This window comes from Carassius gibelio, chromosome A21 (genome assembly GCF_023724105.1).
Source record: "Carassius gibelio isolate Cgi1373 ecotype wild population from Czech Republic chromosome A21, carGib1.2-hapl.c, whole genome shotgun sequence".
Classification (NCBI taxonomy): domain Eukaryota; kingdom Metazoa; phylum Chordata; class Actinopteri; order Cypriniformes; family Cyprinidae; genus Carassius; species Carassius gibelio.
The window spans coordinates 13,466,663-13,585,404 of record NC_068391.1 but is presented as its reverse complement, the minus strand read 5'-3'; the positions used below and the strand labels follow the sequence as shown (position 1 = coordinate 13,585,404).

At 37.6% G+C, this 118,742-nt stretch overlaps 12 protein-coding genes across 18 annotated transcripts; 5 read left to right on the top strand and 7 right to left on the bottom strand.

The window, feature by feature from the left end:
* Positions 1 to 1,561: 1,561 nt before the first annotated feature.
* On the top strand, positions 1,562 to 3,311 carry banf1 (BAF nuclear assembly factor 1). The gene is made up of 3 exons (XM_052537754.1): positions 1,562 to 1,728; positions 2,292 to 2,462; positions 2,567 to 3,311. Exons 2-3 carry the CDS (start codon positions 2,337 to 2,339, stop codon positions 2,711 to 2,713), a joined length of 273 nt encoding a protein of 90 aa, XP_052393714.1. The 5' UTR covers positions 1,562 to 1,728; positions 2,292 to 2,336; the 3' UTR covers positions 2,714 to 3,311.
* Positions 3,312 to 4,138: 827 nt separating this feature from the next.
* On the bottom strand, positions 4,139 to 7,736 carry gng3 (guanine nucleotide binding protein (G protein), gamma 3). Its single transcript, XM_052537755.1, has 3 exons — positions 7,571 to 7,736; positions 6,226 to 6,325; positions 4,139 to 5,089 (listed from the first exon to the last, which is right to left on the bottom strand). The coding sequence occupies exons 2-3, from the start codon at positions 6,322 to 6,324 to the stop codon at positions 4,961 to 4,963; spliced, it is 228 nt and encodes a 75-aa protein (XP_052393715.1). The 5' UTR covers position 6,325; positions 7,571 to 7,736; the 3' UTR covers positions 4,139 to 4,960.
* A 1,635-nt stretch (positions 7,737 to 9,371) lies between these two features.
* LOC127941975 (seipin-like) lies at positions 9,372 to 16,627 on the top strand. Of its 2 annotated transcripts, none has more exons than XM_052537476.1 (11): positions 9,372 to 9,601; positions 10,203 to 10,751; positions 10,925 to 11,006; positions 11,259 to 11,402; positions 12,374 to 12,508; positions 12,657 to 12,754; positions 12,863 to 13,004; positions 13,081 to 13,162; positions 13,246 to 13,311; positions 13,625 to 13,684; positions 15,575 to 16,627. In XM_052537476.1, the coding sequence occupies exons 2-11, from the start codon at positions 10,435 to 10,437 to the stop codon at positions 15,721 to 15,723; spliced, it is 1,275 nt and encodes a 424-aa protein (XP_052393436.1). In that variant the 5' UTR covers positions 9,372 to 9,601; positions 10,203 to 10,434; the 3' UTR covers positions 15,724 to 16,627. The 2 variants fall into 2 exon arrangements, with proteins under 2 accessions (XP_052393436.1, XP_052393435.1); XM_052537475.1 differs by having other exon boundaries at positions 9,374 to 9,601; positions 15,518 to 16,627.
* A 67-nt stretch (positions 16,628 to 16,694) lies between these two features.
* Positions 16,695 to 27,769, top strand: LOC127941972 (nuclear RNA export factor 1). Of its 2 annotated transcripts, none has more exons than XM_052537471.1 (21): positions 16,695 to 16,934; positions 19,986 to 20,205; positions 20,293 to 20,461; positions 20,587 to 20,670; positions 20,773 to 20,877; positions 21,028 to 21,108; positions 21,193 to 21,262; positions 21,363 to 21,451; positions 22,034 to 22,141; positions 22,226 to 22,335; positions 25,598 to 25,634; positions 25,774 to 25,845; positions 25,927 to 25,982; positions 26,062 to 26,169; positions 26,306 to 26,367; positions 26,527 to 26,642; positions 26,722 to 26,764; positions 26,863 to 26,932; positions 27,014 to 27,196; positions 27,303 to 27,363; positions 27,443 to 27,769. In XM_052537471.1, the coding sequence occupies exons 1-21, from the start codon at positions 16,901 to 16,903 to the stop codon at positions 27,479 to 27,481; spliced, it is 1,917 nt and encodes a 638-aa protein (XP_052393431.1). In that variant the 5' UTR covers positions 16,695 to 16,900; the 3' UTR covers positions 27,482 to 27,769. The 2 variants fall into 2 exon arrangements, with proteins under 2 accessions (XP_052393431.1, XP_052393430.1); XM_052537470.1 differs by having other exon boundaries at positions 16,712 to 16,934; positions 26,860 to 26,932.
* Positions 27,770 to 27,932: 163 nt separating this feature from the next.
* On the bottom strand, positions 27,933 to 31,334 carry LOC127941981 (peroxiredoxin-5, mitochondrial). 2 transcript variants are annotated; one of them, XM_052537484.1, is made up of 6 exons: positions 31,170 to 31,334; positions 29,592 to 29,726; positions 29,050 to 29,181; positions 28,890 to 28,928; positions 28,701 to 28,765; positions 27,933 to 28,257 (listed from the first exon to the last, which is right to left on the bottom strand). In XM_052537484.1, the coding sequence occupies exons 1-6, from the start codon at positions 31,179 to 31,181 to the stop codon at positions 28,152 to 28,154; spliced, it is 489 nt and encodes a 162-aa protein (XP_052393444.1). In that variant the 5' UTR covers positions 31,182 to 31,334; the 3' UTR covers positions 27,933 to 28,151. The 2 variants fall into 2 exon arrangements, with proteins under 2 accessions (XP_052393444.1, XP_052393443.1); XM_052537483.1 differs by lacking the exon at positions 31,170 to 31,334 and having other exon boundaries at positions 29,592 to 29,765.
* Positions 31,335 to 32,930: 1,596 nt separating this feature from the next.
* LOC127941976 (steroid hormone receptor ERR1-like) lies at positions 32,931 to 63,958 on the bottom strand. 2 transcript variants are annotated; one of them, XM_052537477.1, is made up of 8 exons: positions 63,546 to 63,958; positions 59,144 to 59,249; positions 55,250 to 55,639; positions 54,695 to 54,811; positions 54,460 to 54,573; positions 54,134 to 54,301; positions 37,179 to 37,448; positions 32,931 to 35,896 (listed from the first exon to the last, which is right to left on the bottom strand). In XM_052537477.1, exons 3-8 carry the CDS (start codon positions 55,632 to 55,634, stop codon positions 35,643 to 35,645), a joined length of 1,308 nt encoding a protein of 435 aa, XP_052393437.1. In that variant the 5' UTR covers positions 55,635 to 55,639; positions 59,144 to 59,249; positions 63,546 to 63,958; the 3' UTR covers positions 32,931 to 35,642. The 2 variants fall into 2 exon arrangements, with proteins under 2 accessions (XP_052393437.1, XP_052393438.1); XM_052537478.1 differs by lacking the exons at positions 59,144 to 59,249; positions 63,546 to 63,958 and adding an exon at positions 58,522 to 58,754.
* Positions 63,959 to 71,519: 7,561 nt separating this feature from the next.
* Positions 71,520 to 73,860, top strand: LOC127941979 (high choriolytic enzyme 1). Its single transcript, XM_052537480.1, has 8 exons — positions 71,520 to 71,543; positions 71,958 to 72,014; positions 72,290 to 72,460; positions 72,542 to 72,659; positions 72,946 to 73,124; positions 73,261 to 73,342; positions 73,431 to 73,558; positions 73,675 to 73,860. The coding sequence occupies exons 3-8, from the start codon at positions 72,301 to 72,303 to the stop codon at positions 73,680 to 73,682; spliced, it is 675 nt and encodes a 224-aa protein (XP_052393440.1). The 5' UTR covers positions 71,520 to 71,543; positions 71,958 to 72,014; positions 72,290 to 72,300; the 3' UTR covers positions 73,683 to 73,860.
* Positions 73,861 to 74,636: 776 nt separating this feature from the next.
* Positions 74,637 to 89,532, bottom strand: LOC127941974 (potassium channel subfamily K member 4-like). Of its 3 annotated transcripts, none has more exons than XM_052537474.1 (8): positions 89,438 to 89,532; positions 80,834 to 80,936; positions 80,401 to 80,662; positions 79,558 to 79,672; positions 79,249 to 79,409; positions 77,469 to 77,655; positions 76,446 to 76,579; positions 74,637 to 76,116 (listed from the first exon to the last, which is right to left on the bottom strand). In XM_052537474.1, the coding sequence occupies exons 3-8, from the start codon at positions 80,587 to 80,589 to the stop codon at positions 75,487 to 75,489; spliced, it is 1,416 nt and encodes a 471-aa protein (XP_052393434.1). In that variant the 5' UTR covers positions 80,590 to 80,662; positions 80,834 to 80,936; positions 89,438 to 89,532; the 3' UTR covers positions 74,637 to 75,486. The 3 variants fall into 3 exon arrangements, with proteins under 3 accessions (XP_052393434.1, XP_052393432.1, XP_052393433.1); XM_052537472.1 differs by lacking the exon at positions 89,438 to 89,532 and adding an exon at positions 84,326 to 84,558; XM_052537473.1 differs by lacking the exon at positions 89,438 to 89,532 and adding an exon at positions 84,353 to 84,558.
* Positions 88,507 to 91,248, top strand: LOC127941980 (protein RD3). The gene is made up of 3 exons (XM_052537481.1): positions 88,507 to 89,290; positions 89,446 to 89,741; positions 90,722 to 91,248. The coding sequence occupies exons 2-3, from the start codon at positions 89,446 to 89,448 to the stop codon at positions 91,041 to 91,043; spliced, it is 618 nt and encodes a 205-aa protein (XP_052393441.1). The 5' UTR covers positions 88,507 to 89,290; the 3' UTR covers positions 91,044 to 91,248.
* Positions 91,249 to 91,438: 190 nt separating this feature from the next.
* On the bottom strand, positions 91,439 to 96,605 carry LOC127941978 (syntaxin-5-like). The gene is made up of 11 exons (XM_052537479.1): positions 96,534 to 96,605; positions 95,537 to 95,737; positions 95,319 to 95,389; positions 94,119 to 94,174; positions 93,963 to 94,033; positions 93,745 to 93,861; positions 93,611 to 93,667; positions 93,458 to 93,539; positions 93,270 to 93,367; positions 93,071 to 93,192; positions 91,439 to 92,570 (listed from the first exon to the last, which is right to left on the bottom strand). The coding sequence occupies exons 2-11, from the start codon at positions 95,732 to 95,734 to the stop codon at positions 92,411 to 92,413; spliced, it is 1,032 nt and encodes a 343-aa protein (XP_052393439.1). The 5' UTR covers positions 95,735 to 95,737; positions 96,534 to 96,605; the 3' UTR covers positions 91,439 to 92,410.
* A 500-nt stretch (positions 96,606 to 97,105) lies between these two features.
* LOC127942090 (snake venom vascular endothelial growth factor toxin-like) lies at positions 97,106 to 99,319 on the bottom strand. The gene is made up of 5 exons (XM_052537642.1): positions 98,717 to 99,319; positions 98,131 to 98,170; positions 97,789 to 97,976; positions 97,603 to 97,673; positions 97,106 to 97,430 (listed from the first exon to the last, which is right to left on the bottom strand). Exons 1-5 carry the CDS (start codon positions 98,828 to 98,830, stop codon positions 97,412 to 97,414), a joined length of 432 nt encoding a protein of 143 aa, XP_052393602.1. The 5' UTR covers positions 98,831 to 99,319; the 3' UTR covers positions 97,106 to 97,411.
* A 137-nt stretch (positions 99,320 to 99,456) lies between these two features.
* Positions 99,457 to 104,287, bottom strand: LOC127942089 (adenylosuccinate synthetase isozyme 2). Its single transcript, XM_052537641.1, has 13 exons — positions 103,993 to 104,287; positions 103,602 to 103,704; positions 103,387 to 103,455; positions 102,924 to 102,974; positions 102,706 to 102,772; positions 102,033 to 102,140; positions 101,699 to 101,780; positions 101,482 to 101,608; positions 101,212 to 101,366; positions 100,985 to 101,109; positions 100,556 to 100,653; positions 100,281 to 100,430; positions 99,457 to 100,168 (listed from the first exon to the last, which is right to left on the bottom strand). The coding sequence occupies exons 1-13, from the start codon at positions 104,209 to 104,211 to the stop codon at positions 100,116 to 100,118; spliced, it is 1,407 nt and encodes a 468-aa protein (XP_052393601.1). The 5' UTR covers positions 104,212 to 104,287; the 3' UTR covers positions 99,457 to 100,115.
* Between the last annotated feature and the right edge of the window lie 14,455 nt (positions 104,288 to 118,742).

The following is a 118,742-nucleotide window of genomic DNA, read 5'->3' as shown; positions in this document are numbered from 1 at the left end:
CAGAAAAACATTCACGGCATACAAATGATTGTGCTTCCACGTGGTCTCCTAGAAGCTGTCAGGAGAACTGAAATATGATCTAACAGTAAAAACACTAAGGAAAACATGTCCTGGTATTTTAATGAATATTTAGGAGGATATGGAATATTTAAGTACATCACAAGCATATTTTGATTGGGCTGAATAAATCATTTTGTAGAAACACAAAGGTTAAGTGTGTAATTGTCTGAATGTTTGTGGAGCTCCGAAACTTATTCAACACTTTTTTTTTCAAATACAGATAAAAATGAGCAAGTTAGAGCATAAGATTCAGGGTGAAGCTCCTCTTTTTATTTCCAGATAGCTTGTAAACACAGCAGAGCTCATTCTCAGTAAAGACATGTTTCTGACAGGCGCACAGTCTAACAAGCAATGGACAAAGAGTGTTCTTCATTTTGTTATTCTGATAGTTTTTTAATCAGGAATACATCATTTCATCACTCCTCTGTATGTTAAAGAAATCAGAGAAGACATGAGAATAATCAATGAGAACAAAATGGAATAAGTGCTAATTTGAGCGGTCCTTGATCATGAAATCAATCAAGCGTCAATCAATCAAGCATCCTGGAAGGAGTAAGCCAATCAACATTACACAAACCATTCATTCAACATCAAATCATTCAGTTTAACAATACCATAATCAACCAACTGGTTTGTGGTACAGTTGAAGATTAAAAACTGTTTCTAAAGGAAAGACACTTTTTGACTGTGCTAGTTTATCAAGTCAGCATGCTGACCTCTCTTTCCATTCCAGGCTAGTATGCACAATTCTTGGATTGGGGTCGGGAAGAGTTATAGATAAATGCATGACCATAACATGATGGTTCTGCATGATCAGCATGAGACATCTGAAATATCCCCTTCAAAAGTGTAGGTAGTCTTGCAATGTATTCGGATAAAATACAGCTGAACAAAAAAAAACTGCCATTCTAGGGAACAATGCAAATTGTAGGGATACTAATAAATAAATAAATTAAAAAATTATATTGTGCAGTAACAGTTCTACGGTTCAAACGATTTGTGAAAATCAACAACAGTTTTCCTCATATATATATACATATATATATATATATATATATATATATATATATATATATAGACTTAGAATAAAAATCTATTTGTCTGCAGTGTTGATGTAAGCAGTTTTTAATGTATCACTGCCCCCTTGTGTTCATCTGAGAGTATGCGCTCCTCCCGGCCCTGTCAGTCTATGCAGAAAATCAGAACCAGAACCAGAAAATGACTTGTACTGTCAAACTCGTCAGAAATGTGAATGTGGGATGTGAGTTTTCATTAGCACATGTACTGAATTCTTGGATGAAGATTCTATTCTGGATGCTGTGCTATTATTAAACAATACATTTTTAAAGCATTTCACACTGTAAATAACTTGTTAATATACAATATGTGTTCATTTGGTTGTAAAAAAAATTAAAAAAAATAAAAATAAAAATAAAATATCTATTCAAATTTCTATTTGAGTTCCACCAAATAACTGGAGCCACTAGGAGGCCGTGTCTCTGAACAGCAGCGTGGTTCGAGCGGAAGTGGCGTTTTTCTTTCTAAAGGCGGGAGCAGGAAGCTGCGCTGTGTGTGTTATTTGGTTATTTTGGGCGCATTGAGACTGTGAAGTGTGAGCCTCTCGGCGTTTGCGGATGAGGATTGAAATCTCTCCATGATAGTGTGCAGGTATGATATAAACAATGATACAGCTGCACGTTTGATTAAGAATGCTGTTCATTCTGTTGTGTTTGCCACTTAGGTTATTATTATTATTATTATTATTATTATTATCATTTCAATGAACGGAGAATGGTGTGTCAGCTGTCATTGTGTGGCGCTGACCGCGAAGAAATGAGGCGAGACCGCAAAAACTAAATTAGGAACTCTTTACTCTTATCATCTGCATAATTTCATAACAATTTATTTATTAGTTATTATCTATCTGATGCGTTTTTGATGGTATTATTAATCCTTTGTGTAGTTTTTACTTTTGCTTTCACTTTAGTCTCTTAACTTACCTTCACTTTCCTTTCTCAGTGTTATGATACATATTAATATTGGCTGATTTTCAGGGAAGGCACATTTGCATTCTTGCAGTAAGGTTAGCTGAAATTATATCAGGAGTTGAATATGCTTTTATGCTTTCCTTTTGGTTTGAATCATATGTGCAGTTAGTTTTTGGCTGTGAAGAAATCAAACCTTTTAACAAAAATGTTTTTGTCCTGTTTCTCTACCTTATGCCATTAAAGAAAGTCAACCTAAAATCCCACAACCCTCTCTGATACAAATCAACAATGTCGTCGACATCACAAAAACACAAGGACTTTGTGGCGGAGCCCATGGGGGAGAAGACCGTTATGGCTCTCGCAGGAATCGGTGAAGTTCTTGGAAAGAGATTGGAAGAGAAGGGCTTTGACAAGGTATGATATAAAAATATGTTTTATTAATATACCCTGTAGTCATGAAACTGAAACTATTAATTTTTCTTTCTTTTTCACTTTTTGTTTTGTTTTTCTTCCTCTAGGCGTATGTTGTTCTCGGACAGTTCTTGGTGCTGAGGAAAGATGAAGAGTTATTTCGGGAATGGTTGAAGGACACTTGTGGAGCCAACACTAAACAGCAGGGCGACTGTTACAGCTGTCTGAGAGAGTGGTGTGACTCCTTCCTGTAGTGGAAGTTTTGTTGTTGTCGTATATTCACCCCCCAACACACACACACACACTCACACACACACTCACATTTGTATGTGAAATACATTTACCTCACTTTATAGTTTAGACTTTTTGGACATAATTTGTGGATGTATTGATATTAATTCTTAGCATAGAATTATCGCACTAGAAGGTCTTTTAGATAGGTACACTTGTAATAATTAACTACTCATCTTGTGTTGTTCAAACATCATTCACACTGGATCTGTAGTTTTGGGGGTGTGGCACAAAATCATCCAAAAATCCATGCATATGCCGTTCCGTTCCAGGCTGTACATGCAGCAGTAATCCAAAAACACATTTGCCATGAGCAACACAAATCATCCTACAAGTCTTTCCCCTTCTCTGTTTATGATGTTTGAAAGTTTTAACTGACTATGTCCAAAATGTGCCACTTTTAAAGGTTTATGTGAACTTGTCACTGTTCTGTAATATGTATTACCCAGATGATCAGATGCATAATGGTATCATTTCGTCATGGTTTTTATGCTCCCCAGCCACTAAATTGCCTTAATAAAAGTCTGGATTTGTTTTACTTGTTCATGTGTACCAAAAGAAGCGTGGTCCTGATTCATTCTGCGTAGTGTAGCCACTTCATTCACTTCTTGATTGGCATTTGTTGCTGTTAGATGTTTAAAATGCTACATGAATGGTCTAAGAAACTCCTAAATCTTATGAATCTACTTATTATTATTTATTTATTTTTTTTTGCATTTATTTTTTCTTTTTGATAAGATTATCCAAAAAGTAATAATTGATAGGGTGTGTGGTGAGTATGTGGAATGAAAAACAGTGTTACCAATCCAGCTCAACCTGTTGTTACGCTAGTGGAATTACCTGTTTTGCTTTGAATTATTAAAAATCATGAACTTACACCACTGTTAAAAAGTTTGCGATAGTTAATAAGTTTTAAAGACTAAGATGTATCTCATACTCATCTTGACTAGGCTGCATTTAATTTATCAGTAGAATTAGTAATATTATGAAATATATAAGAATAGCTTTTCTATTTTACTGTTTCTTTAAAATGTATTTTTTTCTGTAAAAGTAAAGCTGAATTTACAGCATCATTATTCCAGTCTTCAGTGTCATGATCATTCAGAAATTGTTCTAATATGTTGATTTGCTGCGCAAGAAACATTATCAAAGTTGAAAATGGTTGTGCTGCTTAATATTGTAATAACGGTGATCCTAGAATGATAACTAGAAAGTTTGAAAAGTATATTTTATTTACATTTTTCATTTGAAATAGAAATCTTTTGTAACATAAGTCTACTGTCACTTATGATTTTTCATCCTTGCTTAAAAGAAAAAATATAAATTTCCTCAAAAACAGTAGTGAGTTATTTTTTCTTCTAAATCTCAATAAGCGGTACACATAAGTGTTTTGTGTTTAAAAGTTTTATTCATTCATTCATTGGATTCTGTCTGCAATATTTAATCCATTACTTGGGACCACAACTTTTGACAGATGTTCTTTTTACATTTTTCTCCAATAATTTGTCTTTTAAGTTAATTTCCAACTCTTAGAGACTAGATACCTCTACTTCTTGTTTAAGTGGTCAGAAAAACTTAATTGGTTTTAGGAAATAACAAATCCCTTTAGGAACACTATGCACTGGTGGTATTTGTGTGTAGGTATCAGCAGTCTCACCTTCTCACAATGATCTAAACTTTAGAAGCTCTACCAGTTCATCAGAAATGTCTACCAGAGTACATAGCCACCTCAAACAAAACATGTAAAAAAAAAATCTAAATATACATAAAGAATTTGTAAATCACCAGAGTTTGCTATTGTGAAGAACACAACGAATGTCTTGAATATAATAACATTTGAAATCATTGAAATATCCAGACCCGCACCTATTTCCTTTTGCTTAATTAAAAAACTGTGTGCTTGCATATGTGTGTATCAGTGTGTGATTTCATCTAATCAGTTTGCATCAATCTTGATGTTATTTCATCCCTTTAATTAAAAGGAACAAGCCCCCCCCCCCCCCCCCCCCCAAAAAAAAATCAGGAGAATAAAAATATTCTCACAATTATGTTTTTGTCAATTTGGCGCTGTCAATTGCTGAAATTTGCATTTATTAAAGCTTAATTTGGGATTTATTTTGCTGTGTCGAGTAATGTGATGTGTTGTGTGATGTGCGTACATAAATCATTATTATCTAAATGAGACTAAGTCTGCGTCTCCGGTGTCCTTTTCAGAGAAGAGCACAGAAGAACTTTTTCTCCCTGAAGGGGTTTTCTGAAGTGGGCACAGGGGTGATGAGAGGGTCCTCACATGCGTGGGCATCACAGTATGCCATCAAGTCCGCCGCTGCCTTAGACACCTAAGAATTCAGGTAGATTATCAGTGCTGCAATTAAAAGCACTAAAACAGTTATTGATTCTCAGCTGATTGATTTCTTCTCAAGGTAAGACACTGCAGGGGAATCAGGTAAAAAGAAATGAACAAATAGATATCACCTTTCCCCAGTAAATTAAGATAATTGTTTTGTAAAAGTTTTCTGAAATGTTATGTTCCAATTAAATATGCACTAAATTGTATACATTACTAAAAGAGGAATCTGAACAAAACTTCTTGTTTTGTTTTGTTGAGTTTTTATAGAGAGGATTTTGGATCACTCCATAAATCAGAAAATATTGTCAAACATTATTTAAAAAAATTATACAAAATCAGGCAAATGTTATATGAACTTGCCCTTTTATAAACACCTTCAGAACACATTTTAATGTATGTAAGTGCTACTAAGATTGCTGCACATTAGAAAAAAAAATTGAGAAAACATGCTTGCAACTGAAGACACTACAGACAGAAATAAAGTGTAATAAAATGAACACTTGAATGGGTATTTTGAGTATTTTCTTTCTAGATTAAAATGAAGACAAGTGATGGATACAAAATAATGTCAAAATTGACCAGCATCTGAAAAACACTGGTTTTGCCTGTAGTGTCCTGCTTAATAAACTGCGCCTTCGTATTATGGATAAAACAGCATTTTAATCCAATATAACATTATATGAGTGAAATGCAAGGTTGAGGTCAATGTTTAAAGACTGTTGAATGCTTCAAATTCTACTTGTAGGACACACTTTACCAGGGGGACTGGAGAATCAGGTCAAACCTATTAACCTGATTCCAGATCTTTGATCACATCTGATTACAAATTAGTCTGCTACGTACAGGCTGGTATAATAAGACACTCTCAAAAAAGCTGTCACTGGTGCGGTAGTTTATTACAAGGGACACCTTTGTACCTAAAGAGTCAATATTGGTACTTTAAAGATACATATAAGTACCTAAAGTGTACATATTATTACCTAAAAACTACAATTGTGTCCTTTTTGAAAAGGTACCACCCCAGTGATAGTTTTTGTCCCCTTTTTTCTGCGAGTGAGGCAGGATTCCCACTGATTGGATTCCTGTTTGTCACATTTTCTGGTTATTTTGCATGGCAAACCTCACCTTGATCCGACAAAAACTGGCTTCAATCTTCAGCTGTTCCACCAGCTTCCTGGCCTGACCGACGCTCATGGTGCTGTTCACAGGGGTGTCTCCTTTCATCCTGCCACATACACACACAAAACCATCGATGCAAATTAAAAAAAAAATCTAAAGAAGAATGTTATTGGTTTAATGATGCTACCACTATTAAAGAATCAGAGGATTACACTTTACAGCAAGGTCCTTTTAGTTAATGGATTAACTAACATTAACTATCAATGAACAAAAGATCTGTTACAGTATTGACCCTTATTAACATTTTTTTAATAAGACAACTGTTATGTTAGCTCACCCATTCAATAATATTAACAGATACAACTTTAGATATAAATAATGTATTAGTAAATGATAAGTACCTAGTGTTAACAAATGAAACCTTATTGTTAATTGTTTGTGATTCTGTTTATAGTGCACATACAGTCTCTAATGGAAGCATCTTCTTGTGGTCCAAGACTCTCATACCCTCTGCTTCACTTCCTGTCTTTCCTCCCTTGGTATTATTTACTACTGCTTTGCTAAAAGCTGCTGCCCTAGAAAACCAAAACCTCACCTTTGATTGCAACGATCTGATAGCAACACATTTCATCATCCTGAATCCCTTCATTTCCAGGAGAAGATCACTGGAAATCTTTCTATAAACAGATTTAGAGCTATTCATGATCATCTCTCTGTCCCTCTCTCTCTCTATATATACAAACAAATATATATACACTGTGTGTGTATATATATATATATATATATATATATATATATATATATATATATATATATATATATATATATGTGTGTGTGTGTGTGTGTGTGTGTGTGTGTGTGTGTATATACACGTATATATAAAATAGCCTATGAGTAGAATAATTCTGAATTAGGATTTAAGCAGTGTATTGGGGCATGCCGGCCCCATTTTGCACATAGGATGTGCTTGAAGGGATCCAATCACCACATGTAATATACCATATTATTCTGAGTTATGAAGAAGAAAAACTGCCGTTTTGAATGGAATCTGGTTCAATGTAACATTTAGACATCAATGGATGAGGAAATCATGTGTTGCAGACAGAAAAAAAAAGATACAGATAAAGATACAGAAATGACAATCAGAGCTATTCATAAAAATATGAATTAGAAAAAAAGCATTGAATTTCAATAATGAAATGATAACAATACATTAAAACGATGTATAAAATAGGAGTTAATGGAGATCAAGAAGCATAAAAAAAAAGACCACAGGGGTGTATACGTCTATTTTTTTTTGTCATTCTGAGACTATTTTACCTTCTTTTCTCCCTTTCACACTATTTCTTACCCTTGCTGTATTCCTCGTGTGGTGATATCTCTCCCTCCTCTTCTTTCTTATTCCTTCTCTCTCTCTCTCTCTATCTGTCAGTGTTGTTGCTCTCAGTGCAGCCGGACCGCACCCTCATAGACAGTGTGGATGCTACCCAGTTCTGTACAGTCCAGTGCACTGCAATTCTGCTACAATGAACACCAGTCTCTTGGTACATTCATAAAACTCCCCTCTGCAGTGAGTGGAATGTGCCGGCCAGAGGGTGGGCGCCCGATTGGGTCTGATTTATTCTGTGGGCTGGCTCATACCATTTTTCTACCAGCATGGGGTTGATAGTGGGGGAGGGAAATGTATTGATGTAAAGCAGTGAATTTAAAACTAAAATCTCACAGAAATGATTTATATTGTTTAAAATGATACTGAAATATTTGATAGCAAGAAATATTTCTTGTTTAGTTTGCCGGTGGTGTTGCTGAAGCTTCTGAATAAGTGAGCCTTCCCTCTCCCTGATCTGTTACCATGGGAACTACTGCAGTCTCAGCATCTTTGTCTTGTACTGAGGCTCCATTTTGACTCAGTGGTCTCTCCCACCTTGGTTTAGATCTTAAACCCCCCACGTCTTTACATCACTCCACCCTCCCACTGCAATCTTTCTCATGTTACATTCATTTCGTTGCAAATCTGCCCCCTAGTTTCCTCCAGAGAAATGAAAATACTGTTATTTGAAAAATTTGCTGGCTTAAAGGGAGAATGGTTCTTAATGGTGCTCAGCAGGTTTTAACATGTTCTTGATTCATATTTCACCAATGAAGATGTCCAAGATGATAAAAAAGAATTGTATTTTATTTTTATTTATGTTGACTTTATACATGTTATACAAAATGTTCATACTGTTTAAAAAAAAAAAAACATAATTGAATATGTTGCGAAGAAAAACATGCCTATTTATATAACACAAAATGTGTGGTTTTTAGCCAATTTAATTTCTTTATTTCATTTAATTCTGTTGTATTTAATTTCATTTCATTGTAATTTTGAATTTCTTTAAGATTCTTCACACCAATGACCCTTGTTGTTTAGATATAGATAGACTGTTTTCCTCTATACTTATGTGTAAAATGTTGAAAAAGACATTTTGGTTCTTTTATCCTACCATTGCAATCAAGTTTTTTCTCTTTGAGAGAACTTCTTTGGGAAGTAGTTGTCTATCTGGTTTTAAAAAATGTGATAGAAACGTTTTGTTGAAAGATATATTTTTTATTTTTCTTGCAGTGGCCGTTCTATTGTATATTGTTGTTAATTTTTGTGTGTGTGTGTTACATTTAAAATAAAAAATAATTTCACAAAATGTATTAATTAATTGATTGATTAATAACATTTTAAGAATTTTTTTTCTTTCTGAAATTTCCATCGTTGTTAATTACTGATAACAATAAGAATAACAGGTTTCTTGAGAATTATGATTATTATTTATGTTTTTTAACTGGTTAAGGCTTCTTTCAAACAAGTGTTACTTGTTTCTGTTTCTGATTTTTTCATTGTTTTTTTTTTTACTTTCATTGTGGTAATGTTTCTTTTCATTGCAATAAAAATATTATTTTGCTAGAAAGTATTTGATAAAATAATTTCCTTATTAATCAAAACCGATTTTGTAAGCAAACAATTCGCATGAATAAATTGCAACACTGCATGGGCAGCACCGATGCAGAAACGCAAACGCGTCGAGGAGTATATTTTGTACCTCTTCTGTTGCCGTACGCGTGTTTCTATCACACCAGCAGCGGCGCCACTGAGTTAAACGGATAGTTGTTTTTCTCTGATCTGTAGAAAGAAAGTGAGGAACATTAGTTTTCGTTTTTGATTAAATATGATTTGTAGATCAATTCCTCTTGCTTAAAATGCATAGATTATGCGTCACTAGCACATAACAGAGGAAAGGAAGTGAAAGGGGTCGGTCCATTGGAGTTGTTCATTATATTATTGTAACGTTATTCTGAAGCATTAATATTTAACATCATTTGTCCATGGCGCATATTCGAATTAAAGAAGGTGAGTTTGAGGTTTATATTTCAATATAATGTAATTCAATGATAAAAACAACAGTGTATGGTAAAATGCGGAATGAAGACAGGTAGGCACCAGTTCAGAGACTAAAAATCATTTTAAAGATATAATTGTATGTAACGTTAACTGTTAAAGGATAAACTGAAAGTACAGGCACATCTTTTTATTCTGGTGTTTCATATTATACCGCATTATCGTTTTGCTTTATTCGTGTAAGACTGTCAAATGTACAAAAATGCATTATGCTGTAATAATTACAAACAATTAATTAAAGTTCTGCTTCATAGAGGACGTGTGTGTGTGTGTTTGTATATATTTAAAACTATATATATATATATATATATATATATATATATATATATAAGAATATAAAAATGTGTATAAACTTTAAAAAAAAGCATTTTTTATTTCTGACCAAGCAGAAGTATACAGTGCACAGTACAATATGGTTTGTATTTAATTTTGTCATGTTTTCATCTTAAAAAAGTACAAATGTGCTAATTAATGTTTGTATATATTATTGCAGTTATTTTGCAATTATAATATAATGAATGTGTTTAATTTTTTTTTTTCATTGCTTTTTTAGGGCTCTCTGTGACTGCATCGACAATAACGGAAGAAAGCTGGAAAAGCACATTTAAATCGTCAGATAAGAAACTAGAATTAGAGCTAGATCCAAATGTGCCTTTGGTCAGATTTGTGTTATGAGCTTTTAACTGATCCCTGTATTTTAAAAACCATTCATTCTGACTTTGGATTACAAGAATTATTAGATGTTGTGATGGACATATTAGTGGATAGCGTGTGAGGAGGTTTGGATGAGTAAAGAGGGAAAGACTCCTTTGCCTGCAGTGGGAGGGCTGACGAGCAGGCAGCGTGACATCAGAGGACCCACGTCTGGACGTGACACCGAAGGACTGCTGGCTATGGGAGCAGCAATGGGACCGTTACTGCTTTGGCTCCAGGATGTGGCAGCAGTAACTCTGCTGAGAGCTCGCAGGACGCTTCTTAGGGCTGCCATCCTGTTCTGTGTCCTGGTGCTTCTTCTGTGGGTCTCCATCTTCCTGTATGGAAGCTTCTACTATTCCTACATGCCCAGTGTCAGCTTCTCCACACCAGTACACTTCTATTACAGGTACAGACACGTCAAGGCTGATCGGGAACATCCCCGTATTGTTTTTTTACAACGGCCTATTTGCACATGACTGATTTCTTCATTATTTTGGTCCAATGAACAAATACTGTGGAAGGCATCACTGGAATTCGCTTTGTGGTTGATTCCTCTCCCCTGCGTTTCTTGTCTTACAGGACAGATTGCGATGCTTCAGATTCAGTCCTCTGTTCTTTCCCCATGGCTAATGTCTCACTCTTGAAGAATGGAAGAAACCAGGTAAACAAATTATAATTGTAATCAAATTATAATTAATTACACTAATTATAGACATGTTTTTACTGGTTCTTTTGGCATTAGCTAAATATACATGCAATGAATAGCCTTTGCTGTAAACATTATCTAACAAGCCCATTAATGATGCACAAGAAAATTGTAACACTTACATAACTGATGTATGAACACTGAGTATAAAAATGGATTTTTGTTCATATTTACAGCTTAGTGTATTGACTTGACTGTTTCTGGTAGGTGATGATGCCTGGTCAGGCCTACAGGATCTCTCTGGAGCTGGAAATGCCTGAATCTTCAGTTAACGCACAGCTTGGCATGTTCATGGTTAAAATGTCTTGCTATACCACTGATGGGACCGTCGTTCAGTCGGTGTCCCGCTCTGTGAGTGCAGACAACTCCCACAAAGTTCATTGTCGTTATGGTTGTGAAAACAGTAATTTAAATAAAATTAAATTATACCAATAACCTGTTCTAATAAGTGCTTAAAGTGGATTTCGGTATCACAACATGAAAATGTACAATATGAAAAATGGATATTCCTTTTGAGATTTGCTAATGATTTAACCTCATTCAATTATTCGGGTTTTTTAACATTATTTCTGTTAACATTTAGTGAGCTTTAGGTAATGGCAAATGTAATCTAAATATAAAAATAGGGAAATTGTGCATGCACAATCAATTATCCCCTATTAGCTAGATTATATTACTGTTCCAATTATTATTAATAATCTTATAAATAATAATCAACTTAATTAAAAGTGTCAGTAAAGTCTTTTACATTCTAATGAAAAAATAATTTTACAAATAAATGATATTTTCTGAACATTCTATTCATTGAAGTATCCTGGGAAAAAAAGTGTCTGTTTAAAAAAATATATTACGCAGATATATTAAAAAAAAAGACATTTTCAATTTTTATATTAAAAAACGTTTCATGAACATCCAAACAGAATATTAGAATGATTTCTGACGGATCATCTGACTGGAGTACCAGCTGTTGAAAATTCAGCTTTGCCATCACATAAATGAAAATCATGTTAAATATATTAAAATAGAAGAGAAAAAAAAGTTATTTAAAATTGTCATAATATTTGACCTTATAATATTTTTACTTTAGTTTTGATTAAATAACTGCAGCATAAAAAAAAAAATTCTTTTAAAACAAAATCTTACACACTTTTAGATGCACTCAAATCTCTGGTAGTGTGGAATGTGTTGTCCATCTTCAGTCTGATTTGAATTCACATTTGATGTTTATGGACACACAGTCAACCTTTTATATTAGAACACTTGTCTGTAAATGGCTGTTTCGCTCATATTTCTTGTGTCTTGTTTTGTTTTTTCCCCATCAGACAATGCTGCACTACCGTTCTAACCTGCTGCAGACCATGAGCACGCTGCTGTTCTCACCCCTCCTGCTCACAGGTGTGTCTGAGCAGAAACAGCTCATCGAGGTGGAGCTCTTTCCAGATTTCAAATCCGACCTAGTAAGTTTGTAAAATATGAGCTATGACACTGAAACATGTCACTGGCATTTTTCAGATTATTCATGTCAAGAGTACAAATCTTGGTATCATACATTTCTAAAATTTGTATTAATAAAAATCATGCATTATATTGACCTGTCCTCCACAGTACCAGCCTGCTGTTGGCGCTGTGATTGAGATTCAGTCCCGCAGGGTCCAGATTTATTCTACCCAGCTCAGGATCCATGCCTTCTTCACTGGCATTAGGTATTTGCAATGGTTTAGTTTTATTGGTTTATTTGACTATTCATGTTCCGTCAAGTAATGCATCTCAGCTCATTGACCATCCTGTAATTCTCTTCTCTTTTGCTACAGATACCTCCTGCATAATTTCCCTGTGATGTCTGCAATTGTTGGGGTGGCCAGTAACTTCACCTTCCTCAGTGTCATTGTGCTTTTCAGTTACTTGCAGTTCATCTGGGGAGGGCTCTATCCCCCCGAGCAGGTCAGAGTGAAGGTAAGACCATCTGTCGAATTTATTTAACCTTCATGCTGTCACGTTTCCACTGGATGATGTCTGTTTACACACATAGGTGATGATGGGAGACTCGACGCGTCTTCAGCAGAGGAGGGAAGAAGCACGGAAACGTATGCACTCATCTGCCAGCACTCCTAGTAAGAAACCACAAGCACTCACACGTGATCATTTCAAGCAAACAGATCAGTCACTACTATACAACTCTTCCACTGTCCCCCAGTCATGAAGTATGGAGGAGATAACAGTGAACTGGCAGATCCACCACAACGAACCAGTCGAAACAAAGGTGAGACAAGTAGGAAATTGATTAAACTGATGCAGTAGATCTGTGTATTATTGTTATGATCCAGATGGGGATCGAACTCGGGTCGGTGGTGGGAATATCCTTGGTGCTTATATAACTGCACCACTGGAGGTGCTCAAAAACAAATGCAGAGGAAATTCGAGTGAGGCTCAAAGTCTGACTCCTGAGATCTATCCAGTGGGAAACTCAGGAACTATAAGGCAGAACAATTCAGATTATATATTCACATGCTATGCCAAATAAATGCAGTGATTATGTCAATGAAGAATCAAACAAATCATGTTTGTTTGTGCAGGTGAGTTAGACACTCCTAGTGCGATTGGGACAGAGGATCACCTGCAGGAGGATGAAGCTGGTAAAAATATGAACTTTAAACTTTAAAGAATAGAATAAGACCACTTTGGGGTCTGTAAGACTGTTTTAAAATGTTTATGAAAATTATGTTAACGAAAATAAAATATAATTCATTATTAATATTGTAAAATATTACAGTTATGTAAAAACAACTTCTTTTTGAATATATTTCCTTCAGAAATCATTTCAATTTGCTGATTTTGTGATCAAGAAACATTTCCTTGAAAAGAGATGTGCTTCTTAATATTTTTTTAAATACAGCTTCTCTGTATTCTTTGATAAATAAAAAGTCCACAGAAGAGCATTTATAAGAAATATAAATATTTTGTAACATATTTAATGCCACTTTATCAATTGATATCAAATATCACTGATTTCAGTTTAATGTACCCTTGCTGAATTCATGTTTTAATTTCTTTAAAGAGCCACACAGATGGGAAATCAAAAATTACCTGTATTACAGTGTATGATGTAGCTGTCCATCAGTGTAAACAATGTGCAAAGTAATTAAACCAAAAAGTACACGATTTATAAAGTTATTGGCTTCTAAAGTATGGAGTCGACTCTGAATCGCTGAAACGAGTCGTTATAGATTTCAAATCTTTTGCCCATCTCTGTGTACGTCACTAGGAGCACTTTGCATAATAATCTCCGCCTATCGTCTTAGGAGCAAGGGAACTCTGACCTGCACCCCCCCCCACGCACACACACACACAGACGCTCTGGTTGGTGTGATAGCATCATGTCGAGGAGACAGTGTGTTTTTAATTGTAAAGGCAAGTTTGTTTTATTTTCACTGCCAAATAATGAAGATCAGAAAAACCAATGGCTAAAATTCATTTTTACCACAATACCAGAGCAGTACAACAAATCCTTGTTGTGTTCACAACATTTCACTGATGACTGCTTTTCTAATCTCGGTGAGTACAAGATTTTGTACTCGGTAAGAGTTTCATTTTTCATTAGCCCCTTTATTTAGAACAACGAGCATCTCCGAATCACAAGACGAACTATGATTATGAAGTTATGTGTTTGTTTTCTCCCGAGCGTCTTATCAGTTTGTGTGCTGTCTGCAGCCTGTCTGCGCTGATCTTCATGTACAAACACATCATTAAAATGAAGTGTAACTCCGTGAATACTCAACGAAGAGACATGAGATAGATATCTATAGCAAGCTTGACATGTCTACTTTAAAACTAAACAAGTGCTGCCGAAAACAGATATTCTGTGATAAAGTAATCCATATGAAAACAACGCGATGTCTGTTTTTCATGTCTCCCTTCGTTATATCCAATGTGAACACGCCCCCGCGCTGAACGCGCTATTCAGATTCAAACTGAAGCGCGGCTTGAATACACCCACACAGAAGAAAAAGCAGCGAGACTGTTCAAGTTTTTTATTTTACAGTTTGCTTCGCGGTGAGAGGAATAAGACATAATTCACCCCAAACAGATGCTAACGCATTGTGTACCGTGAAGTTGTGTGCGGAACAACCAATAAAAACTATGTCAGTTGACCAATCAGAACACAGTATGCTACCGAAAGGTGGGGTTTAAGGAAACTGAATCTTTTGAACAGCTTCACGCGAACCGTTTGGGGATCTCTGAGAATTGAGGTCATTTTAAAATGATATTTTGACAAAATTACAATGGTTTTTTAACCTTGGATGGATTTAAACCTAATGTACAGGACTTATAAACAGTTATAGGAAGCTTATAGGAAGGATTTTCATCTTACTGGCTCTTTAAAAAAATAATTCTGGACCCCGAACTGTGATGTAGTTTATAGAACAAGCTCATTCTTGATGACCACTGGTTAATATTTCCTTCAACAGCTCAGGATTCCTCTATAGATGAAGGTCCCATTTTCCTTAAGGCTTCTCATATTGCAGACACCAGTTTGAGTGAGGAGGACCCTGATCATGAGCAGAGGGCAGCAGGAATGGGAAATGGGACTCAAGATGAAGAAACCACCCAAGCGCAGTCCTCAGACTGCGAGGCAAGGCTTAGACAAAGGCATGGACCCTGGATGAGGCTCTGAGCTTAAAACACTGAAGCCACCATAAACGCACATGAATTCTGTTACATTAGAGCACATTATATGACTCATAGCTAGCATATTTGAAACATTCCTTTTGCAATGCAATGAGAATTACCTTAAGAATTTTTCAGATGCATCTGGAAACTTTACCTCGTAGAGCTGATATCCAGCTAAAGAGAAATTCCTGCTCTGCTGCTTTTGTTCTCCTTTAGCTGATTACTTACTATAGGACTTAAAAGTCCTGCTATGCTTTAATCTGGTCCGTGGTTCTGTTACAATATCAGTTTTGCATGTAAACTGTAACTAAGTGTGTAAAATGTGTCAACACTTCCATTTCTTTCAAATGTGTTCCTCTGCATTGTGATGTTCTCACAATCTTTAAAATGGCTAAGCAGTTCCACTCAACTTCTAGAGATATTAAATTATTATTTTTAATTAGTTCCAGTTATTCGAAAGCCGAAAATGCAAAACAATTTTTAATTTGTTTGAGAGAAGCACGTTACATATTATGAAAAATAATTAGAGGACATTTAAGTATCATTGATATGGGGAAAAACAAATGTTACTAGTATTATTATAAATATTTATAATAATTACTATTATTACTGCTACTGTATACAAAAATACTCATGGAATGTTAATCCTAATATGAAAAGATATGGTGTTTTTGTTTTTTATATTTATTAAATTAAATTATATTAGTGGTTCATGCGTATTTGTCCGCTGTAACCAAAGATTTACTAGTATATCCGCTATATTCGTTGCATAGAGATTTTGATCATATCAGTGAATTATTATGAAAGGAAGAGTTTGCAAATTTTCATTTTCCTTCTCCTTCATATGTTTTTTTTAATGCTTTTTTGTTTATTGAATAAATCAGACATTAAAGTAAAATGCTCAGTCACTGTGTTGTGATCTTACTCTCCAACACTAGGAGGCAATAGTGACGTGACGTGAAAACACCTCACTGGCTGTTAGAAGAAGAATGTGGCGCAGCTGCGTTTGAGGCGTTTTTCTCACACAAAACACTGGCAGAAAGAATCTTCCGATTTTGCAAGCTTACAAGGTGTTTATCTTAATTTCTCTCGATTTTGTGTTATTAAAAAAGAAAAAAAGAAAACCGCGACTGGGAATCCTGTATTTACATTTTAAAGTCGCGTTAAAGCCTTCTTCAAAGATGGCGGCAGCGGACGACTCGCGCTACTATAGTGGTAAGTTTGAGCCGTTAGCGAAAGCGCTAACAGCCATTTAAATTCTTTGACATTAATAATGTTTAGATTATTCAGATTATTCACAATCTTATTGCATCTCAAATGCCGTTTCCTAACTCTGAGTGGTCTGTCATAGTTTAACGCTACCCTATAATTTACATAAGTAACGTTAACATCTACGTTAGCTAGCTAGCTTTTGTTTTTGTAGGTGCACTATGTTCGCTGTTAGTTCAGACAAACGCATTATTCAAACTGATTTTACCGAATATTATGTTATACTTTGTGATTTTGTGGAAGATTGAGAAAGAAATGGAAATTGATCGGCGTGAGCTGACCACATGGTGAATGTGTTGAGATTGACCAACCTGAAGCTGTGATATCAAGATATATTTGTGAATAAAATAACCTCAGAGGAGCCTTATGGCAAATTTCATTTCCTTAATTGTTTTTCAGACTTACACGTTACAGTCATGGCGAGAAGTTTAGGCAGTGACGTAAATTTTGTGTTTTGCAAAGTTTGCTGCTTAAAGGCATACTCCACCCCAAAGTGAAAATTTTGTCATCAATCACTTACGTCACCTTCTTGTCGTCCCAAACCTGTAAAAGCTTCGTTCCTCCTCGGAACACAATTTAAGATATTTTGGATGAAAACCGGGAGGTTTGTGACTGTCCCATAGACTGCCAAGTAAGTAACACTGTCAAGGTCCAGAATACTATGAAAAGCATCAGCAGAATAGTCCATCTCCCAGCAGCGGTTCAACCGTAACATTATGAAGCGACGATAATACTTTTTGTATGGGGGATGGAGCTAGCTCATAATTCTGCCCATAAACCCTGGTATCAAAACGCCCTGAAAGAGCGGCGACTTCCAACGAAAAATTTGGGGATGATCCATGCGTTGTCCAGCATGTTGGAGCACCATCTCGCAAAGCAAGAGTGATGAAGAAGTGGCTTAAAGATCTGACATGAAATAGTACTCAGAAAATGTCTGTTTTTTGAAAGTGATCAATTTATTGAACCTTTAAAACATAATAGAAACAAAAACCTTCCAATAATATTTTCTAAGATTATATTTTAAAGTTTTGTATTTGTGGTGAGATTTAGATTTTTTTTTTTTTTTTAGGAATTAAAGTATCAAATACAGCTTTATAGAGTTAAAACTTGTGTGAAACATAAAAGTCAGTTGAGTAACATTTTTGTGCATGAAGCGGCATGTGCGTCTTGTGACGATTAAACTTCAGAAGGCTATGATTTCATTAAATGAGCATGAGTGCAGCATGTTTCAGAGTCCAGTGTTATGCTGGCTGCACACTAGACTATTTTCAAGTCCTAAACTTTTTTTAAAACCATAGGAGACCACGGACATAAAGGCAGTTTTAACCAATTGTTAGCCTTATAGTCCTCTGAACGCACACACTAGATAATTCCAGCAAACTGCGAGACCACACACTTAATAATTGTAGGAATGATTTTATAGTGACACTAGCACCCCTTTCACACTGCCATTCCGGCAAATACAGGGGTAAAGTGTTCCTGTAATTGTTCCCTGGTCGCTAGATTTGGCACTTTCACACTGCCAGTGATGACCCAGTATATGTGCGTGCTTTCACACACAACCCTTGAAGATCCCGTAACGACACGTGACATCAGCGCGTGACGTGTAATGTACGAGTCGACAACGCTTGGCACGTTATACTTTAACTGAAGCAAGCAAACGATCTCGGCGTCAGCGCGGAAAGTGAGGAACTAACTGATCTCTGCTTCCTTACAGTTTGCACATATGTTTTCGTCGCGAATGTTGATCTTCCTTCAAAACAGCCGGTAAAAGAGTCGCGCGATAACGCGCGTCATCACTTCGATACGGAATTAGATCTGGCTTTTGTTCACACAGCGCTCGTTCTGGATCGATTACCGCAATGTTACTAGGTCCCCGACCCGGGTTCAATTCGGTAATCAATTCCAGGACGTGGTTGCTTTCACACAGAAGGCGACCAGGCAATGTTACGGGAATATTGCGGGTCCGACGTGCAGTGTGAAAGGGGTATAGATATCATGGACACTCACAATATCAAATGTGACTAGAGAAGATAAACAAATAGAGAATAATTGGTGTTGTCAGTTGGGTCTCATGGTGCGTGTTCTGTTTCACAGTTAAAAGCAAAGTATAACAAAGAATATGGGCAATGTATTCTGCTTTCCTGGCATTTTTTCACGCCTCCCAATCTTTCAGGAATGCAAATCGGCTTTAAAATCAGCCTTAAAATCCTCTAGTGTGTACTGTGCAGCCAGCATTGCTGGGATACAGTAATATTTCTGCTGTTCCAAAAGCGCCTCTTAATGGCAAAGAATGAATTTGCATTTTTCAATAAGTCTGTCTGCTGGTTCTGTTCAGACCAGTGTGAAAATCGACCCATTTTATGCATTATAAAAATCTAAACAATTAAAAGACACGCATATCTATTTATATATTTATATGTATATATATATATATATATATATATATATAATAAATATAATAATTGATTGCTGATTCACTCCAAAGATGCATTTCTTAAAATTTGTAACAAAATTTAATCAGTTTTTGCTTAGAACAAGGAAAAATATCTGTCAAAGGTGCAAGAACCATGATCTTGATTTGCCTGTGAATTAAGATTATTTTTATTACCCCCACTGGCAGATTTTTTATTTATTTTTTTAAGCAAAAATTTAGAAAATTATAAAAAATGTTATTTTATAAAAACAAGACAAAAGCAAAAAAGTCCTTTTTTTTTGCAGTGTAACTGTTTAATATAATTGACACTTTTGAAATGGGATGTTTACCATTTTATAAAACTATTCGTTTTTGTGAAAACCTGTATCTAAACTGTACATTCAGATTTTTACAGTCATTGTTTAGTATGTTACCATAGACATTGCTCTACCCCGCTCGTATGGTATTAATTTTATTTGTGCAGGTGTGATTTTAAAAATCCTGCAGGTATCCTGACAGTCTCTTTGGAAGTAATGTGTAATAAAGTCACACCTCTGACTCTTTCGTCTTCCATCTATCAGAGCATGATGATCGTGTTGGTGGACCAAAGCACCGTAATCGTAAAGGCAGAGGCCCTTTCAGAGCCCCCCTGTACAGCGATCAGTTTTCTCGACCGAGGCATCGAGGTGGTCGTGGTGGTGGAGGAGGAGGAGCCCCTGGTCCTTGGTCCAGACTTCAGGATGATGATGGAGATGTGACCATGTCAGATGGTCCTCAAGACATGGGATCCCAGCGCAGATTGTAAGCACTTTGGGACATAATTACACTTATTTTCTTATTTAATCATTGAGGTACAGCAGTCAAGATTTTGCTAATGCTTGTTTTCAGCAATCCATATGGCAGGCCACAGAATCGCCGCGAGGAACGCAATTGCAAAGGACGTGGCGGAGGCAATGGCAACGGTGGTGGAAATGAAGATAGAGGTGGCAATCGATATGGAGGCAGAAATGGTGGAGGTGGTTCTGATGGAAGCCGCAAGAACTGGTTTAAAATGACTGTTAGTGCTTTAAACGTCAATAGCACATCAATAAAGCAGTTATTAATGTTTAAGGCTTTAATATAAAATTGTTTGTGGCCTTATTGGAATATTAAATTGTGATTTGTATTTGTTTCTGGCCACAGATTCCTTTCGGGAAGAAATATGAAAAAGATTGGCTTTTGTCTTCACTTCAGAGCGCCAGTTCCACAACATTTCATGCCGTTCATGTAAGTCTACACTAAAATGCATTCCCTCAGCATGCCTATAGAAAAGCTTCAATGTTTGTCATATTACTGAATCTTTTCCGTCCTGTCTTTTTTTTCTCGTAGTATCACACTGATGGCAATAAGGCCCAGTTTTATGTTGATGACTCCACAACTGCTAATGCTTTGTTTAAAGCGTCACGAAAAATAACAGACAAAGATGGATATAAGGTAATATTCAGTATATTTGATGCATCATAAACACTGAAAGATAATTTTCTAAAGTATTAATCATTAATCTTTTTATGTACGGATTTGAGAATTTGTAGTTTAACCCTGTGTTTGAGCTTGTAATTGATTGTCAATCTGTGGGTTGGATAGGTGACTGTTCTAATGAACAGCTGCCCACCTCCTACTTTGATCTACACTGACCTGAAGGCCGCAGATCTGGAGCATTTGAAGGTGAGTGAGTGTTATTTGCAGGTGCCTTTAAGAGGATGTTTTCGTTTATTTCATTTATGGCTAATAACTGACTGTCTTCTGCAGCAATGCATGGCCAAGCGCTTTGATGGGTCGCAGCAGGCTCTGGATCTGAACAACATCAGAGTCGATCCAGGTTAGACTTTCATCCAGTCATCTTTCTCCTTACGAAAACAGTTATTCTGTTAGGGTTGTTGTAGGACATAGCTCAAATGTTTGCTGTTCTTTCCTGGCAGATTTGGTTTCTCAAAATATTGAAGTCACTTTGAATCGGAGGAACTCCATGTTGGCGGTTATCAAAATAATTGAGGAGAACATTCCTGAGGTACGTTATATTTTACTCGAATGATGTAATGCCTTAAAATGTACATTTATAAAAAATCGCACTGTTTTAAAAGGTTTGGGTCCAATTTATTTATTTTTTAAATGAAAAATAAGTTAATAATTTTATTCAGCAAGGACACGTTAAATTGTGAAACCGTGACATTAAAGACATTTAGAATGAAATGATTTCTATTTCAAATAAATGCTGTTCTTTAGAGCTTTAACAGAGTATTAAATGTATATTAAGCAGCACAACTGTTTTGGTAATTAAAATAAATATTTTTTGAGCAGCAAATCAGCATTTTAGAATGACTTCTGAAGAGTAACAATGATGAAAATTAAGCTTTGCGATCACATGAATAAATTACATTTTAAAATATCTAACAATAGAAAACAGAATTGCAATAATATTTCAAAGTATTTCTGTTTTACTGTATTTTGATCAAATAAATGCAGCCTTAGTGAGAATGAGTCTTCTTTTGAAAGCATTAAAAATCTTACAACCCCTTACCATACTTTTTAACATTAGTGTACATTAATGTTTAACTCCATAAGTGTGATCCAAAAACTTTTCCTTACACAGCTGGTTTGTCTGAACCTGAGCAACAACCGGTTGCACAGGCTCGATGACTTGGCAGATATTATCAACAAAGTCCCCAACTTGAAGATTCTCAATCTGTCACATAATGAGGTACGTTTATACTCCCGGACACCTGTAGATTTACTGTTTCCTGGACGTTTTTCAATCATGTCATGACATTGTGTCATCTTGTAGCTGAAGACGGAGAGAGAACTTGATAAACTGAAGGGTCTGAAGCTGGTCGAACTCTCATTGGAAGGAAATCCATTATGTGGACACTACAAGAACCAGGCTGACTTTGTCAGGTTAGTCTTCTCTGCCGTATATTGGCAGAAAAATACTATACACAAGTACATAAATCCCTTCCAATCATATAGTCTTATATTACTTGGCAGTAACAAGCCTCTTAAAACTATAGATAATAATCAGATAGATTTACCGTAAAGTACATTAGAATGTAATGCATACATGCTTTGCTCTATGAATTGCAGTGTGTCCAGCAATACAAAATCATGCTCGCACAGAAACGTCTGCGTTCGCGTACTTGCGTAGAGTATCTTTCAGGCCTGAAAAAGAAACGTTTTGCATGTTAGTGCACACATGCACAGGAATGCATGCATATGCAATGACACGCCCCATGTAGTTCAGTTAAAAAACAACAACAAAAAACCCTGCAACACTGAGAGAGGGTGTTGATGGCTCTATTACCAGTGTGTAAAGACACCTAGAAAACATGGCAAACATTATATCTCCATTAGAGACAGACACATATACTTATATCGTGTGTTGAATGTTTCAGATTTGTGAGTTGATATTCACTTTGCTTTTGGTTTATTCTGGAGAAACAGTAATTCCCTGGCAGGAGAGAGTCTGATGTGACATTTGTAAGGACTTTCTTAGTACAAAGGGTCCTTTTTGTAACATCACGTTTGAGAACAAGGTGTTAGTTCTTAATTGCCTCTAATCACTGTATATTGTTCTAAAGAAAAACAATAATCCCATCTCAGGTAACTCCCAGTCTATTAGTGATTTAAATGCTAAAGTAATGATCATTCAAGCCTGTCTGTAATATGCAGGTGTATTAATTCAACACCTCTGGTTTCCACTACTGCTTTGCTTTCATTCTTGCTTTTTTCGGACCTTCTTTTCTGTCCCCTCACTGTTGGCCCTGTAGCTTTTTGCACAGAACACAGCGATTGGTTTTTCTAAAGCATTTCAGCATATTGTAAATCTCATTAGCTAATACTTCATTAGTTAAATTCAGTTTAAGCGGCAGCTCCTGCATGTGACCTCCCAGAATGGCAATGAATAAGTTGGCGTACAAGGACAGAACAACCATTGGAGATGATGCTCTGTTAAGTACATTTGTGCTCCACCTGTCTAAAATGCTGGCACCCTCCTCCCTCCACCCGCCCCGCACATGTCTAACACCTGAAGTAATGCTGATGCTGTGTGGCCAGTGAGAGGCTGGTTAGTCAACGACGGGTAAGATCCCAACTTTTGATTCTGGGACAACCTAAGGCAGGCACAGCCGCAAAACTGGCCACAGCCAACGTCTTGAAGATGAAGAAGACCATTCAAGGAAGAAGATGAGCTGTCTGTAAGGAGATGCCACGGGTGGGGAAGGAGAAGGGAGGTTTTTAAGAGAAACCTTGAGCCAAGCACTCCTCAGAAACGTGAGCTTTGTTTCACGGTGCAAAATGAAAAGTGAGAGTAGAGGCAATTCTCTCTCTCTGTTTCTGTATTGAAACCAAGGTGGAGGATAGTTCAGTGGTCAATCTGACCATTTTCACGATCCTTGTCCTAGAGCACTTTGGAAGAAAAACATCAGATCGTCTTTTCAGCAAAGAAAAAAACATTGAGAAGAAAATACTTTAGGAGGATCACAAACAAGTTTTTGAATATTAATTTCAGTACAAAATAAGCTCAACTGCAAATCGGACTAAATAAGAAATAGAAACGGAAGGTGTCTGGGCTCAAATGAAGCTTTAATTAATTGTTTGAATGAATACCCTACTGTTCTTAAGTTTAATAGTAGGGTCCAAATAAAGTAGGGTGAGTAACCCATACACCTTTTATAGCACTCATTTATTTTAATCGTTTTCTGATCTGTTCCAGAAGCTCGGGGTTCAACATTTGTGCTCTTCCAAGTTTATTCTTTGCCCTTTTTTTTGTGACCCTGATTTTATTAACTCACACTTCTTTTGCTTGAACTCTTTTACTGTCTTCTCTGTGGTTCATCCATAAGTTTCTAGTCTCCCCCCCCCCCCCCCCCCACTGTTATTTTCTATTATTAGAACTAAATGTATTTATTTTAATTTAACTTTTCCCCTTAAGTGTTAAAACACTCAATAAGCAGTTTTTCACTTTAAGCTTTAACAACTCAACATGCCAACATTTGTCAAGCTATAAGCTAGTGCCTGATGCTGTCTGTTTAAAAAAATTAAATAATATTAATGCAAGAGCCCCATTGAGATAAAACTGTAAGAACCACCAGTGTGATTACACGGTGTCAGATCTCACTTAATTATATCAAACTCTCTCCTTTCCATTGAATACACTTTTTAAATGTGCTAATAAATTAAATAATAAAACTGACTGACTGATTGATTGATTGATGGTGTGAATGTACCCCAAACTCTACACCTCACAACACCCCACTGCCCCCATCCCTTGCCAGCCTGCGTGGGTCTGTGTTTCGGCCTGTAGGGGGCACCGGTGGTGAGTATTGTGATTGGGTAAGTACTGTGCCGGGGGGAGGGAGGGAGAATGAACAGCGCTGTGATTGGCTCATTGTTACCATGGCTCTGATGCCCTACAAAACAAGTACAAAACAAACTTGATCAAGTATTCAGCAAACCTTCACTGTTTGTTCAAATGAAAAGAATGGTGTTTGTTTAAACTGTTACACTACTCTTCAAATGTTTGGTGTCACTAACATAATTAAGAAATGTATACCTTACATTGGTATTCAGAAAGGCTCATTAAATTGAGTGATACATTTATCATGTTAGAAAAAAGGTCTAATTCTACTAAATGGTGTTCTTTCGAATTTTCTGTTTTTCAAAGACTCCTAAATATTTTTTTATAAAGGTTTTCACATACATTTTAAGAAATGTTTCTTATGCACCAAATCAGTATATCAGAATGATTTCTGAAGGATCATGTGACACTCAAGACTGGAGTAATGATGCTGAAAATTCAGCTTTGAAATGTATTCAAATAGGAAGTTATTTTAAGATAATTGTAGTAATATTTCACGATATTACTGTTTTTACTGTAGATTTGATTAAATAAATGCAGCCTTGGTGAGTATACATTAAAAAAAAGAATCCTACTGACCCCAAACTTTTGAACTGTAATGTCTAAATTGTGTAAATCCTCAGTTTTACAATATCTCAGGCCTGACGGATAATTATCTGTAAGTAATACTCTTCACCTGTTTGTCCCATACATAAGGTGGTCTGATTTAAGTTTTTGAGTGTTTGTGTGGGACTGTTTCATTGGGACGAGTGCAGTGCGTATTAATGTTGTCTCTCGTGTTTTGTCTTTGTGATTTTTGGACAGTGCCATTCGGGAACGATTCCCCAAGCTGCTCAGACTGGTAGGAAATCCACAGTGTAACATTAGCTTTAGACCAAAAATTGTTGGTAACCATAAGAAGTGAATATGTAATCACACTCGCTCTTTGGTTTAATTATTTATTAGATTCATAATTTGTCTGTTTATTGTTTAAACCACAGGATGGACACGACCTTCCACCTCCCATTGTTTTTGATTTGGAAGTTGCTCCTGCGACTCTCCCCCCCTGCAAGGTTTGCTCAAGTTTTTTTTTACCACTTTGAGATGCCCATTTTTAGCTTTCAGTCTTAACTTCTGTTTTACTTCAAACACAGGCCAGCTACTTCTGCTCTGAAGAAATCAAGAACATCATCCTTTGCTTCCTGCAACAGTATGTATTATTTGGTCTTTATACAACAGTTAAACTTAAACATTCAGATCAGTGTTCATGTATCTGTCTCACCCTCCAGGTATTACAGCATATATGACTCCGGAGACAGACAGCCCCTACTGGACGCCTATCATGACGGGGCAGCTTTCTCCCTCAGCATTCCCTTCACCCTTCAGAACCCTTCAAAGTACAGTATACTTCCTCTATCTTCGATCATCTAGTCAGCATCACCACCGTTGACTTGTACTGAGCAGTATGATCTGATCTTCCTTCCACGTGGTCTGCTAACATTTCCTTGTTTTCCTCAATCCTTTTGTCTGCAGAAGTAGTTTAGGCGATTATCAGAAAGACAGTCGCAATATCAGACGTATGAAAGATGACCCCAGTAAGTTGTTATTTAATAATCTAAATCAAGCTTCTGTTGTCTTCTAATTCGTTAGTTTTTGCAACATTAAAGCACAATTGCATGTTTGGATTTGGCCTGTAAAATTTCGCTGTGTATTTAGTATTAAATTGGATCCTGTGTTGTGCCGTTTTCTTTCAGCTACACGGTTTCGTCTAATGAAACACACAAGGTTAAATGTGGTGGCTTTCCTGAACGAACTCCCCAAAACTCAACATGACGTCGCCTCCTTGATCGTCGACGTCAACACCTACACAGTGAGTCAAATTTGTGGGTTGCTGGTTGCATATTTCACGTTCAGTTTTGCGGTTCTAATAACACCCGTGTTGTCTGCAGGCTACATTGTTGGCATTTACAGTCAGTGGAGTTTTCAAAGAGAGTGAGTTTCATCTAAAACGATTCTGAATCAGTAGTTTACTCTGAACTATAAGAGTTTTGTGACCCGGAACATCATTTTCTCTTTTTTTAAATAAGTAGATGGCAAATCCCGAGACTCGTTCAGAGCCTTCTCCCGGGTGTTCATCGCTGTTCCTGCTGGAAATACTGGGTATGATCTCACATATGAACATTTATTTTGCTTAATGTGCCATAGGTCCCATCATTGTAACATTTATTTTAAACTCTTCAGCCTGTGCATTGTAAATGATCAGCTCTTTGTTCGAAATGCCACTACGGAGGAAATTCGGCGTGCGTTTGTTGCTCCAGCCCCCACACCGTCCAGCAGCCCTGTGCCCACTCTGTCTGCCCCCCAACAGGAAATGCTTGCTGCCTTCTCCCTCAAGTCTGGCATGAACCTAGAATGGTCTCAGAAGTAAGGACTACAATATGTTTATTATTGCTTTTGCTAGATATTTGATATTTGCTAGATTCATATAAAGATGGATAGCTTGTCAAGGTCAGAACTTTCGTTTTTTCAGATGCCTACAAGACAACGATTGGGATTTTGAAAGGGCTGCTCAGATCTTCACTGGCCTTAAGGTACACTGTAAAAAAATGCTCATGTGTCCTGCATTTATGAGTGTCTTTTGTCCTTTATTGAATTTTTTTTTTTTTGTAGGCACAAGGAAAGATCCCAGATGTCGCATTCGTCAAATGAAGAGTTATTGTTAGGGGTCTTATGGAAACCCTAAACCACAAGGGGTCTTCCTGATTCTTCCCAGCCAAAATAAATGCTAGTTATTTTTTTCTCCGTATTTTTGTTTTCAAAAGTTCTCAATTTAACCTCTTTAAAATTTTAAATAGGAAAAAGAAAACCTCAGGAAGGCACTAAGACCATTTACTCCCCACTATGTGAATTTTTTCTCCCCAAAATTTGCAGTTTCCGTTAGTTGTACCTGTTCAATGCTTGTTTTGTAAAATAAATATTAACCATGATTTTTATGTACTAGACTAAGAGTGAATCTTTTACTGTGAATTAAAGCCGTAAGACACTTTTCATTATAATATAAATGCTATTTGCACCATGGGGCACCCATATATTGTTTTACTTCTATTATACTAGAAGTATGAAGTGCTTCAAAAAAATAAAAATAACACACCAAACTGGATTTAGTCATGAGGAAAAGGTTTATTGCTGCTTTGGTAACCAGTATACTGTAGGTATAGCAATGAATTATTGCTTCACGTAAACAAGTTAGTTCCTCACATGGGTTTCCCCACAGTATATGCAATAGTGTTGTTCATTGTCTGGAATTTCCTGTTGCCATGTTTTTGAAATGATAATTGGTCTATGATGAGAGTGACAGACTGTACACACTCACTAACTCTTAAATCTCACTGAGAAAGCTTGGAGCCAAGCTGCAGGTCAGGCCTTTCCCATCAGGCTCCACGCTGAGCTTCCGGACCACTCCATCTTCGATCAGCATGGCATACCTGCACATTTACAGCAGAATCAGCAGAGGCAATTGTGAAGTCAAAATTGTCAGTTTCACTAGAAAATGAAAGTTTGACTGCAACATACTTATTCATTGTCACATATTATGGAGAGCCATCCCTCATTTCTAACTTAAATGTGATTTTGGTCATTTGTAAGGCTTCACGTTTCATCCACTTCCGGTTATTCTAGCTGTATAAAACGTTATGCTGCTTGCTAGTACAAACGGTTTTCTTATATCATTTTAAATGTACTGTTTAACCTCAAAACACATTGGTTTAGTGTAAACAGTTTTACGGTTTATTGCATTAATTTTTTGGAGCAGCTAATGATTCAGAAGACTTGCACATTCACAGAAAATCATGCATTTCCATGTTGTGAGATAAAGTGGATATAATCATGACCAAGGGACATGTTTTGTTCAGAAAGACAGTCAGCTCACCTTTGAGACCTCAGGTTTCCAAGCACCTCGAACAAGTGATCATTGTTCAGGAAGAGATCCACCGCCTGTATAGAGAAAGAGAGGTTTATAACATCAATACATCTCAAGACGGGGACTGCATTTGAACTAAAATAACATTTAATCCATTGACATTTCTTTGGATGAAGGTGCTTCAAAAGCAAGCGTCACCTTTGTGAATGCTCCTGTGGGATCAGCCAGCATCCGAACCTATAACAAATCAACCGTATAATGACTAATTAGATAATTCCAATCTTTCTAAAACCTTAAAGAGACAAATTAGACTGTGTTCCAGTAAAAACCAGGTTAATTACGGGCAGAGCTTTCCCACCTTGCCATCTGCTCCGTTCTCCTTTCCCCAGGCAGACATGACAAACACATCATTAACAGACACGCATGCGATGATCTCCACACCTTTGGCCTTTAAATCCCCAGCCTTCTGTATGAACCCTGGGAGATGAGTCTGAGAAAACACAAGTGAATAAAGACAAACAAGACAAGACTTGCTTACGTTCTTATACAGATATGATTTATTACACTTCTTTCACAAACTTACTTTATAGAGGTCTTTTTCCGGGACAAAATGAATGTCTCAGTTCAGGTTGGCCATTACTAAAATGCGTATACCGGTAGCTATACAGTATTCGTATAGATTGTAATGATGCATTGCAAAGCCATTAAAATTATTATTGATGTACTGAGCCACAGTACATTTTCTTATGTTTTAATGTGGTAGATCTTTTAGCTTTGGTTGAAGTTAACTTGATGTATTTTTTTTTTTATTTTCCCCCCAAAAAATTAGCTTGAGATTAGAAAGAATTGGTGGACCCCAAGTTTGTTACAGTTTAATGCCAGAAGATCCCATGTTGATACCTTTGAACATCCAGGTGTGAACGCTCCTGGAACACCAAAAAGCACCCCTTTTTTGCCCTTGAAGAGTTCGGCTACTGAGATGCTATTCTCCGGGTCTCCCTCGTAGACCAAAACATCGGGAAGACGTTGACCAACCTGAAGAAAATGAATCGGCAGCATGAATAATGCAGCAGGAAACACATAAAACTGATCAAACCGTTCCAGGTCTTAATCCATTATGTATTAGGGAGTCAATTCATTTCCACAGCAACACAAACAAGAGCTCAGATGACAACAACCATTCCAGGAAATTATCCAGTTTCACAGATCATGTGCTGTCATCTCAGAGAGAGAAAGAAAGAAAGGTTTGGACACACTTGATTGGCTGAATGATTCTTGTGATCCTAGAAACCTTATGCTTGGAAACTCTGTCATGACTCACTCTCAACAAGAACCTGGTACTTATATATAACAAATTATGTTTATTGACCTACCAAACAAAATATTATTGAATAGATTTGGGCAATTCTCCAGCAATAACTGAATGGTCTTTAATTGTTGAAGTGACAACTATAATATACAAATACTATAAAAAAAGAAAAAAAAAAAGATAAACATGTACAAATACCTGATCAACTGTAAGATCTTACACATCATTTCTGTTAAATGTAAAGTCCTTGGAAGTTAAAAAGAATAAGTAATCGATCATTTCCAGAGAGGGTTCATGTTACATCTTATGATGAGCTTTTATTCATCATGTGGCTTCTTTACAACCACTTGTGTTTTATGGTGGTTGCCAGTATATTATAAAAGGAAGATAATACAGTTTAGTACTTTGGTATATAAATATTAAGAGAGTTCATTAAACATACAGTTTTACTCCACGTGTAATTTGAATCCATAAATATACAAACTCGTTTTTCTTTTAAATTATGTCAGGGATACTTTAATGAGCACGTAGCCTAATGTTAAATATTATTATTATTATTTGTCTGCTGATGAATTTTTTTGCTGAAGTATGAAAGTCTTCGTTATATTGTTTAGTTGATAATGTTGTGGTTGTTGGGTAAGTGCAACAAAAAACTGCATTTCTTCTCGGTGCACATATTAGTTCAGTATCTTAATCTTATTTTAACAGAAGTAACTTGTGCTGCCATACGCATCATGAACCACTCATCTTTACAGAAAGCGCGCGGCGCGACAAACGCGAACGCTCTCGTTCTAGTCGAGTCGAGTTCCTTGAAATCGTAGTTCTGCCGCTTCACTCGCGTTGTGCGTCAGGCCTATGAGGAAATAGTTAACTCCCTTCACTAGTGTCCGACTTTAACTGCTCGAATTTGAATAAGTATCAGGAAAAGAAAATCGAAACAAAAATCTCAGTCTGCTTGCGTAACATCACAGACACAGCAGAAAAACAATCCGTGCTTGTAAAAGTACTTAAAAAATGCGCGTAATAAAAGCACCCACGCCCGCCACAGTCTCCCAGAAGCATCTAACGTTAATGCGTTTGTTTTAGGCGCCGCGCGGCGAAAATAGTTCCTAGGTGACGCGCAAATCTAACGCCAGTGCGGTCTCTGGATGTCCATCTACAGGTCTTACCTGGATCGGCATGCTGACGGAGTGTGTGGAGTGTGTTTGGAGTGTAGCAGTCTGTTCAGTGCGCGGCACGGACGGCTTTCTGTAGCAGTGGAGTGAAAATCAGGGTTTTTTGTTGTTGGTTTTTATAGGAGCGGCAACGCCTGCGGGAACACACGCCTCCCGCCCAGATACTGAACGATTTTCATCAAAGCACCTACTCACCTGCGACTGCTTAACTTTATTACTCTATTAAAGATAATGTACTGGTATTAGGACAGTGATTAACTGTTAATGCTGGCTTAATTTATTATTATAATTATTATTTTGTCTGTGTGCATAGTAATATAAATTGCACACATTCAATATGCTGAGATTCTATTTGATCTCTAGGTCAAATCAAACTACAATGTGCTTTTTCAGAAAGAAAGGCAATGCTGATATTTATACAAATGTGAATATATTAATATGTTACTTTGTTATCTATTTACTATATATATATATATATATATAAACATGGTAACAGAGTTGATCATCCACTGCTGGCAAACATAACAGCATAAAACTTAAAGTCAATGTGATAAAAAAGAAAGAGCTAAGTTTCTGGAAGGAGGAAGATGTAATTGCAACAACTGGGTTTTTTTTCTCTTCTTCGTTAGTTTTGCAATAATAAAAGGGAAAATCTGATGCTAACAGGGTTGAGGCATGATCTGCCCACAGGTCAAGAGAGCCAATCAGAATGTTTAAAAGTAATTTATAGACCAATATACAGTCAGAGAGCCCAATTAGAAATAGTTAGCAGTGGACCCCAGTAATATTTAAATAAGATATCTGTCTAAATCAGAGACATTAATGTACTACCTCTTTCAAATATGCCGAATATGGGGCAACATGTAATACAAAATAATTACTGTAGCCAAATAATGACATTATGGTTAGTATAATAATGGGAATAATGGCTTGGCACAGTTTCCGAATATATCATTTGTCATAGGAATATAATAATGTTTCCCCACAGGATAAAAAATCAGCAGTAAGTCACTGCTGTACCAATTTTCCCATCCTAAAATACTTTTTTCAAATTACCTTTTTTCAGTTGAAACCATCTGTCTTAAATTTCAAATATCTGAGGAACACCAAAAAATCATCACCTTTACAGTGCGACACAATGTGTTTAAAAGCATTAAAAAAGATTAGGCTACTTCTTGACCCAGAAAACAGTTTCATATGCAGGATACATATTTTATTGTTAAATTTTAAGAACTTTTTTTTAATATAAACTTAATAAAATAAAGGCTCCCAGCAGCCCAACAAAAAATAGGCCTAAAGCTTTAGAGACTAATAACTATGATTGAGAATCCTTAACCTTCACGAGGGCGCTGTATCCCCGCGGGTCGCGTTCACGCGCGTGATGTCATACAGCACGTAAGCACACATACTGTACATAACGCAGTTGGCACGAGTGACGTTTCTCCCTCACAGCGGATGGTCACCAGTTCGCACTACTTTTCCGTCTGACTTAAAGATAAGTGATATCGTTTTATCTCTGCAATAGTACTAAATGTAACTATAACATTTACATAAATATACCTGTAAAGGAGAACTGCACCATATCTAGCTTTGTCTGCCCTACAACATATAAACTGTGGAATGGACTAGAGACTTATATGAATAATGTTCATTCACTAGTATTAATGTTAAAGACGCCTAAATATGGACGATTTTTTTAATCCACATGGAAAAAAAGAAAACAGACATGATCAGGATGACAAAACGACATAGAAATCCAATGACGCGTTAATTTATTACAAAACACATATAGACACTGACAAGATTTTAAAACACCTCTATTTTTCCTGTGGTGTCTTAGTGTTTGCTTTCTCTTCACAGTGATTCAATATGACCAAAGTGTTGAAACAGTTTTACTGCAGAACCACTGAGCTTTACAAAGAGGAAACAAAAAAGCACAGACATTTACAATCAGATGACTTCAACTCCCACAAATACCAGAACGAGAATATTAATAAACATCCGCAAATTGAGTAAAAAATAGATTTTAATCTTTTAAATACATTTTGGAATACAAATATTGATTTGTTCTTTACTGTAGTTCTTATTACTTTCGACTGTTATCACTAGTGTTACTGTTGAGGTTTGATTTACAGTATATCAATATACAGAAAAATGTCAAAACAAACATTTTGGTAAATTCTGGTATTGCTCATTTACAGAAATATACACAGACACACGAAAACACCTAGCCATGTATTTAATTTCTCTCTCAATCATATGTTATGTTCTAAGTCTGACAGACAAAATGGCTTTATATAATGCTTACCATTATGAAAACACTACTGTACTATCATCTTTATATTAGAGTTATTATTGACACAAACATTGACATATTTTACAGCTGTCTTTGAATGGACCCATTCATTCATGGTTATGTACAGTCCACGACATCCCAATAACCACTCAGGAGAGACATTAACTTCCTGTCCACAAAAGAAAAAACAAACATACTGAAATGTTAGAAGAAAAAAAAAAACAGTTTTGATAAATGCATATAGACTGAATAAAAAAAATAAAGAGTTTTATTGAAATATCCCAAAATTCCCTTAACAGCCAAACTGTAAATATTAAAAAATAAAATAAAAATAATAAAAAAATGAAAAGCAGAGAAAGTTTTGCAGTGATAAACACATATTAGTGCTTGAAAACTGCAATACTATATATTAAACAAAAATGAACATGCAAAATATAACATCCACTGGCTTTCATATGTCTTAAAGTAAGTACTTTAATTTGCAAAAAGATAAATCAAAAAAAAAAAAAAAATTCAATACAAAACAGACATTTTATAACATTCTCCCAAATGATTTGCTTTATTTCAATACCAAACCTGAGGCCAAGCTTCATAGTCTATATGGAAAACCAAATCCTAAAGCCATGCCGTAAGCACAAAATGAGCTACAAAAACTCATATGATCACCCAAAGGCCTGAATCACAACACGTCCCCTCAGTATTTTGGACTAGAAATCTGCAGACCCAGATTAAACCTATTGTTGAGCTGAAACTATCCTCAGAAGATTCCACTTTGAAAGCACTCATACAATCATTGCTGCGAACAGCATACAGTGAAAAACATCCCCCTGAAGATCTGGTGTCACCTCCGAGGTCCGACTCTGTACAACAGTGGTTTTCATTTTTAGTACTTAAAATTGGTAAAGAGGCCAAAACGGCAACTGGCTTTTCTTCCTCCGGTTTTCACATGTGTAGAATAAATAAAAGGTAGAGGAGTTGTATGACTCTGAACGGAGTATGATTGCATATACTACCAGACGAGTGTCTGCAAACAAACAACTATGAGGAGACAACGCAAACACATCCTAAAACAGCCGAACGAAGAGTCTCGAAGATGAGCTCACCTCGTGAGGCTTTCCAAATTGCATTTAATGTTGATCTGCACCACAGAGGCTTTCAGTCAGTTTACCCCGATTTAGACACACTGTTGGTTCAGTTCAGCATTTAGTACCCATAATCTCCCATTCACATAATCCATATCCTAAAACGATGACATTATTCTTTTAAAACAATTGGCTATTATACAAAGGATGGCCTGGTTTATAAAAATGTTCTACAATAAAAAATAAAATAATAATAATAATAAAAAACACTGACTTTGCTTGCTATGCGACTAAACTACTAAATTCTGTTTTGAAGCAAGACGTGGCATGACAGAGATCAAGTGAGTTATGAAGTCTTTCATATTGCTTTCCATATGATTTTGCAGTATATTTGCAGTACCAGTGTGTCCCAGAAAACTGAAGTTTGTCTTGAGCTGTATTTCCTTCACCTATGTGTTGCATATTCCACAAAAAGCTAGCAGGACAAAGTTAGATAGCACTTGTAGTATGGCGAGTGCATTATAAAAGACATTATTAACTGTACACAAGTGCCTTTTATGCACTGTTTTAAGGAGAAAAATAAGCTTACTTGATTAGAACTGTAGTGATAGTGACTTGTGTTTGTTTCGTTGGCCTACCATTGTTAAAGAATGAGATAACGAACGCTGAATCGTGTGATTCAGGGAAGAGTTCATATTGCTGCAGTCTCAGGAGACGTCCTTGGCACGTAAATTTCTCTGAGTTTACAGTAACGGTTAGTTCCTAGAAACACTTATCAGGATGGCTGTGGAGTGACAATGAATTACACGTTGTCTGTGGTTTCTCGAACAATGATAGAAATATTAAGTGTGTCTGAACTGACCCAAGCCTGTGTTGACGTGCTACCCATTAAAATCAAATGAAGGTGGATTGGATGTGAAAGACCAGTACCGGCGGACAGTTACACAAAACATCTTCTTCATATTCAACACCAAAAAGTGTTTTCTTTTGGCTTTTGTAGCCCTTGCAATATACAAAAAGACTCTGGGCAAACATGTAGCCCATTTTCTTCATCTTCCATCCATCCGTCATCCATCTGTCGTCTCTTCTCTAGGGTGAGTCCATCATGGCCTCCAGCATTTCCAGGAAGAGTTTGTGCATTGGCACGCCACCTCGGGTCTTGATGCTGTAGAAGGTGGTGAGGGCTCGGCCGGCAGTCTGCCGGAGGAGGGGCAGGGTGAGGAGGAGTCGTCCCGCACGCTGGGGGTCATCAGGGCATCGCTGGACCTCCAGCTCCAGCAGAGCCTGATGCAGAAGGTCCCGTAACTTCTGCACAGCCTCCATGTCCTCAATGTACACCGAATCTAAAAGAGAGGAAGACAACGACGACAAGTGATTAGACCCTCATTTCTAAATAAAACCAATGTGTCACTCTTTTCAAAGATTACAAAAACAATTAGCAAATTAGCGAATTAATCCATCACATGATGTTTTGATGAATTTATCCAGTATGTGCAGACATTCTAACTGAATTGAAACTGAAAATTGAAATTTCTCCACCTCAAGTGAGTGCATACATTTTTTATGTGCAGATAAGTTTAGAATATTTTTTTTATATTTTTGTTTCCACCCAGCATTCTATGCATTATACAAAAAATCTGCATACAAATATGTAGATGTAAACCCCGAAAAATCACATGTGGTGGCATGAACTGAGAACACGAGGGATCTAAACATCACAGATTTACCTCAAGGCTGCAGCTTTACAGTGTAACTGTTTTATTTTTAAATTAATAGCTGAATTTTGTAATGAAGAGCTGAATTTTCAGCAGCCATTACTGCAATATTCAGTTTCACATGATCCTTCAGAAATCATTCTAACATGCTGATTTAGTACTCAATAAGTATTTATAATTATCATTGTTGAAAACAGTACTGTAACTTCTGTTCAACTTACTGCATCCTGTCCGAATGTTTTCACCATGTTATATACTAATGCTAGTGTAAATTTTCACAATTTAATGTATTATTATTTGTGATTTGTTATTTATTAAAAAGGATTCCTAGAGCATGACATCCTGTTTGTTGTGGAGACTAAAGAAATTCTGCATGCTCTAATGTGGCCACAGCTTTATGAGGATTAATGCAAGAAATTACAAATGCAATTGTGTAACAACAAGTAAAGAAATCCAAAATATATAATATAAATCTCTCTAGCTAATTAACTCTTGCTTCGTGTTAAAGGTCACTGCCAAATGAATAGTTCTGTTGGTGGGGGTCAATGTTTATCATGTACACAAGGATATGTGAGGTGTAAGGAAGAGGTTTCGGGTGTGTTCAATATTCAAAGCATGCAACTCGCAGTATTTGCATAACAAATACAGATTCTGTGGGTGAAGCAGACACAGAGGTTGAATTTATTATTTACAGTAATCAAATCAAACGTTTCATGTGTTCTTCTGGGTGGGGGATGAATTTATACAAGCAGACGGTGACAAGAGAGTTACGTTTACAACACAAAACAGAATACGTTCTGGTCTTAATTACCGGATGACTCATCCGGGTCATGCAGGTTTTGATCAGAAATCAAAAACAGACTGTGGAAGTAATGAGTCATTAACAGGAAAATCTTGACAGGAAGTGCACCTGAGTTGGTGAGAGCGATGGCCTTTAGCATGACGAACTCCTCGCGGTCCAGCTGCAGAGCCCTGAAACGGCGAGCGAGCTGGCTGATGGCGGCGTTGAGTTCAGTCAGACCGGCCACACGAGACATCTCCTCATCCAGCACAAAGTCCTCAGCAAACACCACCTCGTCCTCACAGCCGAGAGAACGGTACGCCACCCCCAACACCAACACCTCCAGCCACACCGACTGCAGCACGGACATCTGGTCAGCCAGAGATAGTGAGAGAAAGCCTGGATGAGAAGAAGAAAAAAAATAAAGAGAGAGGTTAACGCTCCACTAGTGAAGAAGAATACAAGCTCAGAATGCACAAACACAGATGCCTCGTCAGTAGTTAATATACGGTAGCTTATGCCAAGATGATTTATGACTTTGACCTTTGACCTTTTGACAGGTTGAACTTCCGGTAACCTTATGATGGATGGGCGGAACTTTCCGACTTCAAGGGTTAGCCTATGACCTTTGCAATCATCGATCATGCGGTTTTGACAGAAAGTTTTACCCTATTGACCTAGTTAGTTCTAAATCATGGTTTTGACGGCTAGTTTAAACGGAAGATGAAAGACTCCTCACGCATCGATCATGCGGTTTTGACAGAAAGTTTTACCCTATTGACCTGTTAGTTTTAAATTAAAACGGTATATGAAAGACTCCCCAATCATCGATCATGTGGTTTTGACAGAAAGTTTTACCCTATTGACCGTTAGTTTGTTTGAAGTGTGTGCCAGTTGTTTGAACTCTGTGTCAGTTAGTTTGTTTCAAGTTTATCACAGTTATACGGTTATGTGTGTGTGTGTGTGTGTGGTTATACGGCTTCTCCCCCTCCCATTACATTTATGAGCGGTGTATAAATGGGGTCGGTGTGTTCTACATTTTATATATATATATATAAAACATCCTATAATTTATATATATAAAACAATTAAAGGTTGAAAAACATTTCAGTTATATAATTTATATAATCTAAAACACATTTTAATTATTTCACATTTATATATATATATAAAACATTATATAATTTATATAATATACATAATCTAAAAACAATTGAACTAAGGCTGAAAAAACATTCTGTTCTTTTAAAAAAAGGTTATAAATGAAACTGTATAAAAAATATACTGAAACCGACTGTTTCAGATAAAACAAGATCTTTTTTTCCTTTTTTTTTTTTTAGAGAGCAGAAAGGAGGTGTTTTCAGAGAGCTGAAGGTCCCTGTGCTTGCACGCCACAGTGCACACTCGTCCGAGTTTACTAACCAATCATAATATCTTCAAAGCCACTTTTTAATTAAAACCAAACGTATCTCATGCGGGAGTACCATGTTTTTGACAGTTTTCTGACGGGTGCATCTATGAATTACGGTAGGCGAGCGGCTAGCATCTCTTTGTACCCCTCTCTCTCCCTCTCAGTCCTTCATTCACATTATACAGTCACAAACAGTATAAAACAAAACATTTACATTAGTTTTGTTCATCACTAAAAATATACATTTTACCAGGATCGGGAAAAAATATATAATTGATCAAAACCTGTTATGCTATTTTTACAGTCTATGGCGTCTTTAAACCATATTTCATGTCATTCCTGTATTTTATCTACTGCTTTATCTCATCTGCTGATAGAGATATTTTAACACTATAAAGTATGTGTTATTGGACTTAATATCTCCGCGTCTAATGTCCCAATAACCGCCAGACTGTTTTGTATGAAAAAAAATACTTTTATTTTGAAAATATGACGACATCCTGTGAAAATACTTTTTTATTTTGAAAAGACGACGACGTCCGGTTGACGCGCGCTTAGTTCTGCCTGCTTCAATGCTATGTATAGGATTTCAGAAAATACTATTCTGCACCGTTAAATCGACGTTTTGCCTTCGCGTTATCCGTTTGTCGCATATGAACACGACATCGCGGGGGTGTAAGCGCTCCCGGTTAGGAATGCACGGGTCTACCGGTCTTAGTGAAACGGCTTCCTCCGGTGGAATTCATACGCACGCCATATGAATGATTATTGTATCAGCCCTAAACCTACCAAGGTAGTAAACGGTAGTATTATATAATTATTAGTATAATTATTTATTTTAACCGTACACCCTTCCACCACCACACAATAAAATGCTGTATGCACGTACATTGTTAATTAAATTTAGGTTTTAAACCACCGGTAACTCGATGTATCACTATAATATCCACTATACAAATTTTGTATTCTGATAAACCGGACATGCGCATGGACAAACTTATAAAACACATCGCAGTAACAGACATGTTACTAAACCAAAACAAATAATTTTATCATACATTTTTTTAATCATGTATTCAATCAATACTTATACAACATATACAAACACATTTTAAACATATTTTAAACAAAAACTAATCATAAACGCAGCCTTCTCAAAATTACAGACATGTACAATCATGCTGATCACATATTATGGGATATTCAGACTTTTAACCACTAATACGTTTTAGGATAATGAAAAACACCAACGTCTGAGGGGTGTCAAAATATCTCCAGTCCCCAAAACCCACTCAGACTCCAGGGGTTAAAGAATATGAAAATAAATAATTATATAATGACATCGGGCTACTAAAGCAATTCATTAAACAAAAAAAAGGTATTCAACATTTAAGTTAATCAACCTTATAAAACACACCATACTCTTCTTTTTTTTAAAAGATAACTTATTTTAAATGTGATAGCATAGTATATATATACAATAAACATTTCTGATGATACATATAAAAAATCATCCCTTACAGTTTTAGACCGGTGAGAGATGTCCAAACATGAATGAAATATCCCCAAAATAAAATAATACGACTTAAAAAATAAAATAAAAATGATTAAATCATAAACAGAATCTCACAGGTCCTCGTAGTGAAATGTATGTGAGACCCGAGGGGCTGCTTCACACACACCCCGCGCAGGCGAGGGTGGAGTTCCAGACCGCATGATCTAAGTCAATGGTGTACATTATTTCAAAGCTAACATTAATGTAATGTTTTTTAATAATCAGTACCCCCAGTACATCTGATGTCCGTTGATTCTTAATTCAACAAAATGATGATATGTATTACCTAAAATATTTTATATAATATTATATAATAAAAAATTATTTATATCATATTATATCATTTCGTATATATGATTATATTATATTAGATGCGTCATGCATTAATCACTTTAGATTCTTTAAAGTTCTTATTTTTAGCACCATCTTCAAAGTTTTCATACCATCTCTCTCTCTCTCTCTCACACACACACACACACTCTCTCTCTCTCTATCTCTCCCTCTCTCTCCCTCACACACACACACACACACTCTCTCTTTCTCTCTCCCTTTCCCTCTCCCTCTCTCTCTCTCTCTCTCTCTCTCTCTCTCTCTCACACACACACACACACACACACACACACAATGAAACATGAAGCCAAAGTCTTTCTGTATGTTTTTTAAAAATAAAACTTAAAATATTGATTTTGCTTTAAATCTATGCTGAGGAGCTCGTTTGTTTGTCACAGTATAGACTGTGAAGTTTAGATGAAGTTGCTTTATCTTTTAGAAGAAAGACCCTCGATCGTATTCAACCATTAAAGATGGTTCAGGAAAGACCCACGCGTCCTAGAGATGTAATTTATGTGCGTTGCTACGGTCGTAAACCTTTCACATATCCACGGTACTTTCAGACACAGAGCAGGAAAGACATTTGCAGGCCCTCTGCTTAGCCGTCCCAAAATACCTCCATTTAAAAGCAAAAATATTAAAATGACCGCCTGTACATCTAACAGGCTGTAGTTCTATTTTATATGTTTTGTATTAAAAGTACTTACTTTTGTATTTAAATCCTTATTTAAAACAATATATTTAACCGACAGTATCCCCCCAACGTGTGTTTTCCATCAGTTGTTTGCCCTTCAGCCTTATTACGTAGTGCTTTTCATTTAGCCTACTGTAAGATCCCTTTACAATAGTGTAATGAAAGTTAACTTTTCTTAAAGTTTATAGTTGTATTTTACTGTATCCCCATCCTTCTATCCTGTAGATTGTATGCGTACTGTAAGATAACAAATATACATCTTGCTTAAAGTCACTAAAATAATTACACCTACAATTTGAAACGTGTTTAAACACGTTGTGTGTCACTAAAGCAAGGCACACCGTCTATCGTCTTATTTTTTTTAATAACGCAATGACCGGCATCGTCTCTTCATATAATTTATGCACCCGAGTGCTTTTCTCTCCAGAGAGGAAAACCCTTTCTCTTTGGATATGTTTGGCTGAAACATAATTTCTACATCAGAAATTTTTTTTTAAATGTACGACTGAACTTTTCTCATTCGACAGAAATACTATTTTCAAATTATTTACCCGGCCTATAACACTCGGTGTAAATGTTCTTACCTAGAACAGAAAACATAGGCTTTGACTGTTTTGTAGATGCCAACAGATCATGTCAAGGGTGTTTCACTAAGAATCCCGATGTTTTGTAAATCACATTTTTCTTACACTTCGAGATTTAGCCGTATCAAGATTTTGGACGGACGTTCGCAATTTGTTTGTCGGACCGTACGTTTTTATGCGATCTTTGTACGGCGTCATCGTAATAGGAATAAATGAACATTAAGAAATTAAGTTACAGTTTCTCTCTTCGAGATATTTATTTTAGCTCAACTTTGTGTCTGTCCAAAAGTGTGATCGCATGAAGCATCGAAGCAAAAATGAAGTCTAGCTGTTTTACACTTAAAACTATTACAACCTAAACAAATCAAACGGTACACTCGTTTGTTTGAGCGCGTTAAAGTTTCCACACTCTTGTGAGATACATTTTATCCATAACCTTTTGTGTGTATTCGAGCGACCAAATCACTAAGAAAGAGAGTATAGTGAGAAAACTAACGTTTACAACGCATATAGAATTCAGAATACAATTGTTAAAGTATTTTTTTTTTGTTAACTGTTGATTTGTAAATTATATTTTTATTACTCCGTTAGATTTAGTCATCGGGTTCGGATAGCCGATGACGCAATTCACATTTTTATTTTTAAGACTCCTGTAAGTTCATGCTAAATCTCGCGTGGGAAAGAGAGCGGGGTGAGCGTATTCTATTCATTTAAGAAAAATTGCCCAAACTTTTCTATTATTTTGACAAAACACGACACAACGACATTAAACAATGTTATCAGTTCCTACGGCCATCTTCTTCGATTCAAATAAAGCAACATCTCTAGTGTATGTGCTAAACATCTTTGCTTCTCCACTTCTCCAGATTTGTTAGATGGGCTACCGTTGTAATACAAACACATTTGAGAACTACGACGTTCTCACTTTTGTAACGGTTATAGAAAAATGCCGTACACACTTTTGCATTTCATAATTCAGTGATTTTAGCAGTAATGGTCACATAAGACAAAAATTGTCAACGTGTGACTCGTAAACATGTATAATTTTATTTATTTATTTTTACCAGAGATAGTCGACCGATCTGTTGACACGTTGTTTTGTAGTTTTCTGATGAAGAGTTTTCTCTGACTGCGGTCAAACATACACTGCCTGTTCATAGGAATTTTACAGCATGACAATATCGGCCCAACATCGAGAGCTCTTGTTCATATAGCCGATGACCGCATTCACATTGTTTCAGCATTTGCCAATTGACATGGTCGTAAGCATTATCATCTACCGTGCGCTGAGATTTTTCTGCTTTGGCCACTTTTGACGGATTTGCTAGAGGGACTATGTCGCCTCGTTGTAACGTGATTACGTTTAAGATCCATAAGATTGCGCTACATTCACCTGAAAAGGCTATAGATATAGTCTTTTATACAGGAAATGTGTATCAGAATAACAATGACCTAATAGTGAAATCCACTTTTCTAAACTATTGTGAAAGTTTTAATGCAACTCTGTAAATAGCTTTTTTTTTTCTAATACCGTATACTGCACATTATTGTTTGGTTGTCTTTGTACAGTATTTCAATAAATAAACCGGTGTTGATAAGTCGTTCATTTAAGTGAGAGGCGGGATGATTTTGACCGTTTTAGTCATTCATCGTGCTTAAGGTCTGATCCGGGAAACCGCGCTACGACTGGAACGCAGTTTCTGACATCTATTAATTCACTTTTCCACAACCGCAAATGTTTGTTTAGCATACATATTAGTTTTAGTCAGTTACATAGGTGTCACGCATGAAGTTTATAGTTATTTTAAATAATTATGATAGAGTTACAGGTTTAGGTTAGTGGCGTGCCTGTAAGCGGTGAAAACTTCGAGCATCGGAGACGACGGTGTTACTCAAACAGCCCATATCTTTTAACAAAAACTATTGTATCCCGTGTTACTAAGACAAAATCTGTAACAGCGTTCATCAATATGTTGAAATGAAAATAAACATACAAAACTTGTAATGACCGTGAGTTCAATATAGCCTAACACCGCATAGACAAATGTTTGTTCTAACGCTTTCGCCCAAAAATTGCGAGATTTCTTAACGGACGCTAGAGCGAACTGTAAACCACACACTTCCTCATCGCATTACGCTAAGAAACTGCACGTGGTTAAAGCTATTACACCATAAACTGTCTAAAGTTGTTAATGTACAAGCACAGTAAACTATTTCTACAAAAAATATCATTGCACTACTGTTTTTGCATATAATACATCGTTCAACAATACTTTTGCACACTCATTCGACTTTATTTATTACCGCCGTTCTCACGTTCCTGCTGATCGTAATGTATATATAATCCTTCATTGCTCGGTTCATCATGTACATACGATCCCTACATTGCATTCATATTTATATTCTGTATATACTCTGATCAATATCGTATATAGCAACTACACTGTATATTCTGTATAGCTTTACTTACTCTGCACTTTTATGTATATAAAACACTATATTCTTGCACTTCTGGTTAGATGCTAACTGCATTTCATTAGCTCCGTACTTGTACTCTGCATAATGACGATAAAGTTGAATCTAATCTAATCTAAACAAGTACAATCGTACGCTTCCAGGACTTTGCTCATTCTTCATGTTTCAATTTGTTTTAAATGGACTTTCGCATTCTTATCTTATTTTCACCAACTAAGTTTTATTCTTAGTCCTCGCGGATTGTTTTCTAGTTTTGGCCCTCAACCTCTTTGTTCATACGTCGCGATATCTCTGTGAATCTGCTCGATTTCATAAAATATCTTTTACGTTATATCATTATACTATCCTAGTTTATATCAGATACAAGTTTGTTTCTTCATATTTCTCTTACATCTACCCCCGTTAGAGTATCCGCGACAGTATACTCATTGTAATGTGCTAAATCATTAAAATCCAAAAAATGAACTCTGAGAAAGAATATCCGGTGAAAGGATTCAAACTTTTATTTCAACAAAACAGTGTTGAATTTACAATGAAGTAATGAAGAAAGTGATCAAATTGTTGAATTTACAATGAAGTAATGAAGAAAGTGATCAAATTGTTGAATTTACAATGAAGTAATGAAGAAAGTGATCAAATTGTTGAATTTACAATGAAGTAATGAAGAAAGTGATCAAATTGTTATTACAAACAATAGGGATGACTTCATTGTAAATTCAACACTGTTTTGTTGAAATAAAAGTTTGAATCCTTTCACCGGATATTCTTTCTCAGAGTTCATTTTTTGGATTTTAATGATTTAGCACATTACAATGAGTATACTGTCGCGGATACTCTAACGGGGGTAGATGTAAGAGAAATATGAAGAAACAAACTTGTATCTGATATAAACTAGGATAGTATAATGATATAACGTAAAAGATATTTTATGAAATCGAGCAGATTCACAGAGATATCGCGACGTATGAACAAAGAGGTTGAGGGCCAAAACTAGAAAACAATCCGCGAGGACTAAGAATAAAACTTAGTTGGTGAAAATAAGATAAGAATGCGAAAGTCCATTTAAAACAAATTGAAACATGAAGAATGAGCAAAGTCCTGGAAGCGTACGATTGTACTTGTTTAGATTAGATTAGATTCAACTTTATCGTCATTATGCAGAGTACAAGTACGGAGCTAATGAAATGCAGTTAGCATCTAACCAGAAGTGCAAGAATATAGTGTTTTATATACATAAAAGTGCAGAGTAAGTAAAGCTATACAGAATATACAGTGTAGTTGCTATATACGATATTGATCAGAGTATATACAGAATATAAATATGAATGCAATGTAGGGATCGTATGTACATGATGAACCGAGCAATGAAGGATTATATATACATTACGATCAGCAGGAACGTGAGAACGGCGGTAATAAATAAAGTCGAATGAGTGTGCAAAAGTATTGTTGAACGATGTATTATATGCAAAAACAGTAGTGCAATGATATTTTTTGTAGAAATAGTTTACTGTGCTTGTACATTAACAACTTTAGACAGTTTATGGTGTAATAGCTTTAACCACGTGCAGTTTCTTAGCGTAATGCGATGAGGAAGTGTGTGGTTTACAGTTCGCTCTAGCGTCCGTTAAGAAATCTCGCAATTTTTGGGCGAAAGCGTTAGAACAAACATTTGTCTATGCGGTGTTAGGCTATATTGAACTCACGGTCATTACAAGTTTTGTATGTTTATTTTCATTTCAACATATTGATGAACGCTGTTACAGATTTTGTCTTAGTAACACGGGATACAATAGTTTTTGTTAAAAGATATGGGCTGTTTGAGTAACACCGTCGTCTCCGATGCTCGAAGTTTTCACCGCTTACAGGCACGCCACTAACCTAAACCTGTAACTCTATCATAATTATTTAAAATAACTATAAACTTCATGCGTGACACCTATGTAACTGACTAAAACTAATATGTATGCTAAACAAACATTTGCGGTTGTGGAAAAGTGAATTAATAGATGTCAGAAACTGCGTTCCAGTCGTAGCGCGGTTTCCCGGATCAGACCTTAAGCACGATGAATGACTAAAACGGTCAAAATCATCCCGCCTCTCACTTAAATGAACGACTTATCAACACCGGTTTATTTATTGAAATACTGTACAAAGACAACCAAACAATAATGTGCAGTATACGGTATTAGAAAAAAAAAAGCTATTTACAGAGTTGCATTAAAACTTTCACAATAGTTTAGAAAAGTGGATTTCACTATTAGGTCATTGTTATTCTGATACACATTTCCTGTATAAAAGACTATATCTATAGCCTTTTCAGGTGAATGTAGCGCAATCTTATGGATCTTAAACGTAATCACGTTACAACGAGGCGACATAGTCCCTCTAGCAAATCCGTCAAAAGTGGCCAAAGCAGAAAAATCTCAGCGCACGGTAGATGATAATGCTTACGACCATGTCAATTGGCAAATGCTGAAACAATGTGAATGCGGTCATCGGCTATATGAACAAGAGCTCTCGATGTTGGGCCGATATTGTCATGCTGTAAAATTCCTATGAACAGGCAGTGTATGTTTGACCGCAGTCAGAGAAAACTCTTCATCAGAAAACTACAAAACAACGTGTCAACAGATCGGTCGACTATCTCTGGTAAAAATAAATAAATAAAATTATACATGTTTACGAGTCACACGTTGACAATTTTTGTCTTATGTGACCATTACTGCTAAAATCACTGAATTATGAAATGCAAAAGTGTGTACGGCATTTTTCTATAACCGTTACAAAAGTGAGAACGTCGTAGTTCTCAAATGTGTTTGTATTACAACGGTAGCCCATCTAACAAATCTGGAGAAGTGGAGAAGCAAAGATGTTTAGCACATACACTAGAGATGTTGCTTTATTTGAATCGAAGAAGATGGCCGTAGGAACTGATAACATTGTTTAATGTCGTTGTGTCGTGTTTTGTCAAAATAATAGAAAAGTTTGGGCAATTTTTCTTAAATGAATAGAATACGCTCACCCCGCTCTCTTTCCCACGCGAGATTTAGCATGAACTTACAGGAGTCTTAAAAATAAAAATGTGAATTGCGTCATCGGCTATCCGAACCCGATGACTAAATCTAACGGAGTAATAAAAATATAATTTACAAATCAACAGTTAACAAAAAAAAAATACTTTAACAATTGTATTCTGAATTCTATATGCGTTGTAAACGTTAGTTTTCTCACTATACTCTCTTTCTTAGTGATTTGGTCGCTCGAATACACACAAAAGGTTATGGATAAAATGTATCTCACAAGAGTGTGGAAACTTTAACGCGCTCAAACAAACGAGTGTACCGTTTGATTTGTTTAGGTTGTAATAGTTTTAAGTGTAAAACAGCTAGACTTCATTTTTGCTTCGATGCTTCATGCGATCACACTTTTGGACAGACACAAAGTTGAGCTAAAATAAATATCTCGAAGAGAGAAACTGTAACTTAATTTCTTAATGTTCATTTATTCCTATTACGATGACGCCGTACAAAGATCGCATAAAAACGTACGGTCCGACAAACAAATTGCGAACGTCCGTCCAAAATCTTGATACGGCTAAATCTCGAAGTGTAAGAAAAATGTGATTTACAAAACATCGGGATTCTTAGTGAAACACCCTTGACATGATCTGTTGGCATCTACAAAACAGTCAAAGCCTATGTTTTCTGTTCTAGGTAAGAACATTTACACCGAGTGTTATAGGCCGGGTAAATAATTTGAAAATAGTATTTCTGTCGAATGAGAAAAGTTCAGTCGTACATTTAAAAAAAAATTTCTGATGTAGAAATTATGTTTCAGCCAAACATATCCAAAGAGAAAGGGTTTTCCTCTCTGGAGAGAAAAGCACTCGGGTGCATAAATTATATGAAGAGACGATGCCGGTCATTGCGTTATTAAAAAAAATAAGACGATAGACGGTGTGCCTTGCTTTAGTGACACACAACGTGTTTAAACACGTTTCAAATTGTAGGTGTAATTATTTTAGTGACTTTAAGCAAGATGTATATTTGTTATCTTACAGTACGCATACAATCTACAGGATAGAAGGATGGGGATACAGTAAAATACAACTATAAACTTTAAGAAAAGTTAACTTTCATTACACTATTGTAAAGGGATCTTACAGTAGGCTAAATGAAAAGCACTACGTAATAAGGCTGAAGGGCAAACAACTGATGGAAAACACACGTTGGGGGGATACTGTCGGTTAAATATATTGTTTTAAATAAGGATTTAAATACAAAAGTAAGTACTTTTAATACAAAACATATAAAATAGAACTACAGCCTGTTAGATGTACAGGCGGTCATTTTAATATTTTTGCTTTTAAATGGAGGTATTTTGGGACGGCTAAGCAGAGGGCCTGCAAATGTCTTTCCTGCTCTGTGTCTGAAAGTACCGTGGATATGTGAAAGGTTTACGACCGTAGCAACGCACATAAATTACATCTCTAGGACGCGTGGGTCTTTCCTGAACCATCTTTAATGGTTGAATACGATCGAGGGTCTTTCTTCTAAAAGATAAAGCAACTTCATCTAAACTTCACAGTCTATACTGTGACAAACAAACGAGCTCCTCAGCATAGATTTAAAGCAAAATCAATATTTTAAGTTTTATTTTTAAAAAACATACAGAAAGACTTTGGCTTCATGTTTCATTGTGTGTGTGTGTGTGTGTGTGTGTGTGTGAGAGAGAGAGAGAGAGAGAGAGAGAGAGAGAGAGGGAGAGGGAAAGGGAGAGAGAAAGAGAGAGTGTGTGTGTGTGTGTGTGAGGGAGAGAGAGGGAGAGATAGAGAGAGAGAGAGTGTGTGTGTGTGTGTGAGAGAGAGAGAGAGAGATGGTATGAAAACTTTGAAGATGGTGCTAAAAATAAGAACTTTAAAGAATCTAAAGTGATTAATGCATGACGCATCTAATATAATATAATCATATATACGAAATGATATAATATGATATAAATAATTTTTTATTATATAATATTATATAAAATATTTTAGGTAATACATATCATCATTTTGTTGAATTAAGAATCAACGGACATCAGATGTACTGGGGGTACTGATTATTAAAAAACATTACATTAATGTTAGCTTTGAAATAATGTACACCATTGACTTAGATCATGCGGTCTGGAACTCCACCCTCGCCTGCGCGGGGTGTGTGTGAAGCAGCCCCTCGGGTCTCACATACATTTCACTACGAGGACCTGTGAGATTCTGTTTATGATTTAATCATTTTTATTTTATTTTTTAAGTCGTATTATTTTATTTTGGGGATATTTCATTCATGTTTGGACATCTCTCACCGGTCTAAAACTGTAAGGGATGATTTTTTATATGTATCATCAGAAATGTTTATTGTATATATATACTATGCTATCACATTTAAAATAAGTTATCTTTTAAAAAAAAGAAGAGTATGGTGTGTTTTATAAGGTTGATTAACTTAAATGTTGAATACCTTTTTTTTGTTTAATGAATTGCTTTAGTAGCCCGATGTCATTATATAATTATTTATTTTCATATTCTTTAACCCCTGGAGTCTGAGTGGGTTTTGGGGACTGGAGATATTTTGACACCCCTCAGACGTTGGTGTTTTTCATTATCCTAAAACGTATTAGTGGTTAAAAGTCTGAATATCCCATAATATGTGATCAGCATGATTGTACATGTCTGTAATTTTGAGAAGGCTGCGTTTATGATTAGTTTTTGTTTAAAATATGTTTAAAATGTGTTTGTATATGTTGTATAAGTATTGATTGAATACATGATTAAAAAAATGTATGATAAAATTATTTGTTTTGGTTTAGTAACATGTCTGTTACTGCGATGTGTTTTATAAGTTTGTCCATGCGCATGTCCGGTTTATCAGAATACAAAATTTGTATAGTGGATATTATAGTGATACATCGAGTTACCGGTGGTTTAAAACCTAAATTTAATTAACAATGTACGTGCATACAGCATTTTATTGTGTGGTGGTGGAAGGGTGTACGGTTAAAATAAATAATTATACTAATAATTATATAATACTACCGTTTACTACCTTGGTAGGTTTAGGGCTGATACAATAATCATTCATATGGCGTGCGTATGAATTCCACCGGAGGAAGCCGTTTCACTAAGACCGGTAGACCCGTGCATTCCTAACCGGGAGCGCTTACACCCCCGCGATGTCGTGTTCATATGCGACAAACGGATAACGCGAAGGCAAAACGTCGATTTAACGGTGCAGAATAGTATTTTCTGAAATCCTATACATAGCATTGAAGCAGGCAGAACTAAGCGCGCGTCAACCGGACGTCGTCGTCTTTTCAAAATAAAAAAGTATTTTCACAGGATGTCGTCATATTTTCAAAATAAAAGTATTTTTTTTCATACAAAACAGTCTGGCGGTTATTGGGACATTAGACGCGGAGATATTAAGTCCAATAACACATACTTTATAGTGTTAAAATATCTCTATCAGCAGATGAGATAAAGCAGTAGATAAAATACAGGAATGACATGAAATATGGTTTAAAGACGCCATAGACTGTAAAAATAGCATAACAGGTTTTGATCAATTATATATTTTTTCCCGATCCTGGTAAAATGTATATTTTTAGTGATGAACAAAACTAATGTAAATGTTTTGTTTTATACTGTTTGTGACTGTATAATGTGAATGAAGGACTGAGAGGGAGAGAGAGGGGTACAAAGAGATGCTAGCCGCTCGCCTACCGTAATTCATAGATGCACCCGTCAGAAAACTGTCAAAAACATGGTACTCCCGCATGAGATACGTTTGGTTTTAATTAAAAAGTGGCTTTGAAGATATTATGATTGGTTAGTAAACTCGGACGAGTGTGCACTGTGGCGTGCAAGCACAGGGACCTTCAGCTCTCTGAAAACACCTCCTTTCTGCTCTCTAAAAAAAAAAAAAGGAAAAAAAGATCTTGTTTTATCTGAAACAGTCGGTTTCAGTATATTTTTTATACAGTTTCATTTATAACCTTTTTTTAAAAGAACAGAATGTTTTTTCAGCCTTAGTTCAATTGTTTTTAGATTATGTATATTATATAAATTATATAATGTTTTATATATATATATAAATGTGAAATAATTAAAATGTGTTTTAGATTATATAAATTATATAACTGAAATGTTTTTCAACCTTTAATTGTTTTATATATATAAATTATAGGATGTTTTATATATATATATATAAAATGTAGAACACACCGACCCCATTTATACACCGCTCATAAATGTAATGGGAGGGGGAGAAGCCGTATAACCACACACACACACACACACATAACCGTATAACTGTGATAAACTTGAAACAAACTAACTGACACAGAGTTCAAACAACTGGCACACACTTCAAACAAACTAACGGTCAATAGGGTAAAACTTTCTGTCAAAACCACATGATCGATGATTGGGGAGTCTTTCATATACCGTTTTAATTTAAAACTAACAGGTCAATAGGGTAAAACTTTCTGTCAAAACCGCATGATCGATGCGTGAGGAGTCTTTCATCTTCCGTTTAAACTAGCCGTCAAAACCATGATTTAGAACTAACTAGGTCAATAGGGTAAAACTTTCTGTCAAAACCGCATGATCGATGATTGCAAAGGTCATAGGCTAACCCTTGAAGTCGGAAAGTTCCGCCCATCCATCATAAGGTTACCGGAAGTTCAACCTGTCAAAAGGTCAAAGGTCAAAGTCATAAATCATCTTGGCATAAGCTACCGTATATTAACTACTCTCGTCTTAAAATTGAATCAGATGGGTGTCAAAATCTTAAAATTCTAGCCTAAATGAAGCATAAAATACCTGCCACAGTCTATTATGTCAGAAATATTAATAAAACATTTTTAAAATTACATGAAAAAGAGAAAACCACTCAACGGTTTAATGTATTTGCTTAATTTTGATATCCTACATATTAATACTGTTATAGTGTTTTCATAAATACTGTCTTTTTATATTAATATATTTACTTTGCCTTGGTACTGAAATTGGTGTTGAGATTCTGAGAAACTGCATTTGACATATGAATTTAATTCAATATAGTAATGTGTAACAAAGTGAAACTCCAGGACTGTCGGTAGATTTTGAAATGCTTATGATAGATGTCATCACCTTCACTTTAGAAAGACCGAATAGTTTTCGCCGCTCATTTGCATTAAGTTGAACATTTCTCAACTTTTTGTCAGGGATTTAATCCCACAATCCTCACCTCCTACTGGGACTGAAAAGACCCGCTCATCAAATCTAGTGTTCTGTGGAGTGCAGAGAGCAGGATAAGAGTTGTTGTTGAATACCGAGACATGGTGGACACTCACAACAGGGCTCTAAATTTAGAGGTCTTGAAAATAGCCAGAGACTGACAAAAGCAGTTGAAATCGCTCCTTCCAAGACTGAACTCGGACAGCAATTAGGAGAAAAGTCTTCCACGTTCTGACTGTAGCTCTGACTCACCTGCTCCTGTTCCCTTCAATTAAAATCTTTCTTCAGGCAGCTGTTCTCTACATACAGATTGATCAGCACTTTCAGGCAGTGCAGAAAGTAAAAACTATCTAGCTGGCTTTTTCATAGCCTTCAAGTGCACTATATTAGTGAAATTAGGCTAGTAAGAAACACTTCCCAGCAAAAAGTGGCTCTTTAAGTACCCAGATCAACAGCTTGTATGAGTAAATATGATGAATAACTTTTACCACAAAGGAAAAGAGGATATTTCAAGAAGAGGATGTCTGCTACTTTTTGCACAAAGGGACCTTTTCTACTACAATCAGTACCATAGTGCTATTTATTTCTAGTGGAAAAAAGTAGCCCTTCATTAGATCTGGTCAACAGTGCAAATTATTTTGGACAATTAGCTTATTCAGTTGCCACAATTACCACTGTCTGACAGATGAAAAGCAAAAAATAAAAATAAATAAAAAATTTGTTTTTACCTGCCTTTTAGGGATGGCATGAAATTTAATTGCCCTTATTATACCTTTTTTAAGGTACCTAATATTGTTTTGCAAGTATCCTACAATATGTTTACATGTATGCAAGGTCAAAAAATGCTTTTGCTTTCTCAAAATATATACATTTAGTATCACCTCATTTTCCAACAATTCTTAAAGATTAGTTCGGAGTATACAGGCTCAGTCCCTGAGCCAACTCTGCTCTGATTAGTCAGATGGCCCTGTCTTTTGTGATTGGTCTACCTCGAATATCGCGTGTCGGAAACTGGGTTTCTGTTAAGGGAACATAGTGAACATTGATGCTCCCTGGTTTTCATGGTGTTTGTACAGAGTGAACGTTTCAGTGCACTGGAAGGATTTTGACTGAGACAGCTTCCCTGATCACTGCCCTGCCTACTGAACTAGAGAACTGTTTACTTGACTGTGAACTTTAGTCAGTCAATCAATTAATAGTTTACCAGATCGAAAAATTACTTTTTAGTTTCATGTGCAACATAAATCGGACAGTGAATCATGGAGTCAAAGGCTGAGACAGACACAACTATGTGCTAGTTTTACTTTAGCTTAAAGAGCACACGCAGCATACGGTGATATGGAGAGACACAGAGAAGACTGTTGACAAAGGATCTATTGAATAAAGTCATTATTTTTGTTTTCTTTGCTTACAAAAAGTGTTCCCGTCACTTCATATAACCCAGATTGCACGTCTGATGGCAAATGGAGTATTCTGACGATGACTTTTCATACCTTTTATGGACCTTGACACTGTTATTTACTTGGCAGTCTATGGGACATTTAGGTTTTCATCCAAAATATCTTAAATTGTGTTCTGAAGATGAGCTGAGCTTTAACTGGTTTGAAATGACATGGGGGTATGTGATTAATGACAAAGTTTTCATTTTGGGGTCGAGTAACCCTTTAACTTCAGTAACAAGAGAGTGAGTAACCGGTAGTTCAACACCAGAATAGCTTCATTGACATGGACTCTTTGCCAAACATCTTGATGTTCTTTCTCTTGCTCTCACTTACCAGGAATGTGCTTGGCCCAGCCGATGATGACAACTAGTTCCCGGTCGGCCAGGTCGCAGAGAGTGGTGAGTGTGCGTTGGGCCGTGTCAGGCTGCAGGGGGTCTGGCATAGCAAACAGCTTTTCTGGCTCCGCCACCAGCAGATGAGACACAATGATGCTGGATGAGCCTGAGATAAACAGACTAATCATTACTCAGGGCAAATAATCAAGCAAGTTTATCAAGCAGTAATTGCAGGCCATAAAGTTTAGTTTGTTTAAAAAAATTATTAATTAAATTATTCATAAATGTTAAAGTATAAACAAATATTTGTATTATTACTATTACCCTTCTCTCCCTCTTTCCTTAAAGGTATAGGTGCACTCTGGTATGTAGCATTCTCCATCTCCGGGCGTCTCTTGTACTTCTGTCGTCCGCCTCTAACTCGGTCCAGGCGGACACCTACACCAAACACAGAAAGAGGATTAGGATTTTGGCACAGGCTGTGGATCACACTGTACACTGAGGTACTTATGTATCGTAAGAGAGAGGGACTGGTTGTGCTGGCCGTGTGCCACGTTACCTTCTTTGAGCATGCCTACTTTGAGGCACTTGGTGAAACGACACGCCTGACAGGCCTTCCTGCGGCGCTTGGTGATCTCACATTCATTAGAGGCGGGACAACTGTACTCAATATTACCTGTGGGATGGAGGTGAAGATGTTATACAAAAGTTCAGAGCAGTGTGAAGAAGTGAAGAGCTGAATCAGTTCATGAAGGATTCTTGAGAATAATTTAACGTATTAATTTGTGTGTTTTTAAGTGATTCATTAAAAGGAACAAGCTCAGAGGAAACGTTGGTTTTCAAACCGGATTGCAGTTGTCATGCTATATTGTGTGCATGTAATGAAATCAATGCACTAGAAAAACATGCTTTCTTGGCATAATTTCAGAGTCCACCATTTTTAAATCTCATCACATTACATTCTGGATAAATATGACTTGTCTTGCTAAGAGGCTGACGCAGCGGTGGCTCTCTGGAGGGCAGAAAATACTGATTCACACAACTACTGGGCTTGGCTTACTTACAATTTATCTGTAATGAGAACTGAATCTGTTATGCAACATGACATGCTCACCCTGTATAGTTCTTTTGAAGAAAGCCTTACAGGCTTCACAGGAAGCCACTCCGTAGTGGTAGCCAGATGCCACATCTCCACACACCAGGCACAGCCTTTTGGGAAGCGTGCTTAGTGTGTACTTGCAGCGGCCTCCTACGCTACCAGTGGAGCCCTCCTCGGCTCCATCCGCACCCTCCTCCTTAAAATGGCAACGTAACGCAGGCGTGTAAGGGGGCGGGGAGTAGCGGCCAGCACTTTCTCCTCTGGATCCCCCTCCTCCACTCTGAGAGGAGTCTGAGGACGCTCCTCCCGGGCTGGTCCTCCCATTGCCACCACCTCCTCCCTCGGGACTGCTGGGTTCAGCCTTTATGTACAAATCAGACCGTCGCTCTCTGGAAGACATGATACCTGTAGGAAAAAAAGGTGAGACAATAAGGAAAATAGAAGACCTTTTTAGTTTAAAATTTCATAATAATCATCATCATCATCATCTTGAAGGTCAAGACTTGATGTTTCATCATCTGGTCACTTTCAAAATCTTGTTTTAAATCGAACATATGACTTTCAGACATTTGATGTACATCAAGATGATTGCATGGGAATTACTGTGTGTTAATGCTGACGGTCAATCATCAAATTGAAGACATGCATCTAATGTCACAGAACAACCAGGGTCAGAAACTAACAATGGAAACCAGTTGAGGTTTAAATATCATCTCTTAATGGAAAAGATCATTTGTGACGACTACTACTAAAAAAACAAACTAAATCAAAGATTGTGTGTGTTGATGTCAGCCTAGTGCATCTTGGCAGGTCATAATGCAAACACAATTGGTTTGTCTTGTAATGTAAACATCCCAAAGTGTGTCTAAATACTGAATATGTGCATTAGGCCTTACAATGTAAATGCAGCATAAGCCTCCTTTAAACAATAATTTTTAAGAAGCAATAAATGACACAAATGAATTTCTTCTGTAAAGATGAAACTACCGTTTATTTTTTCAGTAATCCTTGCTCTTCCTTCCATTCAGTTAACACGCAGGTGCATGCTGAGCAAGCAGACAGCATTCAACGAACAAGCACCTATATGTCCTCACACTCTCGAACGTTATGTTGGGAAGTCTGTGAACTGTTTCCTTTGTTTTCTCCACGGAAATTACATAAACCAATTCACTACAATTAATCAAACATCCCAGCAGTCCCCAAAAGAGAGGACTCTGTAAGAAAGTCCCTGAAATTCTCACAAAACACCAGCTCCAAGCAGGCAATACATTCAGACGTTGTTTAACTTTAAAATAGCTTGCAATTTCATTCTATTCGTAGAATTATAGCATCTTGACCAGTATGAATGCATGTGTTCAGTATTAATAAAATACCTTGAAGTATTGCTACACTTTGCCATTCAAAGAAAAGATCTACATGCATCACATCAATTCAAATAGATGAAGATGATTTACAAGCGTTCTCTTAGAGAGCAGGACACACATATGGACGTGACTGAATTCTGCACAAATCTGTCCATAATCCCAGTGGCACGGCCTCCTCCCACGCCAGATTAGGGTCATTAATCCAGGAGAGAGAACCAATCCTCTAATTATACCTCCACAAAAGATGCCCTACAGACTCTGAAACGCTACCCACAGTTCATAAAACCCCCTCAGGGACAAACTGACCCATCATGCCATTTCTTAAATTTGCCGATTTTGCCATTTTAAGCATTTCACGAGAAAGAGAAATGTTCTATTGCATTAACACATACAAAATTACCCAAGAAGCAGAACGACTGCCAAGTAGTGAATGCAAACAGCGATGGCATTTGCTCATGATTACTGGAGCAATAGTTTCTGATATGACTTCCTTATACAGATACTAGTCATACAATGTATGAAGTATACATAGCTTAATGCACATATATATACTGACTCATATCATGACTATGCCACTCAGATTATGGTAGAAAATTACATTTCTGCCTTCATTTGTCCTCGGCGGACATCACACACACACACACACACACACACACTATTCCCCTTTCACCTGATTGTGTATGCTATGTTGCAACTTTGGCGAGTGTGCAGAATGTAACTGTGCCCCAATGCCTCCAAGTCCACTGTACTTTCTGCCAAACACGTTCATTCTGCCACAATTGCACAACACCCGAACTTTGAATTTAACCTATACCAACAAATAACACTGCTTGTATGATAAACATGGAACATATGAGATAACGGTTTCTAAGCTTAAGCAAATCCACAGTAACAGTTGTGAAGTTTACAAGTCACTTGTTTCCAGTGAACCTAATAATGACCACGTGGCTACAGTAAGGACACGCGCCGCTGAGGAAAATAAATCAATCGCTCATTTTGACGACAAGCTGAGATCTCTAAATCCCTCATCAAACTGAAGGAACCGGATGATGGAGGAACGTTCCTGTTTAAACACATGTAAATGACAGACTATAAAGGAAAAGGTGCAAACTGATCATGTGGTGCCAAGGACCGTCATCACACACGTGCGTCTCTGCCGCAAGGCTTCTCGCGAACCCAACCGATGTTCGACATCCGATTCGGTTCATTACATAAAAACGAAGGACTTTAAACGGTGAGCTTGTTTGAAATTTAATGTTATGACGGGAAGTCCAACACATTCACATGAGTCGGTTCTTTCGAACAGTTCCAAAGAACCGGTTTAAAACCTAATCACGTGGTCCCTGTCATCTCGGCGCGGCAAACGGTCCATTTGTAGGCACAAAATAAAATGCCATTTACTAAAACAAAATAGCTTTTTGCGTGTTGATATAACTGTTTTACAATCAAATCGTAAATTTATTTATGTAACCAGCAACTTATTTTCGACCCAACAGTCAAATTTTCTCCTACACCATCAAATGACTCGGTTCTCTGTTCATTACGAATCGAACATGACGGTTCTTAGTTCAAAGAGTCGGAGTTGTTCACTTGAGAACCGCTTGGACAGTAACGTTAAGTCCGGTTCACTAAAAAGATGACTCAAAAATAACAATTCGTTCACGAGTCGTACATGGCTAATGTGAATATAAAAACATCAATATTCGGATTGCTATATTATAATTTTATCAACCAATTCAAACAGTTCCTATAGATATATCCTATAGTAAATGCATACATCCGGACTGATGTTTGAATTCGAGTTTGAATGATTGTTTCCTCTTCAATAATGTTTAAAAAGTTTTAAGTCTTATTGAATTGAAGTTTGTGTTGCACCACACTCATATGAACAAACCAAACTAGCTTAGCTTTCGCTAACGTTACCTTTACTCGTTCAAGATGCGTCCCACCTCCACCAAACGTCTCTACCGGAGAACATGTAACGTTAACGCTATCCAAAAACAGCTATTCATTGACTCGCCAACTGTCAATCACAAAGAAATCTGTCCATGTTCTCATAATCATGCCTGAATACGCTTAGTTTAGTTAGCAGTGTGCATCTTTGAACTTCACTTTCCCCGGACAAACGTGTCATGAGTCACAAGCTGCCTGCAGGAGGGAGGAGAGTTGCTCACGAGCACTGCAGCCACGCAATTTTACTAAATAGATTTAATAAACAGGCAATAATGATTGACAAAAAGAAAAACCTTTAGCATAAGTGACTGGTTATTCCATATTATAATGAAAGCAAGGGGGAAAGAATCAGACACTGGCAAGTCGTTTGTTTTTCTTCAGCTCAAGGCAGTTTTGTTAATAATTTTGATGTTATTGAGAGACAGAAAATGGAAAGAGGTATTGTGATTGCTTAAGAAAATAACTTCTATATTAAATGTATATTTTAAAGTGTTGCATTATTCCTTTGAAGATAGCATATATTATTAAAAATACATAAATCAGAGTATGAATAAAAATGAGAGAAAAAAAATATTTACAACTATCAGCTTACCTTTTGCTCAAAAGCCAAAGGTCTTTAGTCTTGTGAATGCCGAAAATCCTCTCTTTCTTTTGGTGCCAGAAGACTACAGGTCAGTTCAAACTGGGCATCAGGAACCCTGGCAAGAAAGGGAAAATCAGTCAGTCATCAAAAAATACATGAGACAGAATATAAATGACAGATCTATGCATTACAAAATAAGGCCTTAGATTGGATTGCATCAGCAGAGACACAAAATGCCATTACGTGGCTAAATGATAAATAAAACCGAAACCACCATTAGTATGAACCACATCTTCTTCTCGAAACTAAAACTACATTAAAGGGGTCATATGATGGGATTTCAATTTTTCCTTTCTCTTTGGAGTGTTACAAGCTCTTGGTGCATAAAGAAGATCTGTAAAGTTGCAAAGACTAAAATCTCAAATGCAGATATTCTTTATAAAATTTAAGTCAACCATACCAAGATTTGCATAACATTTCCCAAATGTTCACGCAAAAAAGGCAACGTAACTTTTTCTCTCTGCTGCTGCCGCCATGTCGTGGAGTCGCTGTGTGTTTCGTTGTGAAAGCAAAACAACTTTGTTTGGCCTTCCAAAAGTGTTCACAACTAGAAATCAGTGGTTAAGTTGTATTTACAACACTATTCCAGAACAATTCAACCCAAATATTCAGATGTGTGCAGCGCATTTTTTGGAGGAAGAGGGGCAGTTCCAACTTCGCAAGGACAGTCTGGTGCTTCTGAATCACAGTCTGTAAGTACATTTACATATTTAAAGATTTTGCCAATGATGATTCAAACACAAGTTTTGAGAAGTGTAATGTAGTGCTTGTTGTTTCTCCAATCACAAATTCAGACATGGGTTTTATGTTTACTCTGCGCGATACACAACACAACACGTTAAAAGATATTATAAAGTCATTATAATCAGTAATTATGTCTCCACAAATGCCTCGTTTGTAATCGCCCGCCCTGGGACACATGGCATCACAGTATGGTAAGGGCCATAACATTTCCGTCACATGCTTGAGGCATTCAGCCAATCGCAATGCACTGGACAGCTGGCCAATCAGCATACACCTCGCTTTACAGAACAATGAGCTTTGTAAAAATCGGCACGTTTCAGAAATGCAGGGCACAGGGAAACAACAATAATGCACATTGTATGGAAAATATGTTTTGTTTAACCTTAAATTTGTTTTGTTTTTTTACCTTAAACCGCATAAACATTTGCGTTGCATTACACCAAATACACAAAATAATGACCCCTTTTAACCTCCCATGAAAGCATTCAGATAACTACACCAGATTTAAATACTAGCTGTAAATCTCATCATCAGGTTTTGAAAAGTGATTTATCTCCCTTTTCTTTGTTTAAAAATAAAAAAGTCAGTCCTGGTCAATGTCAATAAACCTCTTGTAGAGCTGATTTGTGCCCCATAATAATCAGTGTATCTATTGCACCGTATCCCATGTTTTACACCTCACTACCTACACCATTAGGCACAAAATGCTGACTGAGGAAGAAACCCTTCCTTTCTCTTATGCACCCATTCTCTGGTCTTGCTCACTGTCCTTCACTCAATCTTGACATGCATTCGGATACTCAGATACTCTCATACGAGGTCTGTGCACCACACTCCCCCTCCCCATCCCCCTCTGACACATTCCAAAGGTCAAATCACTGGAGGGGTTTGAAGGACAGCCACATAAACTCCAAACGAGCTCTGTGTGACAGCAAATACACATGAGGAACAATGTGCTTCACAGCTGAGAGACATAACAATGAAAGATGGCAATAGCAGGTTTATTATATACACTAAAAAAAAATTGTATTTTTATTTTTTTACAAAAGTGACTTGAGTGCTGAATAGGTCCTGTAACATTAGTTAAAGATTTCTACTTGTCTTTTTATATCACCTGAGGTTACTGATTTATTTTTTTGAGGTACGTTAAGGACAGCTCTACTTCAGAATGCTATATTTCTTTAGTGACATCAGTCCTATTTTTAAACTAGTCAAAGTAGTCAATATTATCATCAGTTTGTGCTGTGTGTAAAATGAAGTATCAGTGATCAGCTGATTTCTAATCTAATGTTTACTGTGTAAATCTGATTCATAGCAGAGAAATCTGAGACAAGTAGCATGTGTTAGCCTTTGAACTTCGACTACAGTATGCATGAATTACAACTATAGAGCAAAGACTGTCAGAGCAGACCTCAAAAGGTGACCTTGTTCAGTGAGCCCTGACCATGGAAAGGTTAACTGCTCAACTGGATTACAGCTTCATAAGAAAAGAGATTCCCAATCACATCCAAGAGGGTCCTAGTGGTCACCAGCACTTCAAAGACAGTTTCTATTAATTATTTATACACAGCCTTTAGAAAAAGACTTTATCACAAATGTAACCTACACAGACTTATATGTACCTATTTTATATGAAAACTATTCACCCTTGACCTTCTCTGTGAATTCCAGAACCAGTTATGACCAGTGTTGGGGAAAGTTACTTTTAAATATAATGCATTCCAATATTGTATTACTCCATAAAAAAAAAAGAACCAATTATGTTACTTAATTACTTTTTATGGAATGTAATGTGCTACATTACTTTTTAAATCTGGAGAGGGCTTGCTTGTTTGTTTCGAAAATAAAAAAGGTTAAATTTATTTTGGCAAATATAAAAGCCTTTTCACACCAGAAGTGAAAGGAATAAGCCTCAGGCTGAAGGGAAAGTAAATTTCCGTCCGTACAGTAGAATGCAAAAGAAGAAATTTCAACACACTTCAGCAATAAAAAAGACACACAAATGTTTGTCTAGAGTAATTTTTGCTTATTAGTATGGTTGAACTGGGTCATCCAAGGTCAGAAGCAAAGATATTGATTAATAGAATGGGATTAAATACATAAATGATATTTGTGTTGTTTAACATAATTATTGCAGGTTTGCATCATATTCATTATTTTTATTTATATTTGAGGAATACTGAATCTGTGTGTGTGTTTTTTTTTTAATTGAGATTAATGCATTTTCATATTTATTTTATAACTAGAGTAACATTGAATTTTTCTCAAAATGGGAACATTAGAGCTGTCAATCAATAAAATGAAAAATAAAAGTAACTTGCTGTCCTTATCTGAAAAAGTAACTCAGATATTCTCTTGTAAATTAAAAAGTAATGCGTTACTGTACTAGTAACTTGAAAAAAAAATATCTGATTATACGTGTTACTTGTAATGTGTTACCCCCAACACTGGTTATGACAATTTTAAATGAGACAACAAACCCCCACTAAACTGTAACCTTGTGGTTCAGCATCAGTGATTTAAAAATGTATAAATGCTGACTGAAAAATAAAAGATATATATTTTTTATTTTTCGTATTGTTACGACTGTGACGAAGTACTGTAACAAAAAAAAGTGTACTTTGGAATTTATACTGACACCTATTGGCAGGATGCAGAATCACACAGATTTCAGTTAAATGCAATCAACTATTAGTTATAGCAATAAAATATTAGTTGTATAGTATAGACTATTCCAACAGTGTCCAGTAACAAGCGTTTGTTACAATGTCACGTGATCTCAACATGTCTGTCCACATGAAGGCAATGGACTCCATTAAAAAATAATCAGCTTTTATCTACTTGACTGGAGTCTATCTCTTGTCAGATTACATCGTTTTAAACTTATTTATTTTTAAAGCTATTTTTTCTTTATGTGTGATACTTTTTTAATCAGGGAAACGATTAAGTACGTAAAGCTTTTAATTACATTATGACAAACAAAATTAGGTAGATACTAAGTCTGCTTCAAACTGTGCACACAGACTTATAATAGCCAAATGAAACTATTGCCTTCTTGAAGCTACCAACTGCATTACGTCAGTGACGACGTGAAATGCCTGAAATACAAGAATGCAAAGATTTAGTTTGTTTCCAGACTGAAAGGCTGTAGCCTACTGGAAATGCGACATGACTCGAGTAGGCTACTGAAGTCCGAGGTAAAATCTTACGCTCTGACACAATGTACGAGCTAGGGGACTCGATCAAGGTCAGCCTGCTGCAAAGTCTTACTGCGGACTTTCCCCTCTTTTTATCCCAATAAAAGCGCGTAGGCTAATACTCGTTTGTATGCGACGAAAAGCTAGAGTCTGCGAATCTAAATGTTAGGCACTACATCAAATCTGCCAAGTCGTGTAAGTTACTCGTGCTGTTACTAGTCGTACAAACTGTAACACTTGACCTATTTACAGTGCAAAGTTTTTACTGCTGAAGATACAATATTGGTAGCGACATCAGAATCATGATTATCAGACAGGTTTACAACTCCACGCGCATTAACATGTTTCTAAACGTCTACACTCGCACAAAATAAAGAGCGTTGCTGGGAGCCGGTTGGATGAACACTTACCAGTATTTCAGAGAGCATTGCTGGTGCCTCGAAGCCAACCAAAGAAACTCTTGAGCAAACAGTAAATCCGATATTTACTTATAGTATCACATATATTACAGTACTGTGTATTGTCCTGCACGACGATTTAAAGAGCAGATGCTCTGCCTGTTTGTTGAAGTGGGCTACCTTAGCAATTCTGGTACTGTATTAAGTACGATAAGGATATGTGACATAAAAGCAATGCAACTAGGCTACAGGATGTTTTGAATGAATCTCAATCTCGACTCGAGTGCAGTCAGTGGAGCAGACGCGTATGTTTAATCCTGATTTGATTCGCTCGTCCCTGGACTAGTTCCCCGTATCGCTGATTCGGTTGTCACTGGAAGCCTGAATCCTGTCTTCCGCTAATACAGCTGAGATCCCGTTTACGTATATCCTTCGTTGTTTCTCCTCCCTCTCTCCTCTTGCGTCTCTGTTACGTCCGCTGCCGCTTCCAATCACGCGTCCTGGCGCCTCCGTCACACGCGGCCGCAGAGCTTTAAACAATACGGAGAAATGGACCTTCTGTATGTTTGACTCATGCGTTTACACACTTTTGATGCATTATCTTTATTCAGATTAACGGGCTATTTTGTGGACCGTCTGAGGGGTAGAATGAAACGAAGCGTGGTGTAAACAAAGGTCGTTTAATAAATATGCCATGATGATTCGTGACTACGTAAAATAATTGGGCCTTCCCACAGGCTCTAGCGAAGAAAAAAAAAACCTTTGCATTTGGTCCTGAATTGCTTGGCAGCTGGTTAAGTCTAACGGTGATGCATTTCACTGTTACGCAGTATTTTTTTATTATTATTTATGAAGGTAACTTTAAACCATTGATAGCCTACCTTCAAAGTGCGATTTAATGCCAAACCTGGATTGAATAATAGCTTCTGACAACTTTTACCGGAACTCAGTTGAAGTCATTCACGTGCATAGTCCAAAATTAATTTAAAAGGAAAATAATATTAATAATAGCCTAATTTATGTAAAAATGAACGAATTCCACATTAAATCCTGTGAATTGGTGAACTGAAGTTGCTGTTGCCTGTATGGAGGTAAATTATATTTAATGGGACATGTATTTTACATTAAACTTTTTTTTTTAAGTCACATTTTAATTTAGGCTACAGTGAAAAACAGTAGGATACATTGACGTTCCCAGAAGTTCCTGCGTGACGCATCACCTTTGGTTATGTTTCTTATTTTGTTATCTATTATGTAAACCAGGCTTACAGTATCTATGGCGTTTTTCCACGTGTATTACTTGTGTTTTTATGAGTAAGTCTGTGAGATCCCCATATGTGGGCTAGCAAACCCAATTTAAATATCATCATGTGGCCTTTTATTTTACTACTTGTTTTAGAAGTGCTCAGGTTATATCTAAGCTAAAATATAGCCTGTGTGGTCCAAACACGTCCCGTTCAGAAAAAAAAAAAAACCAAGTCCGTAGTAACGCGACAGAATGGCTTTGTCCTCGAGAAGCTTAAACTGCAGAGCTGCAAATCAAGCATCGCTTTAGATGGCATGGAAAATGTCAGTCTGCTCGGTCTTGTGACACTGACCCAACTCGCTGTTCTAGGCCTCCCATAGTCAGCTGGTTCATACAACAGTTTTGGGCTGTGAGCCAGCGGCGAAGAGTTCAGTGACTGAGGAGAGAAGGGAGGAGAGACTACAATCCGAGAAACCTGATCACAGCTCGGGGCTGACAGGAAGAGAGCGCTGCGCCTCAGAGCCGCGCAATGCTGTAACGGAAAAGAGTCCCGTGTTAAGGAAATCGTTAGTCTATTAGTGGTCTATTTTAGGAATGCGTCTCAGACTGCGTGACTGAAACCTGCCCGTTTGTGTTTTGTAAAAAAATAAAAGAAACCATTCATAAAAGCACAATATGAGTAGACTACGTGTTGTGGGTGGGCGTAGAAACAACGGCTTGCTGCGTGATAAAGGATTAAGGAAGAAACACGAAACGCTGGTGTTCCTGCTGTCACTGAGAACGCGCACGCGACCTTGAATCCAAGGTCATTCCCCGACGCAGCTCGCGCATTCTGAAGCGCTTCATAGCGAGCTCCTTTACGGCACGTTTCCTCACACGGCCTCGTTTGAACGGTTATGTCACGGGTTGGTAGATGTTTTACAACTTTTAAAGAGTATCATGAGATCCTCTCCGCCCGATGCTTTTGTGTAAATTTGGTTTATGGCTCTACCACAAAAGGTCACACCTCGGTGCTCTGGAATGCTGACAGAGGTCATGACCCCAGAAACAGGTGGGAACATCTACAGAAACACTAATAACCTCAAAAAGACAACAGCTGGGAGGTGAAGGCTATGTAGTAAATGGACACTGGATCATTCTCATGTTAAACAATCCACGACACCTTCTTTCTCTTTTTAACAAACTCCCAATGAAACATACACAAATCCATTGTGTCCTCCTAAGAGATATGGGGTCTTAAAAAAGAAAAAAATTCATTTCAGCCAAAGAATGCTTAATTCTCAATTCCCACAGACACTGATAAAATAGGTAATTTTAAACATGAGAAGAACTTATGAAGTAATTAAGAAATAGCATTCATAGTTGTAGTCTATTTATGGTAACTGAGGTTTTAGCTATAAAGTAGCCTAATAAGTCATAAAAGACTGCCATTCATAATAATAAATGGCATAGGCTAATAATATAATGTAATTTGATAATGGCAACCGTACACCGTAACATAACCTGTTTTTGATAACAAACCCATCTCGATTTGAATGCAGTACAAAACATTTTTCATATTAGTTTAGTATAGATTAGAGTGGTCTGTAATGAAACACTCAAAAGAGCTAATGGTGTAATTGCATCACGGTGGACGCGTGCAGACGCACCGCAGCGCCATCTCGCGGTGATGTGATTATGCAGCAGATAAGTGGATTGTGCCAGTCAGCCGACTAGAGCAATAGTGACGTCTTTGTACAGAGTGTCCTCGCACACAAGGTCATGTGTTTCCGTCCACGAAAGTTGAGACATCCGAGCATGTGGCTCCAATTTAAGCTCCTGTAGTGAAGAAACAATGCGATAACAGTGATGCCAAGATAATCAGTGAGAAATACAAAATGCAGAAAAAAACATTTTTAATTTATCACTTATTAGTCACGTGTACTCTGTTAGATTGTTTTGTAATTTTCATGGTACAACATTAGATTAATTGAATTATGATGTCAAATAATAGCATATTTAATGTTTGTGTTTATTTTTGGATTTATTTCAGGTAAGAGGAATTTTATAACAGCCCAATTTCTGTTGTTGTTGATCAACATAAATATACTGGTGAAGTCATATAATTTCATAAGAAAGCAGTGTGTTCTGCGAATTTAAAAGCCAGAACATCATAATCACTATATTTATAGAGTTTAAATGGTAGACTAGTTGTCTGACTGTTTCTGGGGGTCCAAGATTGGGACTGATTGAGGTTTTGTTCACAAAGGAAGTGTTGTTTTTAGTTAAAAATAGATTAATATTAAATAAATAAAAAATCTGTGTAATTAAAGTGAACTAGGACTACAATTTTGAACAAAGCCTTTTGGATCATGTCTGAATTCATTGAAAAGATCTGTCAGTTGCAGTGTAGCATTATTTCAGCACATCACATGGTTTAAAGCAGTGGTCTCAAACTCAATTCCTGGATGGCCACACCTCTGCACAGTTTACCTCCAACCCTAATCAAACACACCTGATCCAGCTAATCAAGGACTCCAGGATTACTAGAACCATCAAAGATTAAATAGAAAATTATAATATTTTTAATTATCACACAACTATCAGTTAGGTTGCAAGATGCATTAAGCATGTAAAAGACCACTGAACAGAAGAAGAACCTTTGCGATTTCAGTCGCTCAGATGTCGGGAGTATATGACTGCTGCGATGTTCATTATTACATCCAACAGCAAAACACCGCAGTCACTTAGGAGTCATGCTTGTCTGCATCTCGGATTGATGACGCCTCACTCAGGGTGGGTCTGACAAGTCCAGTATGTGCTGAAACGCTTCTGTCAATCAAACAATCCTGGGGGGGGGGGGCCTCCGACCGTGTGACGACACATTGTCAGACGGCTCTATTTGAGAAAGGGGAAAACCATTTAAAGAGTTTACAAAAAAAAAACACTTGGTGGATTTCTTATTATAGGGTGGTTGTGTACACACATTGCCAACACACTTTCAGTTCAAACAACTTGTAAAAGTTCATGTAGCATTATATGTCCCCTTTAAGAAGATGTAGTTCAGTCCACACTGAAAATTCCAAAAATAAGAAGTCCACTTAAAACACCCTGATGATGCACTTAAATAACCGAAAAAACAAGTGTGGAATGTTGGACTTCATGCACTCAACTGTTGCATCTTCAATTATGTAATGAAGAGGGAGGGGTTATCAGACTCCGATTATTAATGACAAAATAACCCTATATAATTCATACACATGCTTGAGTACATAGTGGATAAGTACATACCATATGAGTATTTATGTATAGTGTGTCATTTGGGACCCAGCCTCCGTTTCCATAGGGACTCGTCCTCACTCTGTTGAGAATGTCTTGAGTCTTAACCAAGAACATACTCAGAGTTGAATGAATTTATTCTCACGGATGCGTTTTTGGAACCACATAACTTGATAAATCCCGATTAGGCAGGAAGCTGCAATTGTCAGGAACAGTGAAGAAAGGTTCTGTGATCAGCAGTAAATCTCCATCTGAAGGCCAGAGGGCGAGCTCGCGCTGAAACTCCTAATATGCCTCGCAGAAGAAATCCAGGAAATGCGTTTCCCGAATAAACAGAGATAACCGCTTTCATTAATTAAACATTACTAATAAACACTTGATTCACGACTATGACAATATATGGTTTGAGTTCATAATTTTTAATATGATTAAGTATATAATAATGCAATGCTAATTGACCGTCTTTATCACCGTTTCGAATACTACGAAATATGTTGCGTGCCTTATTCTGTCAAAGAAAGCCACATTATCTCATAGAAAGAATATTTATTTCAAACACTGGACTGATGTTATTAAGTGAGTTTGTACTAAAAACATTTTTAAATTTGGTATTTTCACATGCTTTCAGATGGAGCAGCATTTACTAGACGGAGCTGAAGTTCACTTACAAGCTATGCAAACAAAGGTTGAGGTAATTTGAAATCAATGTCAAATGCGATTGATTAGTTTTAATAATTTTGAGTATAAATAAAGAGTACCTCTTGGGCAAGTTTAGAACATGCAACCACAATTACGGGAAAAGCCTACTGACTTGACAGTTGTCTAGAAGACGATCATCAACACCCTCCAAGGATGGTAAGACACAGAAGGTCATTGCTGAAAGGGCTGGTGGACACAGAGTGCTGTATCAAAAATATATCCATAGAAAGTTGAGTGGAAGGAAAAGGTGTGGTAGGAAAAGGTGCACAAGCAACAGGGGTGACCACAGCCTTGGGAAGATTGTCAGGAAAGGGTGATTCAAGAACTTGGGAGAGCTTCACACGGAGTGGACTGAAGCCAGAGTCAGTGCATCAGGAGTCATCACGCTCTGACGTCTTCAGGAAAAGGGCTACAGCCATCACATTCCTAGAACTAAACCACTCCTGAACCAGAAAAAAACAAACATCAGAAGCATTTCACCTGGGGTAAGGAGAAAAAGGACTAGACTGTTGCTCAGTGGTCCAAAGTCCTCTTTTCAGATTAAAGTAAATTTACCATTTCATTTGGAAATCAAGATCTGGAGGAAGACTGAAGAGGCACAGAATCCAAAGTCCACTGTGAAGTTTCTTAAGTCAGTGATGATATGGGTGCCGTGACGTCTGCTGGTGTTGGTCCATTGTGTTTTATCAAAGTCCAAAGTCAATGCATCCATCTACCGGGAGATTTTGGAGCACTTCAATTTTCCATCTGCTGACAAGCTTTATGGAAATGCTGATTTTATTTTGCAGCAAGACTTCAGCACCTGCCCACAGTGTCAAAACCACTTCCAACTGGTTTGATGAACATGATATTACGGTGCTTGATTGGCCAACCAACTCACCTGACCCTCACCTCACAGAGAATCTACGGGGTATTGTGAAGAGGAAGATATATCTGACAAACAAAACAGGAGCTAAAGGCCACGGTCAAATCAACCTGGACTTCAGTAACACCTCAGTGCCACAGGCTGATCGACTCCATGCACACCACATTGAATAAGTAATTTGTGCAAAAGGAGCTCGAACCAAGTATTTAGTGCATAATTAAACCTGCTTTGGAGAGCTTTAACATTTCTATTTTATCTTTTTTTGATTGATTTTTAAGTAAATGTTTGGGGAACGAGCACTTCAGTATTTTGTTCACATATCCTGCCCTTTCATATTTTCTAATGTTAAGATTGCAAACCCTTCTTAATATTATTCAGAAGCATTTCCATTTACTCTTGATTTTGTACTTTCAGTACATTTTGTATTTTTGTTTTGCATATTCACACATAAAAGGATTTTTTTTAAATGGTGGAATCAGGGGTGTTAGATAAAAGGAAACATACAAAAGGGGCAGGGTTGGGGGGCCTTCTGGTCAGGTTTGGGAAGCATTGTACTAGAAACTTCTAGGCAGGTGTGTGGATGCATGTTAGAGCTAAACTCTGCGGAACACTGGCCCTCAAAGACTAAGTTTGGGGACCTCTGTTCTTATACATCAATGAAAGTATCTTTTACAATGACAACATAGCTTGGGTTTAAAATCAGAAAAACATACGTTTTGAATCCAGCTCTGCCTCCAGGTCTTCAGGAGGTGAATGGCCAATACCACCTCAGTAACTCAGAGGACAATGCGTTGGACACTGGAAAGAGGCATGTCAAACCCCCTGGCAATTACATTGTTGCATCACTGTCAGTAAGAAGAGAAACACCAGGGTCTGGATTGTGGCACCCAATCACTGTCGCCATTCACTTCTCAGAAGATCCAGCAGCACTCTCAGGGTCTCCCTGCTCTGCTGAAAACCATTAAAAACCTTGTCAGCACTGGCACATTCAGCTTTATCCTGCAGTACAGGGGTCTGGTCTTATTTAGGGAAAGGAAAAGAGAAGGGGGTTAGAGCGATGATGACAGAATTAGAAAAAAAGAGGTACCAACCGTAATACCATATTGGGGGAAAAAACTACTAGTCCTAGTAGATAGTTCACCCAAAAATGAAAATTCCAAACCTGGTCATTCGGAGCACTGATCAGCTATCACTGTATCATGCCTTTATTATTTTTTTTGTTGTTGTTTATTTTTGTGACTAAGTTTCCTAGGGTTGGAAACTCGGCTGCATATGATCACCATGGCCAAAACTATAAACTATACAAAAATCGCACCTTTGGAAGACATCAGTCAGCATTTGAACCTTCCTGTGTGTGTTGAATTTTTTCGTATCAACGCATTATTCAAGTAAACTCCAAGTCAATACCTGCATTTAAAGTTGTAATCCGACAAAGGACGCTGCCAATCAGTATAATTTACCTGGTCTCTCTTGGTTAAGCCTGAAGTAGGCCTACATCACCGTCTCCTCCGGTCTGATTTAACACGCACCGAAGTGAACGCACTTTGGAACACTGCTTTCGTGTAGTAGGCTAAATGCTGCTCCAGCTGAAAGCACGTGCTGGAGCTTTAATAGTAATCACAGAACGTCTTTTTGATGAGATACACCTGACAATCACATTGACTAATCGTGCCGCACTTACAAATACTGGACACGCCCAGATGTCTTCTATAGAAGAAAGTCTTCTACTTGATCCTCACACAGAGCCACTCTATGGTCAAAGTCTTTTTTGAGACGAACTTGGGGGGGAAATGGCCTGTATATTGTTTTTCTCCTCGGCTGTGCTGTTGAACTTCTCTGGAGCTCGTCCTTTGGTAAGAGATTCAGCTCTCAGATTTGAGCATCCTTCCCTCATTCGCTCATTCACTGTGTGTCCTATTTTTTTTTCAACAGGCTGATCAAGGTGAGTTTCTATTCAACCCTCATGTGTTCTTCAAAATGGGTAGAACCGTGCTGTTTTACTCGGATAAGATGAATTCATGTAGCTCTTTATTCAAGTTGCCTCGTTTACTCGAGTGGCGTGAAATATTTTTAACCGCAAAATTCCCCAAATACGTCCACCTGTGTAATCTTGATCCTATTCCAAATGGCAATCATTATAATGCAACCAAAGTTAAATTTATTATATATAATTTTTTTTTTTTTTTTTTTTGAGGAAAACTTAATGACTTCCTAAGTCTTTAATTAATTTGTCACATGATCGACGCAATTAACACCGTTCATGAATGACCAACCAATAACTCCTGCGATATTTGGTTCCTAAGTACCAGGATTAAGAAACACTCATTAATACTTAATATTGCTATTCTTTCTTCAGCTGTCCAGTCGAGTACTGGTGTGGATCTATTCTCTCAAATTCTGGAGGCAAACAAAGGTAATGGTTATTTACTACTTGATTATAACAATGACTCAAACAAAAACTCAATTTTGGATTTGTGGCACATAACTGCACTGAGGGACCACATAACGTGTCTTTCATCATGTTTGTCAACTGCATAAAATGTATGATGAGGTACAGGTCTCGGGTGGGGTGTTAACCGTAAGCCCTATTATAAATGCCAATGGTTCTTTGTAACTTTTCTTAACATTTATATAAATTCTAAAAAGGACATTAGTTCGTAACTGATGTTAACTGTGTTTTTAATTCAGAGGTCAGTGACATGCTTTCTGAGGGAGATATAGTTGTATCTGCATCCGCATCCAAGAAAGCCATGACCAATTCCATGACTGGTGCCATGAGCACTGTAAATGGCTACAGCGGCTGGCCAAAGTCCCCATCTGGATGGGTTGTAGTGCCATATACCATTTCTAACGACTACTGTGAGTGATTTTTTTTTTTTTTAAATCCACTTATTTCTGCATCAACATCCAATAACTTGCATAATTTTGTGTTCATGACAGCTGATTATCAGAGGATGGTGATTGAAAGTGCAATGAAGAGCATCACCTCTAAAACCTGTGTCCATTTTTTGCCACGCACTAATGAAGTGGACTACATCAGCATTGAGAATCTAGGAGGGTGAGCTTGATCACACCTGAATAATAAATCTACTCGTACCTCCCTAATAAATGTACATGTACCCGAATGCCCTTCAATGGTTTAAGGTCAGGAAGATGTTGCTTAAAAGATATGGTTTTTACAAGGATGCTTTAAACGGAGCAAAAATGACCATAAAGACGTTATAAAGTTTCTTCAATTCTGAATTAATAATATAGCAGTTTTTTCCTTTTTTAGGTGTTTTGGTGTGGGTCTTTTTTTTTTTTTTTTGTTAAATTTCACTTCTTTTGGATGCATTTCTTTACAGCTGCTCATCTACTGTAGGGAGAGCTGGAGGTGTACAGCAGTTGTCTCTGTCTGTGGACGGCTGTATTTATTATGGGATTGTTGAGCATGAGCTCATCCATTCTCTGGGGTTCAGCCACGAACACACCAGGAGTGACCGAGACAAGTACATCTGGATCAACTGGCAGAATGTTCCAGAAGGTTGTGTGTGTGTGTGGTGTGAGAGAGAGCGAGCGAATGTGGACTAGTCTCATTCTATAGTGGTTTTTAAAAACAATCTTTATTTTATCGCAATGAAAACCTCAGTGCCAATGAACACTTGTTTGCCCTTACACAGCATCTTCATACAACTTTCAGATAAAGGACACCGATACTCTGAATACCCCTTATGACTACAACTCAATCATGCATTATGGAAGGTAAAGCTTCACCCATATTACGTTTCCATGCTTCAGTATGGATATAAGTACATCCTGAAAGGAATTCACTCTCGCCCTTCATCTGCAGGTCAGCCTTTGCCATACAATCTGGCTTGGAAACAATCGTTCCAATTCCTAACCCTTTAGTACAGATTGGGCAGAGGCAGGAATTGTCTGCCATTGACATTCAGCGAATCAACCAGCTCTATGAATGTGGTGAGCTCATTACACCCATGTGTTCTATTTTAAATGGCATTTAGGACCAAAATGACCGTACAAAAGTACTACAAATCTGAGTTTTTTTTTTTTTTTTTTTTAAATGATACCTGCAGGTTTTTAAAGTGAAGGCTGAAGATGAAACCCCAGTGAGATACAGACTGTGACCAGAATTATTACAGTACTGCATAACCAAAGTACATCTCTCCCTTCCTTCCCTTTGTCTGTAACTTGACCACGTAAGTGTAATTGACTGATTGCAGTGCTGAATTGCAATAAACCTTGTTATGGGTCAGTCCTGATATGGTTTCCTGTTAGTTCCTAGCAGGGCTGAACTTTGAGTTACTTGATGAGTTAAGGGAAAATACTCTCACCACACTCGATGCAGATTTCCTGTTCGCATGTACACGATACCAATGCCTGTTTCTGCCTCAGTAAAAAGTTATAAATTAAAGTGACAACAGTGAGATTTTAAAGTCACAATTACATTATGTAGGGCAAAATATAAGTTGTGACATAATGGTTATATTAATAACACAATTGAGTCGCAAAAGTCCCATTGTGTTAGTTTTAATGTAGGATTAACACCTACTGGTTGAACATGGTATTGTGGTCCAAATTCAAAATATTGGGGGGGGGGGGGGTGGGGTTCTTAAAAACCTGGCCCTTCAGATGCCACATTGACAACACTAACAGGAACTTGCACACCTGAGGAAGAATGAAGTTAAGTATGCCATGTTTTCTGCCAACTGGCAACCCGGGCTGCCGAAATACAATCAAGTTAACTGGCAGTGGTCAAGTTTCACAAACCAAAAGCAACATTCTAGCTCGGAACACATTTTCAAAGAAGTATTATTATTATTATTATTAGTACTTTTTTTTTTTCTCAATATACAAGTATGCTAACTTGGCAAGTTTCTTAAATCTCTGCAGATGTATGGTATTTTTACTCTCTTAGTGGAGTCAAAAACTTACAACATCTTTTAAGATGATGGTTTAAAATAAGTTTGATTCCATTGACAAATAATTGCAACTGTAATGTGACACTTAAAAAAATGATCACACTTTCAAGATATGGTAGTTGTGAGCTATAAGTTGCATTTATGGTAAAGATGTAAAGCTGCAATTGTGACATGAGAACAAGTTACAATTAGCAATTATGGAATTTAGTCATAATTGCACATATCTATATAAAGTTATGACATGTGATATGAAGTATTTATCTGAAGCAAAGTTGCAGTTATGCAACAAAATTGTAATTACAGGAAAATGTGGCAACAAATATAAAAATATTAAGTCACAATTATGAGAAGTGCTTATATTGTGAGTGTAGTTTGTTATAAAGTTGCAAGATTGAGAAAACCTGGGAAATATTTACAACTCTGAGACAAAGTTGCAATTGAAGTTAAAATTAGTGGTACTTGTGTTACTGGTTATTTACCATTAATATGAAACCAATACATTTGAACTCAAGCAGTAAGCATCAATCGAGTTGGATTAGTAACAAGTTGTAATCCCTTTACTATTCTGATATTAGGAAAGTAGCAAAAGGCACATTGAAATCAAACATTTACTGATGGTCATTGCATCCATAAACAAATAAACCGGTCATGTGCAGTGGACGTCCAGAAGATGGCACTAAGTGTCTGGTCACCATGGCCTTCCTGCACATCAGGCCCCTATCTTATTACTCAATAAAAGTTCTTAAAAGTTCAAGAGGAGTCCAAGATTTGACCACACTTAAAACACACCCCACACCCTTTCATTTTATGCACATGGATAGTTTCTTATTTAGTTCCAATAAAATCTGAGAATGATGCCAGGTGCTTTCAGTAGAGCGCAGCATTTCCTAAAGCAAGCAACATTGCAAAACTTTATTCCAGAGAGGCTTTTCTGAGGAGCTACAAACCCCATGAACACCTTGACGCTCACAGCTTTGGCGTAGGTGGACCTTTCGGTCTAATGTCTCCATTTGGCTTTTTATTCTCTGGTTCATTTGGACTGGTTTTAGGAGTCTTGAGTTTCTGTTGATCCCTTCTCAAATGTCTCCTTTGACGTCTCCTTTTGCGCCTGTCTGTGGAAGCTGGGTTCGATTCTGGTAAATCCAGCAGGGGTTCCAGGTGAACCTTGCCACTCACTGCATCTGAAGACTCATCGATGTACGCAAGATTTTCCCCAAGGTAATCCAAGGGTTGAGAGAGGACGGGATCTTTGGGCTTGGCTCTGAGTTTTTCTTCTTTCACTGAATCTTTGCCCTTGTCACTAGCCCCTCCCTCCGGGACCCGGTCTGTTTGGGTTAACTCTGATTGGGACTCAGAGCTGCTTTCCGACTCATCCGATGAGCCAGAATAGGAGCTGGAGCCGGATTTGGATTCATTCTCCTCTTTGCCATCCTCTCCGGCTCTATCCTGACTGCCATCGTGTCTGTGGCGCCTGTGACGCCGCTTTCGCCTGGTGCGCTTGAAAGGATCTTCAAATTTTCCAGACATGTTGAAATCCACAGACATGTTCTGGATGTTCTGAGTCCAGTCTGAGGCATGTGCTCTTAACCCCTCCATCTGAGAGCAGAAAGTAGGGCAGGAGAAATGGAAAGGCTTGAGAGTTATGGAGAGATTTGTATGTCACCATGAACCGAATGATTGAAATTTGATACAGATTTTAGGTTAAAAGGAGCTGTGGAGATGAATTACAGGCATGAGGGGAAAAGGGAGGAAGGTTCATGAAGATAAGTGGGGCCGGAATTGAGAGAGAAGTTAAAAATCACATTTGAGTTGCAGTGTTGAGTTTGACCAGGGAGTCTGACCAGGCACTAACCTTATTCATAAACTGCTCAATACATTTGATTATAAAAAAATAATTGGATATCAAAATTGAATCTTTGACCTACCTCAGCTCGGGTTTTTTTGGTAAGAACAAGGATCCAATTCCCAATCATGGAAAGAATGGACACAAAGTAGGCCAATCCAAACAAAACCCAGAACCACACCAGAGGCTTGTACCAATGTTCTTGAATTGCATCACCTGATGGACAAGATTATAGTTATAATTATAGTTCACCCAAAAACGAAAATGGTTAATCAGGATAATTTGGTTCCAAACCAGATTGACTTTAGTTATTCTGTTGAACACAAAGGAAAATATTCTGAAGAATGTTACAGCTGTTTTTGTCCGTATTATGATAGTCAATATTACTCAAAAATTTTCAACCTCCAAGAAGGACTTAAAGGGTGCAGGAAACTAATTCAGTGAAAACATTTGAAAGGAACGTTTGATTAATGCAAGACAAAAATGGTGAGATAAACCTTAAATGTTTGGACAGGAACCAAATAGGTTTGACAGCATTTGATGTTTAAAGTTTGTGGCACCATATGTGTGCTAATCAATGTTTTGATTGTATTTGTGAGTAAATAAAAGTTTATTTTAAGGATAAAAATTATCATTTGAATTCAGACATCTTGGAGGATGGATTTTTTTTTTGAAAGCTCCGTTGACTTTCATAATATACACAAAAACAGCTGAAATATTCTTTAAAATATATTTGTTTTGTGTTCTCCGTAAGTCATACACATTTGGAACAACATTATTTTTCTTTTAAGCATGTTTCTTGGTAAATAGGGGTGAGATGTTGGATTCAATAATGGATTGGCAATAGTGGAATCGAGCCTTTGAAAAACAATCAACCCATTAAACACCCACCACAAGATGACTGCAGAGGTTTGTTTTTTAATGTTACAATTCATGAAAGAACGTACTAAGGTTAGATGAAGTCTTAGTCACTGTGGGTTAACATCTACTTGAGCAAAAAGACTAGATGTCTTAGTTTCAATCAATTTGATCATGAAATAAAGTGCAAGTTATTTATCATACTGTCGGAAGTGAGCAAACATTTCAGGATTTCACCCAGTGGTACCTGCAACATAGTCTCCAAAGCCCACTGTAGTGAGGGTGATGACTACAAAGTAGGCGGATTCTAGCCAATTCCAATTTTCGACTCTCTGGAAGACTAAAATGGGCACAAAGATGAAGAGAACACAGCCCAGCAGGATGGACAGCACAGCGGTGATGACACGTACAATGGTCGGGCTCACCTTCCACTTCTGAATGGAGAAAATAAAGAAGACTGAAGACAAATGTGCAGAAAGCTGGAAATTAATCATTGCAGCAAGGGTTTACAACACCTTGATATAGGAAAGTGTATGAAAGACTGTTTATAAAAAAAATAAACGTGATTAAAGGGTTAGTTCATCAAAAAACCAAAATTATGTTATATTAATAACTCACCCTCATGTCGTTCCAAACCAGTGAGACCTCTGTTTATCTTTGGAACACAGTTTAAGATATTTTAGATTTAGTCCCGAGAGCTCTCAGTCCCTCCATTGAAGCTGTATGTACGGTATACTGTCCATGTCCAGAAAGGTAAGAAAAACATCATCAAAGTAGTCCATGTGACATCAGAGGGTCAGTTAGAATTTGTTGAAGCATTGAAAATACATTTTGGTCCAAAAATAGCAAAAATTACGACTTTATTTATCATTGTCTTCTCTTCAGTGTCTGTTGTGAGAGAGAGTTCAAAACAAAGCAGTATGTGATATCTGGTTCGCGATCAAATCATTTGACGTAACCGGATCTTTTTGAACCAGTTCACAAAATTGAACTGAATCATTTTAAATGGTTTGCATTTACAATACGCATTAATCCACAAATGACTTAAGCTGTTAACTTTTTTAATGTGGCTGACACTCCCTCTCTGAGTTCAAACAAACCAATACCCCGGAGTAATTCATTTACTCAAACAGTACACTGACTGAGCTGCTGTGAAGAGAAAACTGAAGATAAACACCGAGCTGAGCCAGATAATGAACAAAAGATGATGATACTGCACATGTGTGATTCAGCGTGAAGCAGACTGACAAACAGAGTGTTATGAGCGCGGGTAAACCAAAGGCTTGAATGAAGGGCAATGACGCCATTACGTCGAGCCCAAAAGAACTGGTGAACTGTTTTCTTCAACTGATTTTTGAATCGAACTCTCAAAAAGAACTACTGGCGATCCGAAAATGATGAGTCAATCTTTTGTTCATTACTCGGCTCGGCTTGGTGTTCATCTTCAGTTGTCTCTTCACAGCAGTTCAGTCAGTGTACTGTTTGAGTAAATGAATTACTCTGGGAACATCATAAGTCATTTGTGGATTAATGCGTATTGGAGACGCGAATTGTTTAAAACGATTCAGTTCGATTTGGTGAACTGGTTCAAAAAGATCCGGTTACATCGAATGATTCGTTCGCGAACCGGATATCACATACTGCTTTGTTTTGAACTCTCTCTCACAACAGACATGGAAGAGAAGAAAATGATGAATAAATTCGTAGTTTTTGCTATTTTTGGACCAAAATGTATTATTGATGCTTCAAAAAATTCTAACTGACCCTCTGATGTCACATGGACTACTTTGATGATGTTCTGGACATGGACAGTGGACAGTGCACACACTTTCAATAGAGGGACTGAGAGCTCTCGGACTAAATCTAAAATATCTTAAACTGTGTTCCGAAGATCAACGGAGGTCTTACGGGTTTGGAATGACATAAGGGTAAGTTATTAATGACATAATTTTGGTTTTTCGATGAACTAACCCTTTAATGATTGTCTTGTAATGATTGAGGTTATGTTTGTCATCATCATGATTTACCCATAAAAGAGCTTCAACTTTAGCAATGGCCTTCCTCAGCGATGTCCCCAGATGGTCTCCTGCGGCAGCCAATAGAAATCCAAACAAAGGAATGCCAAACAGCGTATAGCAGATACAGAAGAGCTGTCCCCACTTAGTCTTTGGAGAAATGTTCCCATAACCTGGATCACAGACAAACACTTGCTGTGATCTGATGGCAGATATTTTTAGACATCGCACAGTGCCAATGATCCCCAGAATGCAGAGGCCAGGCTAGGCTCTAGCTTTAACATGCAGGTGTGTTCAGCCAGTGATGTGGCAGTCCCATACCAATGGTGGTGACAATGGTGCCACAGAAGAAGAAAGCGCTGGCCAGGTCCCAACTGGTGCTGAATGTGGTATTACTTTTGGGGTCAACTCCAACCCTGACAGCTTCGGTCAGCACCTGTATAGAGACAATGGAGTATAGGGAAAAACATTAGATATTAAAAACAGGTTGACTTAACATGATACAAGCTAATGTTGCAAGGCAGTTGAATAACAGTTTTCTTAAAGATGCATTATTGAATATTGACAGCTAGTGGTTGTAATGGGCACTGCAGTCCAAATTTAAACTGCCTCTGATCATAGAACTTTTAGGTTGTGTAGAATCTGCAAGCACACATTTCAAAGTATATGGCTGTAGCATTGTTTTTCAGAGTCACAAGTATGTCATATTGTGGTATTTTTATGCTCTAGTACAGTCAGAACATTACATATAGCACCTTAAAGCAAACAGTTTACTTCTAGGACTGATTGGTAACAATCTTTTGATTAATCTGTGGCTGGTTGCATAAAATACTAGACTAGTCTTACAAGTTAGTCATCATAAAATTTTTAAGTCAGTTGCATAAAAACATAGACTGATCTAATCTGAATCTAAAAATGAATCCAGACCAATTCCCCTTTGGCTAACTGTTAGTTGGTCAAACTAGTTCTGGAGACACAGTTTTAACAAGGAGGCTTTGTTTATGCAACTGTGTACCAATATAAAGAATACTGATCAGGATCTGGAATAACATGTTTTTTTGTTGTTGTTTTTTTAGGTATATACAAAATGTAAATTTGGTTTTTAAAAATCTGATTAATCGGATATGAATCCGATGAATAATCATAACTTGCAACAATACTTACATCTATCAGATCCGTTAGATGCTTTGGGTCTACACATGTGTAGTTGCCCAAGAACTCCTGACGGGTTATTTGCAGCTTGTCATGTTGGCTTTCCTCATTTGGAGCCTCCAGGGCATTGAACACCAAAGCCCCCATCATCAAGTAAAGGAGCACCCCAATGAGGATGAATATAAGGGTGGAGCCATGCATGGCTGAACGTCTGCTGGAGTCTGTCCGTTTCTTGTCCTTTCCACTGCTGGTAGCGTTCCTCTTGGGGGCAAGACTGCAAAACCAGCTGAATCCATTAAAGAGAGCTGCAAGCACTTCATGGTGAAAGCTTAAGTGTGACCACAAATTAACTTTACAGAAGATTTTGGTTTAACCCATTAAAGCTGCAATATTGTTGGTCTACAGCTTTCAGAATTTAAACCTAATACAATGTTCAGCCACAAACCTGTCCCTTTCCTCCTTGCGTTTCCGGCTTATCCAGCTCCGTCTGTGACAGTTGCTAGAGTCTTTGGATCTGTATCCTCATGGAAACACTTCGTCCTAGTGATCTGATTAAGGTGAGGGGACAAGTGTTTTAGGAATTTAAATGAAACTTGTAAAAAAAAAAAAAAAAAAAAAAAAAACTTGATTGGACAAAATAATGTGTTAACATTTGAAAAAAGGCAATATTTCTTTAAGGTGTTTTACCACCATTTGCCTTTAGTTTCCAATCTTCTTAGAATAGATTAATACAACTTTTGAATAGTCTCCACTTGACTGTCATCTAACTGAACATCTACCAATCGTTTCAGAGATGTTAAGGAGGGAATCTTCTCTCCTAGACCGCCCGCAGTGGTTTGATAATATTCAAGTCAGGTGATCGATTTGACCAGGGAAGATGTTTGAGCTTTAACAGACCAGGTTTTATGATCTTTCAGTTTTAGCTCATTCATGGATGTTGACTTAGTGGTTGGTTAGTGAGGAAACGGGGTCCTCAAATACTGAAGTTTGCTGTATAGTTTGGACCCAGTCCTTCTTAGTGATCCCTGGTCCCTATCATTCACTTTCAGTTTTAACCACTATTCTTCGTCCCTGAAGTCTTGCCTGCTGTTGTTCTTAAGACACTAACCAATCAGGCTGTTGAGGTTACAGACGCTCCTGCTAAATGGGCTCCCATGATTCGCCTTTTCTGGAAGTCTGACAACTCAACCATTTCACCCACGGCTTGTACTAAACTCTGAACACAGCTTATACTACACTGCTATACAAGCTCAAGAATATAGAAGACTAAAGGATAATTAACAGACAATCACAAGGTTTTTTTTTTCACTATAGCCTACACACAATATAAACCTCTATAATAATGGTGTTCACATTATTTGTCCAAGACCTGTAGGTTTTTTTTTTAATTATTATTATTTGACCAATATACATTTCCAAGAGCCCTTCCTGAATATATTTATAACTTTATTTATTTTAAAGTTGCAAATCCCAAACTTTTAAAAGGCAGTGTACATGTTGTTGTTTTTATAAATTCCTGGATTCTGATTGGTCAGCAGCTGTGTTTTATTCACGATACAGCACAGCTATGACTGCTTCACCCAACCTGTGTATCACTGAGCAACACCCTTAGCAACCAACCTTGGCAACATAAACAATCAATAATTTTTGGTTTTAATATTTTTTATTGTGTTGAAACCTTTTTTTCCGCTTTGCGTCGTGCCTAACAATGCCCTTCAGCCGTGATTTATTCACGATACAGCACGGCCTCTCGTACCTTATTGCTTACATAAACCACGCATTAATTATAGAAGTCTATTTAAAGTCCTTTTGATGATTTAAAGGACTTTGGCGACACACTGTCAAGACATAAAACATATAAAGTCCTGGTACCCAATGTGAAACTGCTCTGAATGCTTTCCTAACTTTAAACAAATGTATTTTTGGCTTTCAGTGGACAGTTATACTGACAGGAATCACACCGAGGGCCAGGTGGCTCCTGTCAGGTCACAAAGGTTGCAACTTCAATCATGTTGCGAAACAAAACTCATCTGTCCTCTGTTATTTACACTCTCAGAAAAAAGTAAAAAAAAAAAAGTTATTACTGGGGCAGAACCTTTTCAAAAGGCACGCCTTTGTACCTAAATAGTCCATATTGGTACCTTAAAGGTACATATGTGACCCTGGACCACAAAACCAGTCTTTAGTGTCAGTTATCAATAATTTTGACCCATGCTATGTTTTATTGGCTATTGCTAAAAACATACCCCAGCTACTTAAGACTGGTTTTGTGGTCCAGGTTCACATATTAGTACCTAAAGTGTACATATTTGTACCTAAAAGGTATAAAAGTGAACCTTTTGAAAAAGGTACCGCCCCAGTTACTGATTTTTTTCCGATAGTGTACTGAGTAACAACATCAGACATTTACCAGCTGTTAGACAAACAAAGCCTTATAAACAGGACAAAGAGGGGAATTTGGGACACGAGGACTCATAGATTCAATCTCAGTACGATTCTAAAGATGATTCTTGTCAATACTGAAGATGAGCTCTAAATGTGAACTATATGCAATCAAATTACAGAAAGTGAGAGTAAGAAGCACTTACAGCCAATGAAAGATGTGTTAGCTGTCAATACAATATGTGAAGGAATAGTATCATGAATAAGAATTATAGCTGAGCAGTTATTGCTTATTATAAAGAAATTTGTGGAGGTTGGCCAGCTTTTTATTGGTCATAGAGAACTGTGTGAGAAATCAGATCAGGCACATAGGCCTCTTTAGTTGTATTTCCACATTATATGGGGTAAGTTGTCACATTAATATATAAACGTAATATATAAATATTTATCAATTACAAAAAATACAAAAATTAATTAACAAAACGTTCATTGAACCATGGGTGTGTAAATTGGTGTTGTGTTGATGTTTCAATTCTTTTAATTATACACACACACACATATATTGTATAACTTGTATTAAAAAATTATCAAATAATAATAATAAAAAAAAGGTTTCAAACAATAAACATGAATTTAATAATTAAATTGTATACATTTAAAAACACTTGTGACAGTCTTCTCTGACCTGGGATTTATGGAAAATACAGTTTAACTGTTAAGATCTGAGAAATCTGGTGATATAAAGATTTACACTTTAATTTGGAAGACATAACTTGCTAAAAACATTATCATTTGTGATGGATTTGAAAACTAATAAACAAAACCAAAGCTAGAGAAAACATTTCTTATAGTCTGTGTGAGAAAGTCACATGTTGTGCGACCAAATTATTTTGCAGTTCTCATATTTTTATTTTATAGTATGAAGAGATATGTGTAATGCTATACGCTGTGAGTTCTATTGAGGACAGCATTTGTGTATTTACGAGTGTATGACTAACTCATGTGCGTGCGAATGTGTGTGTGCGTGTGTGAGATCTGAGAAGCTCCAAATGCCAGGAGACTGAAATGTCTGTGGCAGTTATTGGGTTTAGAGTTTGTTTCAGAGCTCAGGAGGATCTGCTGACTGCATAGTCGCAAGCTCACTATAAAAAGTGGTTTGGTGAACCAGCAAATATAAAGACATTCAGGAAATTAGATCTACTAATTAATCAAACAAAGCCGATCTTCCCAAAATATACATCGACTGAAAGCACACAAGTCTAAGATTTCACTGCATGAATGTCCAACTTTCAAGTATTTACACCTCATTTTACTTGTAGAGACATGCATTATTGCTATTTGATGGGACTCAGTACACTAAACTTATAACCTAATATCTGAATTTCCATGCACAGTAACTTAAAATATACCCAAAAGACAGCAGTAATAAGTCACTTGGTCCGAAACTTCCAAACAGACCATCACAGGACATAATGAACTTCCATGCAGGACCGTGGCACCAACAATGCAAACATTAGCATTAAACTAACAAAATGAATCAGGAACAGATTCTTACACACAAGCTCTCAAGCCCATCTCCCACCTCAGAGCAGATGATCCGGCATATCCAGAGTGCTGCAGCCGCAACTGCAGGGTTCCTTCCAGAGGGTGTGTAAGTGTGTGTGTGTGTGTGTGTGTGTGAGAGAGAGATGGACAGAGACTGCTGCTGAGTGCCCAAGAATGAAAAGGTACTCAATCAGATGGAGGTAAGACTGAGAGAGTGAGTGTATACGAGACTACCAACATGTTTGTGGGCTTTGTCAGTGTGTGTGTTTGTGTGTGTATGTGGGAGAGGGTGGGATCAGTGAGACAGGGAAGGGCTACTACAGTAAAGGATGGAGAAAGAGAGGGAGGAAATGAAGAAAAAAAAGGGAAAGGGTGTGGTCGATGCAGAGATTCCGTGCTTGATCGGATAATTGGTCTTTCCCTTTGGATCATTAGTTTCCCAACTCAGTTTATTCCGGTTTAATGGGACGGTTCCGTTCCAGAGGAAGGTTTATGTTTTGCTTGGAAATGCCACTGAGGGGACAAAATGTGTGCATATCCTTTAAAAAAAAAAAAAAAAAAAAAAAAATTACCAATAAATCAATACATACTTACAATATATATATATATATATATATATATATATATATATATATATATATATATATATATATATATATATATATATATACTGTTTAACTGAATAAGAGTTTTTAATATTCAATTAATAATATACATGCTTAATTCATGTTTGTTCACTAGACATAAACAAATTTTAATTTATACTTTAATAATAATTAACAATAATAGTTTATACTTAAACTTTAATTCCTATATATTATATGTATATGCCTGTGTGGGTGTCTATATATATATATATATGTTTAACTAAATATATATTTTTTTATATTTATTAATATTCAAGTTCTACTACTATAATTAATTTAATTTTTACAATTATAAAATCGCTTAAAAATTTTCCAGCCTGATAAAATATTTTATTAGAATATTATACTATTAATGAATTAACATTTACCTAGATTAACAAATGCTGTTTGAAAAACAAAGATGAAAAAAAATCTGTTTGTGAGTACAGAAGTTAAAATCACAGTAGGCTTCTCTAGTCACTCCAGATATTATATTCCTCAGTATATTTCATTACCTCCCCTTTAATGCCTCTCATATCACTCTCTTTCTCTTTGAGTAGCTGATACATAGTAAACCATCTTTTCAGTCTACCTTCCCTTGCATTTTCTCACCTTCTATCTCACACTTCCCATATGTTCATATCAGTATCAGGGTGACATGTGATTCACGCAAATGCGCAGAACATTTTGGAAAGTGCAGCTGTAACATTGCAGACATTGCATGGCTCTCTTAGCTGTAGCCAGGAGCCACATGCTCTCGCTGCTCACAGCACAGACCTGGTGGGGATGTAGTTACACTTCGCATGACAGTCACACGTGACGACGAATCATTGTATGTGTATCACCACCTTTAATTGATTTTGTTTAGAATCATTATCAGTCTTGTCGAAAACAATGAAGTTTTTGTCTCTGAGATAGAAACGAGAGTTTGAAGCCAGAGGGGAAAACACTACGGTGGTGTAACAATAATATACTACAGCCATCACCAACAAGGCCATTACATAACCAGATAAGGAATCCATCAGTAACTCTATTATTTATGAAGATGTTTCATATTGCTGCTAATGCGTCTCCTGCAAAAAGGAAGCAACACCATCGCTGGCTCGTGCCCAAAACACCCCTCTTTACACCAAAAAGCTTGACATACAGGGTCACATCAGCAGCCAGAGACTGTGTTAACAAGTATGGGAAAGATTATCCCCCTGTGGGCACTGAAATAGCGCAATGAGCGAAGTGTAACATTAGCACTCATTTGGAGCTCATTCAACAGGCACCAATGTAATTAAATGGCTGCATTTGCAGGTTAACTGTCTATTTGTTGACAGTGATATCTTCACTCAAGTCAGTGAATGACAGTTTACAGGACTGCCTGAGACATTTTATCGTCAGTTCCTGTCTTTGCAGTAGGTACAAGAGGATCTCAACAAAAAAAAAAAAAAGATGAAAATGGTGGTTTCATTAATCTAATGCAGATGCCCACTAACACACTTGCCCTTTAAATTCAGGGTGTGATGTTACATCCAAAACACCATGCATGATTACCTTTGCCCTTTACTCGTATTTCTATATAAAAGACCTATTGATGTTTTTATATGATAGCATAAATTTAATATGGCTGATGGAATTGATGGTGCAATTAATATCCACACTATGTTTTATTGCAGTTCAAAATACACAAAATCTCTTTTGTTATTTTTGGTACATCTCAAGAATAGTTTTGACATAACCTTTGAGACATTGCTTTATATTTTGTTTATAAGGATGCAAAACAAATCAACAAATAACAGCATATACCATTTACTTTGACATCTGAGCAATGTTGTTTTATCATTGAGATGCTGTTGTAGTTTTTATTTTAAATTATTTTATTTGAATTACTATTAATATTTTCATATATATATATATATATATATATATATATATATATATATGTGTGTGTGTGTGTGTGTGTGTGTGTGTGTGTGTATGCATACATGTTATTATGTTGTTGTTGTTTTCATTTTCATTTTAGTTCAAGCTTACGTAGTTTTTATTATTATTTCATACTTTTTTTGTTATATTCTTGTTTTTAAATAAAAATAAATATGAATGTTTTCCCCTGTGATTTAATCATTCCTGCATCCCAGGATTAAACAGTGTAGTCATCTCTTTATCAGCACAAAGTTTGCAATTAACAGATGTAGCACTGCTGTTTACACTGGGCTAGGAGCCATCTGTGCTGAAGATGAAATACACTTTCACTCATTTTAACAAGACTTGGTACAGACATGCTTCAGGAAACACCATAAAGGTATAAAGGTCTTTTCCTCTCTTAGGGAGAATGATTTCTGCCCAACACACTTGAACAGTGTATAGCTAACAGCAAACATGCACCTCAGTACCAGTCACTGTGCTGCTCTGTCAAGTCTGACTTCTGTTTCTCAAGCACCTACATAGATATAGACCTCATATGCCATCTGACACATCTAGACCGGGAATTTGATTTATTTTGCATTCTCTAAATAGACTTTTATACCCTCTTTGATCCCTTAGTGTAATTTGCGAGAGAGGTTCTGGGTCACCTCCTCAAATTCTTGGCTGGGATCCACAAGCAGTGGAGGATTTTTATTTCTCAAAGGCAAGCCGGGATAAATCAGAGCCGCACCCTGAGCAGATGCATATGGGAGATTTATGGCGACAACATACTGGGGATAAATATAAAAAGTGATCAGGAAGGAAAGCATGTTTGCTTGTTATAAGTCTGGTGGAGACAATAATAAGGTTATGTGTAAAAGTTTAAAAAGGATTGTAAATAAAGGTATATATATATATGAATTACAGAGAAAATGTTGTTAAAGAAATGTTTAGAGAGATCACTTCTCTCTAAATAAGATCTGTCACTCATTCCATGACAGATTCATTCTTAAAAACACAGTCCCTTCCTGTCAGCTGAGAGTAAATGGGAAATCCATACTTTATAAAAACTTTCTTTTTTCTTGGGTTGAAGTTACCAGTTTCCTTACCCTAATGTATTTTGATATCATGTTCACGTTAGAGTCCACACTAAAACATTTAAAGATAAAATATGACAGAGACATACTAGCAACTGTAACTGTAGAAAGCAATGTGATAATGCCTTACAGAGGGTTTGAAGAACGGACGGGAGAGGAATCACTGGTTAAAAACATCAAAATTGATTGAAATCTAATGGAAGGGTATTTTAGCAGGAACTGAATTTGCAGGGATGGAAGCGGATGTGAAAAAAAAGCAGATGAGAATGAATGTGGATTGAATTTTGTATCCCATTAAGAAAAGCTTTTTAATAATAAACAAGCATTTTCATTGTGGTTTTTTTATATTATTTTTAGCAGTCAAGCAAAGCAAATCACTGCTATATGCACATTTTGAATAAGAAAATAATAATAAAAGCATTAAAAATAACTTTTTTTTTAAACCATGGTTAATTTAGAAGGGCTCCATTTCTTATCCATTAAAAACACACATTACTGGAATGTTCAGATATGACAGGAATATCAAAATCATTGGAAAAGATCGAGCTGAGTTGTCTTTTTTTCTAATTCCTATAGACTGAGAAACACACGCTGAGTGGCAGCTCTTCCCTGAACACCAGTACTTAAGAACTCTTACATTACACATTAATCTAATCCTAGCAATTTCCCTGGGCTTTCAACAAGAGTGAAGAGACAGGAGGCTAAAGAATAAAAGTAAGAAGTTCACTGTTATTAGGATCATAACAAGACGAGAAATTAAATCAATTTTAAACTTTGATCTCCAGCTTCTTCTGCTTGAAAGTCAAGTTCTGACAAATATTAGTATTACGTAATACTCCACAACTTCGGTCTCTTCCGCGTGAGGGAAATGGAATGGACCCGTCTGAAACATGAGAACAGCAAAGCTTTTGTATTTCTCTGTTACTAATCTGATTTCATCTCATTTTGTTCACCTAAAAGGACAGCAGGGGGCCTTGCCAGTGTTTATTGAGACAGGATTGGGATCTAATTCGATGTTGTGTAACCCTTAAAAGAAATAATCCTATTAATACAGAATACTTCATCAGAATGACTAAGCTAGACATCCACCAGCACAGTTTGCTTACAGATTGGTTTGTTTGGAAGGATAATTTACTTTGACTAAATTGTTTTTTCCTTTCCAAGTGATGAACGTCTGAAATGAAGATCTTCTGTAGATAATAATCATAAGGGATTATCTTTAGCTCTTTATCTGGTGTTGAGAAGGACAACTAACTGCCATGTGGTAAATACACGTGTGGTCCTACGTAAATATTTCAGACTAATTTGATGGAAAGGCCCAGTGGGAATATAACCAACCCCTTGTATGTCTAGGAGAAGGTAAGTGCCATAAACCTTGAACCATATATCTTTTATAATTTATGACATATTGTGGGACTAGAGTAGGCCTTGTTTTTTAAATTGATGTGTTTTGGTGCACAATAATCACTGTATATTTGGTTTATCATTCACTTACACGTTCTTTACCATTTCAGATGTTCCTCTGGTCATCAGTGTTTTCCAAGGAACCCCAGGTTCCTGGTCAGCGCTCGCCTGAGGAGCTGGTAACTAACATGTTGATGTTGGAGCTGGGCTCTTTGGTGAAGCGCACTGAGCGCCTCCGCCAGGAGAGGACGACGGAGAACCGCAGGCGCAGCTCCAGTGTGGATTACAGCTGGCTGGCTGCACCTCCACAGAAGTCCTCCTATGAGATTCCAGCTGGGGAGATACTGGAGCTTCAGGACCTGTGTGCCAAGGTCTCTCCCTCACAGTGCGGTCCCCTCGTTCTCAGGTAGGCCTGTGTCAGTAGTAGGCTAGACTGTGGCTAACAATGCTAGATCTCAGAGACAGCAACATACTGTTACTTTAAGTGGAGTCGATTTTTAAAAATAAAATTCTGTCCGTAAATCTGGGCGTGCAGTCAGTTAAAATGACATTTTTATTTTATTTTAATTTTTTTATGATTTTGATTAATTGTCTGCTTTTCGTTTAACTTACGACCCGCATTTTTGGCAACCTTGATGATGTAATGTTTAATGGACTTCATGTTGTCAATAGCAAAAAATTGAATATTTTCTTTGCATTTTGATATTAGTATGGTACAATATTCTTCTATTTAAATCAATGTAATAAACGAGTTAGGTCAAAAATAATCTAAACGTAATCAAAAAAGTAGTCTGATTACATTATCTTAAATATGTATATAATTGAAGTTACAATCAAAAATCACATTGGAATGCAACAAAGTGATTTTCTTTTTTTACTGAAATGTAACAAAATTCAACAGCCTAACTTTTTTATATTAACCTTCCCTAATAAGGGGCACAACATGAAAACACATAAGAAAATTTTTTATAAAAAATAAAAATAAAAATAAAATAAAAATTGATCAAGTGTTCTGCAACTACCTCTTAACTGATTTTAATGGGCAGTGATGTCGATTTTTATAGCAGAGGCCTTTTTTTGCCACCAAGTTATTTAGGCAGAAAGTGACCTAATAGTTTTTTTTTCTTCTTCTTAATTTTGAACAGTATATCTATCGTTTTAAATTCTACTATTTAAAAACAGGTCAACATTTTTGTCAAATCCTTTCCATGGAAAGATCTATGTATGTTTTAAACCACTCAAAAGTTTGCCACCGTCAGCTAGCTAAGGCAAACTGCTTTAAAGTAACTTCAAAACATTCAGAGGAAATTGTATGGACAATAATGTTGGACAAATGCATGATTTAAACAAATCTATATCTTTGAGCAATAATCTACTTTTGTTTAGGCTGAGGAAAGAGGTGGTAGAGGTAGAGCCAGAGGTGAGCGAGGTGTCTCGTCTGTTCCGTTCTGTCCTGTGTAACTTCCTGGACGAGGCCGAGGAGGGTGAGGCCACACTTCAGAGAGCACTGAAGACTCGGACCAACCGCAGCAAGAGCATGTCTGTCATCAACCTGGGCTCACGGATCCGCATCAGACCGCTGTGGAGCAGAGTCACAGTCAGGCGTGACGCTGAGGAGGACGACGAGGATGAAGACAATATCCACAGAAACAGGAGGATCCGAAGCATGCCGGATATCAGTGTAGTGGAAGAAAGAGCGCTGACCTGAACAAGCTATGTTTGGAGTAGGAAACTCCAGGTACAAAGCTGGCATCCTAAGCTACCCTTAAATGGTACATATTAGTACTTTTTGAAAGGATACTGCCCCAGTGACAGTTTATAGCTTTTTACTAAGTGTGCAAAGGTTCTACTGATATTAATGGTTCTTCATGGGAACCATAGATGCTAATAAAGATCTCGCTGATTCATCATCATTAACCTTTTCTACTTTCCCCTTCCTTCAAATGTGGCGTTTTTATCAAATGCAAGAGTTAAACATAGTTTTAAAATGTCACTTTTCAATTATTTAAAAATAGTTTTAATTAACTTCATTAATTATCTTATGAGCGTTCATTAAACAGTAACTACATATGCTACGGTAAAAAAGAAAAACAGCAACAGACATTACAACCAAGCATAGAGTTTCTATTTCCATTAGTTTTTCTTCACTTCTTTCATTTTACAGTATGCATTTCACAAATGGTGGGGTGGGATTTTCCCCCAATCTCGAAGTCCAGTTAAACACAAATGCATGTATTCTCTAAAAAACATCATTTACGTCGAGAACTGGAAAGCGGTATTCTCATGGACCCCCCTGAGACTGTACAAAGAGATACAAATGGCAGTGTACAAACAAGCTTGTGAAGGATGATAAAAACACCCAATGAAATGGAATTTGGAGAATGTCACTAGCTTCAAATACTGATTTCTCACCTGCTGAACTAGCCGTATTAACATGTTGTGCCAAAGTGGTAATGGATCCCAAAATCCGAACTAGAAAGAATACACATTAAGCCACTAGTCAGTCCCAATAAAAGTATAGAAGCATCAGTCTCTTGACGTGTCTTGGTGGTCTACTATAAGAGGGATTCTGTAACTAACCCCTAAATAAAGACTTCTCTAACATAATATTTAGACAACAGAGAGAGAAAAACTGCAAATGTACAAAAAGGTCTCAGAACACATGATGTCTAAAGGTGTATATCATGATTAATACAATCATAAGTCACACAGAATCTGTTAAAATGGTGGGTGGTTTTTTGTATGCATGAGACGACTGCTGGCTTTCCTCAAGGATATCTCCGCAATCTGTGTGATTTAGAAAACCAAATTATAGACAATCATTTCCAAGAGTTTGCTCTAAAGATATAGAAACATATCAGATTGAAATTTAAATGGACAAACTGTTACAAACTGACAAATGCCCTGCCTATATAGAATTGAGGCTTATGAATATTAAACTCCATCCATTTTGAGGAAAAAGATCACTAAAACAGAGCTCGGCGGCCAGTGAGCAGAGAAAAGATGAAAGAAGTCTGAGAGAACAGCCACTTTCATTCCTCAAATACTGAAACCTGCATCTCTTAAGAGTGGACATCAGGTCATGAAAACCACAAAGATGATGAAAAAAATGATGAGGATCAGGAACATCTTGATGAGCAGCCAGCGGTTGTTGGACACAGACTGGAAATATTTGAGTATCTCTGAGTGCGCTAGCTCCACGTTCAGCTGAGTGTCCTCTACATTAGCATCAATTCTGTCAGGGAAGAGAGAAGTTCAATGAAAGGAATTATTCTTTGTTTTTTTTATGATACTGGTTCCATTTACTAAAGGAACTGCTGGCTAACTGTTACTGTGGCAGTTAAAGAGCCGATTACAACGGCAGAGAGATTTTCATTATGATCATAGACAGTGAAGACCAAACCGCAAATGGAAGCAAATGGAAAAAAAACCCACACTTGCTTATTGATTAGACACTGTAAATGGAACAAAAATAAATAAATCAAATAAAGACTGGTGTTTGAATTTAGTCTACAATTCTGGATATCGATCAGAGTTATTTTAGCATTATTTATTCACTTGTATTTATTATTCATGAAGGGTTTGAATTGGCTTTTATTTTAGTTGGTTTCAGTAATTCCATTATGCACTCCGTCATTGGTTTTTGTTTTTTTACATTTCTTTTCAGCCCTTCATTTTTTATTAGTTTCCATTTTACTTCCAGTTCCTCTCTAATAACTGAAGTTGTCCCCTCACCTCTGTACAGTCTCTTCCTGTTCTTTCACCATGTGAGCCAGCTGCTGAAATATAGAGCCGAGCTCCACAATAGTGGACTCTATATTCTGCATAGTGTCTGCACGGCTCTGAATGTACGAATCCTAAACAAACACACACTTGAATCAGTTTCCCTGCAGCTGTACCGTTACAAAACAGCCAATGAACAATCAATCAATACCCGTTCATCGATTAACTGCATCTGCTGACTGGAGCCGAGGTCCATATCTATAGAGATATCAGTCTTCTTGGAGTCGTCCTGCATAAGCACTGAATTATCTGTTGAAAGAGAAGCAAAAGGGAGAGATAACTACAGAAATGTTTAAAGGTGGACAATGTGTGCTTTTTCACAAGTAGAGCTGCTCTTACTGAAGCTGTTGGTGTGGTAAGAAGAGGATGAGGCAGGAGTCTGAGAAAACTGCTCTTGTCTGCTTCTCTGCTGCTTTAAGTTCTAAACAGAAGATACACATGAACAGAACTGTACCATGATGGATCGAACACTTAAAAAAACAGCTCAATTACCTCTGTTCTGACTTCCAGGACTGACTTGAAGTCACTTGACATCGATGCCAGTTTGGACTAGACAGAAAACAGGCTGTTATTTCAAGCGGAAGTCCACTGATTTGTGACGGCACACTAAGGCCAAAGGTGAATACCTGTAAGGAGACTACGATAGTGTTGGAATGTGTCTGGAGATGTCTGCCATTCTGTCCACTCCGTGATCGAACGACTTCCTGCAGGCCAGCTATCTGCTTATTAAGACTGTTGATGTCCTGAGTGAACAGACAGACAGTTATGAGAGACACATTACAATATGAAATAAGTAGACAGAATAATGTGTCCTTCCGAAAGGGGAAGTAACAAGCACACTAACCTGTTTCACAATGTAAGTGAGTTCATCAATTTCAGTTGCTTTGTCATCAAAAAGGGACTTTCGTTTGGCCACTGCAAGTGAACACGGATCGAGTTACACGTCAAAACAGTCCACAGTGGTACATGTGTGAGATGGCGAGGGAGACCAGATACGTACGGATTGTGAGCTTCTCTAACTTGGCAAAAGTGTTGCTGAGGTCTCTTCCAATTCGCCTGTTAATAAGATGCAGTCAATATCTGTCATAAGGTCAAGTCGATGAAATAACACGGACCATTAAAGCTTAAGTAGGTCTGAATAAATTATATGTCAAATGCAGTGTCTCGTGCCAATATTAAAGACAGTTGCAGGAAAAAGTCCGTAAACCCTTTGGATTTTCCAGGAAGTTGGTCTGACATAAAATTTGAGCCGATCTTCAACGATAAACAAACAATAGACTGAAGAGTGTGAAGCTTCAAAAGCTAACAGCAGTCAGGAGTCAGCTAAATGCTGATTCACAAATTTGAAGTCTAACGTTTAGGTCAGTCACGTGATGGTCACTTATTTATTTCTTTTTGTTTGTTCAAATCTATTCATTTACTGACAAATACGTAAAAAATATGACTTTTTTTATTTTACAATGTCAAAAATGTCAATCTGATACAACTGTCCTGATGTCATAATAAAAATTTATTCCTGAAAAACAAAAGCCCAAAGCACTAACATTTCAATGTTTATTTTTAATGCTTTTGAAAGAAGTCTCTTATGCTCACCAATGCTGTAAAAATGTTGAGAATGAAAGGAAAATTGAAAATTGAAAATGTATAACTCATCTGTTTAAATTATACAAAGTTCTCCATGATTTAGAGCATGAATGCCAACAAGGCATGCAATATGTTGATGTCAACATGAAACGTCTTGGGATTCGTTTTAAAAATGACTTGTTTCAATGATTCAGAGTTGACTCTTTCTTTTGAGAGACAAGAACTTGCACTTTCAGATTTAGAACTTTGCAGGATGTTTTCATTCACTCAGAGCTGTTACACACTGCATGAGTAATGAGGTAATTTTCATAAATCCATAATAGGCACTTTAATACTCCTTTATACACTATTTGAGAGAATAAGCTTTCCTTCACAACTTTCAACTTTTTGTTTATGCTGGTAAGTGCCTACATAATTGTACTTGTGACTGATTTAGCGAGTAAGAAGCCGTTAGATCTCATCTTGATATTAAGATTACCAAAGCGTTATTCATTTAAGCAGACTACAAATGTGTATTGATGCGACTTGATCTTCATCAGAATGATCAGAATCCAAGTAAATCCAACATTCACACACTTTCCCTCTTAAACCTTTACTGATTGAGAGTATAACTCACTTAGCCAGGAGTGTGAATTCACTCCGCTGTCTGACTGCACTGTGGACAGTTCTGACAGGTTGTGCTCCATTCTGAAAAAGAGCAAGAGAAAAACTTTGTGGTGTTTTTTTTAACTCATGCTACCAGTATGTACACAAACTCCACGAAGGGAGACTATATTATTGAATCTATTAGCCACTTGCAGGCTACTGAACTATATGCATCAGTAGTTATCGCACCTGTCTCCCCTGCAGGGACTTGCACACAGACTGAAACTCACTGGTACGGTCTCGGCAGGACATGCTGAATGTGTCTATGACAGGGGTGATGGGTGCTGGGACAGCCAGGGGGGTTTCCAGCTGGGTCTGGGTCTGAGGTGGCCCAGTGTACACCCCGTCCTGGCTGCTTCTAGGACCGTGACGCCGATGCACCAACATCACCTTATGATAAGAGAGGAGAAATCAATGTTAAAGTGTTTTAACAGCAAAACTCCCTTCCAGTTTTACTTCTATTTTAATTTTAGGATTCTGATCAAAAGCAGTGTAAATGTAAATGTCTTTTCTGTCACTGATCAACTTAATTGACAGCTGTTTTGACCAGAGCATGTCTAGAAACTTCTGCTGTCATCTGCAATGTCACTGTTATAAAAACAAAAGAATGTGGCTGCATGCCATCTGCGTATATCATTATTAATAGAGGTGCTCCGATCACGATCGGCCGATCGTTATGCGTATCTCCTCAGTAAAGCCGGTTTTCTAATCAGCGGTTAATTCCATCAGGTGCCTGATTTCACATAGAGCACCTGTTACTACACAGAGCCGTTGTTAATAGAGAAGATGCGCAAATCACGTTAATTTTCAGCGTTTATTGGCCCATCTTCTCAGTTAACAACGGCTCTGTGTAGTAACAGCTGCTCTATGTGAAATCACACACCTGATGGAATTAACCGCTGATTAGAAAACCGGCTTTACTGACGAAATGCGCATTAACGATCGGCCGATCGTGATCGGAGCACCCCTAATTATTAAGCAATCATTTTCATACTTTTGTTATGTAAGCCTGCTCTTGCTACCTGCTAAGCTAAATGTGTAGCTGAATGTATGATTGTAATGTTTTCATCGGTCAAACAATTTAAAACGTCACACGCGTCTGAATACATGAATAAACGAGCAGCGCTGACTTGTGACGGGAAAATGTGAACATGTGAGCTGAAAGATACAAAGATTCATTTCTCACCACTCTGCCTCTCCGCTGGTTGAACTGTGTACAGGTTGTGAATATCCGGGTCTTAACACCGATGTTGACGTCACTGCCACGTATTCTTAAAGGAGATCTCTTATTATTGTCCAAACTAGGTGGCGCTATGAAACTGTGTTTGAAATTAAGATTCTTTTTATTATTATTATTTTTTAATGTTTATTACAAACTCTCGTGGAGACAACAGCATAAGAAAAACAGGTAAGGAAGGCATAAAAAAGCAGATTTCACAATGAAAATAAATAAATAAAATGAATAAAAATAAATAAATAAAATAATGTATTGTTCTCAAATGTTACAGGATTAAAAACATTTCAGAAGCATAACAAAAGAAATTAAGATGTAGTGAGCTGAAGATATAACGAAGATTTATGGACATTGATTGTTTTTTTGCATCAAAGTAAAAGTTATGTTACATTAGTCAAGCACATGATTGAGTTAAAAGCTTTTTATTAAAGCAATCAAAACTGAGGCACTATATTCTGAATGTACCATGTTTTGACAATCTTATAAATGAATGCATTATTACATTTACTAGAAGCAATGTCTGTTCTTATTTCGTCTTGTATGATGAATTTGCATTTAAAAAAAAAACTGAATGAAAAAAATGTTTTGGAAAGTAACCGAAAGTAACAATAAATAATTGTACATAAGTGAATTGCAAGTGTTTTCTTAAATAAAGCAACATGTTTTACATAATATTAAATATAAAAGTAATGTTGTTATAATTATATATTTCATATATCAGTAATGTTAGTAATACGAATTCATTTAAATAACTCCATAAAATATAAAATAACTGGTTAAATAAGCAGATCACAATTTATGTGGCATGGATGAGCTGTTTCCAGTAAGCATCATAGCTGGTCTCTGAACCTTTAAAGAAGAAAGATAATAATAATTATAATTATTATTATTATTATTAAAACGCCATGATTAGTTAACTTTGCCACATCTAAATGTAAATGATACAGATATATGCATTACTGAGGTTCTATGAAATAATACATTAATTATTGCTTATATAAGTCATCAACCTGTGCATTACCTGCATTCACACTGGCTGTGTTCAACAAACTGCAGATCAATAGTCTCCCCTTGCACATTCAACTGCATAAACTGTAATGTTGTAGTGGGAAAAAATAATAATTACAAAAAATAAAAAATAAATAAATAGAAAGAGAAGAGAAGTAAACCATAAATGACATGAACTAAACCAGTAACATGTCCATACCTGCATCACAGTGGTGTACGAGCTCACATTCACACACAGCGTTGCTTCATCGGAGCAGCAGCCTCCACAGCGCTTCAGGGGCACACAGGAGGGGAAAATACGCATGTTCATCACCTCGGGGAATTCATCCTCAACTTTAACAAGCGTTTCACGGGGCTCGCAAAGGCTGCGTGCGTATAACATCCATGCTAAAAAAAACATATGTACATAATTATGTCTATACAACTTGATAGTAGCCTACTTACAAACAGACCAATGAGAAAGAAAGTGAGCGAGAGAGAAAGTGAGAGAGAGAGAGAGAGAGAGAGAGAGAGAGAGAAAGAGAGAGTGTGTATAGCCTACCTGGAACAGACTTTTGGCCGATATTTCGCTTTTGACGATGCTGTGGGTTAAAGATTCAACAGTTTGGTGAATTTCGAGGTTTATTTATTGGTGATTAATTAATTCCAAATGTTTTTAGTGTTACTGCATTCAGTTTCAGAATTACTGAAATGTGAGGTTTGCCATAATTTGCTCGTAAAGATTTTGTGTTTTTCTCTTAATAGGGTGTTATTGCTATAAAACAGAGAGGCAGACCGAAAACTTGTGCTACAAACTAAAATAGTTGTGTGTAGACTACAACTCAACAGACATGATGAGCCTATAGGCACGTACTGCATCATGCTACGTCACTCACCAAAACACGTACTACAGAAAAGAAGTTACATCACTACATTGCCTATCATGCATTTAAAAAATCACGGCATTTAATAATAGTTTTAATGCCACTCAACAATAAGCGTACTAGATGGAAAAACTAGGATAACGGAGAAAACATTTAGCAAATAATCATGATCAGTTAGTCACAATGAAATAGCACAAACTGAAATTAATATATAGGTTCCTATAATAAACTTTTACATAATGGCAAAAAAAAGGTTAATTATACCTGAACGTTCATCCCAGATGCCTGGTGGTACAGGACGAGATACAGGACACACAGAAAAAGTAGCATTATACTTGAACTTCTGCCTCGCGAGACAAACGTTAGACTGCTGATCATTCCGATTACACGGTTCACTTGAATCCTATTTCCCGATTAAACTGTTACTCACCATGTGCTCATGATGACTGAGATTGCAAAATACATAGATAATTCTGAAAAAATATAATTTTTTAAGTCTTAAAAAAAAACAGGATGCGTTGCTTTAAAAGTAACATATATTTGTCAAATACAATATTTAACGCTGTTAATATTAATCATTAAAACAAAGTCTTAAGTTGCACGGATATATTTATCACAGTAGCTAAAAATACATTGTATGGGTCAAAATTATCCTTTTTTTTATGCCAAAAATCATTAGGATATCAAGTTAAAATCATGCTCCATGAAGACATCTTGAACATGTCTTAACGTAAACACATAAAATCTTTTTGATTAGTAATATGCATTGCTAATGACTTTATTTGGACAGCTTTAAAAGCTTTTTTCTCGATATTTGTATTTTTTTTCTAACCTCAAATTCCAGATTTTCAAATAGTTGTACCAAATATTGCCTTATCCAAACAAAACATACACCTATGGAAAGCTTATTAATAGATCTCACTATACACTTATTACTGGGCTTGTGGTTCAAGGTCATATATAGTCAAGTAAAAGTGCATTTACACATTCACTTAAAACCATAATTAGTTTTGCAATTTATTCTTCAAAAATAACAGCAGCAGAGGAGTTCGTGCACTAGGTGGAATGCAATGTATCAATGTATATCTCTCTCTCTCTCTCTCTCTCTCAAGGTCAGCGTCTGAATGCAATAATCATTGACAATTAAAAAATTTTTTCCCCAATATCACAAAGACTGAAGGTCCCTTTTGGTATTTCAAACCATGTCAAACTGAGTATAAACAAACACTTAATTAAAAAGATTTAATGCTTGCCCCCTCACACTGGAATACATTAAAAAGACAATAATAATAATAAACGGTACATGAAAACCTTAAAAATCTGTTTGCTTCTTATCCACCTATTAGCAATGAAAATGATCAATTTACACTCTATACAGTGGAAAATCTAATTAATCAGACTTCAGACAACTACTAGTGATTGACAGAGGTATGTTCTGATGTCCTTTGAAACAAATAGGCATGAGTCAAGGATTTACAAATGCAGGAAAGTGATTCTGGTGCTCAAACCAGACCTCTAAACACAATGCTGGTGTTCCTTTGAGTGGGACAGTTAGTCAATCTCAGTGCTGATGCATTAAAGAAAGTTCTGGTCCTCAAATGGTCATGATTATGGATGTCCCGGCAGACCATCAAATGAAGTTTAGCCTTTCCTGATTTCCTCGTCAGAACAGCTTTATCATGCTTTCTCTTGACTTGCCAACTCCCACCCACTTCACTGAAGAGAGTAAAAAAAGTAAAAAAAAATCATGAACATTTTGACATTTCGAAGCATATCAGCAGGTTACATTTTTACATATGCAAGCTATCTACACAGTATGTGTATTTACCTGGAACCTCCAGGAACTTCTCGATAAAGCTAATGTAAGCTTGTGCCTGTGAAGGCAGCTCATCAAAACTGCGGACTCCCTCAGTACTACAACACCAGCCAGGGAACGTCTCATAAGTCACTTGAACCTTTGTGAGGACATCCATGTTTGCTGAAATACACAATTATATGGTTCAATGCCTATATTGTACATGTTACAATATAACTGTTTATAAGTGAATATCATTGTAATGTATGAGATATATGAAAATGTGTAACAACAAATAATCAACTTACCAGGAAAACTGGGAAGAGGCTTTCCATCAGCTGTGTAGGCTATGCCAATCTTTATTTCTGGCAATGTGTCAAGAATGTCCAACTTGGTCAGTGCAATGCTGAGAGAAACAGAAGGAAAAGTATAGCTAAATTAACTAAATCAAACTTATTAAAAGTTCAACCTGTGCCATAGCTACCAAAAACGAAACTAATAGACAACCGTTTTCAACATAAGAAATGTTATTGAGCACCACACATCAGCATATTAGTATGATTTGCCATCACATGGATAAAATCACGTTCAAATATATTTGAATCACAAATCATTGTTTTGAATTGTAATATTTTACAATATTACTGTTCTACTGGTAAAATTTTTGATTAAATGAATGCAGCTGTATTGAGCGTAAAATACAAAGTTTTTGAGTGGTAAAACACTTAACAACTCACGCTGAAAAACCATTAACCATGTGGGCATAGCGAACCAAAACCAGGTCCAGCCATCCACAGCGCCGCCGCCTGCCTGTTGTTACACCAAATTCCCTTCCTTTGCTCTGAAGCAGATCACCAGTGTCCTAGAAACCATCAAGAAGAACAATAAATATTTTCAAATATGATTTATGTGAGGGAATGTCACAGAGTTTTACCTTCTGACTCACTCTTTACAACACACTCACATTATCTAGCTCAGTAGGGAATGCCCCCACTCCCACCCTGGTGGTGTAGGCCTTCACCACTCCATACACACGGCCCACATGAGATGGGGGGACCCCAAGACCTGTGCAAACGCCTCCAACAGTACAGTTTGATGAGGTCACAAAGGGGTAGGTCCCTGAAAGAGATGGAAACATTTCCATCATTTACACTGGAAAATACACTTTCCACTGTCCTCAATCTCTTAAGCACACCAGTGGATCTCCCATTTTATGCAGGATTGCTGTTAATACCGAAATCGATATCCAGTAATGCAGCGTTGGCTCCCTCCACCAGAATCTTCTTACTTGGCCCGTTGAGAGCTTGGTGCATGAAATAAACCCCATCAGTTACTAGAGGACGTAACCTCTCGGCATAAGCCTGTGGGTGAAATGGAGAAAATATTACTTGGCCAGTTCATGAATTAGCAGCTTCGCAGATCAAATTGAAAGATGCCAAGACACTAATCACCTTCAGTTGCTCAAGCTCAGTATCAATATCAATATTAAGGTTAGGATATGTGGTCTGAAAATGACCAGCCAGAACCCGAAACCTGTAGAGAGATATTTACATGTATTTAACTCTCTGCCACTAGGGTCAATCTGATCACTGAGACATTGATTTGTAGCCTACAATAAGAATAAAATTATATATATATATATACACATAAAATTATAAACAATTAACAATTAGGATTACATAAACATGCAGTTCTAAATGTCATAGAGAAAAAAAGTCAGATATGCCTATTTTTCATAAAAAAGTTTCCTGAAAAAAATTAAAAGAAATATATTAATACACTCACTTTTCCTCAAAGACTGAAAAGTCTGAGACTAGATCACACACTCTCAGTCCATTACGTGCTGCTTTGGAGGAATATGCGGGTCCAATGCCCTTCTTAGTGGTGCCCAAACTGAAAAACAAAAAAAGGGTGAACTCAATATTGTTTAGGGCTGGGTAAAAAAAATAAAATAAATAGATTTTTCGATTAATCGTTTTTTGAAATGTGGTCGATTCAACATCGATTCTCAAAGGCCACGAATAGATTTTTTTTGTATGATTGTTTTATCTTAAAAATGAAATAACTTGATCCTGTTTGATCAAGGAATGTGACTGTTCTGACTTTTTTCAGCATACATTTTTCATTTTGAATCAAAATTGTTTTGTATTTAAGATAATTGTATGCATTTGAAAATTGGAGATGGGTTCTGTTTTAATGTACCCAAGTGTTTAATATACAGGTTTGTGGCTCTTAATTTCTTTTTATTAATTACCTACTTGGAAACTTATGTTCACTGTTCTTTTTTATAAATACAGTATTTTTTTATCATAGAGTTGAATCGAGAATTGAAAATCGATTTGAGAGCTTGTGAATCGAAATTTAATCGATCTGGAACATCTGCATTGATACCCAGCCCTAATATTGAAGAAAATTATCTACACGTTAAGCTTTTATAAAAAAAATAAAGAAACCTCACTTCTTCCCAGCCTGCTGCTGTCTCAGCTGCTCCTGTATCCCATCAACAGCTTGATGGAAATTGAAAACTACACAGATAACAGAAGAGCGCCAATTCCAATGGCATAGATATTAGTTACTTGCTATTTTTAGTTGACAGACATCATGCGGCAAATAGTCAATATCTTCAGGAATAAACCCAATTTACTCAAGACCTGATGAAGTTAAACAGAACCATACCAATATGTGCCCGGTCAGATATCTTCAGTCGTTCCTCCCATCCTTGAAGTCCTAAATTAAACAAAGCAAAAGAACTCATTAATAGGAAAACAAAAAAAAAACAGTACAGTGGTACATTTAAGTAAATAATTCATTCATTCATTACATGCTCATTTAGTAAAAATAAAAATGAAAAATCAGCAAATGTCACCAAGCTATATTTTTAATGGAGTAGATTTTGGCAGTAAACAATTTGTCTGTACTTCTTAACAATAGACCATGTCTTTTTCATGAAAGGCAAAAACAATGTAACATTTTTTGAGAAACAAATGCATTGAGATAAACATGGAATATAATCAAAATGTGCGAAAATATTGAGATATGACTTGATATGGCCCACATTAAAAATAAATAGATTATTTAATTGATATTACAAATAATCAATATTTTGTAGTTTACTCCTTAAACAGATTTACCAATTTACCATTGCCTTTCTGTGAGTTCTTTTCAGCCTCCTCAAAAAGTCCTGGCAAGTGTATCACAACACCATTTCCTGCGGGACAGACCAAAACAAAAGATCTCAGCAAACAAGTCAATAGTTCAGTATCTGATTCCAAACAATGAACTGAGGTTAAGAAAACATTATAACTTACATACATACTACTAGATGATGGGGGGGGAGGTCAAACAAAAACATACCAATAAAAGAAACGGCCTTTTTGTTGAGAACGCCGCTAGGCAGCAAGTGAAAGTCATACTCCACCGAGTCCACCACCACTGTGTGTCCCGCGTTATTTCCTCCCTGATGATACACAGCTGTTAAGCATGAACGTAAGTATCGCGATAATATAAAAATCTAGCCGCCAAGAAACGTTACATCACTTGTCCTGGCAACAAGTGACGATGGCAAAGAATAAAATAAACTTTGTTCATTGTGATGTTAGTGTTGCGGCTTCTGTAAGGGATTCCTTCCTCTTTTGTGTTACCGCAGGCTAATAACAGCAAGCCTCAGACAATAAAGACATAACGTTAACGATTGAGCAGACTCTCCTTAACAGAAATTAAGCGAGACGAGCGGTTGGACACCCACCTGGCATCTGCACACAATGTCGGCGTCCATTGCCAAGAGGTCGACCACTTTGCCCTTCCCCTCATCGCCCCACTGAGCTCCCAACACGACGGTCACTTTATTCTGGGGCTCCCGCGGGATCCGCAGAGAGTCCACGCTGTCTCTGGAGCGCTTGAGCACGGGTTCACCGTTCAGAGAGGCCGTTTCCTGACCATTAGACATCGTACTGTCCGCAGCCATAATGAAAGAGTGCGAGGGACAACTCAAACGCGGCTACACAACTGCAACATGGTTGCGCGCGAAATCGCCCAAAATAAAAGTATCAAAATAAAAGTCCGCAAATAAACAAACGTGGTGGTGGGGTTTCCAAACACATGGCCGAAAACACTACACAAAGAACATTCATGCTTGTAAAAATTAATTGGAGGGAGTGAGACTTAATATTGAAAATTGAATTTTTAATTTTATTTATTTTCCACAGGATGGTGATATTGACCGGTTTAGACGCCTGTTATATATCATTTCACGGGCGTGTTTTGGCGGGTAGATGGTCTGGTAATATAGAAGTCTTACATTTATTACGTTTGATGTTTTTTTTCTTCTATTACGTCCTTTATTACTTTACACAAACATTGTTTGTGTGCATCTTATTATAGTTCACATTTTTGCTCAGACTCCGTTTGCTCAACCATAACAGCTGTCAACCTCTCTACAAACGAGTAAATCTAGTAGTCTGAATATTTACTTTAACAATAATAATAACTACATAGTAAAGTTTTTGGGCATACTTTAAGTTAGCTTGAAAAAGCCTAGCCAGAAAGATTGAAGCTAGCATGTAACTAGCATGCACAGTCTTCTGTCTTTCTGTCACTGTTGTTTCCCTTTCATAGGTCACTTCGATGCTGCGGTGACGTCACCACGTATGGGAACACCTTCGGTGTGACGAATGTCTGAAGCCCTATACCATCCCGCCAATCCTATTGGCCAAATGGCGCATGGCACCACCCTACGCATGCGCACGCATGATATACCTGGGTGCCGCGCGCCATTTCGCTCAGATTTCATTCCTTCAGGAATAGCGAATCATCTGTGCCCTATCATCTCGCGTTCTCCAGCGATCTCTTCGAGCAGTGTTAACTCCTCTTCGCGGACGCGATGAGTTTTCGTAAATGTAAGGAGCCATGTACCAGGTACATCACGGCGGGTGACACTCATGACAGGTGCGTAGTGTGTCTTGGTTTGCATCACGCACAGGCGGCGCTTAGCGGCCTTTCTTCCTGTCCCCATTGTGATGGCCTGCGGCTCAGAGTACTGCGCTCTAGGGTGGAAGTATTCTCCGATGTCGCCCTCGAGTCTAACCCCCGTCATGTCACCTCTGCGACTGCCGAGGCACCGCACGAGGCGAGGGCCTGGGGTGACACGTGCGACATGGATTTCGTGGACAGCGCAGCGCTGGAATATTCTCCACATCGCTCGCTCTCCCCTACCCTGCTGCAGAATATAAGTTATACTGAGCCTGTCGTCTTCTCTAATGAGGATTTACACCCCACACCGGAGGCATGCGCCGCCATCTCCTTCAGTTGTGGACGCTATGATGACGACGTTTTATCCACCGCGGCCTCGGGGTCTGAGGACTTCGCGACCGACACTTGCCCTCTCCCTCCTAGCGGACAGGAGAGGCGTGTTTCCCCCTCCTACAGTGAGCTGTTGGACGTGGTTTCTCGTGCGGTGGGTAAATTGGGGGTAGACTGGGAGGTTGACAAGGCCGAGGCCCAACCCTCTTCTAAGCTGGAAGACTGTTTTTTAACTAGTCGGACACCTACACAGCCACGGAGGCCTTTACCTTTTTTCCCGGACCTCCACCAGGAGGTTTCGAGGTCCTGGAAACAGCCGTTTTCGGCGCGGATTACTAATGCTGCGGCCGCGGATTTCGCCACCGTTTCTGATATGGCGAACCATGGCTACACAATAATGCCCCCGGTGGAAGAGACTCTCGCCGAACACCTTGCGCCTAATTCGGCCGCGGCATGGAAGTTTCGCCCCCTTCTGTCACGTCGGTAGTGGAAAAGTTCAGGGCAGCGAAACACCAATCAGCCGCTTTCCGCCAGCTGATTCCCTGCAGACCCAGGGAGGTTGAATGCCGGCAAGCGCCCGCGCGTTCTCGCTCAACCTCCTCTCACCGCCAGCGAGCAGCCTCTCGAGAGGAGCCCTCACCTATGGCGCCTCCTCGTAAGGATTGGGGCCCTAGGGTTTTTCCTCCGGCTCACCAGTGTCAACGAAAAAGACTGAACCTGACCTCGACGGCAATGGCCTCTCGTTCTCGGGCACCGAATAGCAGCTCCTGATCATTTTGCTGCTTGCCAGGGACTGTGCCCTCCGCTAGAGAGCGCTTTCGGACTGCTTTCGCGCATCCTACACTCTCATTGCAGTCCCCATGCTCAAACATTGACTGTCTCGCCGCAAACAGCGCCTCGAGCGGCATTGGATTGAGCTGTAATGTCAGACGCTCCCTCAGACACTCTGCGCAATCCTGCTTTCGGAATTCGAGGGGCGACTCAGGGACCCTACACAAACGTCACGTTTATGACGGCTCGCGCAGCCGCCGCTTTTTCGCTAGCGGCAGAGCCCGATGTTCAATTTGTTGGCCTAATTCCTGCCGTGGACACGTTTCAGGATTATACTCAACGGGACGCAACGACTCTTGTGCATACGTTTCCCTGTGCACGAACACCACAGGTTTTTCTTGCCCGGACGTTTTAACGCATATGACAGCGTTGCAGGGAGCGGAAGTTTTGAAACCGCTAGTATTGTTTCGGGCCGCGTGGGAACGCTTGCCCGACATTTCTCAATGGGTGTTACGCACAATTTGTCACGGATACACCATTCAGTTTCGAAAAGGCCCGCCTCCTTTCCGTGGAATTCTTTCCACTACGGTGAAGTCTACGGAAATGGCGGTGCTGCGACAGGAAATGTCAACTCTGCTGAGAAAAGGGGCTATAGAAGAAGTACACCCCTCTCAGATGGAGGCAGGTTTTTACAGCCGTTATTTCGTGGTACTGAAAAAAGACGGCGGATTACGGCCCATTCTGGATTTACGCCGTCTGAATCTTGCACTCAGGCCGAGCAAATTCAAGATGTTGACAGAAGTCTATTCTGTCTCAGATCCGACCAAACGATTGGTTTATTACGATCGATCTGAAGGATGCGTATTTCCATATTCAGATCGTCAAGAGGCACAGGAAGTTCCTCAGATTCGCTTTAGAGGGCAAAGCGTATCAGTACCGCGTTCTTCCCTTTGGCTTGGCTTTAGCGCCCCGTACTTTCTCCAAATGCATGGACGCAGCTCTGGCCCCGTTGCGGCTCCAGGGCGTTCGTGTTTTGAATTATTTGGACGATTGGCTGGTGCTAGCGCAATCGCAGACTCAGGCACACTCTCACCGGGATCTTGTGCTGAATCATTTAAACAGCCTGGGCTTACGCACAAATTTCCAGAAAAGTGTTTTAATTCCCTCTCAACGGATAACCTTTCTGGGAATAGATTTGGATTCTCGCGCGATGACAGCGAAGCTTTCTCTCCCGCGCGCTCAGTCGATTGTGTCATGCGTGCGGCACTTCAAAGCGGGCCGCACGGTGAAAGTGAGATTGTGCCTGCGACTCTTAGGTCTAATGGCAGCAGCATCCCCCGTGATTCGTCTGGGATTGCTTCACATGCGCCCCTTTCAGTGGTGGACGAAAAGGCGGAATATTTCACCACGTTGTCTTCCGCATCGAACGATTTCGGTGACACGGCGGTGTGTGATGTCGCTAAAACTATGGATGTCAACCGAATTTCTCCTGACAGGAGTTCGGCTGGGAATTTATGCTTTCCGAGAGACTGTCACGACGGACACGTCTTTGACTGGTTGGGGAGTTGTTTGGCAAGGGCGCCCAGCCCACGGAGTGTGGACAGCGGCTCAGCGCGGCTGGCACATAAACAGACTGGAATTACTGGCAGTTTTTCTGGCTCTCCAGTATTTCACGGATCTGCTGATCGGCCGTCATGTGCTGCTCAGATCGGACAACACAGCGGTTGTGTCATACCTGAACCATCAAGGAGGATTACACTCGCCCCCTGTGCAGGCTGGCGAGGCATGTTCTTCTTTGGTCTCAGGACAAATTTCTGTCGATCCGGGCCGTTCATGTCCCCGGACGATTGAATTTCGGAGCGGACTTGCTATCCAGACAGGCTCTGGAACAGGGAGAATGGAGATTACACCCCCAGACGGTGAATCTTTTATGGCGGATATTCGGCAAAGCGAAAGTGGATTTATTCGCGTCGAACATGACTACGCATTGCCCGCTATGGTTCTCCCTATGCCCCCCATCGCCCCTGGGCGTGGATGCATTAGCTCACAGCTGGCCCAGGACCAGTCTGTATGCTTTTCCTCCGATTCGTTTGATCCCAGCGGTGTTATGCAGAATACGGCGGGACAGAGTGGAACAGCTGCTGCTGGTGGCTCCGCGATGGCACACGCAGCCGTGGTTTGCGGATCTGATCAGTCTGCTAGCGGGCTCTCCGTGGGAGATTCCCCTCAGACAGGATTTATTATCACAAGCACAGGGACTGATTTGGCACCCGAGGCCAGATCTGTGGAAACTGTGGGCGTGGCCACTGAGCGGAGTGCGTTAGTATGTCCCGGTCTTTCTGTTGAAACCACTGAGACTATATTGAATTCTAGAGCAGCTTCTACGAGACGCTTATATGCTTTCAAGTGGAGACTGTTTACAGCCTGGTGTGGCAATCGTAATGTGGATCCAGTTTACTGCCCAGTGGCTTCAGTGCTGGAGTTCCTCCAGGACCGTTTTTCGGATGTCGTAACACCAGCCACTTTAAAGGTTTATGTGGCAGCCATTTCAGCTTACCACGAATACATAGGAATACATGCCTCTGTGGGGCGTCATCCACTAGTTTCTCGTTTCATACAGGGTGCGCGACGGCTGAGGCCTTTCCGCCCTGTGCGAGTTCCTTCATGGGATTTATCCATTGTGTTGCTAGGTTTATCAGGGCATCCGTTTGAGCCCTTGGAGACTGTACCGGATAAATTCCTGACACTGAAGACACTTCTTCACATGGCTTTATCCTCCCTCAAGAGAGTTGGGGATTTACAGGCTCTTTCTGTTTCACCCTCATGCATGGAATTTGCACCGGGCTCTGTGAAGGTGCTGCTGCGGCCCAGGCCTAACTATGTTCCTAAGGTCGCATCTAACCCCTTTCGCTTTCAGCAAGTGGTCCTGGAAGCTTTTTCACCTGCTGAGGCTGGGTCAGGAGATCTAAGTCTTTGCCCTGTGAGAGCTTTAAAGATTTATGTGGATCGTACAGCCCCTTGGCGTGAATCTGACCAGCTGTTTGTCTGTTTTGGACATAAAAGTAAGGGCCATGCGGTTACAAAACAGCACATGTCCCATTGGCTGGTGGAGGCAATTTCTTTAGCCTATGAGGCGCGCGGACTCGCTTCGCCCTTAGGAGTTAAAGCTCATTCCACTCGAGCTGTGGCTTCTTCTCAAGCTTTTCTCAGTGGATCTTCTATGGATGATATCTGTGCTGCGGCAGGATGGTCCTCACCGAGCACTTTTATCAAGTCCTACAGTCTAGATGTTAGGATGGCTCCTGGCTCCCGGGTTCTCTCTGCTTGAGCAGATGCTTCCTCGGATCTCAGTTTTTAGGTACGTCAGGCGTTTTGGTATATCGTTCCCATACGTGGTGATGTCACCGCAGCATCGAAGTGCAGTTGAGTTCACTATATGTGAACAAAGTGAACAAAAAAATAAGTGAACGGATTCGGACAGTGACATTGCCATATGTACTTTTATATTACATGTACCTAATTTTAGAAAATAATACTAATAGCAATAATACTCAAAATTACTTTATATTGCAGTTATACATACCTCCGCATCAGCTTTTTGTAATGCTTTTATGTTCATAATCATTAAATGCTATTAAAATAACGTACTGAGAACAAAAATAAACACACATAAACACGTTCAGAATTATGTATTTATTATTTTTAGTATCTTGACACTCGGTCACGCAGGGTTTTGAACTCAGATAAGATGGTTGTAGAGCGTCCTCAGGCGACCGTTAATTTTACATTTGAATAGACTACCTTTTATTAACGAAAAAAATTAAATTATCCACCAAATTATCATATTTTTGGTTAAGGTAAGTTAACGACAATGCCACCTCAGTAAATTAGTCAAATATTAAACTGGGTTATTGCCTACATAACATATTTTAATATAAATAATGTTGGAAAAACGTCAAAACCGAAATAATAAAGATGTAAACTTCATCTCTCATTCAAACTCGCTCGCTCCCGCTCTTGCTTCCAGCTCGACGCTACTCCGCATTGGATTGTGGGAAATAGTGCTTCAGCGAGTGTACATTGGTTGTACACTCGAAATCAGAATGAATTGTGGGTAAAAAGTAGTGGACAAATGTAGGGAATGAAGTCGTTCACTCGGAATTCGGACAGCACTACAAAATGGCTGACACCCCATATAGTGCACTATATAGTGGATAGGGAGCGGTTTCAGACACAGCTCTAGTCACTCAATCACACTCACTCACTCAGCTGTTGCCCATCATCACAGACTATATATTCTCATCTCATGGATCTCTGTCTGGCTTTGTTGTATGTATATATTAGTTGTGTTTTGCATTTCGGCTGCTTCTGAGTCTGTGCTTGTCCTTGTTATCTGTTTGGTTTTGTTCTTGCCTTGTTTGCTTTTTGTTTCAGTTTTATTAAAAAGTCATTTTTCCTTGCATTTGGACACAGACCCTGTTCTTTCTTTGGCAGTTGATACCACCCCGTGACAGAACACAGCCAGCAACATGGGTCCAGCAGGGAAGTTACTTGATGTCCGCCAGGGAGATTGGAGCATCGAGGATTACGCCTGGGACTTTGTGGGGGTGGCTCGGTTGTCGGCTGTGGAAAAGACCTGCTTAATAGTGTACAAATGGCTTTCATGCATGACCCTTTTAAGACGTGTTGCCCCTTTGGGATGTGTTGCCCTTTTAGGTCTTGTCGCCATTTTACAATTGCGCAGCAGGTTGGAGAGGGGAGACATTAGCCGATCCAATAGAGGCATGGTGTGTGTGCGTGCATCCTGGAAGTGAGTTGTTCTTGGTGAGTTGTGTTTGGTATTGAGATTGAGTTGTGGTCTTGCCGGCATTTGCAGATATGATGATTGTTTTCGATTGGTTGTGCGTGCATAACCAGTGTTTGTTTACATGCACGTATGTATATCTACATTATGTATATCTGCCGTGATATTTTACAATTGCTTTATTTCTACTGTTCTCATGTTCTACATTGAGATATATTGTCTTTAGTTAATCTGTCTGCTGTAAATTGCAAGTATAAGTGTGTTAATGAAGATTATGTGGTAAAATTACCTATTCAGATGCTAATATGCCAATCCATTGAGCTGTAGCACTTTACTTATTTTCAGTAATATTGCTAGTAATGTTAATTTGTTGGGTTTAAAATCTGTATTGTTCACCTTTTTGTATTTGTTATCTTTATACAGACCACACCTATTATATGCTAAATGGGAAAGTAAAGTCCTCAAAGAAAGAACTGTTGTTGACTGAGTTCCTGGGCTCTGACCGGCCTACCAGTCCTGGAGGCAGCAGAGGCCTGGTCGGCTTCACCCAGTTCCTCACGCCTGATCCTGGAGCTACACGGGCTGATACGCAGCATGCAGGAAACACTGCTGATGTCGGTGATGCACAAAGCGGTGTAACTGACTCGGAGGCAGTTTCCCAGGACTGTTTTTCCTCCCAGACCAGTTGCTTTCTGCGTTTCCACCACGGTGTAAAGTACCGGGAAGATTAGGCAAATAGTCTGGTGACATAGTCTGCATGCGTTTCTCAATAAGAAGTATGGATGATTTTTGGATGTGCATCCTCGATAGTTCAGACTTTATACGTTCAACTCTGGAGTGTGATGTCTGTAACGATGTAAATCCGCTAACATTAGTGTACTTGATAACTACAGTCAGCTGACCATGGCTGCTGCAATTTTCCCCTCTGTATATTTACAATTAAACTAAATAGGATATCAAATACCACTGCCTTCTTTGGTTTCATTTAAACATAACAGCTGCAGAAGTGTACTTAGTTCAGGTATGTGTATATATACAGCAATTACAATGAAACCATATATGAATTTGCCTATTTTCGTTTTAACATATTGATAAATTGAACACAGACCAAAGATTACCTGTTAGATTTATCCAAAATGAATTATATTTTGATTAACCAATAAAGAGACATCAAAGCCAGGGGCACATATCAGAAGGTCTAGCTGAAGTGAGGCTGCTATCAGCGGATACGTGATCACTGAGCTCCTGCTGATCGTGTGGCGCTCACATCTCCGAGATCGCCAAAACACATTTTTAAATAGGCGCTGTCTTTATAAATAAACCACAGATTTGAGTTTTAAACCACTACATTCTTGCCTGAAATACTTTTTAAAATTACTTTTCATGACACAATAACAGTAATATTTTGAAAATGATCTGAATAAATGGTGGTTGAACCCAACCAATGCTGCATGAACTCAACCGATCAGGATTTTTAGCGCCCAAGTCCCGCCCCTGAAAGTTCCAGAACTTTGAAAAAGTATTACCTTGCCAGCAGGACTTTCTGAGGGGCATTTATTTACCCAGAACTTTTAGTTCCTGGTTCCTGCGGTGGAAACACACCGAGTACCAGACCAAAGTCCCTAGTCCCTGGCTAAAGTTCCTGCAGTGGAAACACGGCGATAGATATATAGAAACAGTCAGATGATAGATAGATAGATAGATAGATAGATAGATGGATGGATGAGTTTGAATGGGTTCGTAATAGTACATAGAAAGTCTGACTGAGTCTAATGGGCTTCAGTGTGTTTAGATTTGAATTGTTGACAGTTGGAGTTTGACGGAATGTTCAAATGAGCAGAGACTTTTCAATTTAAGTCTATGGGAAATAGCAACTAATATAACTTCAGATCAGTTTGAAGATATTGGCTGATTTTGGAGTCTGTAGAGTTAAAGCTCTAGTAGGAGTAGCAGTAGAAAATTTTAGTCTCGGAAGAATAATAAGAAGTGCATTTAAGAAGTTCAATAAAAATCATATCCAACTATTATTATTAATTAGTAATTATTAATATATTTATTTATTGTTTAAACAAAAGTTTGCCAACAGAAGACAAAATGGATATAAAAATGTGACAATGCTAAAATTACAATGCTCAGGTGGAGGCTATGTCATGAACGGCAAGAAGCTTAATTAAACTAAATATCTTTTAACAAAAAGAAAAAAAAAAGAAAGAAAACTGTCTTCTTTTAACACAGCAGTATGTTTCTTTGGAGTGAGCATGACATATTTCCTGATTTCTTTATATAAAAACTTGTAACACGAATACAAATTATAATAAATTGAAATGTTTGTTCATTCACCTTTCATTGCAATGTAATACTGTGATCTTCATGACTGAGCAGATTCTTGATTTTCGAGTAAGTGTGTGAAGGATTGATGATGGCTGAGGAACCAGGTTCCATTCACAGTTTTGGTGCCATCTTCAGTCAGCTCTTCTTTGGTGGAAGAAGCAAGATTATAATTGGTCTTTTCGGCAGATGGCGCTGTCGAGCTCTGATAATGAGCAGTGAATATGCCAGTACGTGTGCTTTTTTCAAGCGTTATTGTTCAGAGATGTTAAAAGCTCTTATTTTGATGACTTTATGGTCTGCTTTCTGTTTAGCACAGCTAAAATACTGAACAGCTGCACTTTGGATAAGACACTTTAAATGAGATCCTAATTTGTGAAGGTAAATGCATTTAAAGGTCATACATTTAATGTTGTCTCAACTAAGACTTCTTTACGTTATCATTCAGCATTCTAGTTCCCTTGGAGCCTACACTGCCTTTATATTCATAAGGATAGTTGAGTATTAATTCAATTTATAAAGACAGCGTTGTCTAGCTTGCGTCCCATTTAAGATTTTAATATTACCCAGGGCATCTGGTGGGACCTGTGTTGTACCACTCGTCTTATAACCACAGCACCCATAGAGGCCTGTGATCCTGCTCTCCTACCTGCTGGATGTTCAGCTCTTCCTCATCCTCCTCTTCCCCTTCATAGATCCTGCTTTTTATGGCATGACCCTCATCTGCAGACTACAGTCTACTGTTTACACCTGTCTCTGCCTGCACAAGACACGCGCTTCATGTTGGCTGGATTGAAATGTACCTCAAAGTCTTAAAAAAAACCTAACCAGGAAAGGAGGATGAAAGAGTAAATGAAGCATGTTTTTTTCATGCAAAAGACTCAATATATCCCACACATTCATCACATCATGTTTCATTTCCTTACCTTTTTTGTAGTAAGAGTTTTCAAACTGGTGTGTGGCTCAGTCAAATGTTTTATTTTTTAATTATGCCCATATTTCTCTTTCATTCAGTTAAAGTTGTCAACTGTTATGTTGTTAAATTAAAACCAGATGCTGATGTGTATAGCAGATGAGATGCTATTCTGACATTCAGTGCTAATATCAGATGAGCAGCATTCTCTGCCTTGTATTTGAAAATGAAGGATTTTTGGGTAGCATTATATGTAGGCTTTTTTATTGAACAGAATTGTTCTGAAACACTATGAAACTAATACTTTTATTCAGCAAAGATGCAATAAATGATCAAATGATACAATTATGTTAAAACAGATTACAATGCTGTTCTTTTTAACTTTCTATTTATCAAAGAATCTGGAAAAAAAAGCATTATTATATATTTAAAAATATTAAGCATCATGACTGTTTTCAACACTGGTAATAGTTATTTTTATACTGTTACAGCATTAATATTTAGAATTAGATTTTTTTTTCTTCTATTTTATAGATTTGTTTTTATTTCAGCCTTCTTAAAATCAGTTAATTACCAAGGTATCATTTTATCTCAGCCTTTTCAGTTAGCAAAAAATATTTGTAACATTTAATATTAAAATCTAATTATTTTAATTGTAAAAACATTTCACTATATTGCTGTTTTACTGTATTTTTGATCATGTGGATGCAGCCCAATATAATGGATAAAAAAAATCTATGTTGTCGTGAGTACACTTTATTTAGTTTGCTGTTTCTGTTTCTATTTAGTTCACTTATGGTGATAAGGGCCAGTTAACATATAACTAAACAAACAGATACAAAGAGCTGGAACTCCCAGTACATTGCTTTCCAGTGAACATTCATCTGCCTTCCTTTCAAAATAATCTTAGAGTCTCTACATATGGGAAGTAATTAACAATGTTTATCTTACAGCTAATAACAGGCAGTTATGTCTGACTGCATCTCCTCTTGTTTGATGGTGAACTCCAATGATAAATTAACTCATGCACATTTCTTCTACAGAAATCTTCCACACAGCCGCTCCTGCCAAATACACAGTCTGTGGAAAGTTGGTCTTTGAAGGTATTTTTCATATCTTGTGTTGGGCAGCAGCTGTGAGTTTAATTGGCAATCAAAGCAACACACCATTTGACTTTCAACAAAAGGATTTCCACAAAAAACAAACACAGATATTGTGTCTGAATCTTTAAGGACATGTCAGCAGAGCAACAATGAGAATGAAAAACACAAGCTCTTTTTCTCCTCTGTGTTTGGAGTGTTCTGAATAGCAGATCTGTGTATTACCATTCTCCAAACTAACGAATAGATGCCCTCTGCTTCATTATTGACCCTTGGGTGTAAAGGAATTAAGAAATTCAGTAGCCAAGAGAGTTTGCTTATGCTTTATAAAAAAGCATAAATCTAGATCTTCTGACTCAAAGATTTTCCATGATGCATTAACTGTCATCCTCTGCTGACTTTTTGCAGTTAGAGGTCAAATGCTATTCCGAGGGCAACCATTGTGTTCTGAAACTTTGAAGCATTCCCAGGATAGTTAATGTGTTCACCATTCTCCTGTTATATATTCACATATGTGTTTCACTGGCCTCATGGCTATATATGGATTTCCACTGGCTGTGTCAATAACATAACCATCAGCGCTGGTGAAACATAGTTAGTTGGTGTTTTCTGAAACCAAATATTGGTTTATTTTGTGCTTATATCGAAGATGTTCTGTTTTTCTAATAATCATGAGCAGCTATCAGTATCCACTAACACAAGAGGAAGAAAAAAAGACTGACTGATCTGAACTGAACTGAAGCTCAGATGCAGCATAAGAAGTGCAGTCGTGTTAAGCATATTAAGAGATCTGCATTGGAAGAACATATTGTTTTAATGATTAGACTGTAAGAATATTGGAGTCTGGATGAGGTCTAGACAGCCAGAGATCATGGAAATAATGAGACTCTTTCACCCATTCCAGACTGTTTTTCCCTTTATTGGTGTATTTTGTAGCAGTTTAGCTGCTCAAACTCTTTGTTTGCCTCAAAGCTCTCTTCTTTATCATAAGCAGCTATCAGTTGGGCTTCGTCTAACTGTCCGTTATGTTTATTATCAAGGTGAAGAGTTAGAAAGACATTGATAGACCTGGAATGTCCATTAAGGGATCTGATCATCCCTTTTGGAAAGTCAAAATATACTTTGCACTGACAGTTGTGCACTGACTTAAAGTAGATTTTTTGGATCACAATAAAGTTTGCTGTATAATTAAAGTACTTTTATTTCACATAGTTCCTTCCCATTCTCGTTGTGTGCAAGTAAACAAACAAGGTAATTTCTTGTAATTGAAATGGGAAACACTTTTCCTCATCAAAGATAATCAGGGGAGTTTTTTATGTAATCACTGGATGGCCAGCACTTCCTGCAATGCAGACCGTATATTTGAACATAATTGATTTGCAAGAAAAATGTTGCTACTTTACCCTGATAATTTTCTTCATGTTTTGAAACATGGGTAACTGGAACGTATTAAATGTTTTCTAAAATGTGGCTGTAACGATATCGTCTCCATACTCATCGGGAAGAAGGAGGCGGGAACCGGCGCACAATCAAAATACATTTTAATAATCACAAAATAAATACAAAACGGCGCACCAGCCCCTCGCGGACGACTGGTGCGCGCAAATAAAAAGCAAACATAAAATAATATCCCAGGCCTGGTCCTCTCTCGTCCTTCACGGTCGTCACTCCAGTTTTATATCCTTCCATCTCCTACGTGGGACTCGATACTGGCGGTGGGGCGCAGGTGTAGCTCGTAGCTCATCTCCAATCACTACACCTGGCCTCACTCCTCGTTCCCACGCCTCTCGGCCCCGCCCCACTCGCCACAGTGGCTTTGTCTTCAAACCATCCGCTCCACACAATGTTAAAATGTTGGTCTGAGCCCTTGGGAAAAAACTTTAATAGTAATTGAGTTGCCTTTTCTTGAGATGAAAAATGCATTCTGCTGAATAAGTTTGCCACATATTCTTGACTAATAGTTTCAGGATGTCCAGTGAATGATGAGCATGCTGCTGTCTCCTGCTCAGAGAGGCCCTGTGTGTTTTGGTAGCACCAACAACTAAAGCAAAGTCTGAGGTGTGAAAAGTTTTGATCATGTTTATAATGAGAATAATGACGCATCATCAGTGAGTGTAGGAACGCGCTGACATCTACAGTGGATTCAATCATTTTCCTCCACAAAAATATGTAGGCTTAGCCTAATGTCTGTGAGTAAAGGTTTTTAAATGATAACTAAATATTCATTGAGTCTTAAATGCATAATGTGGACATATTATTTACGCAAATGTTGGCATTATTCTTTTATTAAATTTCAGCTGCTAGTGGTGAAGCAAATCCGGTGGAGCCTTTATCTTAATTTAGTTATTGCCAAATTCCCATCTTAATTTAAAATGTATCTTAATTTAATTTGTTAAAAAAAGACTTGTTTTTATTGGTGTGTTGGTCTATTTATAGACTAAATGAGCCTATGTCTATTTAGAGTGCTGAGATGTTACTATGTTACAGAGGACTTACTTTTATTTCTTTATTCCAACTTCCAAGTGGTCTAGTCTACGTTAGTTATGAATAAATTATGTTAAAACATGTATAAATGACTCATTATTGACAAAAGGCAAAAGAGCTGTGTGCGTGCGCACATTTGAATAATGTCGGGCTGTAAACGGGTTCAGGCTTTAAAAAAGCTGTCAATCAAACTGTAGGGAAAAGTTTTTTTTTTTTTTTTTTTGCATTTGCAGTCATGTCTCAGTTCATGTCCTCATTTTTAAAGATTCTCATACTCATTATGGAAATGTTATTAAATGTAGGCTAGTAAGCAGGATTATCCAATGAAATAATATGATAAGGAAAATATAATAAATTTTTTTTGTAAACATTTATGGGGGGTCTTGAGATTTATTATACCTCTCTGTGTGGTCCGTAGCATGAAAAAATTGTTTCTGCAGCTTAACCGGTAAAGTGTGACACTAACAACACCAAGGTCATGGGTTCGATTCCCAGGGAATGCATGAACTAATAATATGGGAATGCAATTTCACTTCGGATAAAAGCATCTGCCTAATGTAAAGAATCAGGGAATTGCTGATCTATACACCATGGCTTCAGGGGTTTTCAGATTGTTCTCATTAACCCTTAGACTTCACCTGATGTCCTTTACTGCTCTTCCTGCATGGTCCAAGTATTTGTAGACAGATATGTTATTGCATAATAAGTGTGAGGGGAAAAATTATAAAGGGATTAGTTAAAAGCTGCAACTATAGACTATATAGTGTTTGATTGCAGTGAATCAAAAAATTTTCAAC

Excerpts from the sequence above, each read along its gene's own strand:
- banf1 (XM_052537754.1), top strand. The coding sequence starts at position 2,337 with ATGTCGTCGACATCACAAAAACACAAGGACTTTGTGGCGGAGCCCATG. Across the intron at positions 2,463-2,566 it reads AAGAGAAGGGCTTTGACAAG|GCGTATGTTGTTCTCGGACA; the intron begins GTATGATATAAA and ends TTCTTCCTCTAG.
- gng3 (XM_052537755.1), bottom strand. The coding sequence starts at position 6,324 with ATGAAAGGAGACACCCCTGTGAACAGCACCATGAGCGTCGGTCAGGCC. Across the intron at positions 5,090-6,225 it reads CCAGTTTTTGTCGGATCAAG|GTGTCTAAGGCAGCGGCGGA; the intron begins GTGAGGTTTGCC and ends CTGAATTCTTAG.
- LOC127941975 (XM_052537475.1), top strand. The coding sequence starts at position 10,435 with ATGAGTAAAGAGGGAAAGACTCCTTTGCCTGCAGTGGGAGGGCTGACG. Across the intron at positions 11,403-12,373 it reads TTCAGTCGGTGTCCCGCTCT|ACAATGCTGCACTACCGTTC; the intron begins GTGAGTGCAGAC and ends TTTCCCCATCAG. Across the intron at positions 13,685-15,517 it reads CCTGCAGGAGGATGAAGCTG|CTCAGGATTCCTCTATAGAT; the intron begins GTAAAAATATGA and ends TTCCTTCAACAG.
- LOC127941972 (XM_052537470.1), top strand. The coding sequence starts at position 16,901 with ATGGCGGCAGCGGACGACTCGCGCTACTATAGTG. Across the intron at positions 22,142-22,225 it reads TCAATCTGTCACATAATGAG|CTGAAGACGGAGAGAGAACT; the intron begins GTACGTTTATAC and ends GTCATCTTGTAG. Across the intron at positions 22,336-25,597 it reads AACCAGGCTGACTTTGTCAG|TGCCATTCGGGAACGATTCC; the intron begins GTTAGTCTTCTC and ends ATTTTTGGACAG.
- LOC127941981 (XM_052537483.1), bottom strand. The coding sequence starts at position 29,750 with ATGCTGCCGATTCATTTTCTTCAGGTTGGTCAACGTCTTCCCGATGTT. Across the intron at positions 28,766-28,889 it reads CCACAGGAGCATTCACAAAG|GCGGTGGATCTCTTCCTGAA; the intron begins GTGACGCTTGCT and ends TTCTCTATACAG. Across the intron at positions 28,258-28,700 it reads GGAAACCTGAGGTCTCAAAG|GTATGCCATGCTGATCGAAG; the intron begins GTGAGCTGACTG and ends GTAAATGTGCAG.
- LOC127941976 (XM_052537477.1), bottom strand. The coding sequence starts at position 55,634 with ATGTCTTCCAGAGAGCGACGGTCTGATTTGTACATAAAGGCTGAACCC. Across the intron at positions 54,812-55,249 it reads CTTCAAAAGAACTATACAGG|GTAATATTGAGTACAGTTGT; the intron begins GTGAGCATGTCA and ends TCCATCCCACAG. Across the intron at positions 37,449-54,133 it reads CTGGGCCAAGCACATTCCTG|GCTTTCTCTCACTATCTCTG; the intron begins GTAAGTGAGAGC and ends CTTCTCATCCAG.
- LOC127941979 (XM_052537480.1), top strand. The coding sequence starts at position 72,301 with ATGCTTTCTGAGGGAGATATAGTTGTATCTGCATCCGCATCCAAGAAA. Across the intron at positions 72,461-72,541 it reads TACCATTTCTAACGACTACT|CTGATTATCAGAGGATGGTG; the intron begins GTGAGTGATTTT and ends TGTTCATGACAG. Across the intron at positions 72,660-72,945 it reads AGCATTGAGAATCTAGGAGG|CTGCTCATCTACTGTAGGGA; the intron begins GTGAGCTTGATC and ends ATTTCTTTACAG.
- LOC127941974 (XM_052537474.1), bottom strand. The coding sequence starts at position 80,589 with ATGCATGGCTCCACCCTTATATTCATCCTCATTGGGGTGCTCCTTTAC. Across the intron at positions 79,673-80,400 it reads ATCTAACGGATCTGATAGAT|GTGCTGACCGAAGCTGTCAG; the intron begins GTAAGTATTGTT and ends GTCTCTATACAG. Across the intron at positions 76,117-76,445 it reads CCAAAAAAACCCGAGCTGAG|ATGGAGGGGTTAAGAGCACA; the intron begins GTAGGTCAAAGA and ends TTCTGCTCTCAG.
- LOC127941980 (XM_052537481.1), top strand. The coding sequence starts at position 89,446 with ATGTTCCTCTGGTCATCAGTGTTTTCCAAGGAACCCCAGGTTCCTGGT. Across the intron at positions 89,742-90,721 it reads TGCGGTCCCCTCGTTCTCAG|GCTGAGGAAAGAGGTGGTAG; the intron begins GTAGGCCTGTGT and ends ACTTTTGTTTAG.
- LOC127941978 (XM_052537479.1), bottom strand. The coding sequence starts at position 95,734 with ATGTTGGTGCATCGGCGTCACGGTCCTAGAAGCAGCCAGGACGGGGTG. Across the intron at positions 95,390-95,536 it reads AGTCCCTGCAGGGGAGACAG|AATGGAGCACAACCTGTCAG; the intron begins GTGCGATAACTA and ends GCTCTTTTTCAG. Across the intron at positions 92,571-93,070 it reads CAGGAAGAGACTGTACAGAG|AATTGATGCTAATGTAGAGG; the intron begins GTGAGGGGACAA and ends CTTCCCTGACAG.
- LOC127942090 (XM_052537642.1), bottom strand. The coding sequence starts at position 98,830 with ATGATCAGCAGTCTAACGTTTGTCTCGCGAGGCAGAAGTTCAAGTATA. Across the intron at positions 98,171-98,716 it reads CATCTGGGATGAACGTTCAG|CATCGTCAAAAGCGAAATAT; the intron begins GTATAATTAACC and ends TTTAACCCACAG. Across the intron at positions 97,674-97,788 it reads CGTACACCACTGTGATGCAG|TTTATGCAGTTGAATGTGCA; the intron begins GTATGGACATGT and ends ACAACATTACAG.
- LOC127942089 (XM_052537641.1), bottom strand. The coding sequence starts at position 104,211 with ATGGCTGCGGACAGTACGATGTCTAATGGTCAGGAAACGGCCTCTCTG. Across the intron at positions 102,975-103,386 it reads GAACTCACAGAAAGGCAATG|GACTTCAAGGATGGGAGGAA; the intron begins GTAAATTGGTAA and ends TGTTTAATTTAG. Across the intron at positions 101,781-102,032 it reads TTTTCAGTCTTTGAGGAAAA|GTTTCGGGTTCTGGCTGGTC; the intron begins GTGAGTGTATTA and ends ATCTCTCTACAG.